Source organism: Ziziphus jujuba, chromosome 10 (assembly GCF_031755915.1).
Source record: "Ziziphus jujuba cultivar Dongzao chromosome 10, ASM3175591v1".
Classification (NCBI taxonomy): domain Eukaryota; kingdom Viridiplantae; phylum Streptophyta; class Magnoliopsida; order Rosales; family Rhamnaceae; genus Ziziphus; species Ziziphus jujuba.
In genome coordinates this window covers 7,222,794-7,326,714 of record NC_083388.1, presented here as the reverse complement: position 1 = coordinate 7,326,714, position 103,921 = coordinate 7,222,794, and the positions used below count along the sequence as shown (strand labels likewise).

The 103,921-nt window shown below is 33.9% G+C and overlaps 17 protein-coding genes across 23 annotated transcripts; 12 read left to right on the top strand and 5 right to left on the bottom strand.

The window, feature by feature from the left end:
• The first annotated feature begins 1,121 nt into the window (after positions 1–1,121).
• On the top strand, positions 1,122–6,488 carry LOC107410762 (anthranilate synthase alpha subunit 2, chloroplastic). Its single transcript, XM_048469008.2, has 11 exons — positions 1,122–1,441; positions 2,063–2,247; positions 2,334–2,523; positions 2,775–2,926; positions 3,108–3,223; positions 3,433–3,679; positions 3,775–3,831; positions 4,081–4,233; positions 5,164–5,244; positions 5,478–5,564; positions 5,806–6,488. The coding sequence occupies exons 1-11, from the start codon at positions 1,249–1,251 to the stop codon at positions 6,127–6,129; spliced, it is 1,785 nt and encodes a 594-aa protein (XP_048324965.2). The 5' UTR covers positions 1,122–1,248; the 3' UTR covers positions 6,130–6,488.
• A 1,625-nt stretch (positions 6,489–8,113) lies between these two features.
• LOC107410777 (probable NAD(P)H dehydrogenase (quinone) FQR1-like 3) lies at positions 8,114–11,071 on the top strand. Of its 4 annotated transcripts, XM_016018245.4 has the most exons (5): positions 8,114–8,257; positions 9,640–9,736; positions 9,923–10,016; positions 10,114–10,379; positions 10,706–11,071. In XM_016018245.4, exons 2-5 carry the CDS (start codon positions 9,711–9,713, stop codon positions 10,929–10,931), a joined length of 612 nt encoding a protein of 203 aa, XP_015873731.1. In that variant the 5' UTR covers positions 8,114–8,257; positions 9,640–9,710; the 3' UTR covers positions 10,932–11,071. The 4 variants fall into 4 exon arrangements, with proteins under 4 accessions (XP_015873731.1, XP_015873732.1, XP_024926822.1 ...); XM_016018246.4 differs by lacking the exon at positions 9,640–9,736 and having other exon boundaries at positions 8,159–8,257; XM_025071054.3 differs by lacking the exon at positions 8,114–8,257 and having other exon boundaries at positions 8,285–9,736.
• Positions 11,072–12,152: 1,081 nt separating this feature from the next.
• Positions 12,153–12,977, top strand: LOC107410842 (pleckstrin homology domain-containing protein 1). The gene has a single exon (XM_016018322.4). It carries the CDS (start codon positions 12,342–12,344, stop codon positions 12,774–12,776), a length of 435 nt encoding a protein of 144 aa, XP_015873808.1. The 5' UTR covers positions 12,153–12,341; the 3' UTR covers positions 12,777–12,977.
• Positions 12,978–13,130: 153 nt separating this feature from the next.
• LOC107410841 (UDP-glycosyltransferase 71K1-like) lies at positions 13,131–16,446 on the top strand. Its single transcript, XM_025070926.3, has one exon. It carries the CDS (start codon positions 14,731–14,733, stop codon positions 16,123–16,125), a length of 1,395 nt encoding a protein of 464 aa, XP_024926694.1. The 5' UTR covers positions 13,131–14,730; the 3' UTR covers positions 16,126–16,446.
• Positions 16,447–18,270: 1,824 nt separating this feature from the next.
• LOC107410776 (UDP-glycosyltransferase 71K1-like) lies at positions 18,271–20,285 on the top strand. Its single transcript, XM_016018244.4, has one exon. The coding sequence runs from the start codon at positions 18,531–18,533 to the stop codon at positions 19,956–19,958; it is 1,428 nt and encodes a 475-aa protein (XP_015873730.3). The 5' UTR covers positions 18,271–18,530; the 3' UTR covers positions 19,959–20,285.
• A 416-nt stretch (positions 20,286–20,701) lies between these two features.
• On the top strand, positions 20,702–23,615 carry LOC107410783 (pentatricopeptide repeat-containing protein At2g29760, chloroplastic). Its single transcript, XM_016018251.4, has one exon. It carries the CDS (start codon positions 20,883–20,885, stop codon positions 23,076–23,078), a length of 2,196 nt encoding a protein of 731 aa, XP_015873737.3. The 5' UTR covers positions 20,702–20,882; the 3' UTR covers positions 23,079–23,615.
• Positions 23,616–23,760: 145 nt separating this feature from the next.
• On the top strand, positions 23,761–26,723 carry LOC107410814 (uncharacterized). Its single transcript, XM_060812002.1, has 5 exons — positions 23,761–24,152; positions 24,919–25,161; positions 25,523–25,568; positions 25,656–25,816; positions 25,940–26,723. The coding sequence occupies exons 2-5, from the start codon at positions 24,970–24,972 to the stop codon at positions 26,480–26,482; spliced, it is 942 nt and encodes a 313-aa protein (XP_060667985.1). The 5' UTR covers positions 23,761–24,152; positions 24,919–24,969; the 3' UTR covers positions 26,483–26,723.
• A 126-nt stretch (positions 26,724–26,849) lies between these two features.
• LOC107410785 (zinc finger CCCH domain-containing protein 25) lies at positions 26,850–29,515 on the bottom strand. Of its 3 annotated transcripts, XR_007239343.2 has the most exons (5): positions 29,262–29,515; positions 29,001–29,140; positions 28,713–28,900; positions 27,135–28,080; positions 26,850–26,983 (listed from the first exon to the last, which is right to left on the bottom strand). XR_007239343.2 is itself a non-coding variant. In XM_016018254.4 (4 exons), the coding sequence occupies exons 1-4, from the start codon at positions 29,432–29,434 to the stop codon at positions 27,301–27,303; spliced, it is 1,281 nt and encodes a 426-aa protein (XP_015873740.3). In that variant the 5' UTR covers positions 29,435–29,515; the 3' UTR covers positions 27,105–27,300. The 3 variants fall into 3 exon arrangements, 2 of the variants coding, with proteins under 2 accessions (XP_015873740.3, XP_015873741.3); XM_016018254.4 differs by lacking the exon at positions 26,850–26,983 and having other exon boundaries at positions 27,105–28,080; XM_016018255.4 differs by lacking the exon at positions 26,850–26,983 and having other exon boundaries at positions 27,105–28,080; positions 29,031–29,140; positions 29,262–29,514.
• An 872-nt stretch (positions 29,516–30,387) lies between these two features.
• Positions 30,388–41,805, top strand: LOC107410857 (villin-1). 2 transcript variants are annotated; one of them, XM_016018342.4, is made up of 23 exons: positions 30,388–30,856; positions 32,187–32,251; positions 32,820–32,919; positions 33,202–33,270; positions 33,803–34,039; positions 34,348–34,525; positions 34,609–34,741; positions 35,188–35,353; positions 35,841–35,991; positions 36,112–36,197; positions 36,293–36,448; positions 36,966–37,034; positions 37,266–37,334; positions 37,439–37,576; positions 37,757–37,885; positions 37,966–38,113; positions 38,251–38,261; positions 39,030–39,170; positions 39,479–39,604; positions 40,202–40,264; positions 40,495–40,675; positions 40,859–41,040; positions 41,328–41,805. In XM_016018342.4, the coding sequence occupies exons 2-23, from the start codon at positions 32,196–32,198 to the stop codon at positions 41,439–41,441; spliced, it is 2,703 nt and encodes a 900-aa protein (XP_015873828.3). In that variant the 5' UTR covers positions 30,388–30,856; positions 32,187–32,195; the 3' UTR covers positions 41,442–41,805. The 2 variants fall into 2 exon arrangements, with proteins under 2 accessions (XP_015873828.3, XP_015873827.3); XM_016018341.4 differs by having other exon boundaries at positions 30,389–30,856; positions 32,134–32,251.
• A 772-nt stretch (positions 41,806–42,577) lies between these two features.
• Positions 42,578–45,884, top strand: LOC107410821 (non-specific phospholipase C1). The gene is made up of 3 exons (XM_016018299.4): positions 42,578–43,774; positions 44,814–44,990; positions 45,333–45,884. The coding sequence occupies exons 1-3, from the start codon at positions 42,676–42,678 to the stop codon at positions 45,653–45,655; spliced, it is 1,599 nt and encodes a 532-aa protein (XP_015873785.3). The 5' UTR covers positions 42,578–42,675; the 3' UTR covers positions 45,656–45,884.
• Positions 45,885–47,615: 1,731 nt separating this feature from the next.
• Positions 47,616–49,598, top strand: LOC107410822 (ammonium transporter 1 member 3). Its single transcript, XM_016018300.4, has one exon. It carries the CDS (start codon positions 48,018–48,020, stop codon positions 49,407–49,409), a length of 1,392 nt encoding a protein of 463 aa, XP_015873786.3. The 5' UTR covers positions 47,616–48,017; the 3' UTR covers positions 49,410–49,598.
• A 61-nt stretch (positions 49,599–49,659) lies between these two features.
• Positions 49,660–52,415, bottom strand: LOC107410824 (E3 ubiquitin-protein ligase AIRP2). The gene is made up of 5 exons (XM_016018302.4): positions 52,172–52,415; positions 51,281–51,431; positions 51,028–51,094; positions 50,633–50,867; positions 49,660–50,053 (listed from the first exon to the last, which is right to left on the bottom strand). The coding sequence occupies exons 1-5, from the start codon at positions 52,234–52,236 to the stop codon at positions 49,843–49,845; spliced, it is 729 nt and encodes a 242-aa protein (XP_015873788.3). The 5' UTR covers positions 52,237–52,415; the 3' UTR covers positions 49,660–49,842.
• Positions 52,416–55,248: 2,833 nt separating this feature from the next.
• Positions 55,249–58,018, bottom strand: LOC107410823 (dehydrodolichyl diphosphate synthase 2). The gene is made up of 3 exons (XM_016018301.4): positions 57,401–58,018; positions 57,235–57,302; positions 55,249–55,968 (listed from the first exon to the last, which is right to left on the bottom strand). The coding sequence occupies exons 1-3, from the start codon at positions 57,863–57,865 to the stop codon at positions 55,524–55,526; spliced, it is 978 nt and encodes a 325-aa protein (XP_015873787.1). The 5' UTR covers positions 57,866–58,018; the 3' UTR covers positions 55,249–55,523.
• A 13,884-nt stretch (positions 58,019–71,902) lies between these two features.
• Positions 71,903–76,741, top strand: LOC107410820 (protein DAMAGED DNA-BINDING 2). Its single transcript, XM_016018298.4, has 11 exons — positions 71,903–72,367; positions 72,499–72,589; positions 72,735–72,862; positions 73,777–73,899; positions 74,026–74,114; positions 74,269–74,389; positions 74,708–74,799; positions 75,077–75,206; positions 75,440–75,688; positions 75,771–75,967; positions 76,102–76,741. The coding sequence occupies exons 1-11, from the start codon at positions 72,116–72,118 to the stop codon at positions 76,310–76,312; spliced, it is 1,683 nt and encodes a 560-aa protein (XP_015873784.3). The 5' UTR covers positions 71,903–72,115; the 3' UTR covers positions 76,313–76,741.
• Positions 76,742–79,212: 2,471 nt separating this feature from the next.
• Positions 79,213–88,018, top strand: LOC107410819 (ABC transporter G family member 31). The gene is made up of 24 exons (XM_016018297.4): positions 79,213–79,705; positions 79,820–79,940; positions 80,078–80,166; positions 80,596–80,680; positions 81,177–81,339; positions 81,435–81,511; positions 81,609–81,753; positions 81,949–82,250; positions 82,332–82,613; positions 82,884–83,200; positions 83,289–83,449; positions 83,567–83,670; positions 83,761–83,920; positions 84,053–84,106; positions 84,240–84,346; positions 84,479–84,811; positions 84,895–85,185; positions 85,301–85,384; positions 85,696–85,829; positions 86,006–86,233; positions 86,506–86,677; positions 86,845–86,932; positions 87,043–87,209; positions 87,350–88,018. The coding sequence occupies exons 1-24, from the start codon at positions 79,383–79,385 to the stop codon at positions 87,614–87,616; spliced, it is 4,254 nt and encodes a 1,417-aa protein (XP_015873783.3). The 5' UTR covers positions 79,213–79,382; the 3' UTR covers positions 87,617–88,018.
• A 4,644-nt stretch (positions 88,019–92,662) lies between these two features.
• Positions 92,663–94,101, bottom strand: LOC107410827 ((S)-8-oxocitronellyl enol synthase CYC2). Its single transcript, XM_016018303.4, has one exon. The coding sequence runs from the start codon at positions 93,987–93,989 to the stop codon at positions 92,802–92,804; it is 1,188 nt and encodes a 395-aa protein (XP_015873789.3). The 5' UTR covers positions 93,990–94,101; the 3' UTR covers positions 92,663–92,801.
• Positions 94,102–96,280: 2,179 nt separating this feature from the next.
• On the bottom strand, positions 96,281–100,140 carry LOC107410780 (vacuolar cation/proton exchanger 3). Its single transcript, XM_016018249.4, has 11 exons — positions 99,667–100,140; positions 99,388–99,455; positions 99,239–99,267; positions 98,925–99,121; positions 98,592–98,804; positions 97,667–97,780; positions 97,455–97,571; positions 97,324–97,377; positions 97,093–97,209; positions 96,915–97,005; positions 96,281–96,825 (listed from the first exon to the last, which is right to left on the bottom strand). The coding sequence occupies exons 1-11, from the start codon at positions 99,982–99,984 to the stop codon at positions 96,758–96,760; spliced, it is 1,386 nt and encodes a 461-aa protein (XP_015873735.3). The 5' UTR covers positions 99,985–100,140; the 3' UTR covers positions 96,281–96,757.
• Positions 100,141–103,921: the final 3,781 nt, after the last annotated feature.

The following is a 103,921-nucleotide window of genomic DNA, read 5'->3' as shown; positions in this document are numbered from 1 at the left end:
TGGTAATAAAAAAAATGTATTGATGACTATTAATTAATTATATAATCATTTTTTTAAATAACTTTTTAAGAAATAATGAACTTTTATAGAATTTTTTTTTATAAAGTCTTTAAAATAAATATTCACTTTGATAATATTTAGACAATATTAGTTTGATATTTAAACTAAACATTATATTGGGGAGCAATATTTTTTAAACACTGTTTGTCTTGCTTATGTGAATTCTCAAAATGCTTAAGATTTTGAAAGTTAACTTGTTTTATTTATTTAATTCTAAAAATTATTAAAAGATAATTATCAAATTATGTTATATGTTAGCTTGATTATATTTTGGAATTTTTTTTTCATTAAAAATAATCAATTAGCAATTCAATTTTGGGTTGCCATATTTTATTAATTTATTTTTAAATTTAAATATATAAGAAAATTAGTACTCAATTATGCTGGATTCTTTTCCATGTATAAATTCACTCTTTGCCATCTCTATTTGGTAATCATTCATACTATTTGGGTTTTAATTTATGAAGAATCCAAGTGACAACTTCCTTATCCAAATATATACTTCACTAAATTTCCAAAAATAATAAAAATAATATGATACAACAATATATATGGTATGTAGTATATAGTTTATTCAAAACTCTTCCCGAATAACTGTGTACAAGAGCTGTTCCTCCAACATACATAATTTAGTGGCAAAACTCTATATATATATATATATATATATATGTATGTATTTTTTTTTTTTTTTGAATTCCTCATTTGTATCTCCTACTCCAATGTGCAAAAATTAAAAAAAAAATTTGTGTGTTAAAGATAATTAAGTATTTTCTTTTTGGTCCATTGATACATACATAAAAACATAATAGTAATAATTATGTAGTACTGTTTTAGATATAGTTCTGAGGTAACCGAGTAACAAAATTTTGTTGGTAAATTTTCACCGGAAAGATGCATTACCATCACATTGAAGAACGTACTTTTTTATTACCGTTTTAGTTAAATTTGGAATTTTACTAAAAAAAGAGTGATTAGTTTTATTTTTATTTTTTAAACACCTATTTAAAAAGAGTGATTTTAGGCAGAAAAGGACGAGGCAAAGAAGTCACTTTAAAAAAATCAATATCGCAAAAGAGCGGCAGACACGCAGACAGATAGACAGAGAGAGAGAGAGAGAGAGAGAGAGAGAGAGACATAGAGAGTCTTCTGAACAGAGAGAGCGCGCTACTTTGGCTGCTTGCGCAGTTTATGGCTCTCTCCGAGCACTTACTTTACAGTTCCGCCATGGAAACCCTAGCACCTCAGCTTCCCTCCACTTTCCGTTTGCCTTCAACTATTCACGTTACCTTTAACAGAAGAGGCTCAAGGTCAATGGCTCTCGTCGGCCCCACCTCGCTTGCACGGAGAGTTAGATGCTCTGCCGTGTCCTCACCTCAGATTGGTAAACTTAATCCCTTTTTATTTTTTAATTCGTTGTGTTTTCTCTTGCTTTGTTTGTTTTCCGAGAACATGTATGTTTGCAAAAATAGGTAATTGAGTCTGTGTTTTGAGTTTTCGTTGCGTTTGGTTCCCGACCCAAAAAAAAAAAAAGAATTGGGCGGAAATAATTGAAAATAGATTCGTACAACGTGGTTCATTTCGTTTATTTTTCTTATTCCTGCATCTGTATAATGTGGATTGCGACCCTTAAGCTGGGCAATGATAGTAGTGTTATTCGTTTCGTTGCGTCCCAAATCTAAAACCATCAAATAGTTAGAATTCGGACACAGAAAGTTTCCACTCGATTAGCATTTGGGCGTATTTTGGACCTGAGTTAATAATATCTGTGAAATATACTGTACCTAAACAAAAATTGTATGCAGGTTGATTAGTCCCTTTTAATTGAAAATTCATCCAACCTGAAAAACACATTACTGAATTGGATTTTTCATATATATACATGTATATATATATATATATATATTTACTCTCGGTGATGTTAGTTTATCTTCAATCAAAGTTATCAACAGTTTGTTATGGTGATTTAATGTGGGCTTTGGTTGGTTTGATTCATTTCCTCCAGTCGACCAGTCTGAGCAGTTTGTAACGGCGTCAAAGAAGGGGAATTTAATTCCTCTGTATCAAACATTATTTTCTGATCACTTAACTCCTGTACTTGCATACCGATGTCTGGTCAAGGAGGATGATAGAGATGCTCCAAGCTTTCTGTTTGAGTCTGTTGAGCCAGGCACAGAGGCTTCAAGTATTGTAAGCCCTTTTTTCTTGTTGTTTTACGTACAAGTTTACTAACATAACATGAGTGATTTATATTTATTATGTTAACTTTATCATAGGGACGGTATAGTATTGTTGGAGCTCAGCCAAGTATAGAAATAGTTGCGAAAGAGAATATGGTTACAATTATGGACCATGAGGAAGGGTGTAGGACGGAGGAGATTGTGGAGGATCCCATGAGCATTCCTCGGAGAATAATGGAGGGATGGGCACCCCAACTTATTGATGAACTTCCAGATGCATTTTGTGGTAAGAACAGTAAATAGAAAACTTTATGCAGCTTATGCAATCACTATCTACTGAACTTTGTTTAATTTGCTGCTCTTTTTTCTGGTCTTTCTTAGTATAGGGTCAGTAATGTGGTGGTAAATTTCTCAAAAGTAATCATAATGTGCTTGTTTTGCCATTTTTGTATTTTTTTAATTTCTAGACTAGAAAGGGTCAGAATATTCTCTGTGATGTAACCAATTAGTGTTCAATGATACACTCGCTTTGACCAGGTGGTTGGGTTGGTTACTTCTCCTACGATACAGTGCGCTATGCAGAGAAGAAAAAGTTACCATTCTCTTCTGCTCCGCTTGATGACAGAAACCTTCCTGATGTGCATCTAGGCCTTTATGATGATGTGATTGTTTTTGATCATGTGGAAAAGGTATTTTAAGTTATCATAACTGATTTTCCCTTTTAGTATGATATAATGTGCTATGCAGATAACAAAACTGCTATTTGTTTTTAATTTTTTTTTTTTTTTGTTTTTTTTTGGTTTTTGGAACAAGATTAAATGCTTTCTGTTACAGACGTGATTTGTTTTCTTAATCCACTTTTGAATTCAGAAAGCATATATTATTCACTGGGTGAGATTAGATCGGTATTCTTCTGTTGAGGAGGCCTTCAGTGATGGAATGAACCGGTTGGAAACATTAGTATCTAGAGTACATAACATTGTCACGTGAGTAATTTTCATTTATCATTTTATTTAGTTTTATTTTACGTATATATATATATATATATATATATAAGAGAATTTACTGAGACGTTTGCAATGTTAATAATTTTTGGGGCCAGGTGTATTAACGTTGCAGACTTCTCAGTAAATTCTCCTTAGGTTGACATTAGAATGCAAATTACGGATTTTTTTTTTTTTTTTTTTTTTTTCAGCCCAAGGCTGACTGCGGGTTCAGTAAAATTGGAAACACGTGTTTTTGGTCCTAAAGTAGAAAATTCAACCATGACGAGTGAGGAATACAAGAATGCTGTTTTGCAAGCTAAAGAGCACATCCTTGCCGGTGATATATTCCAGATTGTATTAAGTCAGCGCTTTGAACGGAGAACTTTTGCAGATCCATTTGAAGTGTATAGAGCATTACGGATGGTCAACCCAAGTCCATTCATGACCTATTTGCAGGTTAGCTGCTTCTTTGGGAAATACTTGTTTGAAGGTTTTACTTCATCTTGAAATTTCGAACTTATTAATGTACGAATAATATTTCTTTTTATCAGGCTAGAGGATGTATTCTGGTTGCTTCAAGTCCCGAAATTCTCACACGTGTCAAGAAGGTAACTTTTTGAAATCTAAAGGAACTGCAAATCATGTGAGTTTTTTTTTTTTTTTTTTTTTTTTTAAAACCAAATTTTCTGATTTTATCGTGGTTTTGTTACAACTAATTTGTATTAATTACTATAGTGTAATCTGACCAAATGTTTCTGGAGGATGACCAAATGTTTTATTGTTTTTTCTTTTAGCATTAATCCCATCTCCATTAATTTTAACTAGCTTGGTTGTCCGTTTCTTATTGTTGCTAATAGAGTAAGGTCACTAATAGGCCCCTTGCTGGTACCATCAGAAGAGGTAAGACACAAAAAGAAGACCTAATGTTGGAAAGGGAGCTTTTGAATGATGAAAAGCAATTGGCTGAGCACATCATGTTAGTGGACTTGGGTAGAAATGATGTTGGCAAGGTTGGTAATCTCTTCTTTTTCATATTAATTTTGCGTTGATATTTACTCTCTAGAGTGTAAACTATAGGTATATAGTTTACTTATACCAAGTTGGTCTTTACTTGTATTGGACTTTCATCCCTTGCTGATGTCCAACTGAATTGATACTATTTAGTCCCATATTGCATGTTTCCCTAGATAGTTCTTTCAACCTTTTGATTTGTCTTTGGCAAACTTTGATGTTAGATTGTGTTGCTGTTAAGGATGAATTTATTTATCAAGTCAATTAGAGAGACTAGTTTAATACTCACTCTTGCTCTTTGGCATGCTCCTTTACATATTCTATTTATGATTAACGATGTATGTGGCTTGTCTTATTCAAAACAGTTTTAAGTTAATGTAAAGATATCATATCAAAAGTTAGTTTTCCTATGTATTTCTGCACAAATAGGATCTATTGGTTGGATCCAGAATTGTAGAATTCTGTGGAAATTTTATTCTTTGTTTTTGTATATCTGGCTGTTATACATCTATATCTTTAATTTTTGATAAATAGTTTTGACTTCCCAGATTAGTTTTATTCAGAATATGATCAACTACTTGTAAAATTGTTCCCAGTGTTCCAGAACCCACTGTTGTATTTCTTGTCAAAATGCTTGACTGGGAGTTTGATGGCATGTCTTTAGATGAGAAGGATATAAGGATGAAAGTTCAATGGAGTATGAATGAGTATCAAATAGCCGTAATTTTCTGATGTTTGTCAAAAGCAAATTCTGTCTTGAGTATTTTGGGTTGCAAGATGGGGATATCTTAGTATCTTGTTATTGAATCGTTATGTCTCCATTTTGTGGCCTGTGTATTTCATCTTTAGAAATATTACATAATCTGAATTAGTTTTCGCTTCATTTAATGTTGTTGCAACCATGTGATTTAACTTGGCTGTTGATGCAGGTATCTAAACCTGGTTCTGTTACCGTTGAGAAGCTCATGAACATCGAGCGGTATTCCCATGTTATGCACATCAGTTCCACTGTAAGTACCTATTTAGTATTATGTAAATGGAGGTTGGTGAAATTTCAGATGCATGCTTAATAGTTAATGCATTTGTTGCTTCAATATCTTGGATCATTGAAATATTACTAAATGTTGCAAATATCTGAAATGTACTTCATAATTGTTTGCATACATGTACGCTGAATTCTTAACAACTGGATGTATTTAGTGGCTAATGTGTTCCTTATTAATGGAAATCTACTCTTGTGCAGGTTACTGGAGAGTTAAAAGATGACTTAACAAGCTGGGATGCTTTGCGTGCTGCGTTGCCTGTTGGGACAGTCAGTGGTGCTCCTAAGGTATTCATCACAAAACCGCTTCCACCATTTGATAAATAAAATTCATTAGAAATTCTGATAATAGTGATTTTTGCTGGTGTATCACTATATTTTTTTTACTTATTTTCAAACATTTGAGTAAATACTTGCCATTGTTCCCAAAAATTAAGAAGGGGGATCGATGAAAAAGAATTATTGTTGTCTCAACTCTTTTGAGGGTTTGTTTTTGCTATTTCTAATTTGCAGCTGTGTTATAATGCAGGTAAAAGCCATGGAACTAATTGATAAGCTGGAGGTAACAAGACGTGGACCTTACAGTGGTGGGTTTGGGGCAATTTCATTTACTGGGGACATGAACATTGCCCTTGCTTTGAGAACCATTGTTTTCCCAACTGGTGCCCGATTCGATACAATGTTTTCATACAAGGATCTGAACAAGCGCCAAGAATGGATTGCTTATCTCCAAGCTGGAGCTGGAATTGTTGCTGACAGTGTTCCAGATGATGAGCAAAAAGAGTGCGAGAACAAAGCCGCTGCACTTGCTCGTGCAATTGATGTTGCAGAGACTTCATTTGTTGATAAATGAACAAGATTCAGTTGACTTGTAGATCACAACAGCTCCAAATTTTCACTCTAGGGTTGAGAAGAAACCTGTGTGTCGATGATGTCAGTTTCCGAAGGGTAGAAGTAGACGGTGATAACTTGTCACCATAAAAGTGCCAGATGAAGGCACTAATTGCAGAGATGAGGCGGTAATTTAGCTAGTGAGGCACGGGGGGTAATTTTTATGAATAATGTAGTTAGGAATGGCATTCTTGCTAAGGCTATGTTGTTTATGCCAATGAAGTATTGAATTGAGCTTTAATGTTTGTTTCCTGTAAAACAAGAAAAACAAAAAATTGTTGTATCTTAATATTTTAAATAATATTAAATATCTTATTCTGATATCGAAGAAGAAATATTATTTTTCTGTCAAATGATTCAAGGACTGCCAAGAGTAGCTTTTTTGTTTTCTGCTATGAAAGAAGTTCCAAACGCATGCATAATTTGCTGGGTGTTGAAAAGTTAGTTTCAGCATGGTGGTGGTGGGGTTGATCCTTCAGGTGGCCCTTCTAACACCACAGTGTCATCTTCAATGACCAAAGTTTGAAGTTAACATTTTTGTGTAAACATCAAAATTGATAGGGAGTTTTATCATTCGTTTTCTCCAGAATGAATTATTATTTAACACCATATATGACTTTTTCACCGTAGATTCAAATTGGATTGTAAAAGATTTTTTAATTTAAACTCCTTGTAATAAAACATGTTGAAAATATTTTTGTTATTTCGAGGAATCAAAATATGTTACATAATAATATAATTTATTATATTTTTATTGAAGCATGACATGCATGATAGTGTATCAGAAAGGAAGCACGGCAGCACAAAGAATCAGATTCACGCATTTGCTGGAGCTCGAGCTTCTACTCATTTAGGCGTCTTAGTTAGAGTAACATTGTTAAATTATTATTTAGTATTTTTTTTGATCACATAGTATGTGCTTTTTTTTTTATATAAAGTATTTGCTAATGATAATCATAGTTTATTAAATCATTAAAAATTTAAAGAAAATATGAAAAAAAAAAAAAAATAATATAATTTAAAATATGTTTAATTTTGTATGTGTGTTTTTTAAAATTTTTGTTTATTTTTATAGCTAATTTAAACATATAACAAATTTGAATTATTATTAACTAATACTTACCTAATTATTTATGATTAGATAAATAAAATAAAAATAAAAATAATAAAAACAAAAAGTAACAACTAATCTGCGACGTCTTATTTATTTATTTATTAATTTTTTGGTAAAAAACCTGCTTCCATTCATTAGGCACCCGAACCTTATCACCAACCATTTCTTTCATGTCTTTTCATTAAAAAAAAAAAAAACCATTTATTCCATATCTTGATTTTTTGTGAGTTTTTCTTCTTTGCTCAGTTCTTTCTTTAATTTTTTTTAGTGATATTTTGTTTTTATTTTTGGTTTTGATGCTTTCAGTTCATGTTTTATTTATTAAAATTTTATTTCCATTGATTTTATGTTTGTTATATAATCTAATAATAAATAGGTGATTATCGGCAAATCAATGTCCCATTCAGTTTGAGATGTACTATTTAGAACCATTCTAGCCACTCACTTTCTTTATTTGGACATAAAACTATAAAGTCAGATAATTTCGTAATGGTGTTACATTGCGTTTTGGTTCTATTCTGACCAAATGATTTTCATATTTTTCCTTTTAAAAAAATATTATTTATCATCAATAATTTTAGTTATAGCTGATTTTGACAAGTAGATTTTTAAGAGTAAAAAATGAGGTCAATTGAATATCATACAACAATTAAAATTATATTCACCCTTTTTTTTTTTTTAATAAAAATTATTATTTACCAAATAGAGAAACACACGCTAGATGGTCTATTTCATGAAACTTTAATTCATGGGACTTGCCGTAGTCCTTTTTTCGACGATGTGGCTACCAATAATAAACGATTTTTTTTTTTTTTTTTTTGGGTGAATACCAATAATAAACGATTTATAGATAAGACGCCACGTCAAAAAGTTTACCCACCACGTTATTGTAATTGCATTTTGTACCCAAATGCCTAACTATTATTTCGTCATCGCTTTTGTTGTCCCTCCGGTCACTGCATTTTCACGGCTACCGGTATTCCTCCACTGCCCCAAAACTCCATTTCTGCTTGGCTTTTTTTTTTTAATTTATTTTCTTTATTTTGCTTATGGTTTGTTTTTTTTTTTTTGGTTTTATTTATTTATTTATTTTATATTATTTTTGCAATATTATCAAATTATTAGCTTGTTCTTCTTCTGTTTGATGAAATGCCTCGCTTTGTTGAGTGTGCCACTACTTATGTACGATCGTTTTGTTATTTGTTCTTTGTTTGATTATATGGGTCGGTTCTATTTGTCTATGACTTTGTTATTCTTGATCAAAATGATAGTTTTGCCGGGAAGTTTCAGTTTCAGTGGATTGAGTCGAAACTTATTTGAATTATAGAGTTGTGCTTTTCTTTGTTCACGATTTTTTTGTTAGGATTTTTGGAGTAATAGAATGAAGAACTTCTAAGTTCTAATGGGATTTTACTTAATTTTGTAGCTTACCAGACTGTATTTTTATGTTGGAACATTTTCTGTCACTTCTTATATTGAAAATTATGCATTTAGGAGATAATTTTACCCATTTTTATTTATATACTTAGATAAGAGGTGAGGCAGGGCTAAGAAAGCAGAGCTATTAATAGTAATATAAGGTTTTATGATGTTTAAATTTTGGACAATTCCATTTTGATAGTTGGTTGCTGGTAGTCTCGGTGAACTGGAATGAAGTCTAGCTTCATTGAAAACCTTTGTTGCTTATTATTCATGTACCCCCGCGACCCGCCAATACCTTTTCATCTGTTATTGGTTCTTCATTGGATCCTTGAAGGATGATCAGATAACTGATGATCAACGAAGAGCCAGTATTTGAGGTCAGTTTGAATCATGTTAAATGAAATCTGCCGGAACAATTCTCACTCCCCAATAGTCCTTTACCATTCTTTTTTCACTTTACCAGTACGCATTTCTTTAAAGCTGCTGACTTCAGTCTTCTTGAATTATGCCTTCAGTCCTCTCCGTATGCCAGCTATAACTATTGATTTGAATCATCAGGTTGTATGTTGGGTTTTGTTATTATCAGTAAGAGTTTGAAGGGTGCATTGTTGAAGTGCGTAGCCATTGTAAACAAGAGTGCATTTGGGTCGAGGACCCACACGTGTTATTATTATTGGTTACTTGACTTGTCCTGCTCCGTGTGGATGATGCTATTGTGTTTTAATTTCCTGATTCTTCTTTCTTATAACTTCAGTCCAAATGCTTATAACTACAATAAATAATAGTGATAAGAGTGCATCAGCAAGTGGTTTTGTTGATACAAAAGAGCATGAGTTTTTAAGTCTTAAGTCTTTGATGAAGTATTTCTTGGTATCATATAACATTTCAAACTTACTGACATATGTGCATTATTTGGATTACATTCATTCATGGGAGAGACTGTGCCTGAATACATGCCTTAAAATAGTTGGAAAATTATGATCTGATTCCTACATAAGACCTCAGCTATGGCAACCACAAAGATCTACATTGTGTAAGTATATCTTGCATTCTTCCTTCTCTCTTATTTCTCTCCGTCTGACACACACCTCCAGGTGCATGCATACAGACAGAGACATGAACAAGTTCAGAAGACAATTCAGGGATTGGTTGAATTGATTTTCTTATTTTTTTTCCTCTTTAATTTCCCAAACTTTGCGTGTTACTTATATTTTTTCAGATACTACTCCTTGTATGGACATGTAGAAACAATGGCACGAGAAGTTCAGCGAGGAGCTAATGCAGTCCAAGGTGTTGAAGCAACTCTTTGGCAGGTTGTTTTTATATAGGTGATAATAATGAACTGCTAGCTAAATAGTATGCTTGTGAGGAATGTCCTTTTAATATCCTGAATTGAGTACAATGGAGCAGGTACCTGAGACACTTTCTCATGTGATACTAAACAAGATGAAGGCCCCTCCCAAAGCAAGTGATGTGGCAGAGATCAAGCCAGAACAACTTTTGGAAGCCGATGGTTTTGTCTTTGGGTTTCCTTCTCGTTTTGGTGTGATGGCGGCACAATGCAAGGCCTTCTTTGATGCCACTGATGACATATGGAAAAAACAAGCACTTGCTGGCAAACCTGCTGGAATCTTCTGGAGTACTGGATTTCATGGGGGAGGCCAAGAGCTTACCGCGTGAGTTTCCACCTATCACCTAGATACCCCACTTAATTCCATGTTACTTCACATAGATACAAGATTGTTCAGGCCTTTCTAACTTTTTTTACTTCTACACCATGAAGCTCTCTTGCATTAGCTTCTCAATGAAAGAAACTAGTATTAATATATGAAGATCGGGAAAACCTATTATTTCTATCACCTTTTTGTACGGAAATTATGTTTATCTCAAAGTATCTTTTCATTCAAAACTTGTTATTGTGTTAATTGTGGTTTGATTTTGTCCTCTTCCTGCAAATTAAAGTTAAAATGCTTGATTCTTTTGCTTGACCTGTTGCTGGCAGATTAACTGCTATAACGCAGTTGGCGCATCATGGTATGATATATGTTCCTCTTGGATACACCTTTGGAAGTGGCATGTTTGAGATGATTGAGGTGAAGGGTGGCTCTTCCTATGGTGCTGGAACTTATGCAGCAGATGGATCTCGTGTACCCACGGAGCTAGAACTCCAACAGGCATTTCACCAGGGTAAATATGTTGCCGAAATTGCAAAAAAACTCAAAAACTAACCTCCTTTGAGCATAAGAAATACACATTTAAGATGCTCTAAGAGTTTGCCAATGTAGTGAATGACATACTTGATACAAAGGTCATTTGTATTAGTAAAATGATATCTTTTCAGTGGTAAGCTTCATATTATTTACTTTTAGCTTAAGGTTTTTGTTTTGTTTTTTTCTTATGGAAGGAGGAAGAGAAGAGGGAGGAGGGGATTGAATAATTGCCATAGAAATAGAGATTTCATTCATTACATGAATCTGGATCACAAAATGTTGTAGGAATTTTACCCAAATGGAGTTTGATATCTCATATGGATCAGCATTATATTGGGAGCTAAAGGACCAAGGGAAAGAGTCCAATTTGTTGATTTTCCTTTCCGTTCTTTGATGTTGCAAGTTATGTGGATGGTATACAATTTTTTATTTTTTAAGTTTAATTTTAATTTTTTTGGGCTGTTGGGGGAAAAGAAGGGGCAGATTCTAATTTTAGGGGATGGTATATTTGGGTAACTAGATATCTATATTAGTTGAATTCTCCCCTTTTTTATTTTTGGACAAAACAAAAAATCTCTTGTTTAGCCACACATTTAAAACCATCAAAACGTATGTATGAAATATCTGACCAAACAAGTTTATGTTTTAGATTTAAAAGTCCATATTATAGGTATTATAATATTATTAGATAATATATATTTGTTGTAACGATTTTCAAAACAAAATTCAAATTAAAAAAATAATCAAAAAATTATTTTCTTTTGATTAGAAGCAGCAAATAAAATATAAGACATAAATTTAGTTACCTTGTCGTAAATATAATGGGGGATATATGGATAATACTATGATCAAGTTTGTTGGATTAGAGATTTATGCAAATTAAGTTTTTATTGGATATGAAATAACCAACTGGTGCAATGAAGAAAATATTTTTATGCCAATTATTATCTTTTTATAACAATTCAAATGGTCGTTTTCGTTCAAAATTAAATCGAACTAAACCAAATATAAAAAAAAAAAAAATTGGAAATTTGTCTCTTATTATAATAATTTTTCCCTTTACACGCTGTTGAAAAATCAGTTTCTTCAAAGAGAAAAAAAAAATGATAAAAATAATTACAAAAAAAGAAAAAAAAGAAAAGAAAAAAAAGTAAGAGGATATGGATGTTGGGTTGCTGTTGCTGTTGCTGATGTAATAACGTTCTCCTTAGAAATGACAAAAACGACAGCGTTTGATCCCGACCAGCTACCGATCTCCAGCTGCAAGTCTGCAAAGTTGGGACGCCCAAAATTGTAATAAAACCTCTCTACATCGAACTGATTCAGTTTCGGAAACCCCCATATCCCCAAACACAAATCAAACCCTCTCTCTCTCTCTCTCTCTTTCTCTCTAATTCTGCACCTTTCTCTCTCTAAAACTGCCCGGAGATGGAGGGCCTATGGCGAGCGGCGACGGGGCAAGACCCGAGCCCAGAGGACTACAACGGAGTGGAGTTCTGGTCGAACCCGGAACGAGCCGGGTGGTTAACGAAACAGGGCGACTACATCAAGACCTGGAGACGCCGCTGGTTCATCCTCAAACAGGGGAAGCTGCTCTGGTTCAAGGACCGCCACGTCAGCCGTGGCTCCATTCCACGTGGCGTGATCCCGGTGGGCACGTGCCTGACCGTCAAGGGCGCCGAGGATGTGGTCCATAAGCCCTGTGCCTTCGAGCTCTCCACTACTGGTCAAGATACCATGTACTTCATCGCCGATTCCGAGAAAGAGAAGGAGGAGTGGATCAACTCCATCGGACGCTCCATCGTCCAGCATTCGCGATCCCTTGCCGATTCCGAGGTCGTTGATTATGATAATCGAAGCTGATCCATCTTTTTGTTTTCTTCGTATATTTGCTTTCGTTTTACGGTACCATAGTCCGATTGTATAAATTGTTTCAAGATAATCTCTCTTTCTCTCTCTCACTTTTTTTTTTTTTTTTAAATGTTTTTCATGTAATCATTTCTCTTGATTGTTAGTTAAAAAGTTTGCAGTCTTTGTTTTAAATTTGCGGTCAATTTGTGTTGATTTGGTATCTCTTATCAAGCTTCATTGCTTTAAGTTAATCTTGATCTCACTAACAGTTCTTGATCCAATTTCTCAGCAATTTGATATTTGGTCTTTGTTTTGTTAGCTAGTTTGAGATTCTATGATATGGGAATTTGGATTTGGTTCTCCAAATCACATCCCCTTTGTGAAATTTTATTTTTGCTATGTGGTCAAATTGAATTGCTCTGCTTTAATTCTAAGCTAGAATGTTCTGTATTGTGTTTCAACTTGAACTCTGTGAAACTGGGTCTACCTATCCGAGTCTTTTTTTCTTCTTCTTTTTTTGCTTTCCTTGGTCATGTCTTTCTTTTATGATCATGGATATGATTTTCAATTTCTGTGCTGCTCTGATTCCTTATTTTGTGGGATTGATTTTTCCTTAAACTGTTATGGCTTAGGATTTAGATTTTAAATTAACTTCATTCTTCTGTTTGGAGATTCTTGTGAGAACATGAGTAAAACATAAGTTTGTAGAAATGGGAATTGTTCACGGACTTTAGTGAGTGCATTTTTTGAGGTGTTCTTGGTTTGCGGTCAGATTCTTCAACTACTGTAGCTTACTATTTCTATTAGATTAAAAGTAACATGTTGTTTGTTTGCACTTGTATACATCTTTTTTTCACCTTTTGGTGCAATGCCCAAAATTCTGAGTGTCTGCATGTTAATTTACAACAAACTTTGCTTTCCCATTTTACGATAAACTTGTTTTGCTTTCCCATTTTACAATAAACTTGTTTTAAACATTTAGCTCATTCTAGTCATGAACGAAGTCGGTGTAAAGCAGTTTTGCTGGTTGCTGCTTTTTTCAATCTACAGCTCAATCATAAATAGGGGCTCTTGGATTTTTGACTGTTCTTACTGTCTCTAGGCCACCAACTCTAATATCTTTCATGTTAACCTTGGAATTTAGTTAAGAGCCTAGAGGTATCTTTTTGTCTGATTTCATTTCTGTTGCTGTTGGTGAAGCTGGAGAAATCTGTGTTTGAGACCACTTCTAGTACTTGAATATACTTATAATACTTGCTGGTGATGAAAAACAGGGAAAATGCCAATTGCTTAGTCTGTAAGTATACTGATAACCCTCCTCTAAGCACGTCGCTTTTTGAATTTTGATAATTTAGTTTGAAGCTGATATCTTCAAACAATGTTACAGTTAATTTATTTACATTTTTGTACTGTGTTTTATGTTAAAATTCTGTCATGCTAAGTGCTAACCATATTATATAATTCAGATACGGAATTAATTGCTATGTAATCTTGGAAAATGTATTAATTTCAGAGGCTTATCTGGTATGGAAGATCTTTGGTCAACTACTGAAAATTTTCCAACCTTTCTCATATTTTGCCTTCGCTTCATGTTCATCGTGTTAGAAATGAGAGATTATTTATACATATACCAAAGCCAAAACAAAATTTAAAAAAAAAAAAAAAAATGTAGATCATTTTATGTTGACGCGTGTGAACTGTGCTTGTGGGATCCACCACGTGGAAATTTGTAATTTGATACATTATTACTTATAGGTGTAGTTGAGAAATCATTTTCCAAAAACAACATGAAAGAAATTCAGAATGCCATTCGTGGGCCTGAAGATTAAATGGATTGGCCGACAAAAGTGGTGATCCCGTCCTGGTTGCTAATCTTATATAAACGGGCTGTACATACACTTTGTAGTTTGCACATCAATTCTTGAAGACAAAGAAACCCCACCCTTCCATATTCTGAAGAGTTGAAATGAAGAAATCAGAGTTGGTGTTCATCCCAGCCCCGGGAATCGGCCACCTGGTTTCGGCTCTCGAATTCGCCAAGCGCTTAATAGATCATGACGATCGGCATTCGATCACAGTGTTGTCCATGAAGTTCCCCTTCACACCATTCGCAGATGAATTCACCAAATCTCTAGTGGCCTCACACCATGGAATCCAGGTCATTGATCTTCCTCCAGTTGATCCACCCCCTCCAGAACTATTGAACTCGCCAGAAAATTTTGTCTGTGCATTCATTGAGAGTCTCATTCCTCATGTCAGAAACACTCTCACTGATATGTTATCATCTTCTTCCCGAGTTTCCGGGTTGGTTCTTGATTTCTTCTGCCTGTCTCTCATAGATGTCGGTAACGAACTGGGTGTTCCTTCTTATATGTTCTTGACTTCTAACTCCGGATTTCTGGGTCTCATGCTCCATATTCCAATTCGCCATAATCAGAAGAGCGCCGAGTTTGAGGAATCAGATGCTGAGGTGTCGTTACCGGGTTTTTGGAATCCGGTTCCTGTAAGCGTTCTGCCTGGGGCTGTGTTTGACAAGGATGGTGGATATTCTGCATATCTGAAGCTTGCTAAGAGGTTCAGAGACACCAAAGGGATTATTGTAAATACGTTTTCCGAGTTGGAATTGGATTCCGTTAAGTCGTTGAGTGATGGGGAAACGCCTCCTGTCTACATGGTTGGACCTGTAATTGACTTGAAAGGTCAACCTAACCCCAGTTTGGATCAGGCTCAGCGTGAGAAGATCATGCATTGGCTTGATGACCAACCTGAGTCTTCCGTGGTGTATCTGTGCTTTGGAAGCATGGGGACCTTTGGAGCTATCCAACTGAGAGAAATTGCAACCGGGCTTGAACGCAGTGGGCATAGATTCCTGTGGTCTATGCGAGTGCCACAACCGGCAAAGGGTCCCGATGACATCTTGCCGGAAGGATTCTCAGAACGGATCGGAGGGAGGGGGTTGATATGTGGGTGGGCACCACAAATGGAAGTCTTGGCACACAAAGCAATCAAAGGGTTTGTATCCCATTGTGGTTGGAATTCCATATTGGAGAGCTTATGGTTTGGAGTGCCAATTGCTACTTGGCCTATATACGCAGAACAGCAAATGAATGCATTTAGAATGGTGAAGGAATTTGGGTTGGCAGTGGAGATGAAGTTGGATTACCGGTTGGGTGATCTTGTAATGGCGGACGAGATTGAAATTGCAGTCAGACGTCTTATGGATGACAGCGATGAGTTGAGGAAGAAGGTGAAGGAGATGGGAGAGATGGCCAGGCAAGCTATAATAGAAGGTGGGTCTTCCTATATTGCAGTTGGTCAGCTGATAGAGGATATTTTAGGAAGCATTTCCTGTGACAATTAATTAGTGGGTATGTTTTTCATTTCCAAAAGCAAAATCCATGTCTGTTGTCAGTAAAGTTGTCCGTATAGTCATATACTAAGACTGTGAGTCTGCAAATCCGTTGATCCTTTTTCGGTCATCTAATCTAGGACATAGTTGTTGTTTGGTAAAGGAGTTTGAAGGAATAAAACCGCAGAGAAGACTCATAGATCATATAGACGTGGCAAAAATTATTGTGCTTGTATGAGGTTTGACAATCTCGGTTTCCAAGTTAATCAGTCTGTCATATTCATATCCCTGTTTTGTATTTTGGTGAATTAATTCACATTGCTATTGGGCTGATGATTTTTGGCAACTTTCTGCATTTGAAGACTTCGAGACGGTCTTTAGAATGACTTTTTCCTGCTCCATATTCCATATCCCTTATGCTTCACATGGAGGCATTAGGCAACCCCACTATCTCCAAAAAAATAAAAAAGACTTTTATTTACTTTATTTTTGCTTTTAGCATACACGTTCCCACCTGTTCTGTTTTTTTTTTTTTTTTTTTTGGCCGTAAAATAAGAATGTCACACCAGTAAAAGTAAGTTATCAAAACACCAGCCAATTTATTTGGATAGTTGTTATATGTTCCCCTCTTTTGTTGTGTTAAAAAAATTGAAATTACAAACAAATCCTCATCATAAGAGAATACCATGTTATTATATATTCTGATTTTTTTGGCTAAAATATCCATACTTCATCAGGCACAAAAAACAAAAATACACAAAGAAATTCATTAGAATAATGTATATTTGATACCTGTATAAATCTAGTAAAAAATCCATGAATTGGGTGTCAATTAAGGGTGGCAATTCGTCATGTCAGGTTTTTATCAATCCATTTAATAATCGTATAAAAAATGTTCAACACTAATTCGATCCGTTTATTAATTATGTCAGGTATCTAAAATATTAATCCGACCTGTTTATAAACAGGTCAATCTGATACGATCCGTTTAATACGATTACTTTAACAGATCGTGTTGATTTATTAATCTATTAACCTGAATATTGACCTGTTAATCTTAAAATTAACCTATTTATTGAAAATTAACTTATTAATAATAAAAATTACTTTTAAAATTTTGTCTTTAAAAAATTAATAATAAAAAAAATTACTTTTGTAATTTTTTTTAATTTATAATATTTTTTATTTATTAAATAATATATTATGGGTAAAATCATAATTCAAATTAAATTTAAATGGTTTGTAATAGGTATATAATTTGTTGGGTTAAAACTGACATGTTTAATAAATGAGTTATAACGGATCAACTTTGAATTGGGCATGATTAATAATCGTGTTAAATGGGTTAACCTGATTATGATTCGAAATCATTTATAATAAACCCAAATCTATTTATTCCGTGTCGTTTTCAAATCGTATTACTGTATCATGACCTAGATTGCCACCTTTAGTGTCAATAATCTTTTTTTGTACAAACTTTTACTTCTAAGTATAAAAATGAAAAAAAAAAAAAAACCTTATGATTATGTTCATTAACAATTGAAGTGCTCGGTATAATCGGTAGCCTCGTTCTTCCAAGTGACTTGTAATGGATTATTGTGTGTAGCTTAATAAGTGAAGTACCTAATTTCATCTTTGTCCTTTGCTTTCATTACATCCAAGTGGATTGCCTCATGAAATAGCAATATAACTTTAGCAGTGGTGGTGGAAAGAAAATAAAACTAGGAGAGCATGGTTTTCCCGGTTGGTTTGGTGTTTACTGAAAAATTTAAATTCTCTACTCCATGAAATCTTCAAAGGAATCAAAGAATAAGGTTACCTCATCTATCTAAATGGTTGGTCTCGCACAGGGAGGAAGAATTGGTAATTTACATAAATTTTTTAAGCAATATTAATCACCAATTATAAGATGGAAGATGGTTTATGAGGAATATCCGTTTTGAATGTTAAGAAGTAAAAAATAAATGAAAATAACTTATAAAATAGATAATGTCGTTTCATAACTTGAATCTTGAATTTACTAGTCACCAACAACTACATTATACAATTAATGGCTATTTATTATATTTTGATTGATCCAGGCTTTTATCCGCAACAGGTCACTTTCCAGGCTTTTTTTTCATTTTTTTATTTTTTAGTGATAGCACTAAATACAAGAATTCTGCTTCAGAAGTTTTGACTTTATGTGCACATGGCACACATATTCCCTAACTTCTCAAAATTCTCTTTATGATTTTATTAAGATCAAGCATGCTTACACAGCTAGATAATAATTAAATTGAAGCTTCTACCTTTTAATAATTTTATATGGAACCTTGACTTGGTTCATTTCTTTCACACCACGAACATCACTTCACATTTCATCCATATATATACGTTTTTATGTATGACAGTTCATATATACAGAGATTAAGACGATGAAGAAGGCAGAATTAGTGTTGATCCCAGCGCCAGCAGTTGGCCACTTGGTCTCGATCCTCGAGTTCGCAAAGCGACTAATAGATCGAGATCATAGAATTTCATTCACCATCCTTGCAATCAAATCAGCATTTCCTTCTTCATCCGATTCATATATCAGATCAGTTATAGCCTCACAGCCCCGGATCAAACTCATAGATGTCCCACAAGTTGACCCACCTGCAAAAGAGCTACTGAGATCACCCGTCAAGTATTTCTCCACCTACATACAGAGCCACACACCACATGTCAACAACATCATCTCTGATATCATCTCTAGTAATAACTCGGACAACTCGAACCGAGTTGTCGGATTGGTCGTCGATTTCTTCTGCGTGTCCATGGTTGATGTGGCCCAACAACTCAACCTTCCTTCTTACCTGTTCATGACTAGCAACGCAGGAGGTCTTTCTCTCATGCTTTACCTTCCAATTCTTCATGATCAGAAATTAGATGCTGAAATTTATTACAGGGATCATGATTTGGTAGTCCCAGGCATAGCAAAATCGATTCCTCCGAACGTTTTGCCATCAGCTTTCACGGACGGAGGCTATGCTGATTACATAGAGATTGCCCGGAAATTCAGGGAGGCAAGAGGAATCATAGTGAATACGTTTGAGGAACTTGAACCATTTGCTGTCAACTGGTTGTCAAGTGGGCCAGCACAAGCCCCACTGGTCTACACGGTCGGACCGGTGCTTGACCTGCAGGGTGGGTCAAAAGCCCACACAAGTTTGGATCAAGATGACCATGATAAGATCATCCATTGGCTTGACGATCAGCCTCCATTGTCGGTGGTTTTCTTGTGCTTCGGAAGCATGGGAAGCTTCGATGAAGCCCAAGTGAAAGAGATAGCTTTTGGTCTCGAGCGCAGCGAGCAAAGGTTCTTGTGGTCTCTGAGAGTTCAACAATATCCAAAAGAGGGGGACCCTGTTGGATTGTTCTTGCCTGATGGGTTTTTGGAGAGGATCAAAGGGAGAGGAATGGTATGTGGGTGGGCTCCACAGGTGGAGGTTCTGGCCCACAAATCCACTGGGGGATTTGTTTCACATTGTGGTTGGAATTCCATATTGGAAAGCTTGTGGAATGGGGTTCCGATTGTGACATGGCCTCTCTATGCAGAGCAACCCATGAATGCGTTTAGGATGGCGAGGGAGTTGGGAATGGCAGAGGAGTTGAGGGTGGATTACAGAAGAGGTGGTAATGTTGGAGATTTGGTTATGGCGGATGAGATTGAGAAAGCGGTGAGGGATGTGATGGAGAAGGAAAGTGAGGTGAGGAAGAAGGTTAAGGAGATGGGAGAGTTGGCCAGAAAGGCTGTGATGGAGGGTGGATCATCGTTCAATTCCACTGGGAGATTTATTGAGGATATGATAGGGAAGGAGTAGTAATTTTGTTTCTTTGCTTTGTTGTTCTATTGGAAGTGCATTTTCTGTTCTTTGGATATGCATAAAATTGTCACCGGTCTGATCAAATAAAAGTTTATCTCTCTTCAATGGTCTCTTTGATGGTTTAATTTTACTTATATTTTCTTAAATGTATCGTTAATTGCAAAAGCAATTGAGCTTTTCAAATACATGAATATGGTATATTAGACCATAAAATGTTATAAAAAAAAAAAAAACTTATATACAATTATTGTCCATATAATATGATGTAAGGAACTATTCATAAATGGATATTTAATAAATATTTTGTAAGATTTATATATTTTATTTTATTATCATGTAATGTGTTGTATAATTATAAATAATTGATTTTTTGTATTACAAAAATAAGAAAAATGGTAAAGAATGATATGGTACAACTGTTGTATGCAAGTTTCCCTCAAATCTTAAACATGTTCAAGTCATACTACACCCAATAATCTTTTGCAAGTTACCATTTGAGATAATTGGCATGGTTTATTGTTCTTGTCCTCTATTTTCTTATCCCTTATTTTTCAAAAGTAAAAGGCAAAAGAATTTGATTCCATCTTTTCTCCTCGTTTTAGAAGGTAGCGAAAAGAAAAACTAATTAATAAGAGTAACATAAGGTGATTCTATCAGCGAGTAGATATAGTAAAATGAGATAGAAGATGTTTATACGTGTCTTTTTATTTTTATTTTTTTCAATAGGTAGGCAAGCAAAAGATTTGCCAGCCCTCCCAAATTTAAACGTTCAAAAATAAAAAAATAAAAAATAAAAAAAAATAAAAACTGCAAATATTAACAAAAAAGAAAAAGAAAAAGACAGCTCCTCTCAAAAATATAAAGACAAACAAAACTTAGAAAGACAAAGAAAGGAAGCGTGCTACCATAACCGCAGGGCATATGGCAACTTTAAGCACCCCTCCTGTGTCTCTCCCGCGTCACCCAAACACAACCACCACAACTGTCAATAACGACCTTCTTTCACTGATAGACCAATGCACCAACACAAAGCAGCTGCAGCAAGTCCATGCCCGTATGCTTCGTACGGGTCTCTTCTTCGACCCTTACTCCTCCAGCAAGCTCATCACGGCTTCTGCTCTCTCTTCCTTCTCCAGTCTCGATTATGCCCGCCGGGTATTCGACCAAATTCCACAGCCAAATCTTTATACTTGGAACACCCTCATTCGAGGTTATGCATCCAGTTCTGAACCCAGCCAAAGTATTGTTGTCTTTCTGGAAATGCTTTACCGGGGTTGTGAATTACCGAATAAATTCACGTACCCTTTTGTTATCAAGGCAGCTTCGGAGCTTAAGGATTTGCTGATAGGAACAGGTTTTCATGGAATGGTAATCAAGTCCTCACTTGGTTCGGATGTGTTTATTCTTAATTCGCTTATACATTTTTATGGGTCGTGTGGGGATTTGGATTTGGCATATCGGGTGTTTCTTAACATTCCTAAAAAGGATCTTGTTTCTTGGAATTCTATGATTACAGCTTTTGTGCAGGGAAATTATCCCAATAAGGTATTTGAAATGTTTAGGGAAATGGAGTTGGAGAATGTGAAACCGAATGATATAACAATGTTAGGGGTCTTGTCTGCTTGTGCAAAGAAGGTGGACATAGAGTTTGGGAGGTGGGTCTGTTCGTATATTGAAAGGAATGAGATTAGAGTGAACTTGACTTTAAACAATGCAATGCTTGATATGTATGTGAAATGTGGGAGTATTGAAGATGCAAAAAGATTGTTTGATAATATGCAAGAGAAGGATGTTGTCTCATGGACCACTATGCTTGATGGGTATGCTCAGTTGGAGAAATATGATGAGGCTCATCGTGTTTTTGAAGCAATGCCTTGTCAAGATATTGCTGCCTGGAATGTCCTCATTTCTTCTTATGAACAAAATGGTAAGCCCAAGGAGGCTTTGGCTACTTTCCGTAAGTTGCAAACTAGCAAGACTGCAAAGCCTGATGAAGTCACTTTGGTCAGTACTCTGTCATCTTGTGCTCAGTTGGGAGCAATTGATCTTGGACGGTGGATTCATGTCTACATAAAAAAGCAAGGGATTAAAATGAACTGTCATCTTACTACTTCTCTCATTGACATGTATGCTAAGTGTGGTGAATTGGAGGAAGCACTTGAGGTATTTAATTCAGTAGAGAGGAAAGATGTTTTCAATTGGAGTGCTATGATTGCTGGTTTGGCAATGCATGGGCGTGGGAGGGCTGCACTAGATTTGTTCTCCAGAATGCTAGAGGCCAAGGTCAAGCCTAATGCTGTGACATTTACCAATATATTATGTGCCTGTAGCCACACAGGATTAGTGGATGAGGGAAGAAATCTTTTCCATCAAATGGAGCCAATCTATGGGGTTGTGCCTGGACTGAAACATTATACTTGCATGGTTGATATTCTTGGTCGTTCAGGTCATCTGAAAGAGGCTATGCAGTTTATAGAGGAAATGCCAATAGCTCCTAATGCTTCTGTGTGGGGTGCTCTGCTTGCATCCTGTAGACTTCATGGCAATGTTGAACTCGCTGAAAAGGCTTGTAGCCAATTGCTTGAGTTGGATCCCAAAAATCATGGAGCCTATGTGCTTTTATCTAATATATATGCCAAATCAGGGAAATGGGATCAAGTTTCAGGGTTAAGGAAGTTCATGCGGGATTCTGGACTGAAAAAAGAACCAGGTTGCAGTTTAATTGAGGTCAATGGCATTATACATGAGTTTTTAGTTGGCGATAATTCTCACCCTTTATCCAAGGAAATTTACTCAAAGCTGGATGAGGTTGCAACAAGGTTGAAATCAGTTGGATATGCGCCAAACGAGTCTCACCTACTGCAACTTGTTGAAGAAGAAGGCATGAAAGAGCATGCACTCAACCTTCATAGTGAGAAGTTGGCAATTGCTTATGGTCTTATAGGTATGGGCCCATCTCAACCAATCAGGGTTGTAAAGAATCTCCGCGTTTGTGGGGACTGCCACTCATTTGCTAAGCTTATATCCAGGCTTTATGAAAGAGAGATACTGCTGAGAGATCGGTATAGATTTCATCATTTTAAGGAAGGGCACTGCTCGTGTATGGATTTTTGGTGACATGTATAGTATTTGGTATGAAGATGTCACTCAAACCACTGCATAATTATATTGTCAAACTAAGTCAATTTTCCAAATTACTAGGAAAGTTGATTCCATTTGTCAAAGTTTTTGAAGAAGAAACAAATCTTTCAGCCCAATGTCACGGGATATTATATATTGGGGGTGATTGCAGAAGACGCCTGGAAGCCCCATGTCACTGGAAATTATATATTGGGGGTGATTGGCAGAAGGCGCGTGGAGGAATATCAGAGTACGTTGTACTTCATGGTTAGAGGCTATAAATCGATTCAACTTTCCTATTTTTCACTAGGAAAGTTTCCTTCAAATACAATTTGTACAATTATTGCTAATCAGGAACAGTTGTATACTAGCTTCATTAGATTCTATATTTGAGTATTAATTGAAAACATATAGAAATTGAACCAGTTCTTCTGTCTTGTATTGCACATTACTGAATTTGGCTCTGTCCAATTGCAGCATTATCAAAGCTTATACAAATGGTTCCTGCTCATTATTGCAGCAGAAATAGTTCAATAGCAGACGACCAAATTTCTACTAAGATATTTACTCTTTTTCCTTCCTCCCCCACAAATAATAATGAATTAACAGCAACAGTATGCCAGCATTGCTGACGGAACTCTAGGCTCTAAGCTCTGACATTGTATCTTGTTTTTTCTCTCTATATTTGTCTTCAAAGGCACCTGAAAGGCTGTTGAGGATACCGCTTAGTTTTAAACAACACACACACACACACACACACACACACATATATATATATATATATATATATCATAGGTCTGAAGCAGTTCATTTCATAGTGCTATCCACGTGTTATGAGTTGTAGGCTTGTTTCTGGTCTATGATGGCAGTAGGTAAAATTGGATATAATTCTTTTCTGATATATCATGCTTTACTATTTTTTATCTTCTCTTTTATACTTCTATGCCCGAGACTAATAGAGAAAATGAAGACCAGTCACCTTGGATCACATGTTGGAAGCTCGGAAACTCTTGGCTCAAATTACCGTGAAGCTCAGAACCTAACGAGGAACAGTTATTTTACTAAGTAAAAGTTAGTTAAATTCTGCCTTACTTTATTCTTCTGCTCCCAATTTTGAATTTGTATTAGCTTATCTAATTACCTTTTCATCATATATATATATATATATGTATCTCTCTTGAATTTCATATTCTTAACTATCTTATCATAACAGGATTCATCCTATTTTGGGTTTATCTCTAACGTTTTTCCATGTCGCTTTTTCGGTACAGTTAGGCTTGCTAACTATGGTACTTAATATATATGTCTCATTAATATGTGGCTTTGTCAATGATATATTATGTGAACCAAATTTAACAAAAAAAATTTCAATTTTCACAAAAATAGTAAAGATGTTTAATTTTTCTTTGGAATTTGACGTGGAAAAAGTTTCAAATCCGGAAATTGATTTTACTTGCTTCTCTCTTCCATTGTCGTTGAATTAATTGGTTAGAATGGGGCTTCTTTTAACCATGGTACTAGGTTTCCTAGGAAAAAAGGTCAAATCTAGAGTGGCAGAAAAATTCAAAATCCAAATCTTGACTGGGAACCGATCAAATACTACATAGAACCAAAATCTGAAGAACCAAATAAGAAAAAGGCTTAAATTTCTTAGTCAAGTTGTGATCATTAGGGCTTTTACTCGCTTAACAACAGAGAATAAACTAGAAAGCTCTATCGTTTTTCTCTGCCAGGTGTCAGAATTCCACCTGATGTTAGATCCATACCTTTCTGCTTTCCTATATATATATATATACATACTAAATACTACTTTTGTTGTCACCTTTACTCATATTAGTAGCCTATCTCTCCTTCTGAGTCCTGAGCCGGAGCAAAGGCCACACTGAAAATGGAAGCCTCTGCGATAAACTGTACATCCTTATATGCAAAACCATACAGTAAGAAGGGCCTGTCATCTTCAATAACTCTTCTGCGTCGATCTGATATCTACTTACAACGTCTGAAATCCAATGTTTATCTTCATCCTTCTGTTTCCCTCAGACACAAAGCATTTCAATTGGTTGCTTCATATGGAACAGAGGTACCCCAATATCATTATAGATATTGAACAACCCGGTTTACTATTCTGAATGCCTAGCCACCTAAATATTTTTGCTTTAATACTTTTTTACAGGGGTAGGGGCTGCTTTATTATCATTTTCAATGATTACCCTTTAGAGTCCTTTTAAATCTTTCTAAAACAGTTTTAAGTAGTTTTGAATAATAAAAAATTTGCTGCTTTTCTTGTTTGCTGTATGTACATTAATTGGCTCTAGTTTAGTTATAGAGAGGTTATTGCAAAAACAGAAATATTTACAATATGGGGACTGAAGTAATATTTAAGAGTTCCTAATTTGATCATCCAAGATATTACTAATCTAATTCTGTAAATTTACAAGCAGTTCTCAAGAGGGTTAGAGACAGCTGGAATCAGTATCCATTCAACAAGTAAGTTTTTAAAATTCCATCTCTTATCTTTTTGTATTCGCAATTAAGTTACCAATATCTAGTTATAATTACTCTCTGCTTCTCAAGACACCGTGATGGCTGTTCGTACTAAATTCCAGTTGCACAAGAAGTGTCACTTTGGAGAACACTTTCTCCTGGTGGGAAATGAACCTGCCATTGGCATGTGGAATCCTTCAAAGGCTATACCACTGAACTGGTCTCATGGAAACATTTGGACCACTGAGATTGTAAGAACTTCAGTTCTCGTTTTATGTTCCTGGCATGCACGGGGATGTCTTATATGTCTGTTCTGAAAATTGGTTTTTGTGTTTTGTTATTATTATTATTATTATTAATTTTTTTTTTTCTAGTTTATAAAAGTTGACTCGCCAATTCAATACAAGTTAATACTCAAACAAAGTTCGGGAGATATAGTGTGGCAACCTGGTCCGGACCGAATATTTCGTGCTTGGAAAACCAATAATCGCATAATTGTCATAGAAGATTGGGAAAATGCTTCACTTCAGAAAATAACCGAAGAGAAAACTAATAATCATAATGCAGAACTATTGGTAAACCATGATAGGCAACCAACTGATGCTGAGAATATTAGGCGTATCAGAGAGGAGCTTAAACTGATGGCGAAAAAGGGTGCAAAGTTTTCTGAATCAACTACTAGAACTGGCAATGATTTCATTGTTGGAGAGAAGACTAAATATTCAACAGAAGGACCTTGGACAAATGCACACATGGGAGTTAGCATTGCAGGCGGTTACAAGAAAGAGGCACCGATATACAAGAACAAACCAAGAACTTCGAGAAGAAAATTTCTGTTAAGTATGGAAGATGGAGACTTGGGCATTCATGAAGAAGGTTTTGTCCTTGTGCCTGGGTTGAAACAGATAGTGTCTTAGGACTACTTTTTGATCAATTAAGCCTTTCATTTCGTTAGTTGTTTCACGTTAATGAGAATCCAAAAATTGCTGTGCTTATCAGCTTCATGATTCGGACAATGAGGAGCCAATTAATGTAAATATGACCATGGTTTTGAGGTTTTGCCGGAATGCCCTCTTTCTTTAATGCATTTGTTTCAGTGCCAACCCTCCAGCATTTGGCATACTTTCTTATTGACAACACATTCTCGTGATTTTGCATCTAAGCAATATTATGACATCAATCATGGATAAATGAGAATGAAGACGAGGTAGATGTCAAATTCAAATCTTGATTTGGTGATTTAGCCTTGTTTTTGCGGATACATTGATTTATTAGTTCTGTAACCAAAACGACTTGTGTTGAACTCATTAAGATTTTGCAATTCCCAGCTTTCTCTGCACTGGTTGACCAAATGTTGACTTTTTTGAGAGCTTCATATCAAACTAATTTGGGAGAGCTTTGTTATATAAACAGATTACCTGAAAAAAAGGGCCTCAAGCACCAGTAAATGGCAGATTCATTCAATTCGGGAAAAAAAAAAAAAAAAAAAAAAAAAAAAAAAAAAGAGAGAGAAAAGAAAAAAAAAAGAAAAAAAAAAAGAGAGGAAACAAATATGATCTTGATACATACAAGTCATGACAAACTAGTTAAGCGTATCAATCTGAATCCTTTAAAATCCTTGCCCGTCCAATTATGCCAGCGATCACTCTCCCATTTGATTATGGGTAGAGGACATCCTACCACGGTTAGCAATTTATCCCACTCTGTTTAGTTTTCTCCGAGATAGGATCCTAATTCATGCTTTTGGGATTCTTGATCTCCTATCCTCACTTCTTTCATAATCTTTCCGAGACTTTGACTCATATTTATCATCATCATACCTGCCTGATCTCTTTTCTTCCCTCCTATAATTAACCTCTCTTGATTTCAAATCTCTAGACTTTGGCTCAATTTGATCATAATCACGCATTCTAGAATTCTGTCCTTCTCTCTTATCCTGTTCTCCTCTCAAATTTGGCTGGAAGTCATCATCATTGTGCCTTCTTGATCTCTTTTCTTCTCTCTTATAGTGATCTTCTCTTGACTTAGGTTGATACTCGTAATCATCATGCCTTCTTGGTTTCATTTCTTCCCTCCTATCAATATCTTCTCTTGACTTCTCCACATGTTCATCATCAGCACCATGCCTTCTCAATCTTTTCTCATCTCTCCTATCATGATCTTCTCTGGATTTTGGCTGAAATTCATCATCAATGTGCCTCCTAGATCTTTTTCCTTCCCTTGTATCATGATCTCTACTCCTCCGATCAAAGTCATCAGTGTTGCCATAACTTCCTAATCTCTTTTCATCTCTCGTATCAATCTGCTTGGATTGGCTTTCCAATGCTCCATTGCCCCTTGCTTTAAAGCTTGAATCTTTATTACCAATGCTAAAACCTCCTTTTGCTGGATGCTCTGGAACATTATTTGATGGTAAGTTGCCAGATCTTCTATCACCCATTTTTGGACCGTCAAATTTGTCATGTCCCCACCTTGGTTCTTTGTCATCATGGCCCCATCCTGTGTTTGCAGCTCTCTAAGTACAAACAGATGAAAGCATGGATAAACATATGAGCATAAAATAGGGAGGTAAAGAGCTTTAAAAGTTAAACAAATGATTCTTTGCATAAGTCAGGTTTAAGGTTCTTTGATCCACATGCTTTAAAACACCTTGACTTCATCAAACGAAGAAATCATTAGGACAATCACCATGCCTTCAACTTGGCAATTCAATAAGGATTACTAAAATCAGTATTAACAACAATCTCCCCACTACTGGGGAAGAGCTTAATAACTGTCTCAGACGAGAAATTTTCAAATCCTACCACACAGTGTATGCCATACGTCCAATAGAATTTGGAAATGACATAAGTTGACGGTGTTTAAATTATCATCAAATATGAAATAAATGAATTATTGAATATTAGATCAAGAGTTCAATCTAGATTTGTAAGTGGCTTCTTACTATTTAGGGTCCTATAAGTGTGGTAGCAGCAGAATGTTACGCTTGCACGGATTTAGTACAGATTATACAAGTAGTCCTTGGTAAAAAGTTTATACAGGTAGCTAGCAATAATATTAAGATAATCAAGGTACAATTTTTAATAATAAATTAACCAACACAGCAAGAATATACTACTGGCATAATCAAATGACGTTTGATCTTACTTGCTCATTATGAGAAAATTTGCATCCAGCTCCACGAGTACATTCTCCTCTCTGAAAAGCACGGCACACACCCCGTTCCTCCCTCTTCCTCTGCTCCGTTTCTTCGTCTTCTTCTTCTTTCTTCTTGTACTTGCTGACATGATCAACTCTAATAATTCTGCCTAATATCTGAGCTCCATTCAAGTTATCTGAAAAATTCCAAAACAACCCAAAAACACAAATAAACTAAACAACCTTGTCTTGATAAGGTAAGAGTTACTTAGACATTTTCTCAAACACCTGACTTACACAAGGAAGGGAAAAGCAAGAGACACAAACCTACAGCAAGATTCGTACTTCGCTGATCCTCATAAGCAACGAAAGCAAAACCTTTGGATTTACCAGTCCCTTTGTCTCTAACAAGATTAACGTCCACAACTTCTCCGTATCTGGAAACCCAATTGAAGAATTTAGCAAACAACACAAAAAACATATACATAAATATATATATATATATAAAGAATACAAGGAAATAAATCCATTAAAATGGGGGAAAAAGAAAAGACGTACTGAGCGAAGACGGCAAGAAGATCGCCTTCGGTGAGATCGAAGGGAATACCGCCGACGAAGACATAAGCGGAGTCTTTGTACTTGGCATGCCATGATGCTTCATCTGAGATCCCTAAAGCCGCTTCTTTCGAATTTATGTTCTGTATCCGTTTCACTAGGGTTAGTGGATTCATCTCTCTCTCTCTCTCTCTGTTGCGTTCTTCTTCGTCCCTTCCTGTCACCGTCTTCGAATTCTGTAAGCTTGAGACCAGTATTATTATTGTTTATTATTATTATTATTACTATTATTTTATTATCAATTTTACTAGTTGTAAAAATGAAATTAATATTAATATTAAATTTAAACGGTCTAAAAATGAATGTTATTCTTTTCAAAATTAAATAAATGTTATATATATTAGTGAACGATTAAATTAATATAAATTTGGTTGATACATGAAGACCGCAAGTGGTTAAAAAATTTCTTAACGAGAATGAAATTTTAAATACTAAGACAAACTTTTATAAAGATTATTTTTGGAAAATTAAAGTAACGTGTTTTTTTTTTTGTTTTAACATTATTACATATTTCTTAAAATTTCGTGATAGTTTCATTGGTCTTTACTTTATTCGTCATAAATACATTTTTTTAGCATGTGCTTAAAAATTAATTTAAATATTGAAGCCAAAAAAAAAATCTAAATAATTGTAATAATAGTCTATATTTCTTTCATTTGTGTTGACCAATAATATTTTTTTACATATTTAAATATAAAATATGCATTTATTTCGTTAAATTTAATTAGAATAACATTTAAAATTATTGCTAAATTACAAAATTAAATTATTTAACAAAAATATAAAAATAATTTTTTGGGAAAATTATATGATAATCTTGTTAATTAAAAAAATAATAATAAAAGAAAACCGATATATTTCATTGTAGCTATGTACTTGTATAGGATTCAGAATACTCAGAAAAGGATAAAAAGAGAACTCTCTAACTACAGAAACGAATATATATATATATATATTATAATTTTTTTTAAAAATTATTTTGTTGATAAAAAAAAAAAAAGAAAAAAAAAGTTGGAAAACGATTAATGTGGAGTAAATCCTTGAACAAAGTTGAAATCTTGAAATCCAAAGGAGCGGGAAAATATCAGTCACATGCACGAAAACGACGACGACGTCCGGCAAGAAAACGACGATCTACACAGCGGCTACGACCTTAAGCTCCTTCATTTTCACCATTTCCTTTCACTCAGAAAGTGGGTCCCTTGTTAGCTGGACGGTTGGGAAAAAAATTAAAAAAAAATTTAAAAAAAAAAGAAAAAAAAGAAAGAAAGACAAGCATGCTTTTGTTTGTCTCCTTTTTACCTTTTTAATGCTGTTGCCTAAACCACTTATCTACTTTCTTGCATTCTAATCTATTTCCAAACACTCTCTCTTTCTCTTTTTGTTTTCATATAATTTTCAAAGGGTCAGGGTGGTAAGGAAATTAGGAATATTCCCAACTTAGTATTCCCTCTATTTGTATTTTCTGCACAATAACAACAAACAAAATCAATTTTCCATTGGATCCATCAAAACCCATGTCCAGAAAAATATAACAGGTAAAAAAAAAAAACGTTTACTTACTCATTTTCATACTTGCTGTTTGTTTATTTCTTTCTTCCGCATCCTTTTCATTTGGATTCTTGTTTAGATGTCGATGCAGTATTTGACTTCTAATTCCCAGTTCTGCTTTCTTGGATTCGTGTTGTTTATGTGAGATTTTTACTATCATAGTTCTTATTCAATATTAGCAGATTAGCTGCTTCTTAACCTATAGCGGTTTGGTAGTTTGACTGGTTAAAAAGTTCTGAGTACTTGTTAAATGATCTAAGCAAAAGGGTATGGCAATGTTGCAGATATATTTGTTTATTATTATTATTATTATTCTGGGTAAAAGTTGTTTGAGGAACTGGCTAAGTACTCTGTTCTTCTTAAGATCAGTTTGTTTACTTTGATTTTGTTCTTGGGTGTTTGGAATATATTTGCCAACATCGTCATACCCTTTTGCTTTGATAATTTGTTTGAGTGCTCGTAACTTGTTAACCAGTAAACTACCAAACTGCTATAGGTTATGAAGCACATATATTTGTTGATTGTGGTGAATGGAGGTTCTTTTACCCGTTCATATATCTTCCTGAGAATGAGTAGCAGTCCAGGCAAATGATGCTAAGTGAATATGCAGTGAAAATGCAAACTTAAATTATTTACACATTAAAAGCGGGTTATTGAATCACGGATACTGATCCAGCATGCATCTGTTTACATAGTTATATCTTTTCTTTCTTGTCAAAGTTTGTTATTGTCCTCTTTGTGTAAGGATCTGTGGAATCATGTTGTTGTTACTCCTCTTCTCGATAAGTTTCAAAGAACATAAGCACTCATCAAAATGTTGAGAGAAAAGAAAATGTTATTAATTACTTAACTAATCAAATGAAAGAACGATGCTTGTGGAAATCCTAATTTATCAGTACGTAAAATTACTGATGAACTCATTTTGCATTAAATTTGCAGACTTATTACTGTCCATGAGGAATGCTTTAGATAGATTCCATTTTCCTATGATGCTTTTTCTTATGTAGCGTCAAGATTGAATTGTGAATTGTGTATGTTCCAAATGAGAGCATCTGATGCAATAAGTTATATTTACTATTAATAATTGCTGTTGCATAAAAATATAGATTTAAACTTTATTAGATATTTCAATTCTTTATAAAACCCAGAGAGAGAGAGAAAGAAGAAGGGGGGGGGGGGGGGGTGGGGGGAGAGAGAGAGAGAGAGATAGAGATAGAGAGAGAGTTCAAGGTCTTATATGTTTCTTGTTTTTCTATAAGTACAGATTTTGCACTGCAGAATTTTTTCAATTATCGTGGTTGTTTTGTGGAGTTCCAGAGCTGTGCAATGTCTCTTTACTCTAAAGACGCAGAGTTAGAATTCCAGGGTGCAGGAGCAAAAGCGTATCCTTTTACATGTCTCTTCATCACTGCATTTAGTCATGATCTTAACAAGTTACATCGTGCTTTGTGTTTAATTTATTTTGTTGGTCGTAGAAAAACTTTAATCTTCTAATAAACTAAGTGATGTTCCAGTGACTTAATATGTCACCAAAAGGATTAGCCTACGGGTTAATTTGGTTTCTGAAATTGCCTGTACAATATATATAAAAAACTATCACTTGTCTAATTGTGGCCTCAGCACATTTCTGAATGGTATTACAAGTACCTAAAGTCTAATGCTTAGTGCAAGCAATTATCTCGTACAAACACTTGATTGCTGCCAGCATTATGTATGTTGGACATTTGATAATAGAATTTATTAAAGATATAGCTATACACACCATTGTTCTTTTTATGTAATCAACCTTTGTTGGCTAGTGGCAACCAATATTTTATGCATAGTGAGTAGACACTTATGCTATCAAATTATACAGATCTGTTCTGCTGATTAGTTTTAAATATTGATACTTGACTATGTCTTGTTTGTCCAATCAAAAGTGTTTGCGATTCCTTATCCTTCTTCCGCTAGTGGCTTAGAAATTTGGTGTGTTGAGAACCTCCGGTTGGTTTCCATACCAAAGTCTTCACATGGGAAATTTTATTGTGGAAGTGCATATATAGTTTTGCATGTAAGTTCTCATTAGTTTTGCCTATTTTCTCCATTTTAGAAGCCATGAACAATTTCAATTATATTTTGTTGACCAAGTTCACTTGTTACATTTTACCAGACATCATGGAGATTTAATGTTTCTTCTGGAATTCACTTATTGTCAATTGTAGTTTATTTTAGTTCTGATAAGATTAGTTTAAGAATGCTGCAAGGTGGTAGTGGAATATCCATTATATTATATGAGCATTTCCTTGTATGGATGAATCTGACATTTTTTTTTCCTGTTTATCATATGGGGCAGACAACTTTGCCGAAAAGTGGAGCTCCACAGCATGATGTACACTATTGGCTTGGAAATGATGCCTGCAAGGTTGTTTTTTTTCCTTGTGCTTGAGTTTTCCATGACTAAATGAAAATCTAAAAAAAAAAAAAAAAATTTCTTAGAGTTCACTATTTAAAGGTAGATAGTCGCCAGCTCTTATAGTATATTGACTGCAGATGACAATTCGTAGGTAGGAAATACTATTTCACTATGACCTGGATTCTTTTGAAAGAAAGTATCAGGTTTAAAATCATTGTCGCTTGATGGATGAAATTTCCAGTTCTAAATTCAACTTCCCCTTTAGACTTGAAAAGGGAATGGAAAATGAGTAATGGTTTAAGAAGGATACCTATGAGATAGTCCTGTATTTAATGCTGTTGTACTATGAAGTTTTCACCTTAAAGTTTGATGAGAGGAACATTTACTTTCAGTTGGGACAATTTTCATGAAGATATTTGGTTTTGATGATTTAATAAAAAGAATTTAAAGTGGTTGCTGTACATAAAACTTGGACAAACATTTGATGATGATCACTCACATCTTTTTCACACTGATTTAAGATTGTTTACTGTACTTGCAGGAAGACTCAGTGTTTGCATCAGATAAATCACTTGAACTAGATGCAATCCTAGGGTCCTGCACCGTGCAATATAGGGAAATCCAAGGCCAAGAAACAGGGAAGTTTTTGTCGTACTTCAAACCCTGCATTATACCTATTGAAGGTGTATATACTTCACAAAAAGGGCAGTTACATGATGAAAAATATCAAGTCAGCATGTTAACATGCAAGGGAGACCATGTTGTTCGTGTTAAAGAGGTAAGCTTGTTTTCTTTTGTGATGTGACTACTGATTTCTGTTTTAGAATTGTAACTCATGTCATTTTTTCCTCACTGATTGCTGTAATAATTATTATTTTTTATAATCAATATCTAAAAAATAAAATGATGATTTCATCATGTTTAACATGCTTTGCATATTCTTGCCTATAATCAATTCTAAAGACAGTACCAAGACCATAATTTTTATGTTTTTGATGATGAGATTGTTTCATTTTTCACATCCACTATTATGTACCTACTGTTGTATTTATGTTGATTATTGACTATGATGTTCATGCTTACCAGGTGCCTTTTTCTCGGTCATCATTGAATCACAATGACGTATTCATTCTTGATACTGCATCAAAAATATTCCTCTTTAGTGGGTGCAACTCTAGCATACAAGAAAGAGCTAAAGCTTTGGAGGTTGTGCAGTACGTCAAAGATACTAAGCATGGTGGCAACTGTCAGGTGGCAACTGTAGGTTGGGATCTTCCTCCACCTCCATTGCAATTCTCTTTTCTTTAAGGAAACATATTGTAATTGGTAATTTTTCAAGTGCTGCAGAGGATGGAAAATTTGTTGGTGATCCTGATGTTGGTGAATTCTGGAGTTTGTTTGGTGGTTATGCTCCCATTCCAAAGGACTCACCTTCTTCTATTCAAAATCAGTCTAATACATCATCTGCAAAACTGTTCTGGTGAGCTTCAGCCTAATCTATGGGGATGCATCTATGCTAGTATAGAAACTAGACAGCTTACTTAAGAAAACCGACCAGCCATATGCTTTATCAAAGTGAGAAAAGATGATTATTCACATAAGTACTGTCTACCCACTCTGTTGTATTATAGACCTCTGTGCTTTCACACTCCTTAGGTACTGTTCAGATCCATGTAATTCAGCCGAAGGTAAAAGGAAAACCCCTACAAATTTGTTAGCAAAGATTTTTGTGGTCCAATAACTTACCTAAATTTATGGATGCCATGCTGTTCAGGATGGTCGACTTGCCTAATATTGCTAATTACTCTGCTAATTTGTTCTGGTCAGATCTAGAATGTTAGTGAGTTGTGTTTCTTTTTCCTGTCTTTCTTTTTTAAATTTGATATGTGCCTTTTTCTGGAATCTTGCACTTTTTATTGTTAACAGGATAACCACCCAGGGTAAACTATGTCAAAGTGGAAATAATTCATTAAGTAAAGAAATGCTTGAGCCAGACAAGTGCTATATGTTGGACTGTGATGATGAGATTTTTGTTTGGATGGGAAGACAGACGTCAATAACAGAACGGAAGACCTCAATCTCATCAACAGAAGTAAGAATTCCTTTATTTTCTCTTTCTTTCTCTTCCCACTATCCACCTATTTTTATCTTCCTCACCCCACAATGTAGCTTTGGGATAGATAAATTTTATGGAAAGTTCAAAAAAAAAAAAAAAAAGAGATTCCTGAGGCCAACCTATAATTTTTAGTAATCAAGTGTGAATTATCAAATTCATTATTCTTGTCATTGCTATCACCAACACTGTTTTTACTTATTGAAATAGGAAATGTTCTTTGACATCGGTCTTATATGAGATAGTTTAAGGGGTTGCAGTTTTGTTCAGAGAAGGCTATCTTTTTTCTTCTAGCAAGCCACATACTACATGTTATTGATAGTGATAGGACACTTTGATCTGTAAAACAAAGTATATACTCCATTGTAGTACATGTAAAGCCATGTCTTTGATGAATGTAGCTGACCATTTGTGGTCACAGGTACTCATAAGAGCAGTTTTTCTGTTTGATTATTGCTACTCACAGGAATTCCTCAGAAGTCAAGACAGGTCAGCTGGTACCCATCTAACTTCGATAACTGAAGGGTTGGAAACCGCCAAATTTAGGTCATACTTTGATAATTGGCCTCAAATGGTTGCGCCCCGGCTGTATGAAGAAGGTCGAGAAAAAGTAGCAGGTTTACCCTCCTTCACCAACTTGATTCCATCAAAAGAAAAAAAAAATATATACATGGGTATTGCAACTGTAGCCATGCAGTTTTTGTACATTGTAATGATTATTTAATTTACTTTTCCAGCCATATTCAAGCAGCACGGTTATGAAGTGAAAGAGCTACCTGAAGAAGATGTGCAGCCACTTATAGATTGCAGAGGCACACTAAAAGTAGTTTTTTACTAAAGAGGCTTGCTTTCTTTAGATTTTTTGTGCTAAACTCTCTGTTCCTTTACCTTGTTCTGATGCAATTGTTACCATGTCAGGTTTGGTGGGTAGATGACAATGAATTGTCCCTTATTCCAGGTCCAGAACAGAAAAAGCTTTTCAGCAGTGATTGCTATATTTTGCAATATACGTACCCTAGTGATGAAAGGGATGAGAATCTATTTTATGCATGGATTGGACGTGGGAGTGTTATGGTAAGCATGGTTTGTCCTGCATGATTATTGATTAGATGTATTTTGTCCACCTGAAACATAAGGCTGTTTTAACTGGTTTTAGTATGTTATATTTTCAACATGAATAATGGTTCGGAGAATTGCCTTCTACTACTAGAACTAGAATAACGGGCAAAGTTCTAGTTTCTCAAGCAAACTTTTTTATTTATGTTGCAAGCCCTAAAATTTAGCACCCAGTCAACTAATTTTGCAAATTTTCTTATCTTTTTAATGTTCTGGAACAATTATTTAATTTTTGGTAGCCCTTGGTAAATATATCATTTTTAGATCAGAAATAATAATTTAATTTATTTATTTATTTTTATTTTTTTTGGGTTAAACAACCAATCAGTGTTATAGGGGACTGAAACATCCCAAAATATGTTGAGACCTTCTGCAGTATTTCTGATTTCAGACAGTCTAGAACAACAGACTGTAATGAAATTATGATCCTTAATCTTTATTTGATTTTTTATCTAATTTCATCCCCTGGATGCAGGAAGATAGAAGGGATGCTATCTCCCATATGAATGTCATTGCTGATTCAACCAGGGGAAATCCTGTTTTGGTTAGTCCTATATTCATAGCTTGCATATTATTTGTTTAAATACTAAAGTGATTATGATATTGTTTTTATATGATTAACCAGAATCTACATGCTAAGTAAGAGATTTTGAAGTATAATGCATCTCCTTCTCAATATATGTTAGTTTGTGACACTCTTTCTGCATTTATTCTATTGACTTCTTAACTTTGCTGCATTTAGTTTTGTTATTTACTTCACAAGTTTCATGTTCAGGCACAGGTTGTACAGGATAAGGAGCCAGTTCAGTTCTTTTTTATTTTCCAGACATTAATTATTTTCAAGGTTTCTACCTCACACTTTTTAAAAAAATAAATTAATAAATATTGTTTTTATTTCAAGTATATTGTACATGGAATCTTCTGGATTTTATCATGTCTTTCTTGTAGGGAGGCAAGAGTGCAGGATACAAGAAACTCATAATAGAAAAAGGTATTGCAGATGAGACTTATGATGAAAGCAAGATAGCTCTTTTCCGTGTTCAAGGGACAAGTCCTAGTAATATGCAAGCCATCCAGGTTGAACAAGTAAGTTGATCATGGGGATGTATATATGATGACACCTTTAATCTCTCGTTTGGGGCCTGGGATATGTTTAAAATGGAACCTCATCTGAAAATGTGTTGCTTTCTTTTTGTCGTGTTTTAGCAGCCAAAATATGTCCCTGTGATTTGATCAGTGATGGTTCATGCAATGCAACTGTTGCAGGTTTCAACTTCACTGAACTCGTCCTACTGTTATATCCTGCAAGCTGGAACATCTGTCTTCACCTGGATTGGGAGTCTCTCATCAACCAGAGACCATGATCTGCTTGACAGAATGGTGGAGCTCATAAATGTATTTAACTTGCCTTATTTTCACTGGCTTCACTATATTTATTTGTTCAAAACACCAATTTCTCTTAATGCCATTTGCAGTCAACATGGCAACCCATATCAGTGAGGGAAGGGAGTGAACCTGATGTGTTTTGGAATGCTCTTGGTGGAAGGGCAGATTATGCAAGGGCGAAAGAGATAAAAGGACATCCAGAAGATCCACATTTGTTTATGTTGAACATTACTGATGGTAAGAAAATATTCATTCTTCTAAATTTTTCTCATAAACATAATCTGGTTCTGCCTTGTTCAGAATCATCCTGGCTATAAAACATTTCTAATGGCGGGCTATGGTTCTTTTGCTACTTGTGCAAATTCCCCATTCAGATGATTTCAAGGTACTCTTTCAAATGCATAAATTTAGTTGCACATACTGACCTAGATTGTCCACCTTTCAGTACATGGATCACTTTTTTTCACACAATGGTTTTGTGGTTATTTTTGTATCTTTTGGAAGAAAATTTTCTGCATCTAATTTCATTTTCATTTCAATTCTTGGGTTCTATCGATTATGCAGTATTGGCCTAGTTATCTCATTCCTTCCAGTTTGATATTCTTATTAGAAGCAAGCATCTCAAATCATACTTGGATGGTAGGAATGGAAAGAGAGAGAGAGAGAGAGAGAGAGAGGAAAAAAAAAGGTGGTTATTTTATTTCTAAATGAGTTTAATCTAATATTTGGTACCATCTTTCCTAATTCACCTGAGCAGTAATCTCAATCCAGTGTACTGAAAATGAAATATAAATATCACCACCATGCTACCATGTCTAGATATGTTTTTTAAAAATAAAATAAATCGAACAATACGTATACTGCAGAATATAGCAATCAATGCACAATATACTGCCTGGTTATAAAGTGCATAACTATCTGATAGCCTAATCTGGTGCTGCTATTATTTAGTAAACTCAATTCATATCTATTCACCCCATAGAGATTTGATGTATAATTGGTCAAATTCCAGAGCCAATATTTAGGCTATACTTTAATTTATATATGTAAATGTTATTGATAGTTACTCTTTAAGGTTTGTATGAAGTCTTGAGATAATCCCATAGTTATTTGTTTGAAAGACTGCTTGCTTACTCTGGTCTTGAAATTTCAGGTGAAAGAGATATACAATTTCACTCAGGATGATTTAACCACTGAAGATGTTTTAGTGCTAGACTGCCATACTGAGATATTTGTTTGGATTGGATGCCATTCAAATGTTAAATCAAAGCAACAAGGCCTTACACTTGGCATGGTAAATCAAAGCAACATTATTCCCTGCCCATTCATTAACTTTAATAACTTGTACAGTATATTGAGAAAAAAAATCTTTTTCTGAAGGAGCCAACAATTTTTAGAGCCATAATACTTCACTAATTATCTCCAAGTTCATAGACTTACCATGCAATTTTGTTGTTACTTTAGTTGGCTCCAGGTAAGTGAATAAATACATGATTGACCAAGACATCATATATTTGAATTTATAAATATTAGGATCATATTATTTTATTGACCTCTATTTGTGTTCTAAATTTTTGTCATAATTTTACTTGGAGCTGGCAGAAATTTCTTGAGAAAGATGTACTTGTTGAAGGGCTATCTTCAGAGACTCCTATATATGTTGTTAGCGAAGGGCATGAACCACCATTTTTCACTTGTTTCTTTGAATGGGATTCCTCAAAGGCAAATGTAAGAACATTTCCCTTATCAAATATGGTACTTGTTTTCTTTAGCTCTACTAGATTTTATAAATATCTATTGGCCTCTGGAAGTATTTTGTTGAAGTTCTTCAGAGAGATTGAGTTGACACAGCACATGCAGATCAAGTGCGTCCAATGCCTCTCCTATAAGAAATGTGTTTACCTATTCAAAGATACATACTCAAGAGCTAACTTTTATACAGTATGGGGTCTGTTCTGTTTGTCTGCAGCTCTACATGTAACACAACAAACATGTTCAGTAAAAGCAGAGAGGGATACCTATTTTCTGCTAGGAACTTCCCAGGAATTGGGACATGGATATCCCAGATTACCGTTTAACATTGTTAAAATAGGCTACTTTAATGCTTTATGTAGGCTCTCCATTTTACCTAAATTTATGAAAGAGAATGGAAACATCTAAGTTGAATACCTGTAGTTTTTAAATATGGAAGATTTTGCTCAAAAGAATTGTTTTGTCTGGTCCAAGTCCATGTAAATTGAAGGCAATATAGGTGAAAAACTATTTGATTTCTATTGAAAATTACATGCAGTTGCGCCAATTTTAACTGAATTCCTAACCTTGTAGATGCATGGCAATTCATTTGAGCGAAAGCTTGCTTTGTTGAAGGGAAAACCAAAAACCCTAGAGGTAAGTTATTCCCACGAAAGCATTTTATATCTTATTAGAATATTACTAACCTTTTACTTAATCAAATACAAATATTTAATGTTTATAAAATTATCCGTTTGACTATGTTTATCAAATTAACAGGCATACAATATTTTCTCAAATATTAGATTAATTTTCTGGAATAAATTATCACCTGTTGCAAGACTAAGTTTGTCCTACCCATGCTTTTCTCTCAATGAATAATTTAGGCACCTGTACGAAACTCTAGGAAAACATACTCCAGGGAGACTACCCCAGATGGTGTAAGAAGCAAACCTGTCAATTCTAATGGCTGGGGAAGAAGCATATCTCCTGCATCCGGTGTTTCAAGTCCAACTCCACCACTTGCCAGAGAACTTTTTTCAGGATCTTCTCCTCTTAGCACTCCTGGTAATTAAGGATCCTAAGCTTGTCCATGGAGTTATATAAAGTAAAATAATAATTTCAGTTATTCTCATTCTGCTCTCAATTTACTCATCTTAATTTTTTACATACATGGTAAAATTGGTACAGTGGGTTTTTTTATTTTTATTTTTATTTTTTTGCTTGAATTTCATCTCTTTTGTTTGGCAGATGGGTCATTGAAGTCCAGAGAATCTCCAAGAATAGATGAAAAATCATCACCATCTAAGAATGGGGGTTTCATTCAGGCTGATGGAAGTGAGGCTGCTATAAATCTGTTGATATATCCATATGAACGATTAAAAGTGGTTTCTAAGGACCCAGTAACAGGCATAGACGTAACCAAAAGAGAGGTACTTCTTTCGTATTCGAGTGAATCCCGGGAAAAATAAATAAATAGAAATAAAAAGATGACATTTTTTATGAATTTTTTGGAGGCATTTGATCTATACATTACAAGATCTCAGGAATATTGGGAGAAAGAAATTGGTTTTCCTTGCCACAGAATCAACCTTTTTTTTTTTTTCATTTTTTTAGCCTTGCTTTTTAGATAAATTATGTGAACCATCTACTTTATGTATTATTTTGATATAGCATGCAATAGAAACTAATATTACCTACATCTTGCGGTGGATTATAGGCATATCTGTCTGTGGAAGAGTTTGAAGCAAAATTTGGGATGACAAAAATGGACTTCTACAAGCTACCAAAATGGAAACAAAACAAGCTAAAGATGTCACTCAATCTCTTTTAAACCTACCTTTCAGACAGTAACCTGAAGCAAAGAAATCCACTGATTTTCCAAAAATAGAAGACCATGTGGCATTTTATATCCAGATGTTAACTGGTGAAGCTATTTTGTACCCAAATCTGTGCTGCCGAATCTTCTACTCAACTTCCACTGCCAAAGGAAAACCTTGAATTTAACAGTTTTTTTTTTTTTTTTTTTTCCTCTTGTTTTGGGTGGGGAATGAATGGATTGTTGTTGTAAAAAGAGCAGGAATCCTTAAAAGGAAACAGAAAGTGTCATTTAATTACCTTTTTCACATTGTGGATTTGTGGTGGTATGATTTTCACTGAGATTGACAACTCTCCTAATATAGGTGCTTTTGAATGGTCATGAAAATGGTAGATAATTAAGCCTTAAAATCAATCAATTACTTGTTCATAATTCTGGCTTCTTATTTATTATATATTTTTTCCCGCTAATACAGTATGAAATCAATATGTAGGCTGCAACTGAGCATCCCGAGTCTGTGACACAGCGACTATGCATCCTTCTGCAAAGATAGTTTTCATCTTACGTAAAAAGTAGGCTTTTTTTTTTTTTTTTAAATCATTTAAAAACTATTTAGAATGAGTTACCATCTAAACCAATTTATATAAAAAGTAAGTTGAACAATATTGATAGTGTTAATTTTCAACTTTCTAATATTAAATATAAATAACTTATTAATTGAATCAATTTTATTTGGATTTTGTGAAAAACTAGTTGAACGATGTTGATTAGTGTCAATCTTCTAGGAGCAAAATCAAATTTTTTAATTTTTAATTTTTAATTTTTTTTTTGGTTAGCCTAAAATCCATTAAGTATGCATTCATTTTCTCCTTCTTTCTTCTTCCATTCCTTTTTATTATTTTATTATTTTTTATATCTTTTTTGGTTTACTTCTGTTTAGATCTACATTCCCAAGTGATTCTTCGACCAGAAACAACTACCATATCAACTTTCACCTGAAAAGACTGAAAAAACAATAAATAAATAAATAAAATACAACAAAAAATATCAATCAGTAAATAATAATTAAAAGAAAACGGTAACGTAATAATAAATAAATAAAAATGTCCAATAAAATTTTGTTCCAAAAAGCATATACCACAATTACGTTACGTTATATAAGCCATGAATGTTTTTGTCCTTTCAACAAATTTGATTCTTGTCTTTCTTCGAACCTGCTCCACCCGTCCACTTCCCCAGTTCGCCGGAGATGGGTTTCCGGCGAATATCTCTCACCTGCCTCATCTTCCTCTGCCTCTTGGTTTCATCTCACGCTCTTGAGTCTTACACTCGCCGGAAACACAGAATCAAAGGACCCATCAAAACCATTGTCGTTTTGGTCATGGAGAACCGTTCGTTCGACCATGTCCTCGGCTGGCTCAAATCCACCCGACCCGAAATTGACGGGTTGAACGGCAAAGAATCGAACCGGATTTCTGTCTCCAACCAAAATTCGCCGGAAGTGTTCGTCTCCGACGACGCTTTGTTCGTCGATTCCGATCCGGGTCACTCGTTTCAGGCAATCCGGGAACAGATTTTCGGGTCGAACGAGTCCACCGAGAACCCGGCTCCAATGAACGGGTTCGCTCAGCAAGCGGAGAGTATGGTCGAAGGAATGTCGAAGACCGTCATGAGCGGGTTCAAACCGAGGGTTTTGCCGGTTTACACCGAGTTAGTGAACGAGTTCGCCGTCTTCGACCGGTGGTTCGCTTCGGTCCCTGCGTCGACTCAGCCGAACCGGTTCTACGTCCACTCGGCGACCTCTCATGGTGCAATGAGCAACGTGAGGAAGGACCTCATCCATGGCTTCCCCCAGAGGACCATTTTCGATTCGCTGGATGAGAGCGGCCTCAGCTTTGGGATTTATTACCAGAATATCCCGGCGACCCTGTTCTTCAAGAGCTTGAGGAAGCTGAAGCACGTGACCAAGTTCCACAGCTACGCACTGAAATTCAAGCTGCACGCGAGGTTGGGCAAGCTACCGAACTACGTGGTGGTCGAGCAGCGCTACTTCGACATCAAGGTTTCTCCGGCGAACGACGACCACCCGTCGCATGACGTGGCGCGAGGACAGAGGTTCGTGAAGGAGGTATACGAGGCCCTGAGAGCCAGCCCGCAGTGGAAAGAGATGGCCTTGTTGATTACCTATGACGAGCATGGTGGGTTCTATGACCATGTTCCTACCCCTGTTTCCGGTGTGCCAAACCCAGATGGGATTGTTGGACCCGACCCGTATTACTTCCGGTTCGACCGACTGGGTGTTCGGGTTCCGACGATACTTGTTTCGCCGTGGATCGACAAGGGTACCGGTGAGTTTTGAGTTGTGTTGGGCTGTGATAATCATGAAACTTAAGTTTATCTTTCTAATCATCCTCATTCTGGGTTTTGTTGCATTGTTTTGGAATCTAAACAATCAAGAACCTTGCTAATGGATTTGTAAATTGTTGTGGTTTGGCTATCGTGAAGCTTATGAAATGGGAGTGGCTAAGAAAAAAGCCAGTGGCCTGTGGAGTGAGTGGTTTTGAATAATGGTGCTTTTGAGCTTTGGGATGAGTCATCCAAAGTACCAAACAGGATGGTTTTTTTCCCCCATTTCAGAAGGTGTTCATTCGAATAGGGAAAATATTGGGTGGTTTAAGGATTGTGATGCTAGATTTTATTACATCTCAAGTGCTTTAAACTCTGTCTTGATCTTTGTTTCTTGTTGACTGCCTTCAGACAATTTCAGTAGTACTTTGTCTGTTTTGCATGTTCATTCTAAAACAAAGGTTGTGGTTGCAATCAGAACACTAGTACTCTTGCTGTCTTGCAACTGCTTACCCCCATTGTCTTGATGTTTGAGACCTTAAGCTGTGTCATACATGTCCATTTTTTGGTGAATTGTTATATATGTCCCTTTCGTGTGGTCCTTTACCATTCATGCTGTATCAAAATGTTGGTATTCAACTACTTTGTATTTTGGATACTAATCTTGTACAAGATTTGAGCAATTAATTTATAGGCTTGCCTGATTTGGCTTTGAGTTGGCAGTTTTGAGCTATTATTTTTTCCTTTTTGTTGAATCTAAGTTGCTTGGTGTAGCCATCGATGAACCAGTTGGCCCAACACCACATTCACAATTTGAACATTTTTCTATTCCTGTTTATTGAACATTTTTTCCTGTTTATTAACTCGAAGTTGCTCGGTTTACCCCCTTGTCTTGACTTAATGTTCATCTGTGTGGTCCTTCAGCATTCATGCTATTTCTAAGTATTGGTATTCAACATATTTTGGATGCTAATATTGTACAAGATTTTATCAATTAATTAATAAGCTTACCTTATTTGACTCTTAAGTTGCTTGGTGTAGTGATCCATGAGCCGGTTGGCCCAACTCCACATTCACAATTTGAACATTCTTCTATCCCTGCTACTGTAAAGAAGCTTTTCAACCTGAAATCAAATTTCTTGACGAAGAGAGATGCATGGGCTGGCACTTTTGAGAAGTATTTCTATCTGCGCAATACTCCTCGCGAAGATTGTCCAGGTTTGCTCCAATCCCTATGATTAATGATTATTGAGTTCATTACATTTTCTTGATACTTGTGAGATTCTATCTCTGTTGTACGTGTAAAGTTTAAAAACCCTCAACAGAACTCCTATTTACTGTGTTCTAAGTGTCAAATATGTTCTGTAATCTTCTTGAATTACTTTTTTTAGCTTCAAAATCTGTCATTTATGGTTGGGATGCTCTGTGTTGTATAATGAATTTGAGAGCCAAAGGTTCAGATACAAGGCTCATGTGCAAAGATCACCTTATAATTAAGGCATAACAGCTTATAGTTTCTGGCTTAAGCAGTCCAATTCTGATTCTGAAATCTGCATACAGAAACTCTTCCTGAGGTGAAGACACCACTGAGGCCATGGGGACCCAAAGAAGATGCAAGCCTCTCGGAATTTCAGGTGGAACTGATCCAGCTTGCATCTCAGCTGGTTGGCGATTACGTGCTAAATACATATCCATACATTGGCAGAGGGATGATAGTGGGTGAAGCCAACAAATATGCAGAGGATGCAGTGAAGAGGTTCTTGGAGGCAGGAAGGGCTGCACTTAAAGCTGGAGCTAATGAATCAGCAATAGTTACAATGAGACCTTCACTCACTAGCCGTGTTGCAATGGGAGATACAAGCCACCGCCTAGAAACCTTTTGATTCTCCTTCACAACACCCCACGTTGTATATGCTATTATGATTAGCTTCCAAACTGCTCTCTCCGTAAATATGATAGTTGGTAATGAGCAATTGGGTTAGATGCCTTTCAGAGCTGATAGTTATTAAACATGCTTTAGCATTGTGAACTTGATAATTCTTAGTTTCATATACATATATATATATATATACACATATTTATATATATAAAGCTGAAAGTAATGACTTGAAAGTCGAGTCCTGGGAACGTTACTTCCTAAGCCAGCCAACCAGAATAGAAGAAAAATGGGTTTCAGTCGTCTTTTGCAATCCCATCTTGAAAATGGGTGGTTGTCATTTCTAAGACCCATATATATCTTATTTTGAGTTGCGGGTGAAAATTAAGAAGCATTTTTATAGAAAACTTGTCCCTGTTAGGTCAAGAAGGAATGTAATTTCATATATATTCAGTGCAAGATCTCAAGAAATATTGGTACCTTTTGTTTATTGAGATATTTTGTTAATTAGGTCCTACTTGGTGTTGATTTTAGTTGTATATAGAGGTGTTGTAACTCAATTTTGGACCGACCTCCCCGCTTTTAGTTCCTCATCAGAGTCGTTCCTTTTAAAAAACGTACAAAAAGGTCTTAACCGGACTGCGGAGGTGTGCCAGATAAGACCCCGCGGTCCGCCGGATAAGACCCCCCTGGTAATTTGGTTTTGGAGGAAGAGATTTTGCTGAGTTCAGGGAAAATAGTCACTTGCCTGGCTATTCTTTTCGACTCCCAGAAATAACGAGAAGCTCTCACTAGTATACGGAGGAGATTAAGACCCCAAGAACCCAAAGGACAAAAATGCTAACCGACACTCATTAATAACTTAGTTGCCTCCGGGGTTTCCCTTTGAGGCTAGTTCCAAAGAATGAGTTACCTGACACTCCGGAGGTGTTTCAGCTTATATTCCTACTAATGTAATTTCCATTACAGATGAACAAATATTTTATCCGCTGATTTATTCAATGTCGGAGACCTACTACTAATGTGGGTATTTCTGTTTTCAGAGTCGCAGCTCAAATTAAAGCCATAAAACAAGCAGCTGTCAAAGCTTTATTTATATTTGGTTTCATTGTCAAGGCGGGCTCATCTCCACATTTTCCTCGCTCGTCTGGCTTAGCTTGCTTAAGCTTCAATCAAATAGAAAAGGACAATTGTGTCATATTAAAATCTCTTATATTGATCAGCCTTCACGTGTGGTAGTGTTTTTTTTAACCTCTTATGCTCTTCTTGTCATTAGCTTCTTACTTCTTAGCCCCTGTGCTTGTCTTGCTTTGTGCCCGTTCAGTCTTTCTATTGGCCTTCACATTTTTTCCCAACAGCTAGTAGCACCAACTCTTTCCGTATATTTGTGCTGAGATTCACTCAATTTCGGAGGAAGCATGGGGGGCAGGAGGACAGATGAAATGCAAGGAAACTACCTAATGACAGGAAAGGGGCAGTGAATAAAGCAAAGTACAAAGTCGAATCAAACACGAGAATGTCGGAGCCGAGTTAAAGGGGTATTTTTGACTTTCCCCTTTACCGCCCCACATCATTCCTCTTACCATTCGTGCATATTTGAGGTTTTAATTTCTTGTCTAATATTATCTTGATTATTGTCAATGACCGAATGCAAAACCATGTTTTTCACTTGGTCAAATATTTTATTATTTGCTATAATATATAAACTCCCCTTAAATCTAATCATGCTTATCTTCCGGAGACAATTTAGTGGTAAAACTGTTTAACATCTTATATACAATACAAATTCACCCCAAAAAATATTTACATACAGTACAAAAACAAATCTATTTTTACTAAATCATGTGTTTAATTGATCACTGCTAACATTCTATATTAACCATATGTTTGGGTTTTCTCTTTTATATATATATATATATATACAAATTACTCAAGATTATTGTTAGGAAAAAAAAAATAGTTTCTGCTAAATTGCATTTCTGGTGCTAAAATGAAGAGGAATCAAGCAAAATACCTATTTAAGATTTTCTTCCAAATATATAATTATCAAATCAATCCATACATAAATGGCATTCACATAAATGAAACTGAGTGGGAACGGCCGAGTTCTCTATATACGTACCTATCCATTTTAATGCAGAAAACCACTGAAGTAGAATGCCCAACCAGTCAACAGCACCTCGCACTGAAACAAATGTGCCCCCACATAGATATACACTCACTCTGTATCTATATATCTACCATTCAACCCATTTTGCATGCCCTTCAAATATCTTATAAAGCAGACCTCTCTCTCTCTCTCTCTCTCTCTCTCTCTCTCTCTCTCTCCCTTCACAACCAAACATTGATATTCTCTGATCCATATTGTCATGGCGGTCTCATGGGAAGAAAGCGTTGAGCATTCCATCAATACAATTTACCTTCTCTTCTCAGCCTACCTCGTCTTCGTTATGCAGCTCGGCTTTGCCATGCTCTGTGCTGGCTCCGTACGAGCCAAGAACGCCATGAATATAATGCTCACCAATGTCGTCGATGCTGTGGTTGGTAGTCTTTCTTATTACCTCTTTGGTTTCGCTTTTGCTTTTGGTCAATCTAATCCTTTCATTGGTACGGACTTCTTTGCTCTCAAAGATATTCCCAATTCCACTTATCAGTATAGCTTCTTTCTCTACCAATGGGCTTTTGCCATAGCAGTTGCTGGTATAACAAGTGGTTCTATAGCAGAGCGAACCCAGTTCAGTGCTTACCTTGTATTCTCGTTTTTCCTATCTGGGTTTGTCTATCCTGTGGTGGTTCACTGGCTATGGTCGTCTAATGGTTGGCTCAGTGCCAGCTCTAGCCTGTTGCTGTTTGGTTCTGGTGCAATTGATTTTGCTGGGAGTGGTGTGGTTCATTTGGTTGGTGGGGTTGCTGGGCTTTGGGGCTCTTTCATTGAAGGCCCAAGAGTTGGTCGGTTCGATGTTTTCGGAAAGGCCTTGCCCATGAGAGGCCATAATGCTACTCTAGTGGTGCTTGGAACATTTTTGTTGTGGTTTGGTTGGTTTGGGTTCAATCCAGGTTCATTTGACAAGATTCTTGTGGCCTATCAAAGCACAACAGATCAAGGTAATTGGACCGCAGTGGGCCGAACAGCGGTAACGACTATGCTGGCCGGTTCGACTGCCGGAATTGTAACCCTATTCTGCCGGCGGTTGTTGGTGGGTCATTGGGACGCATTAGATGTTTGCAATGGTGTGCTTGGTGGGTTTGTGGCAATTACATCAGGTTGTTCTGTGGTTGAGCCATGGGCAGCAGTAGTATGTGGTTTTTTTGCAGCTTTGGTCTTGATTGGGCTAAATATTCTGGCTCTGAAACTGCAATTTGATGATCCATTAGAGGCAACCCAGTTACATGGTGGATGTGGTGCTTGGGGTTTGATATTTACAGGGTTGTTTGCCAACGAGGAGTTTGTTATTCAAGCCTATGATTCAGGTAAGAGTGGCATAGCGAGGCCTTATGGGCTCTTAATGGGCGGAGGATGGGGCTTGTTTGGAGCACAACTCATTGAACTTTTGGTGATTGTGGGGTGGGTTAGTGTAACAATGGGACCCCTTTTCTACATCCTCCACAAGCTTGGGTTGCTGAGGATCTCTGCTGATGAAGAAATTGCAGGACTAGATATCTCCAGCCATGGAGGCTATGCCTATGCTCAGTCAGAAGAAAATCGTCCTCGATATACAGATTACCTGCGCATGCAGGAGGAACAGTCAATGACAAAATGATCATCTCTTTCTATTGATTATTTGGATCCTTTTGTTTCGTCTTTTTTTATTTTTTATTTTTATATTTTTTGTGTTTTTCCCTTTCATTATAATTCCCTTCCACAAGGAACTTGCTTCCTAAGTCTTCAAATTTCAGTTATTCATGACGTAAACGCATTTTGAAATTTTTGGCTCTGAATTTATTTAGAACTTGACCTATCCAAAGAAAAATATCACAAATTTGAATGCTCGCGATCATTGTAGAAGAGGATACCACAATTCACATATTCTCTGCTCCACAGCTCACTCTTTTCTGCCGTAGAATTTTCATTGATGCAAGCCAAACAAAACCTTGGCCAGAAAGCATTACTGTTTAAATGTTATAGAAATATATATATACAACCAGGCTGGCTTTTTATGTACACAGTAAAAAGGAGCCAGCTGCACACAAGCCTCACCGTACATGACAATCATAGGGAACATATATGGGATCTGGAACAACAAGAGGTAACCTATCAATATATAGGAATAACCTTTTGCGATTCTCTCTTAAGATTGTTGACAAATCAACAACATCACACTTCTCTGTAAAGATCCAAAGATCTCCTGAGTTGACTCTTTTGAGGCTATCCCGACAAAATGGACATGACTGAGATCGCCCATGCCTGAAGCAAATAGTAATGCAAGGTACCACTCAATATTATAAAAGCCATACGTTGTCATAAGCATAAATACATGTACATGTTAGTACTATTTTATATTCCAATGCCACAAAGTTTTGCCATTTTATGAGATGTGTCATTGCAATTATAATATTTTTCTGAGCTTGTGGTTTAACAACAACTTAGTAGCGGAGAAACTATTATATATGGTTTGGGCTATCCCTTCATACATAGCATACAGGTGGTCGGCAAATGTGATCAAAAAGTATAACCCAGGTGCTCGGTGAAGATTACTATTGTGTGTTGACGATACAAGTCTTAATAAAACTCTAACTCCCAAAATGTAACTTGCACAGCAAGCACAGAGGATGTCTCTGTTAACTAATTAAACAATATTTCCTAGAGACTAGCACAGATACTGTCAGATAGAGACACCTGAGTGGAAATCAGAATACCAAGGGAAGGCATGCCACCTTTAATTTATATTTTGTTGATTGTAGCCAATAAAGCTATACTTATCTAAGAAACGGAAGTATAACCATGCTGAAAAACAAAATATAAAGGAAACTATAAAAAGCTTACCAATCACGGTAACACTTCAAACACAGTGAGTGGCCGCAGTTTGGCAATACAAATTTGCTGTTCACCTCCATGCAAATTCCACATTCTTCCTCTCTTTCTTTGTCAATTTCAGTGAGTTTACCCCTTTCCAGCTCATCGTTTCTTTTATATCTGATAGAACATAACTCCTTCTGTTTCCGGTCCTCCAAATCTGTGATGCCGTTTTGAAGTTGCAACAGAGAAGGAAATATAACCCCTGACCACAAAATGCCAAAAGGAAGCACAGAAATCAAAACTCAGCATGTAAATCAGCTTACACCTCGAAGAAACAAATACAACCAAAAAAAATCTAAAGGGCCCAAATAACCCACCACTTTGAAATAGTAATAACAATAAGGGCTGGGTTTAACACTTACCATAAAATTCTCTAATGCTTGCTTTCCTTTCATAAATAGACATGGTGCTTTTTCCATCTGCAAAGGTCTGCAACAAACCACAATATTGCCACACCCCAACAAGAATTAAGTGATAATAAAGTTACTACATACTTGAAGGGGAAGGAATTTAAAGACAACCCAGAAACAAATTAATGGAGACTAAAGACCCAAATTAAAATTCAAACAAACAAATCCAATGTCACCGATATTTAGGTTAATAGAAAAGTTATACCAAATAAATATGAATTCTAAGCAACCCAAGCGCTCCAGCAAGATGACAATCAGTCCACTGGACAAGAAAAAGGAAAAATTGTGCCACCGAACTAAAACATAGTCTCATCTGAAGGCGTGCTCCATCTTTCTCCCTTGGATAATCTAAAGCCCTGAGTAACAAAAAGAAGAAAAGAAAGGCAGAAAGCAAAGGATTAACTAACATCAAGCAATGATCATATCACACAAAACAGGTTACACAACATTGTAGAGTTATAATCATTATAGGGGACTAAAATTCAGGGGAAATTGCTCTGTTAACTAAGGGATTAAAACACATTAATAAAATATAATCACTCCTGAAACCTAAAGAACATCGAGGCCGAAAAGGATATTGCAGTCAATGGGCACGATGGAAGGGTAAAAACTAACAAGAAAAGAGTATCTCTGTTATTCCATGACGTCAAAAAGCCTCTGTTCTTGAAAGGGGTTTTTCAACAAGTTTGGTCCCAGCAAAAGAGCTGATAGTTAAAGAGCTGTAAATTTTATAAATCTCAGAAACTTTAAACCACCTAGAGCTGAATGAAACGAATGTGGTACATCATGAATTGCCTTGAAGCTGTAGAAATTAATTACATCAGTTATAAAGTAGCATTTTGATGGCATTCCAAGATAAATTTTAAACTTATCGATTAAATTGAAACAACTAGAAAAATAATTAAAAAAAAGAATATCAAATTTGATAACTGATATATTCAGATTAAAGCGGATAAACCCTTTTTTTTTTGTGTACAGTGCACTAAAAAACTCGAAAAACATAAATAGATAATACAAATTCCAAATTTAGAAAATTAATACTCAGAAAAAAAGGAATCAAAAATCTAAATTCAAGATAGATAGAAGAGGGGCTTACAGTGTATTGGCATGCTGAATATCGGCTTCGAGAGCTTTGAGTGAATCCTTGAACGATTTTCCCATGACCGGAATTTTCCCGGAAAGTTATTCCCATTCAACAAACAAAAGAATCAGAGAAAATACAAAATATCCTCAAAACCTTTACTCGCTGTCAGCTTTTCTTTTTTCTTTAGTCAAAAACAAAAAATTCAAAAATCAAAAAAAAAAAAAAAAAAAAAAGCTCAAAAACACAGAATGAACCAGAAATCCCTTCATCGTCCGCTCCAACTTCTCAAAAGAAAAAAATATTAAATAAGAAAAGAGAGGGTAAGACATCGCAATTACATAACTACCCTTGTCGAAGCGACATTGACTTTTAAAAATCTTATCCACCTAACTGGACTTTAATTCCATGCGGTGAAGACTTTCGTCTTTGTCTGTTCCACCACTGATTACTTTTTCCCACGTCACAACACCTCTTGAAAAGGCTTTGATGGCAAAGTCGTAATTTCGTTAAAATCAGTTCTCGAAATGTGACGTGGCAATATACTATACGTCACTTGGAGAATCCCAACAATGGAAACGTCCGTATATGGAATCCAGAAAGCAAAACCAGTTGACGCGGCCCCAAGTTTTGAAATATCGACGGCGGCTATGCCAATCGAAATTACATTACTGTTCAATGCATGGTCAAAAATACCAAATATACATCGACAAATTTATTGAATGTTAATTATATAATTTAAGTAAAAGAGGAATACATTTAGTGATTTTAAATAATTTTTTTTTTGGCAATATATTTTTAATAGTTAAAACCTAATTTGGGACTTATAAAGTCACTGATACTAATCCAAATAAAAACAATATTTTGGATAGGATATTATTCATCCTACTCACCAAACGTGTGTATTTAACACGTGCGAGATTAATGTTTAGAATAATTGTTCTGTTTTTGAGTTTATACTAGATGGGATTTAATCATTGCCGCTCTAAAAAAACATAAAAAGACCCATAAAGAATCTTAGCCCAAAAAAACACAAATAAAGAAACTATCATCATAATTATTGTTCATTAGTATAACATGGAATGAACTGTTAGAATCTTAAATCTGACACTTGGCACTCTCATATATAGTCATTCACCAATATATATATATATATATATTCGCTGAAACAATATATATATATATATATATATTACAAGGTCAATATATTTATTATAGGAGTATGATATAATTATACAAGGTATGGAAGTAAGTCATCCCATTTTAATATCCTTTTGTTTTTCTTCTCTTTTATTTTTATTTATTTATTTATTTTGGTGCCAATCTCTAATTTTAATGGTATGGTAGATTTTGGATATAGGTTGATTGAAATTTATTTCAAAATGGATAAGATAATGCCAAGGGTATATTGATCTTATTTCAAGCTTTATTTTCTTTGACACCGAAAATGGAGAGAATACAACTTTGAAATCATTGTCTGAACGCAGTGAATTTTGCTGGGTTGGCCGTGACATTTCAACGCTTTAGCTTTATTATTCTAAAACGCTTATATTCCTTTTGCAGATCAAACCTTGAAACATAGACATTACCAAAAAAATAATAATAAAAAAAAAAATCTGAAATATAGCCATATGCACAGGGAATCAGACAGAGAAGTCAACAACTTAAACTTTTATATATAATATCGCATTTAATAAAAGAATCATTGCCCCTACTCTCTTTTATAATGCGATTAACTAGCTAGACGAGTCCAACCCTTCTTTCCAGGCTTGGTGGCTAAGCAAATTGTTATCCCATGGACATTATTCATAATGAAGATCCTTATCCAATCAATCTTAAAAAAACAAAATAAAAAATTATACTTTTTTTTATTATTATTTTTGTGAATATCTTCTTTCAATCAATGGGTATCAATATTGGGACAAATATTTTCGTAGTAAATCAATGTTAAGATAAATCTAGAAAAAGGAAATAGAGGGAAAGAGCGATAAACACATTTTCGTCATTTGTGACCCACTTTTTTTTTCTTTTTCTCTTTTTGGCTCAGACACTACATTTTTTTTTTTTTTTTTTTTTTGCTTGAGTGATCTATTTCACTGACCATGACTATAAAATTATAAAATTGGAATAAAGAAATCCATCAAACCAACCACCTCCAATTGAAAAAATGGGAATGATTTTTTTATACCTCCAATTGACCAAATAGACAAGTTTTTAATTTTATTATATGGAATTAAATTATAAGTAGACGACCAGGAGCTATCTACCTGCACTCGGAATACTCTGATTGTTCATAGCCCTTTTATTTTATTTTTAGGCTAAATTTCAAAGTCGAACTTTTTTTTCTTTTTTTTTTTTTAAGTTTTCACTTTTTTATAGATATGTCTCTATTCTTTTGAAAAAAAACAAAACAAAACAAAAAAACGTTTCTTTGTTTCTTATATTACAAATTATCCCATAGAATTTGATTTTGTTCCTATACAGTTCCATTTATAACAACTATTTATATATATTTTTTTTCACAAAATGATATTTTTGAACATGAAATAATAAAATAATCAGTTAGCACATCGTACTATATAATGTTAATCTTTTAGGTATGGAAACAAGCATTATTAAAATATATATATATATATATATATATATATATTATTGGTTGTAACTACTAAATGATTATGTAATATTTACATGCAAATGATAATTTAAATTTATACTATTTAAATTTTTATTTTTAGAAATTTAATATAAAAATAATAAAATTTAATACTTTCAATTAAAATTTACTTACAAATAAAAAAAAAAAAAAAAAAAAACTCAACATACATATATATGAAACAAACATAGACATTGCTCAATTGATAAAGCAAAATCAGGGCATCAGCATTTTCAATCACTAAACCTGATAAAACATAAAATACAACATTCTTATAAAATATCCACGAGGTATTTTGAAGCAATGACCAGCAATTTTTTTGGATTAGCATCATTAACCATTGATGAATAAAGAGGTATTAGATATCCAATTGGCAATATAAATTATATATAGAGATGTTGCCCACTTTAGTGATCTTATTAGTAGTAAAGAATGCCAATGGCAATTAAACCCATGCTTGGGAAATTACATTAGTGTGTATATATACATTATATACCTATACATCCAACACTTTTTTGATGCTGACAAAGTTGCCTAAAGGAGTAGCGTCTAATTCTTGATTTTTTTATTTTTTTATTTTTTGATGAATAATTCTTGATTCTTGTACTTTAGAGCAAGTATATGATAAATTCTAAGAGCTTTATATAATCGTAAAGCTCCATAAAAATAATATTAAAAGGGTTTATTCAATAGGCTCTTGAAACTGATAACGATCTATGAACGCCCACCAAAGCGTCTTCGCCTCTGCTGAAACGAAGTCAAGGCTTCTACAAACTCAGCTTTCCCAAAATCAGGCCAGAGCGCTGGAGCAAAGAAAAACTCAGTGTAGGCCAACTGCCACAACAAGAAATTGCTCACTCTAAGTTCGCCACTGGTTCGTATAAGGAGATCAGGGTATGGATACTCGGTACAGTTGGTTTCCAATTCCTGTTCGATTAAATTTTCATCGATATCTTCAACTTCAATAAGGCCATCTTTTACTTTATGTGCAATACTTTTGCAAGCTTGCATAACATCATACTTCCCACTGTAGCTAGCTGCAATAATGAGTTGGAGTTGAGTGTTTTCTTTTGTTTTCTCCTCTGCATCAGATATCAGTTTCTGCAAAGACGTGGGGAGTTTTGATGTATCCCCAATTACCGATATTCGGATACCTTCGCTGTAAAACCCAAAAAACAAAAAAAGGGTCAAATTTTAATCAACTTTTCAGTTTCGAATTTCTATGTAAATGAACATTCTTAATGTAAAACAATGATTTATCTGTATATATTGGTCATTGAAAAAACTGAAGCAATTTCTATATCATTTCCAGCACCAGTCACCTTATAATTCTGACACAATTCTTCACCCACTAAACTGCAATTGCCTTGCCGATCAATTTCAAAGAAACACATCCATCAAAATCTAAATAAACACCCATGCCAAGAAATTTTTATTGCAATAATGCTCTGTCTTGGCAGTTGGCAACACTGTTTGGGTCTTTTAGAGATTAGAGTTGGACACTGACACATTTTAGAAGAACCTCCATGAAGTACACCAATAAACACTACAATAAAAAACTAAAACAGCATATAACATAAAAAAATATGAGAGGAGAGACAATAGAAAGAAAAGAAAAGAAAATTAATTGTGCAGTTTGCATAATAATCTTTTTTCCAGAAAACAAAAAAAAGAGCATATAGCAATCCCAACACACAAGTTACAATTCTATAGCACAACAAAGAAATCCCCATAAAAAGCTACTAAACTAGGAGAGAGTAATCTGTGATTATGCTATAAGTTTTAGGACTTGAAGATAAATTGAAATTATTTTTTTTATTTTTTCTTATTATTATTATTTTTTGCTGAAAAAATTAAAATTAGTTATTAAAGCATTCAAAAGGATATAACTGTCTCTCTGGACAGCATAAATCTCTATTTTTCTACCTGACCCGTAATAATGGTTGAGGATATATGTAACAAACTCAGATTTAAAATCAATGGAATTTTTAAATGTGCCATATTTTTTATTTTAAAAAAATAATATTTAAAAAATAATTTTAATGAATTTTTTATTTTAAATTTTTAATATAAAAAATTAATTTAATTCTTTAAATATAGAAAATTAAAATTATTTTTTATTTCAATATTATATAAATTTAATTAAATATAATATATATTTCTATACTACTATTATAATATTTAAAATATAGATAATTTATATTAAAAATTAAAAACTACAAATAATTCAATAAATATTTATAAAAAAAATTTAAAATAAAAAATATAAATAAAAAATTTTATTTAAAAATATTTTTAAATTTTATTAGTTATTTAAAAAATATTTTTTATTATAAAAAAAATAAAAAATCCTTACAATGCTTTAACAAATAATAATAAAGAGTAGCTAAAAAAAAGAAAAGTCAAAAGGGAGTCAACCGCTAACCTCGCAAAAGTCTCCAATTCAGACTTTATTACCCTTTCGAACAAACTCATCAAGAACTCAACTTCCACCTACACCATCACCAAATTAATCAAAACCCACACACAATTATAAACATTAAATAAAATAATAAAATAATAATAATAATAATAATAATTTTTACACTGACCTTAGGCCGAATCCAATTGTCGTAAGAAAATGCGAAAACAGTGAGGACCTGGACCCCCCACCTCCCACAAAGCTCAATTATCTCTCTCAGTGACCGTACGCCGGCCTCGTGACCGGCACCGGAAGGCAACCCTCTCCGTTTCGCCCACCTCACGTTGCCATCCATAATCACCGCCACGTGCCTCGGCATCAAATCTCGCCGCAGACCCTCCGGCAATGGCTCTTCCTCTGGTGAGTCTCTGAAAACAGAAGCTTCTTCGTTCAAATCTTGCTCCTGTTCTTTGAGTCCCACATCCGCTGAGGTCGCCCGAGGTCTGCGACTGCGTTGTTGTAGCTGCTTGGGTTCGTGAAGAGGAAGCGAATGGAAGAGGTGTGTTTGGTTTCTGGAGGTGTAGGAGAGCGAGTGTCTGGGGTTAGCGGGAGAGAGAACGTTCTCGACCGGAATAGGGAAGCGCAAGGATAGCATTATCCTCGAAACGTTCTTTTAGCTTCTGTTCTTCTTCTTTTATTTTTTGTTTTTATTTTTATTTTTATTTTTTTGGTGCTTTGCTTTCGCTCACTGGGTTTGAAGTTCGAAGATAGCAAGAGAAATTGTTCTCTCGGCAACTATAAATAGGAATTCGATTGTTGTTGGCGAATAGTTTATACAGATTCATGTGGTAATAATTTTGCCGGATGAAACGACACATCTTTTTCGAAGACGCAGTTGAATGTGATTGATTATGTGAGGTTCTGGATTTTTGTGCCTGCCTCTTCTCGAACCTGTGATATGGTGATACAGGGCACCCCACTTGACCACGGGATTAAGAAGGTTGGGCATGTGTGGGTCATTTAATTGCGAGTTGACGAGTGGCTAATTTACCAAGGAGAAATTGACAAGTGGCTAATGTCTGTTGGCTAAAGGTTGAGAGACTAGGAAATTAATTAGATACCCATTGCATTTGATTTTTTAGTATCAAGACATTCTTTTTTGTTTTTTTTTTTAATGACATTGATAATGGTTTATATTTGACAATATATATGAAAATGAAACTCGATTTCAAAAAAAAAAAAAAAATATATATATATATATATATGGAGATTTACCGACCACATTATTGGGATTTTTTAATTATTATTATTATTATTTTTTTGTTTTTTGAGTGGAGGGATTTTATAGCCTTTAAGTTTTAGATAATTTTACTCCAAAAATAAAACTCGATTTCAAATATATATATATATATATATATGGAGATTTACCGACCACATTATTGGGATTTTTTAATTATTATTATTATTATTTTTTTTGTTTTTTGAGTGGAGGGATTTTATAGCCTTTAAGTTTTAGATAATTTTACTCCAAATAGAGGAAACAATTTTAAAACCTTTCGAGTACTACAGGTTCTTCCCTTTTCTTGACGGATTTGGCTTTCAACTGGTACTAGCGTTTTTCATTGTACTTGAGTGATAGCATATTTAGCATAATTAGCGTTTTTCTTGACGGATTTGGCTTTCAACTGGTACCAACAACAACAACAACAAAAACAGACCCACTCACTATTTAAATGTATATAATTGGTTCGATTAATTATTTATCTTAATTTTTTGAACGAAAGGAAACTTTAACAATATAGTTTTTTTTTCTTTTTTGGTAAAAATTAACAATAAATATTTGCAAATACATATACATATATATATATATATATATATAGATATATTAACACTAAAGTTATAATTAAGTTACTTTGGTGATATAATTATGGGATAAAAAGATTCTATCTTAATTATTTCGATTATGTTGTAAGACTTGCAAACATACATAAACACATTCCTTTTACACTCCAGTTACTTGATGAATGATAGTAAACTGATAATATAATTTTTTCAAACCACGTTTAATTAATACCAAAAGTAAAAAGACCTATATAGTTTTTTATTAGGACGTGGAGAGAGCTTCGAACTTGGACTTTTTTGTTTTGATCAGACGAAATTAAGACAAGTGAATGGGGCTTTTTTCTTTTTCATCCAAATATATAATAGCTTGTTTAGCAAAAGCAAACTTATTACCGAATGAGGGCCTTATGAGTAATAATGAATGCATCATGCATAAAAGAAAGCAACTATATGTGATATGTTCAATCCACAATTTTCTGCTTGCGGATGTAGGACTCCGTTTGTGGTTCGACAGAAGCACATAAAAGACGATGAATCAACCTGATCTTGACTTGCAATTTAAAAGCCTAAAAAACAACAAAGATTATCCGATTTTGGCCTCAGAAATAGATTTTTGTGGCTTAGAAATTAGAAAATAAAAAAAACAGAGTTCGTACAGTACAATTTGTCCAACACCATGATGTTGATGTTAGATTTTTGCAGAGAACAAATTGGCAATTGCAACAGCAATAAGTTTATACTTGTGTGCAGTTTCTAGAATATTGATATGCTTTTTTTGCTCGATATACACCATAATTATTTTATTTTATTTTTCATGGTTAGTGCCTGTCCGAAGTAAGTTTCAGTCTAGAATCCAAGATGATGCTAGCGACAAATCATTGACAAGGCCAGATATGTTCATATTTGCATATAAGTAATGGCTCACAGGAAAGACGTAGAGATATTAAATTAAATGATATTTGAAAAAGAGATTTTCAATGATATATAAACAAAAGAAGAAAACATCTGCATATATGCTAGTGGTTGATTTGCTAGAACGAAAATAAAGTGTTTGTTGTTAATTATATTGTGATAAGAATCTTTAAGTTTAGATTGTGATTCAGAAGTAGCTTTCAGATGCTTCATTCATTTTTTACAACATTAATATTATTATTATATATTTTTTTTTATCAAATTAGGACAATTAATTGTTTGATATATATCAAAAAAGGGTTACTTAGTTTAATTGGTTTACATGTTTGTTTTCCAAACAATTGCATGTTATTTACTTTGCACTTTAACGTACAAAATACCCCATTAATTAAGTTGTTCTTAATTATTTGCTTAGATTAATTACATAAACATTTTTTATACGACTCAATCATTTTTTTTTTCCTTTCTTTCTTTCTTTTAGTAAAAACTAATCATGTCTTATTGCAAAAAATAAAAATAAACTAGAATATATATGAATATCAAAGAATTATTGATGGGATAAGGCAAGTTTGAATCCTATGTGTAGAAACCATCAAATGAGAGGTAGAGGATGACTTAATTCCTTATCCATGTCCTCTCAAATGAAAAACCTAATCAAGTAGAAATCAACATAGAACGGAAAAAGCACAAATGCACACATAACAAATCAGGCCAAATGTAGAACAAAAAGCGTACAAAGAAGTTAATGGGGTTAACATTTTATTAATGTTCAAAATTTCGGCATCGGTAAAATATCAAATGTTTAAAATATGAAAATTTTCATAAAAATATAAAAATATATATATATATTAAATATCGATAAAAGTTTACAAAAAATAATGAAAATTATTAAAAAAATAAAAAAAATTTGTTGAAACTTTAACATTGGTTTATTTAAATAATCCATTATCAAATTAATTATAAAAATTGTAAAAATATCGCATAGATATTATATTTCTCTTAATCAATTTAATTTATAATAAGCAATAATAATCATAAATATATTATTATTGATAAAAATATACAAAAAGAAATATATATTTAATAAAATTGTTTATTAATTAAAGTAAAACAACTATTACAATTATATTATATTTCATAAATATCATCTCAATACTCATAAATCTCTTAGATCATTGAAAATTGTTGGTCTATTTCTCGTTTTTTATTTTGAGATGTAAAATGTAAAAAGTAATTATTGGTCTATTTTCTTTTTTTATTTTGAGATGTAAAATGTAAAAAGTAATTATTAAAATATATATCTCTTTAATAATTTTTTATATAATTATTATATATCAACCATAAGGTTATTGTATTAAATATATTTATCATTTATGTTTAGTATAATATATTCTATCATCTTTTTATCTTTATTTACTTAATATTATTAATTTAAATGCTATCAATACCAATTCTGTCAAGACCGTCCAAGATTCTTCACCGGAACCCTAGACAAGCCCTGATCCTAGGGAAACCCTATCGAACCCTACAATGGAAAATCTAGTAAAACCTCCCCTAAGGGTTGGAGTTATCACAAATTCCCTGTACTGGAAACACACTTTTATATATATCACCTTATTCCTCTACCTTACTACAATTTAATTCCACAATAATCAGTACTTCCATAAATTAAACAGGAAACTAATACAGTATTTAATAAAATATATCCAATGCAGCATACAGAGCATCATAAGGTATAATTAAGTATGAAAGTTATACAACATAGGATGGAAAGAAATATTACAATAGAAATAAATGAAAAGAAAGAGAACTCCTCGAAATACGACAGCAACGAAGGTAAAGTTTGCTCCGGATGAAAGTCTACCAATTATTGTACCTAGGAGAACGGATTTAAAAATATGATATGCTAATCATCTCAGTGAGTGATCCTATCTACTATACAATTATAATAATAACGATAGTCATAGTACACTTGAATAATTAATAATAAACAAGTAAATAAATAATAATTAATTGAAAATAATATTTTCTTTCAAAATCCTCACCATTCACTCCGTTGGAAAAAGTTTCCCTTTTAAAATATTTTCTCAAAACCCAATCTTTTATGCCCAAAAAATCAAGAAATAATTAATTTAATAAATAATCAAATAATCCAATTACGAATAAAATATAATAAAATAATTTAAAATACTTGCATTAAAGAAATATAACATAAAAGTGAAATTCAATATATAATTCGTAAAATTTGATTTAATAAATCAAAATAAACAGTGTCAAAAATATAATTTAAATAATTACAATCAATCATGTAAAATAAATGGTAAAAAAAATATTAATAAATACATTTTAGAAAATACTAATTGGAAATAGGTGATAAAAACAAATTAAATACGTTTAATTTAGATACAACTTTAAAATTTCAGGATTTGAAATTTATATCTAAAAAATAATACTTGATGCACCACACTATATACTAGTGATGTCCTACGATATCCAGCGTCCCGAGCACCGTCCGGCAGGAGGTTAAAGAGAAAAACTTGCATACGGTCGCTTCGGCATCCCGACAGCGCCGCTGCTCAAACTGTCATCCCGGCCATAGAGGGGGGAGGCTTATGTGCATCATATAGAACTTGCATGCCCTCGGTCCGATGGCAGCTCACGGGAGATATTATAATTTGCGCACTCATCCACATATACAGTACAGAGCACAAATATTATATGAGTGCGTCTAAAATAAATAACTATATTATTTTAAAATATAATAATTTTTCCCAAACTTACCGTGGGAATCATACTATTTTTCAAATTCACAATCCCATATTTTTTTTTTAATATCTACAGCATAAATCTAATATATATATATATATATATATATATATATTCCCAAATCATAGAATCAATCAAATAATATTTCAAGGGCATAAATAAATAAATAAATAAACAGATATATAATTTGAAAGCACCAAACTTAAACCAATATTTTTCTTGAAATATTTAAAATCGAATCATGCCAAAAAATAATATTAAAATCCAAATACAAATAGTTAAATGAAAACACTTTGCTCATGCGTAATAAATTCAATTAAATCACAATAATAAAAATCAAGAACTTCTTAATAAACTAAACCTTCATTAAGCATCAATAGATATATATGTATATATATATATATATATATATATATATATAGAGGGAATCACCAAAATTAAGAATACAATTTTACCACAATTATAAATAAATTTCACCACATGAACATATTTTCTAAATATTGAATTAACACAAAATAGATATAACTAATCACCCCAAAATAGTTTTAAAGGTGGGTCACTCACCTCAAGCACGTATATCAATCGAGAACCTTTGCAGGATCAACTTTACTACCCAGACGTGCACCTATTTTAATCGGATAACTCCTAAATGAGTACCCGAGGAGCGAACACAAACGACAACCAAAATTTATAAGTGATATACCGAATCGAATCTTGTGAACAGAGGATTACGGATCTGGTCTTACTTTCCAGATATCTGACCCAAGGTGACCGGAATCTCATCAGAAAAGTGTTGGGTTTTGGATCCATGGATCTCATAAACCGCCGCGAGTTGGAAGAAACCAACCTCAGATCTGGATTTATGGGGTCGGAACTAGTGGGAGAAGATGGGGGGTGCAACTAGAAACTCGCCGAAAAATCGATTTCCCAACAAGCTGTCATGATCATCGGAACTCGTCATTGCCGGCGGTGCGTCTGGTGGCCAATGGTCGTAATTTTTAGAGGAAATATAGATCGAAGGATGGGCGAACGGATGGGACTGGCGGTAAGGCAAACGGAGGCCGGATCGGGGAGAAATCTAGGTGGGAAATTTTCAACACCGCTGTCAAAAAATGCACTGATCTGGGCGCGTCGGTGTTCGAGTGGCTGTGAGATTTGGTGGGTTGGCTGAAAATGGAAAGGGCAAGGTGGTGGTTAGGCTCATGTACGGATGAAAGGGCCGGAGGACGGTGAACGGAGAATGGCCGTGGGTGGTGGTTTCTTTCTCTCTCTCTCCTCCTCGCTCTCTCTCTCTTGTTACACAGCTCACACACGAGTTTGAGCCAATAAGAAGCCATCCCATGGGTGCCACTGTGCACTCATGGGACAGGCTGAGGGCTTGACATATGGCCCACATTTTTCACAATAACACCATTTAAACAAAATAGTATAAAATAATATTATATTTGAAAAACTTTGCGAGTCCATAACTTTTTAACCGGTGTCCAAATTAGGCATGCCGTTAGTTTATAGACTCGTATCAACGAGTATTATACAAAAATATAAGAGTCAAATTGAAATTCTACACAAATAAAAAGTCGAATTTGGCATATTTGGACAGCTTGGACCGCAACTTGCCTTGCACATAACTTTCAAACGATAGCTCCAATTTCGACGTACTACTAGTCTACGAACTCGGGATGATACGTACTTTGAAATGGTGCCTCGGTCAATGCAAAATTCCATCCAGAACAAAAAGTCAAAATTTTGACCATCTATATCAACGGTCAACCTCGATCAACGTGTAAAAATTCCGACGTACTTTGAGACGGGATGTTATAAATTCTATATAATATTGTATTTCTCTATTGTTATTTTATATTATTATTTTTCATTCTTATATATCAATTATTTATTTGTAATGAATCCATCTTATATAAAATGTATACCAAATATATATATATATATATATATATATATATATATATTAATGAATAAAGTCTATTAAGGTTATTGAATTTAATTTACTATATTTTATTTATATTGTTAAATATTTAAAAAACAATCAAAATGTTTTAAAAAAAAATATCGCTAAAGTTAATTTGGTAATATAATTTACTAAACATCAATAATATTTTAAAATTTTTTTATGAAAAAAATTTATAGATATTTTCAAAATTTTTATAGAAATTTCTGAAATTCCAATGAATATTATGGATTTTGTATGATGTAGATATTTTGATGAATATTTACTTATAAATTTTGAAAATTTCGATTGATATTATAGAAATTTTATCTGTTTCCAATTGGAATTTAAATTTTTTTCGATCCCTTAAAAAAAAAATTTTTTTAATTTTATGGAAAATTTTGATATTTAAAACCTTCCACTTTACTTTGCTCTAAAATTCTTAAATGATGTGTTGATTGTTGATTAGGGAGAGAGGGTTGGAGATAATGAGAAAGAGATAGAAAATTCGGCTCCATAATCCTACATATATATATTGAAAAATTAATATATATATATATATATATATATATATATTAAAGAACTTAAAAAGGAAAAACAAAAATTTGTATAAGGATAGCGAAATAATAATTTAATTTTATTTAGATTTTGCAACCATTTATATTAGAAATTACAAACCCAAATGCATTAAATAATAGATTGCACTTTGTTCAAATATAGCAAAATTTCTCTATATTCATACTGTTATAATCAAACTAATTTAATAATTATGAAAATGTTATAACATAGAAGAGGTATAGTTAAACATTCTATTATCTAATGTATCCCATGCAATTCTTAATCAATCAAGTTATACATTTTCTTTATTAGGATAAAGTCTACAAATAGTTTAATTTAGTATTTAAACACAGTCTTGAAAAGCTAGGAATATATTAGCTTCAACAAAAAGGTGTCCATACTGGCAAGTTATTATATATCTGCAAGTTTATAAATGTTAATAATCCTAAAAAATAAACTAATGCTCCTTACAACTTTACATAGATATTTTATGTAACGTTAATATAACCTACCATATGTAATGTTAATATAACCTACCATATATATATTTTGCAATATACAAAAAATTATTATTACGTGGAAGCAAAGTTCTATAATACGGGACTTTAAAAACTTATTATAATATGAAGTTTATTTTTATTTATAATTGGCCTAAATTAGAATCATAAATTTTGACGACTAAATAGAGATTATTCCATTATAGTGTATTATTATAAAGATGTTTTACTGTATATATACTAATAAGAGTAAATTAACAACTTTATCTAAAATAAAAAATAAAAAAGCAGTAAATTGATAGCAAATGATGGATTATTTAATATAGTTAGATATATATGTTTTGCTCATACACTATTACAAAACAAGGTAGTTAAAAATAGAACGGTAAAAATACATAAATTTGTATCATATGTACTAGATATATTATTTATTCAAAACTACGGACAAAATTTAGCAGAAAGATACCGAAATAGAGAGTTTATAAATTTGATAGGTATGTCTATAAGATGTTATGTATTAAAAAATATGGAAATTAAAGTTATTTTTAATATACGAAATAAAAATAACAATTTAATATATTAAAAATTAAAAATAGTAAAACAAAAAATAGAAAAATAAAAAAAAAATTTACACATTTTTTATGCTGTTAAAAAAGGCAAAAAAATAGTTGAAAATATTTTTTTTTTTTAAAAAACACGTGCATATGTATATAGTGTAAATCGACACAAATACAAATCTCTTGACTGAAAAATTTTGATACAATGTCAAATTATAATCTATCCCAAAAACTAAAATGGATAGAGAATGGATCAATAATATGTATGAAACTTATTGATTTTCCAATATATAATATATGCATTTTCGTTGAAATTTGAAATCATACTATATATTAATAACAGTAAAATAAAGATCCATCAACATTTCAGTCCCATCCTTATTTTTAATAAAAAGAAAAAAAATCCCCAAAAAAAAAGAAAAAAAGAAGAAGACAAACATGCAGTCTCATTCTTACCATACTGAAACAAGAGAAGAGTGCATATTTAACCAAAAAAGCTAGCAGTTGTCGGCCAAAAAGCTTAAAAAAAATGAACCACCTTCTTAGCTTGTTTAAGAGATCAATCTAAATAAGCACGATTTAAAAAAAAAAAAAAAAAAAAGAAAAGAAAAGAAAAACCATTTTTAAAAGCCCTAACAACTATCAAAGCATCCACTTCACGTTATTTTATAGTCTTCATCCTTTATCAGTCGCTTTTGATATTGTAAAATGAAATGCAACAAATTCAGCAACTTCAAGAATATCACAAACAATCTATTACCCCCCCCCCAAAAAAAAAAAAAAAAAAAAAAAAGAATGTCACATACAATCCAATAAGACCACCTCTTTTAATTTTATCGCTCTTTTCGCTTGAGACTCTGACAGCCAATGCAATAACCGCATCTTTCTATCCTAACAAAAAAACAAAAAACATTTTAAAAATACGTAGACATTCAACCTTAAAAGGAATAATGTCTCTCTATACATTGAATTATGTTTTGGTAGGAAGCGTTGATGCGTTAAGTGCGGCTGACTTTATTAATTTAATAATTTAAAACTAACAATCTATTTGTCAGATCAATAACTTTCAAACATAAAATAAAAATTACGTTGCTTACTAGCTAATCAAAATCTTATATATATATATATCCCCCCCAAAAAAAAAAAAAAATTCCTATATCTGCATGTATTTCTGCCATTACATATACAAGCTCTGCCTTAAAAATAATAGTTAATATCCATTGCTTATTATTATTATTTTTCCCCTTTGGATATTAGATGGAAAGTTTATACTCTAAATCTTTTACTGAAGTAAGATTTGGTTGTTATTAATTGGGATTGATCCATCACATCGGTTCATTGCTAACTTCAGTAAAAATTTGTTTAATCACTGGCCAAATGGTTCAAAGATTGCATCTATATCTATATATATATATATATATATAACACTGCTACATTATTCTATGTAGGCAGTTCACTCCGATTAATTATCCAATAAATTAGTTATTAGTGCTTTCCCCAAAAAAAAAAAAAAAAAAAAAAAAAAAAAACAAAACTAGTCATTGTGATTAAATCAGTGAATAATAAGAGTTTACAACGTAAGCATTTTGCAACCATTTCGTGTCAACCAAACGGTGCCGTTTTGTGGGCTTGGGTAAACTTTTTTTAAAACAAAAAAGAAAATGAAAAAAGTAATATAAGAAATTGCAGAACTTGGGTCGACAGCGGTTGATAGTGAGCCACGTTGTCTCCCGCGACGTTCGAAACTGAGATCCCCGATATAGCCCTAACTTTGATCAGCACGAGTCATGAACTGCGAATACTAAGTGTCACGGACTTGTTTGTTTACCTTTCAAGCCGTGCGGCCTTAGTTGCTATTCCGACCCTTTTGTTGCAACTAAGTAAGCCTTTTGCTCACTAAAAGAGAAAGTTAAGCAAAGAAAGCTAGAGCACAAAGAGAGTTTGGGAGAATGAAAGTATATTGTTTAAAAGAGAGCTTTACAAGAGTAGCTTGGATTCTTGAATCCTTGGATGCTTGGATTCTTGGATTCTTGGATGTTCGTTTTACAAATGAGGGTTCACCCCTTTTATATAGAGGGCTTGGCACGAAGTACGAGGATACAACATTCTAGACTTTGTACACATGGCATTATCCTAGATAAGATTCTAGATAATTCTCCTAGATATTTCTATGGACTATTCTAGAAAGCTATCTTACTACATGATCCTAGAATGTTCTAGAAATGTACATATGTCCTAGATTGTTCTATAGTATTCTCGAACCTTCCAGAGATCTCTTGAGTCGTCTAGAACCTTCTAGACTTCTCTTGAATCATCTATAATTTTCTAGAATTCTCTTACCTAGAAGCTTCTAGAATCTTCCAAATCCCTCCAGATTTCTCTTGAATTATCATGAATTCTCATGGAGAGTCTTGAATATTCCAGATATGCCTCAAGGATTCCTCCATATTCATGCGGAACGTGACATTCTCCCCCACCTAATTTCGCGACGCCCTCGTCGCGTCTTCTTCCTTGAACCTTTGAATATGATCTTTGAATTGCCAAAGTGCATCAGCAGGTTCCCAACTTGCTTCGCTATCAGGTAGTCCCTTCCATTTCACCAAGTACTCATGACTCGGATGGTTATCCCTTCCACGAACTACTCGATCAGCTAAGATGCTCTCCACATCCTTGTCATAAGTGTTGTAGACACCTATTGGTGCTCGTTTGGACTCCCCTCTTGTATGGTCTTCTTCATCCTTGTAGTATGGCTTTAAGCAACTTACATGGAAGATCGGGTGAAGTTTGAGTGTAGGAGGTAACTCCACCTTATAAGATACCTTGCCCACCTTCTTGACGATTGGAAATGGTCCCTCGTATCGGCGAACAAGGCCTTTGTGTAGCCCTCGGGTAGACTTATGTTGGGATGAAAGGATTTTGACGAACACCAAGTTTCCCACTTGATACTCCACGTGCCTTCTTTTTGTGTCGGCCCATTTCTCCATTTTCTTGGTTGCTTTTGCAGGTGGTTTTGCACTAGGCTCCAACTCGATGCAATGATCCACCTCCCTCCTTGGTGGACGTCTTTTAGGTAGTTCGGGTGGCATGACATCTTTAAACTCTTCAAGGACTTGATTAATCTCCTTTGGTGGCTCCTTGGGAGTAACTTCTTTTTCCTCACGTAAAGTAGCAAGGAATGTAGGCTCTCCTTTCTTTACTCCTTTTCTTGAGTTGCATGGCGGAGAGGCGGTTGGAAGTACTTGGCTTGTGCATTGTTGGAATCATGCAAGGGCCTCCCTCCATTATGCACACCGTGTTGTAGCGAGGGAGTGGGACCACATTGAATTGCCTAAGGAATTCCATGCCAAGTACAATATCAAAATCATCCATAGGAGCAATGGAGAAGTTTACGTTACCTTGCCAAGTGCCAAGGTGCAACTCCACGTTACGGGCCATGCCATCTAGCGGTTTAGCCTCTGCATTCACAGTTTTCAACCACCCTTGACCTTTGTCGAGTTTGAGGCCAAGCCTCATGGCCTCCTCCTTCCTTACGAAGTTGTGAGATGCGCCGGTGTCTACCATGACTTGGGCATCTTTCCCATTGATACGTGCCGCCACGTACATTAGGGAGTTGTTCTTCGTATTGTTGGTTGGGATTGGACTAGCCTTCAGTGAGTTGAGGAGTTGTAGACAACCCATTTGTGTGTGCTCTTGAGTTTCCCTCTCTTCGAGCATGGCACTCAAGGACTTCCTCTTTGGACAATCTCTAGCCCAATGGGGACCATCACATAAGAAGCAATTTTCCTTCGGTTTGAATTCGGGCTTGCCTCCTTTCTTCCAATCTTTGTTAGGTAGTGGTGGCCTTCTTGGAAACTTCTTACTTTGGGGAGTTTTATGGAACTTGGCTCCCCCACCTTTAATATAATTATTCTTAGGCTTAGGGTTGGAAGACTCACCTCGCCCATATTCGACAAGTGTTTCGGCCGTAGTGAGGGCAGTGGAGATATCTTGTACTCCCCTTCGTTGAAGCTCTTGGTATGCCCACGGTTGCAATCCATCCATGAAGTTGAAAAGGAGATCCTCCTCACTCATGTTGGGAATTTGGAGCATTAACCCAGAGAATTGCTCCACATATTCACGGATGGATCGTTGGTGCTTCAACTCCTTCATGCGTTTCCTAGCATCATTCGCCACATTCTCGGGATAGAATTGTTTCTTCAATTCACTCTTTAAATCTTCCCAAGAATTGATAGCGCATATGTCTTTCTTCATTTCTTCATGCTTTCTACGCCACCATACCGCAGCAAGATTAGTAAGGTAGAGGGTAGCGGTGTTTACCTTTTGCTTCTCGTCTTGGAAATCCAATGCCTCGAAGTACTGTTCCATGTGCCACATGTAGTTGTCCAACTCCTTTGCATCCCTTCTCCCACTAAACTCCTTGGGCTTGGGAGCATCTACCCTTGGAGTAGAGACTATTTGTTGGGTAGTGACGGTGCCACTAGTTGCAGCCCTCTTGCATAACGCCCAATCCTCACGAGTCTCCTCTAAACTCTTCTTAAACTCATCTAATTGAGCTTGCATAAGGGACAAGGTTTCAATTACCTTTGTTTGGAAAGCTTGGCTTTCATGACGCCATGCCTCGGTGTTGGCCTCGTTGGTGTATTGCATGGTACTTCTAAGCTCCCCCACTTGGTCACCCACACGACCATCGAGCTCCTCCATGCCTTGCTCCACCTGATCAAGCCGCTCCAACATATCGGCAACAGCCAACTCCATCTTGACCACCTTGGTCTCCATGGAGGTGAGAACGTCCTTCGACTTTGAACGCCCACGTCCCTTTCTTGCAGCTTCGGGGATGACCTCCCTTCCCCTTGCTTCTTCAACCACAACCTCTGATGAAGACATGTTGCTCTAGATGCTAGCTTTAACCTTGGCTCTGATACCACTTGTCACGGACTTGTTTGTTTACCTTTCAAGCCGTGCGGCCTTAGTTGCTATTCCGACCCTTTTGTTGCAACTAAGTAAGCCTTTTGCTCACTAAAAGAGAAAGTTAAGCAAAGAAAGCTAGAGCACAAAGAGAGTTTGGGAGAATGAAAGTATATTGTTTAAAAGAGAGCTTTACAAGAGTAGCTTGGATTCTTGAATCCTTGGATGCTTGGATTCTTGGATTCTTGGATGTTCGTTTTACAAATGAGGGTTCACCCCTTTTATATAGAGGGCTTGGCACGAAGTACGAGGATACAACATTCTAGACTTTGTACACATGGCATTATCCTAGATAAGATTCTAGATAATTCTCCTAGATATTTCTATGGACTATTCTAGAAAGCTATCTTACTACATGATCCTAGAATGTTCTAGAAATGTACATATGTCCTAGATTGTTCTATAGTATTCTCGAACCTTCCAGAGATCTCTTGAGTCGTCTAGAACCTTCTAGACTTCTCTTGAATCATCTATAATTTTCTAGAATTCTCTTACCTAGAAGCTTCTAGAATCTTCCAAATCCCTCCAGATTTCTCTTGAATTATCATGAATTCTCATGGAGAGTCTTGAATATTCCAGATATGCCTAAAGGATTCCTCTATATTCATGCGGAACGTGACATAAGGAAGTCAAAAACACGATTATCTTGAGGATATTTCAGTAATTAAACTCTCTGTCCCCCATAAGCCTCCAAAAGAGTCGGTTCCTCTCCATGGGCTCCTCTGGTACCGTTTTCGATTCTTCCATGCGACAACGTTCCTACAACTCGTAAAACCGTCGTATTTCATCTCCGTTCCGTCAAAAAACACTTTTCGTCTCCATCGATATCCTTTTTCAACTCGTAAAACCTTTGGTTTTAGATAATGTCGTTGCGAACGAGAAGGACGGCGTCGTTCCCGAAAGTCGTCATTGCCAGAGACACGGACTCCGAGGAAAGCTCTTCCGATGAGGAGGAGGAGGAAGAAGAAGAAGAAGAAGAAGAAGAAGTGGAAGAGGAAGAGAAAGTAGAAAAGAAAGTTTTGGTGAAAGAGAGTGGAGTGGAAAAAGAGAAGTCTTTGGACGCCAAAGGAAAAGGGAAAAAACCCATCTCTATAACTCTCAAGAAAATTTGCAAAGTAAGGGTTAACCCAAATTTGTGCAGTCTTCTTATTATTTTATTTTATTTTTTAAAACTGTTTTCTCTTTCTGTTTCTCGTGGAGGGTTTGTTCTAATTTTTGTTTTCGAGTTGTGTTTTTACTTGATTAGGTATGTAGAAAGGCGGGTCATGAAGCGGGATTCAAAGGGGCTACTTACATTGACTGCCCAATGAAACCGTGCTTCCTTTGCAAAATGCCTGGTAATTGATAGTCATGGAAATGGTTGGCTCTGGGTTTCTTGTTTGATGTATCATAGTTTGTTTCTGATATAGCATTTTACAAATCTGTGAAATTATTGTTATCATATTATTTACTCCGACTCTGTTGTTTTTGGGGAACTTGAAGGCCACACTACGATGACATGCCCACATAGAGTGGCTACTGAGTTTGGGGTCATTCCAGCACCCGGCAAAAAAACCCATAAACCATTCGAGTATTTATTTGAGCGCCAGCTTAGACCTGGCCTTCCTCGAGTAAGTTTCTTTATATATATATATATATATATATGTAATTTTCCTTGACTCTTTTGTCGCCTTTTGGAGTTAGTTGATGTAGTGTTGGAATTTTGGCAACTGGATATGTAGTTTGACTATTGTGAATTGAATTCCTGTAACGCATGCAACATTTTGTTTTGTCATTTTGGAGACAAGCAACTGGCAATTGCAACCTTGTCTTTTTGGTTTTTTCTGACTTCTGTCCATGATGAATTAAGTATGGTTTTCCTTGCTTACCTAGTAGTATAACAATTGTGTCCTCAGCCAAGTTGTAAATCTTTTGTCTTTTTATGTGCTGCTTGACAAGGAAAGTTTAGATGCATTGCTAGACGTTATTGATGCTGGCGTGCTAAGTTATACCTGATATGTGACTTTAACTTGGGACGCTATTATGAGTGAGCTGGTAAGTTTTTCATGGCATCCGTCTATGCATTTGTTTTCATGTCCACAATGGAATGATATGGCAAGTTCTGTGTATTTTGTATGCAGACCTTGTTCTTTTTTGTTGTTTGGTTATCTGAATTTGGCACAATTGTGAAAGTTGAATGCCTTGACACAGTGTTCAATTTTGACTGTATTCACGAAGACAATAATTGTAGGGAAGCAATATGAGTGGCATATCAATGTGGATGACTGATGCGCATTTCTTATTCCAAACTCGGAATTAGAACTCTGCTAGAAGTTAATGTTCAATTTATGGTTGGCATAGTAGTGTTGTAGTAATTTTAAAGCTAAACTGTTGCTCTCTGCCTTTTCTTATTTTATTGGTATTGTCTTGATGCTTTAACGTTGTACTGAAATTTGTTGCAGGTTACTGTGCTTTGTTGTCATTTTGTTCTTTTGCTTGGTTTGACTCTTCTACAAGTTTGTTATAATAATTGTCTTTTTAATAGATCAAGCCAGCATATATTATTCCAGATGAATTGAGTGCTGCAGTTATCAAATACCACAGCAGGCGGGTTACTTCCTTAGAGTTCCATCCAACAAACAACAAGATCCTTTTATCAGGAGATAAGGTTAGTCTCACCTAAAATATGCAATTTTTTAATTGGTTCAAATTTATGTTAGTCAAGGATGTTCTTGCTTGCTTCAAGATAATTGATTCTTATCTCTTTCTCTTCTTCCTCTATCTCATGGTAAAGAAAGGACAAGTTGGAGTCTGGGATTTCTACAAAGTAGATGAAAAGATTGTCTATGGAAACATACACTCGTGTATTGTCAACAACATGAGGTGAGTTATAACTTCATAAGTTAATAGTCTTCTACTTGTCATTTTATATTATCTAGCTAAAAATTTATATATATTTCTCCTTGACTCTTTATTTTTGCATTATGATTTCTTTCCCCCTTTATCAGAATCTTAATGGTTGCAAAACTTTTCACAGGTTTAATCCTACAAAAGATGATATGGTTTATACTGCATCATCAGATGGAACCATTAGTTGCACTGATTTGGAGACTGGTATTTCATTACCTCTGATGGACACAAACCCCAATGGGTGGCAGGTGTGCATCCTCCTCCTTGTGTTTCTTCCTATTTATGAAGTGTGACTTTTAGTCTAAATCAAGTGAACTGTAAGGGGTTGAATTGTCACTATAGTTATTAACTGTTTAATAAGACCAGATTGTGGAAGCAGTTCTTGTTTCTTAGATTTTATTCCATTGTATATGTCAAATGGGTAAGAGAAGAACAATGAGAAATGGAGAAATAAAACCAATGGTGGGTGGATCATGAGAGTAGAAAGGATCTAGAATTTGCTTTATTAATTGGCACCTTATTTGATATGATGTGATAAATCTTATATTGATTTTGCTTGTCTTTAGGGCCCAAACAGCTGGAAAATGCTTTATGGCATGGATATCAACAAAGACAAAGGTGCTGTTCTTGTTGCTGATAATTTTGGTTATCTTTACTTGTAAGTTTTTTTCTTACTTACTTTATTTTTATACTTTAACTGCATATTTTGAGATATTTGGTTTTACTTCTATGTTTGCTGTATGAGTGACTTTTTCCTCTTCATCGTGGTTGCCATGTGGTGTTCTGCGTCATTTAGCTATTCTTTCTAGGTTTTTTCACTGCTATTCATATAGTTCTTTCTAGAACCAAGTTTTCCTTGTATTTCCCAATAAACTTGGTTTTATTTGCATATTCAATTTTGTCTAATAAAGCTTTTTGTTTTTTGGCGTGCTTAGGGTGGATACTCGCTCCAACCAAAGAGTTGGCAAGGAAGTTTTGATCCATAAGAGAGGGAGCAAAGTTGTTGGACTCCACTGCAATCCTGTTCAACCAGACCTTCTTTTAAGCTGTGGAAATGATCACTTTGTAAGCTGTGATGTGCTTAGCTTTATGAATCTTTTAGTGATTGTTCTGTTGGTTATCTGGCCTTCTGTATAGTATACCCTTTGATCCTTTGTCCGTATAGGCTTCCATCTATAATGACTATTTTGTATAAGTTCTGATTTTCTCAGCAAATTGTAAATAGGTGGTCATGTATACTTTTATATGCTATTCTGGTCATACTGGCCCTAAAGAATGACATGATTTCTGCACCTCAGGCTCGTATATGGGACATGCGGCGACTTGAAGCTAATTCTTCCCTTAGTGAACTTGGGCACAAGCGTGTTGTTAACTCTGCATACTTTTCTCCAGTATCTGGCAACAAAATTCTTACCACCTCGCAGGACAACCGTCTCCGAGTATGGGATTCTATTTTTGGTAATTTGGATTCACCCAGCCGTGAGATTGTACACAGTCATGATTTTAATCGTCATTTGACTCCTTTCCGAGCAGAATGGGATCCTAAGGTGATATATATTTATTGAAGTGTAGGATGTTCATAAAATTTTCTTTGTTCATTTTGGAATTCTAAAATGTTTCTGGATGCAGGACCCATCAGAGTCCCTTGCTGTTGTTGGTCGTTACATAAGTGAAAACTATAATGGGGCTGCCCTGCATCCAATTGATTTCATAGACATCAGTACCGGGCAACTAGTTGCTGAGGTCAAGGATCCAAACATTACAACTATTAGTCCTGTGAACAAATTACATCCAAGGGAGGATGTTTTGGCATCTGGTAGTTCAAGGTTGTGGCATTGTTCACTCATCTTCTCATATTCCTACGTAGGATGGTCAAAGACTTTATATGCTGGACTCTCTTTCTCTGTCCTTTCTAGTTGGCTGTCATTTGAGTTTTGTGTTGGCCTTGTTTCTCTTTCAGGTCACTTTACATTTGGCGGCCGAAGGATAATTCTGAGTCTGTGGAACAGAAGGAAGAACGAAAGCTGCTTGTTTGTGCTAGTGAACGGAAGAAGCGCATGCGGAGTGGTAAATTTGGGGATGAAAGCGATGATTCCGATGATGACTCATTCAGTGGCAAAGGCAAGAATTCAAAGTCTAGAAAATCAACATATAAAACAAAACTAATCTAGAAAATCAAAGTAAATTATTTGTTCAGTTTGCTCAGTAAGGTGAAAGTCTAATCTATCAAAGTGTCAAGTTGGTATGAACTGTCGTGGGATAGATCCTTTTGAGCTGGTTTTGATGGTTTCCTTTTGTATGAACTGTGTAAATATAGTGGAGCTGCTCACTCTTTTTTACCGGGTGAAGTGAGAGCTTTTTGATATATTATTAGCAGTGTGTAGCTAGTTAATATGTTGCGGCCTATTTTGCTTACAATTTGTATGGTTTTGGAGCAAGATCAATGTGAATGTGAACTTCAGTTTGTACTATAGCTAAGAGGGGCGCTTCCAAAGCTGTAGTATTGCATGTAGGATTCTGAATCCCTCGTGACAATTTGCACTGTTTGCAATTTTATTTTATTTTTTGAAATTGATATTTTCCCTGTGTTCTTATAGTCACGTGTGAAGTCTCAATGGACCGAATTGTTTTGTTTTGACAAGTAGAAATTACAAAATGAATTAAATAAATTAAATTTGATTGAACTCCATGTGGGTTGTTTTGCCAGGCAGAGAGAGACTCAATGTTTTTACAGGGATGGAAGTTTAATGCAAAAATACTAATCTTGTGGACTCATTCCTTTGTCCATTTTGCGTGCTTTCAATTTAAAGGAGGAAAAAAAGACAAAAACAATACAATCAAAAATCCGAAGGCAACTCCTTACGTCTGTTAAAGATCTTCCAATATGAATATATATTAGACGGCGTATTAAATTCGCGTGCTTGGGAAGAGAGAGAATGTGGTGGATGATTGAGAAGGAAGTAATCGGAGGGCAATCATATATAATGGGTGGTGGAGAAAATGGTTGCAGAAGGACTCAATGGTCTTGGTAGTAGTAGGAATTGGCTGTGAAAAATTTACATTGGGATTGAGTTCATCCATTCTTTGACTTGGTGATAGGAAGAATTGAAAACAGGGAATGTGACTTTGTCAGCTCTTATTCCATTCACTCCTTTTTTTAAGTTACATCTCCATTGATCTTAACGTGGGCTTCCAAGGTCGCCGACCCTTTGCCTAATTTTGGATTTTTTATTTTTATTTTTATTTTTTGGGATTTTGCCTAATATTAGAGATGCAAATACTCTTTTAAGTTTCTTTTAGTTGCAGTGTTCTCTATTGGTTACGTAAAGGCACACAGCTTGAATATATAAATATTTTCATGTAATTGTGTACGGAAATGGATGGAATTAATAGGAAAACGAAAATCAACAGACATTTTGATAATTATGAAAATATGAAGACATGAAGCAAAGAAATTGTCAAATGCAGAAGGAATGTGTGTTTCACCAATGATAAAACCACTGCATTTTGAGCTGTGTGATGGGATTTAGGATTTTCTAGATTTGGGAATTATGAAATCCAGGGGTGGTGCTATAGTGTTTTACAAATTTTCTGTTTTCTACGTTGTTTGATATGCTAGAAAATATAGAAATTTGAAAGAAACTCCAATTCTCGTTGGAAGATGTTAGATAAGCTACATAATAATATGACAACCCATATTTAATTAAAGTATCATCTCTATTATGATAGCCATTACTAATGGTGATAAATATTATTTTTTTTATAATTTATAATTTATAAGTTTATTTATCTATACATGCTGATAAAAGTTATTTTTGCATATAAGTTTCAATATAAAAGTTTATTTATCTATATTTAACTTATTCTATCATACTAGTTTATAAGTAATTCAAAAAAAAAAAAAAAAACTAGTTGGCATGTAAAAAATGCTATATGTAGATGTTTAGTAAAAAATAATACTATTTTGAAGATAAATATTGAATTTGGAAGTTTTTAGATGGAGGTAAAATTTATCTAAAATAAGGACAAATTTTATATTTGAATGGAGATAAAACAAAATAAAATTGGGATGAAATGGAGATAAAACAAAATAAAATTGGGATGAAATGAAGATAATATTTATAAATAATAATAGTAGATTTGGATATTTATCTGTAATTAGTAGTAGATTTGGATAATTATCTTTAATTAGTAATTTGTATAAAATCTATAAATATTAAATAAATATAATTTATTCATATTTGGGAATTTTTTTATCAAAATGGAATTTATCTGTAAGCTTCTTTTGATATCTGTGTAAATGAAGTTCAAGCTTCATTTTTTTTACGCACCTCAAATGTTCATAAAAGTTGTCTACAAAATTTCTTTAGTTTCGTTAAGTATTTTTAATTTATTAATTTTGTTATTTTATTTTTGTCTTTTTATTTTGGAGGTGGCATATTGCTAAAGTATTTGTTATAACAGTAGCGTTAATTTGGAGGTGGAAGAGGCACACACATCCTGCAATCACGAGACTTGCTAAAATATTTGCTGCAACAGTAGCTTTACTCAATCTGTGGTTGAAAAAAAGGTTGAAAAAAAAGAAGTAAAGGATGGTTGATGGTTGGAAGGTAGCTCTCACTTATAGGAGAGCACGGTTTCTGTGTTGGTGAGAAAATGTAGGTGAAAAAATCGATAAGCGATGCTCAAATTTGATGGTAAAAATAAAATTAAAAAAGTGAAAAATGTTGATTTTTCTTTTTCTCCTTTTTAGCAAAAAGGTAAGAAAAGCACAATATTAAACAAAAAAAAAAAGAAAAAAAGAAAAAAGCACCAATCGGATAATACGACACTTGGTACTGAAACAATTACTCGATTATAAGGTTCTAGAATAATAATTAAAAAATAGAAAAAAAAAAAAATGCGAGAAGAATACAAGCCACGTGGATCGTAAGAACAGGACAAAATAAAAGAGGAAGGGCAATTTGGGCAACAAAAGATAAATTAATATTTTCAAAATTCGCGGGGAACCAACACCAAGACGAACATGATAAGCGTTCCCCTGAATAATCTGAGAGCATGCTATCAGGCATTTTGGTTCTCTCTATTGAATTCGACTATAAATACTGAATAATGCCTCTTCATCATCGAAATTTCTCTCGCTCCTTCAGGATTAAAAAGTGAGAGATACAACCCAAAAAAAGAAAAAAGAAAAATAAAGAAAATTACGAAAAGATAGCTTTAGGTAGTTAGATTTTAGCAATGGCGGCTTCTAATGGAAGCGAGTATTTTGAGCTTCAGATTGATAGAATAAATGAAGGTGGATTTGCGAGGCCTTCGAATGCCGATTCGGTTGCAGAAGACGAAGATGAGCTCATGTGGGCGGCGATTGCCAGATTGCCTTCTCAAAAGCGATCGAACTATGCTCTGTTGCGGAGAACGGCGTCGGAACAAGGTGAGACTGAGACGATCAACGTAAGGAAGCTTGACCGTCAGATTCGTGAACTTGTCGTCAAGAAAGCATTGGCTACTTCCGATCAAGATAATTACAAGTTGCTTTCGGGAATCAAAGAACGTCTTGATCGGTATACTGGATCGAGATCCGTTACTTTTCTTCTTTATGATTTTGAAATCTGATTTTGATTTTTCGAAAACAAAAGAGAAAATTACTGAACACTGGTTTTCTCTTCTAATTGAAGAGTCGGATTGGCTGTGCCGACTGTTGAAGTGCGGTACGAGAACTTGAATGTCAAGGCTAATATTCAAGTCGGTTCAAGAGCTTTGCCTACTCTGCTTAATTACACTCGTGATGCTTTTGAGGTAATTAGTTTAGCTGCTACTTTTTTTTTTTTTGTTCTCTTAATTATCTTTCTTCACGACCGAATTTGATTTTATCTTTTCTTCGTTTACAAGATTTAGAGATTGAATATTGGTGTGTTTTGTATATATGGATGCAGAGTATGTTTACTGCTTTGGGAATACTTCGACCCCAGAGACATTCTTTAACCATCTTGAACAACATCAGCGGTGCTGTGAAACCTGGAAGGTCCATATAGTTATTAATTGAAGCTGTTGTCCATGAAAGAGAAATAAAAATTTGGAACTATTTTTGTCAAATATTTGATGTGCTTTATTTCTTTGTTGTTAGTCCAACAACGCATGAATTTTGACGGTGTTAACGCTAAAATTCTCGCTAAATGGTATCGAATAATTTAAACTGAGATCATTATGTAATATGTATCTTATTTATGGTCATGGTTAATATTTTAGTCAACATCTTTTTTTTTTTTTTTTTTTTGGCTTTTTTGAAGTTGGTGATATTAAATTAAGCTGTTCAAGAAACAATGATTATCACCTCTTTTTAATAGTTTTTATGGTTACAGGAATTAATAGTTTCATTATCATGTGGCGTGTATCCATAAAATTAGTGGATATTAATTTATTGATAATATATATATCCTTGTTCTTTTTGCAGGATGACCTTGCTCTTAGGACCACCCGGCTCAGGCAAATCGTCCTTGCTTTTAGCTCTTGCAGGAAAACTTGACAAGGACTTAAAGGTTAGTAGTTGGTACGATATTCACATGCAAATCATATGTGTGTGCATGCCTCCTTTAGCTTAATTACCTAATTTGGCCATGTGTGTAATTGGCTTGGTTAAGTTTTTTCGAAACAAGTCCTAAGCAGCCTCTTACCACCAAAGTCAGTACTTGCAGCATAACTAGCTACCAAGTTTTTATTATATTTTATTCATTTTACATTAGTGTCTTTAAATGATTAATTTTAATTTATTTAAAGAAAAACCAAAATATTAAAAAGACATGGAGAATACTTGATGACTAAGCGATGGAAATATTCATATAACCTTTAACTCAAAATTAAGAAATGAACAAGAATAATTATAAATTTTGTTAGAAATTCTTCAAGATGCAAATAATAGATTTTATTTTATTTTATTTTTATTTTTTTGTTTCATCAGAAATCTGCCTGTGTGGTCTAATCCACTGGGTCTAAGAATGCACTCCTTCTTAATGCTTCTTCTTTTTCTTCTTTCAGCAAACAGGTACTATCACTTACAACGGCCACAAGCTTAACGAATTTGAAGTTAGAAGGACTTCTGCCTATATAAGCCAAACAGACAATCACATTGCAGAACTCACTGTACGAGAAACCCTAGACTTTGGAGCTAGGTTTCAAGGTGCAAGTGAAGGCTTTGCGGGTTAGTTCAACTAAATTTACAAGCTACATACAAGCAGCCCATAATTAACATTTGGAACTAATCATACTAGCATACTTGTTGCATCGATCTTATAGCACACGTGGAAGAGCTGGCTAAGTTAGAGAAGGAGAGAAACATTCGGCCAAGTCCAGAGATAGATGCGTTTATGAAGGTTTTCACCTGAACTTCATAATTTTAATCATAGAAGGAAAAACAAAATCTTAAACCTGTAAACGTGTTAATCTCCTCATATAAGTTTAACTGCACAGGCCTCATCTGTTCCTGGCAAAAGGCACAGTGTTTCAACAGATTATGTGTTGAAAGTACTCGGTCTTGATGTGTGTTCAGAGACTGTTGTCGGTAATGACATGCTTAGAGGAGTATCTGGTGGACAGAGGAAAAGGGTTACAACTGGTATATCTCTCAAGTCCCCACACCTTTAGCCCACCCTACTTTCTCTTTTGTTCTTTCTTTTTTTTCCCTTTTTTTTTTTTTTTTTTTTTTTTGGGTTTAATATTACACCCTATTTTCTCTTGTGCGATACTAAATGTGAAATTTTCATGAAACATCGTCCATTTGGCTAATTAAAGAGGAATTATTTTTCTTCAGGTGAAATGATTGTAGGTCCAAGGAAAACACTCTTTATGGATGAAATTTCTACGGGACTTGATAGCGCTACTACATTTCAAATTGTAAAATGCTTAGGAAACTTTGTTCATCAAATGGACGGAACTATTCTACTGGCTCTTCTTCAGCCGGCGCCTGAGACATTTGATTTGTTTGATGACCTTCTGCTGTTATCAGAAGGATATGTGGTGTACCAAGGTCCACGAGCAGAAGTATTGGAGTTCTTTGAGGGACTAGGATTTCGCTTACCACCACGTAAGGGTGTCGCAGATTTTCTCCAAGAGGTATTTCTCCGTAAAATAACTAACGGTTCGATGAGTTTTTTGGTGGGTTCTTTCCTTATTTTATTGTTTTAAAATTGACAGGTAACCTCCAAAAAGGACCAAGCCCAGTACTGGGCCGATCCTTCAAAACCATACAAGTACATTCCCGTACCAGAAATTGCTAAAGCCTTTAATAATTCTAGATTTGGAAAGGCTATCGAGTCCACACTTGCTACTCCATACGATAAATCTAAGTCACATCCTTCAGCTTTGGCAAAAACACAATATGCTGTTTCAACAGGGGAGCTTTTCAGAGCATGCTTTGTCAGAGAAATACTGCTGATCAAAAGGCATAGTTTTCTGTACATTTTTAGGACATGCCAGGTATCTATTTTTTCTGTCCTCTTTCTCTTTGCTTCTTCTGATACTTGGTTCTGTAATTTGAGATTTCAGATGTATGTGACTTCATAATGTACAAAAGAGAATGTCTTGCTAATATGTAGTATCAATTGTATGCACTTTTATTCCTCTCTAACAACTCACGTTTCATCATGCACAAGCTCCTAGAAAGGGCGTATCTCATATATTTGCATTCAGAAAAATACATTTCTCTGCAAAGTTCTTCTCATATTATGCAATGTCTCATATTTGCAGGTTGCATTTGTTGGGTTCGTCTGCAGCACAATGTTTCTACGAACAAGATTACACGACAGTGATGAAATAAATGGCGACCTTTATCTTGCTAGCATTTTTTTTGCACTGGTCCACATGATGTTCAATGGTTTCTCTGAGTTATCTCTCATGATATCTCGGCTCCCGGTCTTTTACAAGCAAAGAGACAGTTCATTTCATCCTGCATGGGCTTGGGCAGTTGCTAGTTGGGTTTTGCGTCTACCTTACTCTATCCTTGAAGCTGTTGTATGGTCTTGTATAGTATACTACTCAGTTGGGTTGGCCCCCAGTGCTGCTAGGTATCCTCTGTTCCTCTTGTTGGTGAAGTCTATTTATATTCATACACAATTGCTTCAGCACTCATTAAATTTCTGCGAAACGTTTCAGGTTTTTTCGTTACATGTTAGCACTCTTGTCCGTCCACCAAATGGCATTGGGTCTCTTCCGGACGATGGCAGCTGTTACACGAGATATGGTCATTGCCAATACTTTTGGATCGGCAGCACTCCTTATTGTTTTCTTGTTAGGTGGATATCTCATTCCAAAAGGTAGGCATGAAAATCTTTTACATCAGTAAGTTTATCAGCAGCGAGATTTGACTTAAAAAATAGTTTAACGAAAAGCCTATCACTCGTGATACGGATTTTTTATTGTTTATTTTCCAGCAAAAATAAAGAAGTGGTGGAGGTGGGCATATTGGGTATCACCGCTAGCTTATGGACAACGCGCACTCTCTGTCAATGAATTTATGGCCACAAGGTGGAAGAAGGTATGATCTTCTAGCTACAGGACTATTTTTTTATCTGAGTCATGTTTGTTCATATATTACATACTGGACTTGAAAATGATCATTTTGCAGCCATCTCCTCTTGTGCCGGAGATGGAGCTCGGGAAAAGCATTCTCCATAATCATAACTTACCAGCTGATGATCAATGGTATTGGATTGGAGTTATAGCTCTTCTTCTTTTTTCGTTTCTATTCAATGGCTTGGTGACTTGTTGCTTAGCCTACCTTAATCGTAAGTTTAAACGAAGTTTTTGTTATTTGTTATGTTTTTTTGGAATTTGACCTGCCCAAAATGTTGGCTTTCTTAATATATTTTTTTTCAATCAGTGATCTCTTCTAAATGTTATTCCTATTTTCTTCACAGCAATTAGAAAAAACCAGGCAGTAGTTTTAGATGACGGCCAAGAGGAGGAGACTGGTAAGAATGGTGGTCATTCATGTTTAAAAATTTTATAAATAAGATATATATTTCAACCAGCTAACACCTCCAGATGGTTTTTTTACTTCATATATTACGGATATCTTTGACATGAACTAACATGATACTGCAGTGACCAAACCTGCCGGAGAGGAGAGCAAAAAGAAAGGAATGATTCTTCCTTTTGAACCATTAACAATGACTTTCCACAATCTTAACTACTTCGTTGACATGCCAAAGGTGTATTTCCTTTCTTTGAATTTTTGTTTGTGTTAATTCATGATAAACTAGTTATATTGGTCCATCAGGTAAACGTTTGAGGAGATTACTTACGTAACTGCTGATGTGAACTAACATTATGGAGATTGTCAGGAAATGACCAAAAAAGGTATACCGGAAGCGAGGTTACAGCTCTTGTCCAACGTGAGTGGAGTATTTTCACCAGGTGTTCTCACTGCTTTAGTTGGGGCTAGTGGGGCTGGGAAGACTACTTTGATGGACGTCCTCGCTGGGAGGAAAACTGGTGGCTACATAGAAGGGGATATTAGAATATCTGGCCATCCCAAAGAGCAACGCACTTTTGCAAGAATATCAGGATACGTTGAGCAAAATGACATACACTCTCCACAAGTGACAGTGCTAGAGTCTCTCTTGTTTTCTTCAGCTCTACGCCTTCCAAAGGATGCTAGCGTGGAGAAAAAACGAGTAAGCAGCTGCATAAGGCTCCAACTTGTGCGAATAATTTCACTTTATTTTTCAAATAATTTAACTATTCTGCAATATTGCAGGAGTTCGTTCAACAAGTAATGAACTTAGTAGAGCTTGATTCTCTAAAGGACGCTTTGGTTGGTATGCCTGGTACTTCAGGGTTATCAACAGAACAAAGAAAACGTTTAACAATAGCAGTCGAGCTTGTTGCAAATCCTTCTATAATTTTTATGGATGAACCAACATCTGGGCTTGACGCAAGAGCAGCAGCAATTGTAATGCGGGCTGTTCGTAATACTGTTGATACAGGAAGAACTGTTGTTTGCACTATTCATCAGCCAAGCATTGACATATTTGAGGCATTTGATGAGGTTTGTTGTTTTCTACTGCCAATTGGAAAATGAGTTTGATAACTGAATCTTTTTCCTTTTTTGGCTAATCAAATCCATCTGTATGTTTACTCTGATTAATTTGGTGTGACTACAGCTTCTTCTTATGAAACGAGGTGGCCGAGTTATATATGGAGGAAAGCTAGGTGTACACTCACAGATAATGATCGACTATTTTCAGGTGATGTTGCATTAAAATCAAATTACATTGTTTGTTCTTCACTGAACCAAATAAGAATAATACTAAAATTATAACCTTAGCACAATTAGCACCAATTTGATGGCCGACTATTTAAGTACTTTGACGGAAGTTGTCAAATATATATATATATATATCATGTTTCATTTACTAACTTGCTTTCACTTTTTTGCGGGAACGTTCGGTGTTAAATGCCTTTTACAAATTTTTTTTTTTGGAGTTCAAGAGGTTATATGATGATGATTAATCAAACAATTTTGTATGTTGTCCTCATGTTTCTTTTTCCTGTTCAGAGTATTAAAGGAATCACTCCTATTACGGATGGGTACAATCCAGCAACATGGATGCTTGAGGTCACTACATCTGCTGCTGAAGAAAAACTTGGTGTAGACTTTGCAGATATATACAGAAATTCTGACCAATTCAAGTATGCTAATTTCTTGTTTCATAAGTTCTGTGAGCAAGAATTTTGCTAGCTAATATATTTCTTCTTTTTTGTTATTGTTTCTTTCTCTATTGGTGAAAGATGCTCGAATTCTTTTGGTACTAATACGATTTAATAATTTTATTTATTTATTTATTTATTTTACATCTTTGCTTTAGGGGGGTGGAAGAAAATATCAAGCGGTTCAGCACACCAGCTCCTGGCTCACAACCATTACAGTTCCCTACGACTTACTCACAAGACCAGCTTACTCAATTCTACCAATGCTTATGGAAGCAAAATCTTGTATATTGGAGAAGTCCACCGTACAATGCCATGAGAATAGTTTTTACTATTATGAGCGCAGTAATTTTAGGATCAATATTCTGGGACATTGGTCAGAAGAGGTATTTCTCGTTCTCTCTTGTTTTTAGTTCTACTGTTGTGTATTTGAAACTCAGAATCATTTTTAGTCTCCTGCTATCACTCCTTCCAAACTATTTTGGGTTGTAATTCTGGTAAAATTTCTCCTTCAAACAGTTTCCTTCAAAGAATGATAAAAACAATTGAAATTCTTAGTCTTGGTGAAGGCAAATATTTTGGCATTTTATCAGAACCTTTAGAAGTTATTGATGTGTGCAAAACATATTAGAACAGTAATAAATAAATGCTTTTGCAGGCACACAACTGGAGACTTGTTCATGGTGATGGGAGCTCTTTATGCATCGTGCTTGTTTCTTGGTGTCAACAATGCTTCTTCAGTACAACCGGTTGTATCAATTGAGAGGACGGTTTTTTATCGAGAGAGAGCAGCTGGAATGTACTCTCCACTTTCTTATGCAGGAGCTCAGGTAAGTGCGCAATATATATATATATATATATACAGGAGCTCAGGTAAGTGCCATATATATATATATATATATATATATTCTAGTTAAAGTGTAACTTTAATTAGTAGATTACCTTCTAGGAAAAATTCTAGCATAAATTATGAATATGCTAATTGCTTTTTCAACAGGGTCTCGTGGAAATTCCGTACATTATTTTGCAGACGTTGATATATGGTTTAATCACTTATCTCATGATCAATTTTGAAAAAGATCTTGGTAAGATTTTGAATAATTTACAAGCTTTTTAATTATACCATCTTAAATTAATAAATAAAATTCTTACTAATTTCTAACTTTTTTTTTTTTTTTTCTCCCCTGTTTTACAGGAAAATTCCTACTCTACATGCTGATCATGTTCCTCACGTTTACCTACTTTACCTTCTATGGCATGATGGCTGTTGGTCTTACACCTTCTCAGCACATGGCAGCTGTTGTCTCTTCTGCATTTTACTCTTTATGGAATCTCCTTGCCGGTTTCCTTGTCCCAAAACCAGTAAGTATTATTTTTTCTTATAGTTGGGGAAAATAAAAAAATAAAAAGAAAATTTGCCTAATTTTGTACCTCCATTATTTCCTACACCTATAGAAAGAAAAGGTCATTTACTTGATGCATGTATACCTTGTTGGCCTCAGAAAATTCCCGGTTGGTGGGTGTGGTTTTACTACATCTGTCCTGTTGGATGGACACTTAAAGGAGTGATTAGCTCTCAGCTTGGTGATTTAGAAGACCAAATTGTGGGACCTGGATTTAAGGGTACTATTAAACACTACTTGGATGAACATCTGGGATTTAGTTCTGGAGCTGTAACTTCTTCAATTGCAGCACTTCTTGCCTTTAATGTCCTCTTCTTTGGTGTCTTTGCTGCCTCTGTCAAGGTCCTCAATTTCCAAAAGAGATAAAATAAACCCTAACTAATTAATGGCTGCTCATCATTATTCATGGACAGTCCCATCATTCTTACAAAATCTTTAATATCATGAGAAAGACACAGAAGATATGGAAACTCAGCTCCGCAGGATAATTTAGCCCTTGTCAGGTGTTTTAATCTCGTATTCTCAACAATTGGCAAACATTAACAATTTTTCGCTACACAAACTCATCTTCTTTTTTTCTTTTTCTTTATTTATTTATTTATTTTTTTAACTGTTACCCATTGGTTGGATGTGTTGTTAGTACCATTTGTTTTTAATTTTTTTCTTTGCAATAGTTCTTCAATAAAGATATTCTAGGCAGAGATGTAATAATGTATAACATAAGAAATTAAGAGAGTTGTTATGATCAATAATGCAAATTTTTGATAATTTTTTTTATTAATAACAATTTATTTACTAGCATCTAATTCTTGTATTCAGGAACTTGGTTATATATATATATATATATATTTCTATGCTCCACTTGTCAAAACAAAATATATACATATATATATATATATATGTATTAATATCATGTTTTTTGAAAAAAATGTATACAGTTGATATTGTCGTAATGTTGTTAGACTTTTGGATTTGGCCCACAAAAATAACCAGGCCCAATTACGAAAAGGCCCACTGGCTTGGAACATCCCCTAGCCTAGTCCACGGGCTAGGAATTAGTTCATCTGAAGCCCACTACAAAATGATTGATCGGCATTCGGCAGACCATTCCTCATTCCTCTGTGCCAGCGCACAGAGGGAGTTCCATGCAAAATGCCTGGTTAGCATGTACCGAAATATTTGGACAAACGCAAGAGATACAAGGTTCCAAAAAAAAAAAAACATTTGAGGCCAAGTATAAAAGGAGCGCAACTTGACCAACCCCCGCACGCCATATTTTTCTCCTAAAAAGAAAAAAAAAAAAAAAAAATTCCATCCCAAATTTTTCCATATCTGAGTTAATCGGCGGAGGAATCTTATTAGCCAACCATTCGGTGCGCTTGAAATGAAACCTTGTTTGTAGGTCTATTGTGGCAATTAAGCAGAGAAAAAGTGGAAACACGGGCGGGAGGGATGGTGGCAAGTATTCATGCGTTAACAATTGTTACCCTCCTAAATTGAGTTTATTCCTTTTTAGACCAATTTCAATTTTGTAAGCTATGGACGAGTTTTTTACCCCCCAAAAAAAAAAAAAAAAAAAAGCTAGGCATGAGTTTAGTAGATGAAAAATTATTCAATAAATTGTGTATCGACTTGGAACATGATGTGGTACACTCATCTAATAAGAATATGCCATATTTTAAAATTTTGGAATAAATATCACTATAGTTCATTTTATTTTTCTGTTTTTTCATTATTACATTTCTATTATGAAAAATATCATTTCACTTTTGTTTCAACATAACATTATTTTTTAAAAAACTTTTAAAAATAAAGTTAGAATATAACTTATAAATCTTCATTTAATTATATTCTTTGATCTATTTTTAAAAATAAAAGAATAATGAAAATAATATGACCAAACTCATAATTAATTTTTTCTTTTAAAAAAAATTTTTCAAATATATTAAATGTTGATAAATTTAACTTTTGAAGTTGTGTTTGAGGCAATTATAATTATTATATATAATTTGTTACTTTTATCTTTTTTTTTAAAAGAAATTGACTAGAGGGATCAATATTTTAAGGATTTAGTAATTTTAAAAGGAGTATGTTTATGTGTTTGTGCGTGTGTGTTTTTTTTTTTTAAGTTATTATAAATTTTTTTAAAAAAAAGTATAGAAGTGAAAAAAAAAAAAAGTCAAAAGGAGGGTAAATGGATCAAATTTTACCTTTATTAGCAAGAATTTTAAAAAATGGTATTATATTAAAATAAAAGTCATTTCTGAAAAGACTATACTAATTATTTTCATAATAAAAATGTAATATTTAAGAAACAATATATTAAAAAGTGCTATAACGATATTTATTCAAAATTTTACATATCATGTTAATATCCAATGGAGCAAGAATAAGAGAATTTAAACCGTTACCCTTTCAATTTTCCACTTTCATATATTTTTCCATTTAACAAAATTGATAAGGGAAGTTTCATTGATTATCCCATTAAAGAGCCTAATTAATATTTTAAAATAATTAAATAAACAATCCTCCAAGAATTAATTTGAAGCCCTAAACTATAATTCCTCTTAGTATTCAAAACAAAAAAAAAAAAGGAATTAATATATTTACGTTCTGTTTTGTTCAATAGGTTCCACAATAAAGGAGAACATTTACTCATATTAAGCTCTGTGTTCTTTTTTTTTTTTTTTTTTTTTTCTTTTCATAATTGGTACAAGAAAAAAATCCCTTTAATCTTGAGATACAAACCAAAAAATTAGAATAAGAGGAAATTATGAACGGAAAATGAGAAGCTAACCATGTTAAAATACTTATAATTATGTTGAGTTTGACTAAGATTTAAAAAATTGGTATCGATAGAAATATCCAAGATTCAAAATATGAAAATTTAATGGAAATATCAAAAATTATCAAATATCAATAAAAATTTATAAAAATTAAAAAAAATAATAGAAATTTATTTTTAAAAAATAAATTTTTTTATTGAAACTTTATGATTAGTCTATTTAATTAATTAATTGTAAAGATTACAAAAACATAGAAATCTCTTAAATAAATCAATTTATAATGAGCATTAATGATTATAAATATCCAATTGTTAATAAAAATACAAAAAAATACTTATTTGATAAAATTATTTATTAATATATATATATATATATAAAATAATTAATACAACTACACAATATTTTATAAATATTATTTCAATACTGTATAGAACTTTTGGTGATTAAAAATTATTAGTTTTTTTTTTATTTTCATTTTTAAAATGTGAAATATGTGAAACAATTATTAAAAAATTATCTTCATAATAATTTTGCATGCAAATCTTACTATATAGATCTTGTAATAAATATAACGCCTTTCATGATAGCTATCATTAGATTTTGGTTGACAGTATATATATATATAACTATTATTCTTTGATTATTTAGTGTAACAGAATACATTCCCTCTGTATATTCAATTTTTTGTTTATATTATAATTTGTATCTATTTTATAATATTTATGCAAATATTAAAATAATTATTGTAAAAAAAATATGATAATGAGTAGGTAGACTTGTGATTTATAACACTAATTTTTCCCTAAAATGGTGATAAAGAGATTTATCTAATAATTTTTGGCACATTGTTTGTTAAATTTGAATTTCATATTTTTATAAGGAAATTAAAAGTTAATAAATAAATAAATAAACTATCAATAAAGTTGAGCAAATTTTTTTATTAAATATCAATAATATTATTACAATTTTTCTAAAAAATAAATTTAATAGAAGTTTTTAAAATTTTCATGATTTTTTTTTAAACCATGAGTTGAACAATATTATTGCATGTAAAATTTTAAAATATGCCATCTTCTTATTGGATATGTGCACCACATCATTTTTTCACCTTAATACATATATTGAATAAATTCTCGAGTTGAGTATTGGTTGTTTGCATGGGGTTTTATGTTTCATTTTTAGGCAAAAAAAAAAAAAAAAAAAGAAGTGAAAAAATGAATTTCACTTAGGATATGTTTGGTATCAGGAATATTTTTATTTCTTAAAATTAACTGTTTTTATATTTAATATATTTTCAATTTTAGGAATATCTATTCCATAAAAATATTTCTTTTTCTATTTTAAAGAATAACTTCTTTTTTAAAAAAAAAATTCAAAACTAATATTCGTTCATTGGATAGATAAATATCATCACCATATTTAAAATATAGTCAAATCTAATTTGATTATTTTAAACTAAAAATACATAAACAACTATAAAATTTGATTTTTTTATTAATTTTTATCATATTTAATATTTTACAAAGAAAAAGATATTTATAATAACTAGATATTAAACTTAATTTAAAATAATAATCAAATATATCCATAGGAATATCTATTCCTTTTTTTTTTAAAAAAAACTGCTGTGAATATTTCTACTTTATTAAGTATAACCATTTTGTATCCCAAACGTCTATTTATTTCTTTTCTTTGTTGAATTTCAGTTTTTTTTCCACACAAGCTCTCTATTGAAATTATTACCAAAAAAAAAAAAGAAAAAAAAAGGCTTTTTATTGAAATCAAATTACATATAAAACCTCAGCTTGCACGGCCATGAAATTTAACTTATTTTCAACTTCCACACACTTCCCCACAACAAACTGAAGTATATAATAAAGAGCTTGATTCAGGTTAGATTGATTTAATGATTTTAGCATTTCAGTTTTCTTTATTAGTTTTTAAAGATTAAAATTTAAAATTTAATTAATAATCTAATATAAATTTAATGATATATTAAAATGATTTAAACACTTAATAACATACTAAAATAATCAGTAACATACTATATATATTAGAAAGAGTAACGATTTGTTGGAAACATATTTCTAATATAATACAGAAAGATAGTATGGTTAAAATCTAATTTGGTAAATAATAACTTTATAACTTTTTACTTACATAAAATGAAAATTATGTTTTCAATGAAAATTATGTTTTTTTATTTACCAAAAAAAAAAAAAAAAGAAATTCGTCAATGATAATACATATCCTTAAAAGAATAAGAACAAGCATGTAAAACTTTTACACATTTATCTTTTTAAGCATACGTACCATTTAGATGAATTTTACTTTTATCTTTAAAAAAGAAAAATCATATGTATAAATTAAAAAAAAATATATATATATATATATATATATAGGTATAAAGATTAAAATAATGCACGGGTGTAAGTGTGGTTAGGAGCACGGGAAACCAAGGCAAAATAAAATTTCTGACTAAACAAACGCCCACCATATTCCACCAAGACAAGATGAGCAAGACGAGGAAGATATTTAGATCCAAGAAGAAGGAATCTGAATTTTGTTTATTTAATCACCCATCCAACTCATCTATATATTCTCGACTAAGCAACAACAACAAAGGGGCAAGTCAACCGCAGAACAAGTAAAGTTCAATTTTCTCAACCCAGTTTGTGGAGCTCCTTATTCACCGTTAATATCAAACTTTTGTTTCTTTTTAACAAAAGTCAACAACGAAAAAAAGAAAAGAAAAGAAAAAACATTTATGGGATTAGTTTTTCATCTCTCATAGATTCTAGCCAATACAAGATTGAATCCAATGTCTTATACCTCACAGTAAAACCAAGCCCATCAGCTTTCTCTCTCGTCCCAAGAATTTTAACAGGGCAACGAAATAGAGCATCTATGAATTTCCAGTTAGCCAGATCTTCCATTTTCGTTGGAACAAGTCCTTCCTTCTCCACAATATCTTCCCAAACTTTTTCCTTATCAGCCATGGATTTGGAGAACCAAAACTCCTCTGAAAACACTACTTCAACACCAAACTTCATTCCAAGAACCGGCCATATCTCTTTCCATGTGAAACTTGTGCCATTAATGGCATTGAAAGCTTGGCCATCAATGGAGTAGGTTTTCTCATTTGTAGCTGCCCAGATATGCTGTTCAGCTACTAGCCTTGAATCAGACCCATCAATGCAAATCTCTTCCCAACATTTTCTTGTCCCACCAAACACAAATGGGAGATTCAAATACTTACAGATTGTTCCATAAACACACAAACTCCCCATGAAATTGTACAAAGTCCTATTCGAACTACCCATTATCAAACCAGGCCTGTGAATCGTCCAAGCAATCTTAGATTTCAGCCTACCCTTGAGAAAATCTTCAAGGACGTAGTAAAAATTGAAACTTTTTTCAACCCTCGGGCTTTCCTCACTATAATAACGAAGTTGCATTACCTCATCATCATCATCAAAAGGGCCTTGCAAAGAAACATAGTGCTTCATCCCTGTCTGAAGAGAAACATGCTTCAGAGACTTGGCTCTGGGAATGATGGAATTCAAGGCGTTGGACATCATTGCTATGTTCTGCTCGCAACACTCTTTGCTATCCAACTGGAATTGGCTTGCCCAAGTGATCCAAAACACATGGGTCACATCCCATAAAAGGGACAGCTTCTTTTCGGCCTCAAAAGCGTTTAGCAGATCGCATTGAATGAAATTGAAATTGGAATGCTTAATGGGCATGATTTCTGGGTTTCTAGCAACCCCATAGACCTTCCATTCTGATTTGGAGATCAGCCTCTTGGCCAGCTCTTTCCCAACGAGCCCAGTAACACCAAAAATTATTGCAACATTTTTATGGAGAGCTTCTGGTGTGTAAGATTCTTTAGCTCCCATTTGCAAAGATTTGGGTTCTGATATTTGCTTCAGTTTGAGCTTTTCAACCATTTCAAAGGGTGGGTTTATATGCTAAGAATTTTGATCTTGCAAACTGCTTTTTGAAATGGTCTAAGTGGGAAAAAAAGAGGGGGGGGGAGAGAGAGAGAGAGAGGAGTAACTGGTTATAATGGAGAGAGAGAGCGAGAGAGAGAGAGAGAGAGAGAGAGAGAGAGAGAGGATTTTCTGGCATCTTTTTTTCAAGCTTGATCTTCAGGGTAATGTATAATTGTAAATTTTTTTTTTTTGTTTGATGTGACTGGTTAGTTTATTGCGGCGTCAAAACCTATGTATAATGTGAAAAATTGGAATTTGGCCAGCAGATTTTGACCTTGGCCGTTCTTATGCCGGAGACTCAGGGACAAATGAGCTTGAATTAATAATAATGGACAAGTTTATTATTAATTAATTAGAATCTGAGTTTACACATTGGTGGTGGAGGAATTTCCAATGTTATTTTTTATATTGGAGAGAATTCCCACATGATATGGTTGATGACGAGGACCAAACTCCTTGATTGAAGCAACTTTTTGTTTTTTTTTTTTTTTTGTCTAATTCTGATTGACACAAATTATATTAGATTAATAAACTACTTGATATAATACTATTTATATTCTTTATCATGCTAAGTAATTTTCTTATTCTATGATTTTTTTTTTAATTTTTATAATTTATTTTTAAAATGAAAATACCTCAAGTTTGTGTTGTTTATATCGTGTTGAAGAGGGATTTTTTTTAGCATCACATGGTATGGTAGTTAGACTCCAAGTTTTATGGAAGAAAATTATATATATTTTTATATATGTGATAATATTGTTGGTATTGTTTGGATTAAAGAAATTGAAGCAAGCAAATTTTAGGTTATTGAGTTGCGTGTAGGTATGCTGATGTTTTCTGACTTGTATGCATGATTTTGTACGTTTACAGATTGTTGTTACTTAGTTTATCAACAAGTTGGAAGAATGAAAAGGACTCAATGCTAAACTTGGCTTTATGGGAAAGGAAATTTCTCATGCACGACCATTCTATAGGTAATGTAGTACAAGTACAACGAGCCACCAATTATCGGATATGTATTATTTATAATTTGTGGGATTATATGTTTTATGTTTACATTATACATGTCTGTTTATTAATGTATTCGGATGGCACGTGTAATTGGTCATTGCACGGTAAACATATAAACTTTGTACCCAATTACTTTTTCAGAAAAATATGGAGTAAAAGTTAGGGAAATGGGTAACTTTTGTTTCTTCTATTTACTTTCCCTAAAGAAAACTAAAAAAAAGGAAATAAACAAATCCTTTTCTTCCACCTCTTTCTTTATGCCTTCTATGTTAAATTTATTTATTCTTTTCTATGCAATTAGTTAAAGAATTATATGCTGAATCTAATCCAAGATATGGCAGTTAAAGTGCAATATGAGCACCCTTGTTTTCCCTATAAAATGGATATCATGCCAATCCAAAACTGGCGAAAATGATTATGTAAACTTGATCGTCTCTTCCAAAAGATTTGCTGCTTTATTTTGTTGTTGCTTTGAGGAAAAGTCCTAATGGTACACATGTAATTTACAAAAATTTCAGGTACCTTTTGCCTGGTGGAAGCAACCTCAAGAAATTTCTTCAACTGAAAGTACAGCTAGAATATATGCATTAAACTAAACCCACTGGTTTCTTATATATACTTTATTATTTTGGAAGTGGGTGCCATTATTATGGTCATGGAACAACTTGAGGAATACTACAGAGTTTTAGTGCTAAACAAGATATGTATCACAGAGAAACCTAATAGATTAATAGAAATTACTAGCGGAGAAAATAATTATTTGGTAAATCTTATAAGTATTTAGATCTTATAAACCATGGAAAAATATACCAGATATTGAATATTTCGGATTTGATTTTTTAAAAACTATCTCTTAATTTATATTGGAAGATATAATAGCGTAACAAATGTTAGAATATTACCACTTGTCCAACTATGATTTTAGCTTTTAAATATTTAATGAGGTGTTACTATAGCACTCACCACATCATGTGTGAGAAAGATAGATGCATTAAGCACTTGGGTATAGGGTATTATTACCTGCCCAAACTGTAGCAAATGAGCCTTGGGGGTAGTAGATTTCAGAGTCCTCGGTTAATCTGAAGCACTAACAATACCACCAAAACTATCAAAAAAGCAATTATTTTTATCATCCAAATCTGATATAATAGTCATCTTTTGCTTGCCAGATATAGAAACCACCAAATTCCCAACTAATAAGGCCTGATATATTTCAGCGCTTTGAGAAAGAAAAGAGAAGTTGAATGATCCAGAGTTGTTTATAAGTGATTATTATTACACCAGAAGATACAAATGGCATTTCCTCTGCTTCAGCAGCATATTAGCTCTAATGAAAATACATGCAAAAGGGAAAAGGTTACTGGGGAAAAAAAAATTGAAAATAAACATGCCATTTTACCACCACTTGGAACTAACATTTAGGAACGGAACTTTAATAATTTATTAGGAAACACACAGGAAAAGGAGAAGTATGTACAAAGCATACTTGCTTCTCCCAAGTTGAGATACCCATTTTTTCTTGGATAATACCCCCTTTTCAATGTTATGGCTCTGGCACTCTCTTTAAGCCCTCTAATAGCCGCTTTTAAAAACCAAAATGGAAATGAAAAGCTTTTTCAGTGGTTTAACAAATGGATGAATAGAAATGACAAGTAAAACTCCAGTTCACCACCATTCTTGGTTTGGGATATGAATCCCAAATTTCAAATCATTCAAGCAGACAAGAAACCGGTGGAATGTGGTTGAAATTCTACATCCAACTTGACAAATCCTGTTTGGTCTGCAAGAAAGTTCAAGGACATCTACGTGTTAATTAGCAGAATAATATTTCTTCTTCAGTACCCTGGAATTTTTCGGGGACGGACTTACTTAGTGGAGTTTTTTGAACAAAATAGCATGCAGCAATGATAACATAGCAGAGGCAAAGAACTACTCCTTTCAAGTAATGTGAAGTTCCATCCTGTAAATGTGCAGAAGAAGCATATTAATGACTAATCAATAGGGCCAATATACGTGCAATATGTACCGTAACAATACTGTAAAGAACCTGCAATGTGAAAGCTGTGATGATTATGGTGAAAGCAAGAGAAGAAGTTTCAAGAAGACTGAAATCAAGGTCCATATTGATTTGCATTATCCAGGCAACAACCACACTTAAAGGAACCTGAAATTCGTAGGTAGTTTATTAGTATTGTATGAAAGATAGACTCCATGAAGAAAATCTTCCTTTTTTTTTTTTCTTTTTTTCTTATATTGTTTTGGAATACTTGAATCTTACCACAAACATTGAAATTTGAGTTGCTGATCCCAAAGCAACTCCCAAAGATATATCCTGCATAAAATCCGGAATTTGACAATCAAGATCAAAGTAATTTTGCATGGAAATGACATTTTATTTTTGTTACATACCAACTTGTTCTTGAGAGCAAATATGATTGATCCAGCATGTTCTGCTGCATTTCCCACAATTGGAAGCAAAATGATGCTGATAAAGCTGACAGAAATCCCCCATGAATTTGATGCAGCCTAATTGAGGAAGAATGTGTACAATCTTTAAATATCATCGAAAAATCTTCAAAACCAATGTCTATTTTACAAAATTATATGGTTTCTTCACATACCTCAATTGTGCCCACAACATACTCAGAGAGCAAAGCTATGATGATTGTCATACCAACCAGCCAACTAAACGCACTCCAAAACCCTATTAACGCCTTTTCCTCCTCTTCATCTTCCTGTTCATTGCATGAAACAAGTTAGTATATACTCTTCTCTGGCCAAACAATATACATTACTGTTCTGATTTTTCTTGCACAATGTCCTAAAAGAAAGGCCTTGAAAATGATTATCATTGCAGTCTCATTAATTGCATAGCTTCATTCTATGATGTTAAACACAAAAAGGCTGCTTAAAATTTTGATAACTACTACTGTAATTGACACAGCCTTTTTTTTTTTTTTTTTTTCCTTCCTTCAAAAATAAAAAAATAAAAAATACTAAGCCTTTAAAAAGGTCAAAGATACATAAACAATATGGCATAACTTTTGTATACCAAAAACAACGAGTGGCTAGGAAGCCTGGCCAACGTGCCAAGCACGGTGTTCCTTAATCAAGGTCTCGGTTCGAGCCTTGTGGATGGAATTCAGCCGTTGGAAGACTTTTGCTACCCGTTTGGGGTCCGACCTGGGTGGAATCCGGAGTAGTCGGGGCCCAATGTGGTCCCCCAAAAAAACAACAGTTGAAGGATACCCTTTTAAGTATACAAAAAGGGAAAAAAACGAGGTCATTTTACTTTGAGGGCCAAAAGGAAATTTCCCTTTTCCCTGTTTTCTCTATTTCCCATTTTGGCTAGTTTCCATTAGGTGATAAAAGATAATCAACAGTGAGCATAACTTGCTTGCACTCAAAGCGTGTATGCGAGCATAACTTGCTTGCACTCAAAGCGTGTATGCAATCAATACATATTCAGTAAATAGACAAATTTTGTTTATTAGTCTTATAAGAATAATTATCAATTAAATAGTGTAAGCATTAAATATTAATCACCTCTTGAGAATCAAACAACTGCCTGTGTGTTTTTAACTGGAAGAAGATATAAGCTACATATGCAACAAGCATAAAAATGCTACTTGCTCTTGACAATTGAAGTGTATTAGTGGCAACAGAAACACCAGGCCCTGCTGCATATTTGAACATCAATGGAAGCAAGTGGCATAGCAACCCCAGCAACAGCAAGAGTGAGTTCACATCTGCTTGTTTCTGTCACAAATATTTCACATTTTAATTAATGGGTTCATACTTTAATTACATGAAATGTAGTTTTTTTTTTTTTTTTTTTTTGGGGTATGTGGGACTTTAATGGGTTATAAAAAGTCTTACTCTATCATATCTTTGTTCCTTTTTGAGGTTGGCCAAACCCCCGCAGAGAAGAGAGGTCCCAAGAACAAGAAGGAGGTTTGAAAGAATGGAGCCCAAGAGGGAGTACTTTACAACTTCTATTTTCTTTTGGTGGAGGGCAAATAATGCTATGATTAGCTCTGTTGCATTCCCACATGTTGCATTTAGCAGTCCTCCAACTGTAATATAAATATTGTTTGACTTATTATTATTCATCAAATTTATTGGTTTGTTAATCATATATATATGGTCTTAAAATTAATATTAATGGATGGAATATGATCAGGCACTTTTACCTGTTGGCCCAGTGAAGTAAGCAATTTGTCTGAGATTTTGATAGGAAATAACAAACGGTTAATAAACTTTTACATATACAATATATAAACTTATATTTTATATTATTCTATTAACCATGGAAAATAAACAAGGTGACAAATATGCTTACTCAGTCAGGAAGCTGACACGTTCAGCTAGTGGGGTGAGTCCAAGTAAACTCAATGCAAATATCCAAGGCTACATGGCAATAGCAATTTCACGGAGAAGATCAGCATCAAAGTTGTTAAAAACATGCAGCAAGAAAAATAAACAAACAAGAAAATTGCTTCTCCTAAAATGATCACAGAAGCCGATCAAGTTTTTTCAACAATAATTATTGTTTAATTATGAAAATCTACATGTTAATTTGATCCGAATATTATATATAAATACATATAAGATGACTTACTCTTCCAAAGTGATAAAAATTGGCAACAACAGCAAGCGGAATAGCAGGGAAAAGAAGAGCAAGTTTGGTGCCAAGAATGACCTCCTGCAAATTGGTGAGGAAGTCGCTGAGAATTTGGAAGCGAACCTTAGAAACCAGAATTGGATCAGACTTCTTTCTGAGTAAAGACGAAGACATGGTTAGGGGTGTCCTTGCAGTTGCACTACTAGTGTTCCACATATTGATCTCCTTATTTCCACCACCTGTACCCTTTTGGAAATCGCTCGTTATTCCATTTTCAATGTTGTTGTTCATAACCTCCTCATGATCAGATTCCATTCTTCGTTTTTATGTACCAATAAATTACACCTATATATATATATATATATATATATCTGAGACTATGACTCGGTCGGAATATAATACTGATGAAGAAGAGAGAGATGTATGATAGCACCGATGAACCGAGAGTAGTCTCTCTTTCTGTAATATATTTATACTAAGAGCTATAAATATATAATACATGCCAACTGAAACAATATATTTATGTAGCCTTTAATGTTTTTCTGCATTAAAGGCAGCTTCCTCGAATTTTCCTCAATTTGTTTCCTTTCTTGCATGAGACTCCACGTCGAGCTAAGTGACTTCGTAACCTTTGCGTAGCGTACCCCTGGACTAGTAAGAGTGTGAAAGTTGGCAAACAAATTCTTTATCGGTTACATTTATCATCTCTATATCCATATATATCCGTTTTATAGCCTTTGAAAATGAAATTGATGAAATTAGTGGCTTTTTTTTTTTTTTTTTGCTAGTTTAATTTGTGTTTAATTAATTGACACAAAAGATAAATAAAATAAATAAAGTTAGGTTAACAGCTTTAACGCTTCCACAATTCACTGTGTACAAGTGGCTTTCATGCCAAATGCCACTGAATATTGATCGGTACAATTCATATGAATACAAAAAGCGTACTGCTCGATATAACTTCTATCATAATATTTCCATGAGTTAGTTTGTTACAGGCTCTTTTTTTAAAATAATAATAATAATAATAATAATAATAATGACTTATAATATGTTCTACAATTATCATTTTACTTTTTTATTGATTATAATTGCACAAGAATTATTTATCATTTTATTTAGTAATATATATTAAAGTATAAAAAAAAAAAAAGTAATTGTAATCAAAAAATTATAATTTTTACACTGTATCCTATCCCTTCTCTCTTTTCTTTTGTCTCATCGATGGATCCCTCTTATCCTAATTTTCTTGTTATTAATTTTTTACTAACATTATTATTGTTATTATTATTCTGGCACATGATACCTACACTAATAGTTTGAAAATTATCTGTCAACATTTCCATCGTTGACATTTTAGTTTAGAGAAAGGGAGTTGGTTGATGAAAACACCATAATCAGTGAAGTATATGGTTAACATGTTGTATTAATTTTGTTTAATTTAAACAACATTAAGTAATTATTTTTTTCCATACACACACATATACATATATATATATATATATATATATATATATATATATATATATATATATATATATATATATATATATATATATTATAAATTTTACTAGTAAACCAACAAGCTTTCTTCTTCTTCTAATTTATTCTTCTACTTTTCTAGATCATGCATATAATTAATCAATGAAAGGAATATATATACTTTTCTTTTAGGGATTTTATTAAGAACGGTGATTAGAAACATCTTCTTCTGATTAGGTCATTTAGCAACATGTCAATGGTATATAGTACTTCAAATATTCTATAGGACGCCACTAATATAACCATTTTGATTTTTTAGTTTTTAATATTTCCTTATACAGGAATCACCAACTTTATATTAATACTTGAGTAGCCATATGATCCACATTGAATATATATATATATATATATATATATATATATATATGCGCTTGTCTAAAGCATATATAATTGATCCGAGCGGTGCTCTAAGTAATCCGCTACAAGGGTGCAAACCCTTAATAGCAGGTCAATGATATATCAACCAATAGCAAGTCAGGATAGACTGTCAATTAATTTTAGGATAAGCTTCTGCAGCCTTCACAAAATTTTTAAAATTTTTTCGAATAGTATGAACTTTTCAAATAGTCCAATAGTAAAACCAATTATTTTTGTTTCAATCTCCCACTTATATCTATAACTATATATATCAATATTATGAACTTTTTGTCAAGAAAAATTGGTGGCTGTACTGATCAGTTAATTTATTTCAAGAAATACACTCTTATCACATTAATTTAGAAATTAACTATACATAAATCAGCATGATAAGTGAAAAAAAAACAATTTTTTTGTTTTTGTTTTTCCTTTTTGAAACAATATATTTGAAGTTTTCCAATATCGTGCTAATATTGTCTTCCAAATTATTAAAACTATACATATATATATATATATATATGTATATTCTGGGAGATAGATCCTCAAAAAAATATACATTGTGAGAGAGAGTCCTTCAGAAAAATAAACAAACAAATAAATAAATATATAATGTGAGAGAGAGAGAGAGAGAGAGAGAGAGAGAGAAAGAGAGAGTTTTTTCCATGCTCCCTCCCACATTGAGTAATTTCCCCCATTGACTAGATTTATCGTTTTGTCCACAACTAAACGTTAACCCCCATAAAATAGTCACGTCTAGTCTCTCTTTCCATTTTAATTGTCACGCAGGGACAGATGTCACTACCAGCAATCTTCTACACCATCAATCCCCTATTTTTTTTTTTTTATCTTTTTATTTTTTGTAAAAATTCATCGACACCACAAGATTTGATAAAAACTCATCACTACTAATGTCTTTGAGGTTTCAAAAAATAATCATTTATGACTTTTGAAATTCATTTTTAAATAAATTCATTTATAAAAACTTTATTTTAATTTTTAATTTTAAAATAAATATAAAATTTTATTTTATGATTTTTTTATATAATAATATATACTATAATTATAATTTGTTTATCATTTTTTAATTATATTCTTTATCGTTATATAAATTAAATTTATAGTAAATGATATACACTATTATAAAATAAAAACTGTAGAATAGTAACGCAATATATATTGTGATATATAAGAGGGAAATAATTTTTTTATAAATTAATTCCATCATATTCGGATTTTTTTTTTAAAATTAAAATTTCACGTTTACATAAGAGAAATACTTTTTGTAATTCCAAATAAATTTAAACAGTCACATTTCATATACATTTTCTAAAATACCCTTTTAGTCTTTATCTCTTCTTCTTTCATATGAGTCATTTTGGATTTCAAAATCTTACAACAACCAACAACCACCTTAGAAAAGGATCATCAACGGCCTAATCTGAAGGTTCGAGATGAGCCCTCCAATGGTAAGTTCTTGCTCGGTAATGGTTGTTGGGCTGTGTTTCTACTTATTATTATTATTATTATTATTATTATTATTATTATTATCAAAATTCTTATTTTTGTTTTATCTCTACCTTTGCTATCAATAGCCAGTGGCAAAAGGATTATCAGTAGCATGTCAAGGCTTGGTAATAAATCTTTACAATCGGATGCCAACAGTCTTTTTGTTGTCGGTGGTCTAAGGTGGATGTGAAGTCATGCAAAAAAAGTGAACAAGTAAATAAAATAAAAAATAAAAAATAAAAAAAGAAAAAGAAAAAAAAAGCTCAGTAGTCATCGCCAATCGCCAATGGGAGGACCAGTGATATCTTGCTAGGTTTCTTTCATAGACCTTTAAAGCAGTTATTGGCATTCCTCCACCATGGTTGTTGGTTATGCATAAAAATATAAAAGGATAAATTTTAAATTTTAAAAAATATTGAATTCTTTTGATAATGCAACTATAATTTTTCTTATGTAAATTAGTATCTTAACTGTTTTTTTAATTTAACGATAATTTGTTGCATATTTATTGAAGAAAAATATCAAAACAACAAAAGTTAAAGCCTGGTCAGGTTGTTGATGTTTTTTGCCTGCCTTTTCTCGAACCTGTGATTTACTACTGGTCATAATTCACCCACTTAACCACAGGACAAGAAGATTGGGCTAAGAAAATAATAAAGAAAAGTGATATGCTTCTTCAATCTGAGACACATCAAACATGTGCCAGTTACGAAGATAAGCTTCAGCTTTAAGTCCTTCGACAAGTACCTTCACAATCCCCCAAAAAAAAAAAGAAAAAGAAAAGAAAAAAAAAAAAGTACTTTCACAATCCCACTCCACCAATTTTTCCTTCTAGGAGGGAAAAGAG

Excerpts from the sequence above, each read along its gene's own strand:
- LOC107410827 (XM_016018303.4), bottom strand. The coding sequence starts at position 93,989 with ATGGTTGAAAAGCTCAAACTGAAGCAAATATCAGAACCCAAATCTTTG.
- LOC107410822 (XM_016018300.4), top strand. The coding sequence starts at position 48,018 with ATGGCGGTCTCATGGGAAGAAAGCGTTGAGCATTCCATCAATACAATT.
- LOC107410780 (XM_016018249.4), bottom strand. The coding sequence starts at position 99,984 with ATGGAATCTGATCATGAGGAGGTTATGAACAACAACATTGAAAATGGA. Across the intron at positions 99,456-99,666 it reads ATTTTTATCACTTTGGAAGA|CCTTGGATATTTGCATTGAG; the intron begins GTAAGTCATCTT and ends ATTGCCATGTAG. Across the intron at positions 99,122-99,238 it reads TTACTTCACTGGGCCAACAG|TTGGAGGACTGCTAAATGCA; the intron begins GTAAAAGTGCCT and ends TTTATATTACAG.
- LOC107410824 (XM_016018302.4), bottom strand. The coding sequence starts at position 52,236 with ATGGGAAAATCGTTCAAGGATTCACTCAAAGCTCTCGAAGCCGATATT. Across the intron at positions 51,432-52,171 it reads ATTCAGCATGCCAATACACT|GGCTTTAGATTATCCAAGGG; the intron begins GTAAGCCCCTCT and ends TTTGTTACTCAG. Across the intron at positions 50,868-51,027 it reads AAGCATTAGAGAATTTTATG|GGGTTATATTTCCTTCTCTG; the intron begins GTAAGTGTTAAA and ends TTTTGTGGTCAG.
- LOC107410821 (XM_016018299.4), top strand. The coding sequence starts at position 42,676 with ATGGGTTTCCGGCGAATATCTCTCACCTGCCTCATCTTCCTCTGCCTC. Across the intron at positions 43,775-44,813 it reads GTGGATCGACAAGGGTACCG|TGATCCATGAGCCGGTTGGC; the intron begins GTGAGTTTTGAG and ends TGCTTGGTGTAG. Across the intron at positions 44,991-45,332 it reads TCCTCGCGAAGATTGTCCAG|AAACTCTTCCTGAGGTGAAG; the intron begins GTTTGCTCCAAT and ends ATCTGCATACAG.
- LOC107410762 (XM_048469008.2), top strand. The coding sequence starts at position 1,249 with ATGGCTCTCTCCGAGCACTTACTTTACAGTTCCGCCATGGAAACCCTA. Across the intron at positions 1,442-2,062 it reads CGTGTCCTCACCTCAGATTG|TCGACCAGTCTGAGCAGTTT; the intron begins GTAAACTTAATC and ends CATTTCCTCCAG. Across the intron at positions 3,680-3,774 it reads CATTCATGACCTATTTGCAG|GCTAGAGGATGTATTCTGGT; the intron begins GTTAGCTGCTTC and ends TCTTTTTATCAG.
- LOC107410783 (XM_016018251.4), top strand. The coding sequence starts at position 20,883 with ATGGCAACTTTAAGCACCCCTCCTGTGTCTCTCCCGCGTCACCCAAAC.
- LOC107410857 (XM_016018342.4), top strand. The coding sequence starts at position 32,196 with ATGTCTCTTTACTCTAAAGACGCAGAGTTAGAATTCCAGGGTGCAGGA. Across the intron at positions 32,252-32,819 it reads CAGGGTGCAGGAGCAAAAGC|TGGCTTAGAAATTTGGTGTG; the intron begins GTATCCTTTTAC and ends TTCTTCCGCTAG. Across the intron at positions 41,041-41,327 it reads TAGACGTAACCAAAAGAGAG|GCATATCTGTCTGTGGAAGA; the intron begins GTACTTCTTTCG and ends GGTGGATTATAG.
- LOC107410842 (XM_016018322.4), top strand. The coding sequence starts at position 12,342 with ATGGAGGGCCTATGGCGAGCGGCGACGGGGCAAGACCCGAGCCCAGAG.
- LOC107410819 (XM_016018297.4), top strand. The coding sequence starts at position 79,383 with ATGGCGGCTTCTAATGGAAGCGAGTATTTTGAGCTTCAGATTGATAGA. Across the intron at positions 81,512-81,608 it reads AGATAGATGCGTTTATGAAG|GCCTCATCTGTTCCTGGCAA; the intron begins GTTTTCACCTGA and ends TTAACTGCACAG. Across the intron at positions 86,678-86,844 it reads TTTCTTATGCAGGAGCTCAG|GGTCTCGTGGAAATTCCGTA; the intron begins GTAAGTGCGCAA and ends CTTTTTCAACAG.
- LOC107410823 (XM_016018301.4), bottom strand. The coding sequence starts at position 57,865 with ATGCTATCCTTGCGCTTCCCTATTCCGGTCGAGAACGTTCTCTCTCCC. Across the intron at positions 57,303-57,400 it reads ACAATTGGATTCGGCCTAAG|GTGGAAGTTGAGTTCTTGAT; the intron begins GTCAGTGTAAAA and ends GTGATGGTGTAG. Across the intron at positions 55,969-57,234 it reads GAATTGGAGACTTTTGCGAG|CGAAGGTATCCGAATATCGG; the intron begins GTTAGCGGTTGA and ends TGGGTTTTACAG.
- LOC107410776 (XM_016018244.4), top strand. The coding sequence starts at position 18,531 with ATGAAGAAGGCAGAATTAGTGTTGATCCCAGCGCCAGCAGTTGGCCAC.
- LOC107410777 (XM_016018245.4), top strand. The coding sequence starts at position 9,711 with ATGGCAACCACAAAGATCTACATTGT. Across the intron at positions 9,737-9,922 it reads ACCACAAAGATCTACATTGT|ATACTACTCCTTGTATGGAC; the intron begins GTAAGTATATCT and ends ATATTTTTTCAG. Across the intron at positions 10,380-10,705 it reads GGAGGCCAAGAGCTTACCGC|ATTAACTGCTATAACGCAGT; the intron begins GTGAGTTTCCAC and ends TGTTGCTGGCAG.
- LOC107410841 (XM_025070926.3), top strand. The coding sequence starts at position 14,731 with ATGAAGAAATCAGAGTTGGTGTTCATCCCAGCCCCGGGAATCGGCCAC.
- LOC107410814 (XM_060812002.1), top strand. The coding sequence starts at position 24,970 with ATGGAAGCCTCTGCGATAAACTGTACATCCTTATATGCAAAACCATAC. Across the intron at positions 25,162-25,522 it reads TTGCTTCATATGGAACAGAG|TTCTCAAGAGGGTTAGAGAC; the intron begins GTACCCCAATAT and ends ATTTACAAGCAG. Across the intron at positions 25,569-25,655 it reads AATCAGTATCCATTCAACAA|ACACCGTGATGGCTGTTCGT; the intron begins GTAAGTTTTTAA and ends CTGCTTCTCAAG.
- LOC107410785 (XM_016018254.4), bottom strand. The coding sequence starts at position 29,434 with ATGAATCCACTAACCCTAGTGAAACGGATACAGAACATAAATTCGAAA. Across the intron at positions 28,901-29,000 it reads CTTGCTTTTCCCTTCCTTGT|ATAACTTGAATGGAGCTCAG; the intron begins GTAAGTCAGGTG and ends GGAATTTTTCAG. Across the intron at positions 28,081-28,712 it reads AATTTTCTCATAATGAGCAA|AGAGCTGCAAACACAGGATG; the intron begins GTAAGATCAAAC and ends GTTTGTACTTAG.
- LOC107410820 (XM_016018298.4), top strand. The coding sequence starts at position 72,116 with ATGTCGTTGCGAACGAGAAGGACGGCGTCGTTCCCGAAAGTCGTCATT. Across the intron at positions 74,390-74,707 it reads CAAACCCCAATGGGTGGCAG|GGCCCAAACAGCTGGAAAAT; the intron begins GTGTGCATCCTC and ends GCTTGTCTTTAG. Across the intron at positions 75,689-75,770 it reads GAGCAGAATGGGATCCTAAG|GACCCATCAGAGTCCCTTGC; the intron begins GTGATATATATT and ends TTCTGGATGCAG.